Source organism: Esox lucius, chromosome 9 (genome assembly GCF_011004845.1).
Source record: "Esox lucius isolate fEsoLuc1 chromosome 9, fEsoLuc1.pri, whole genome shotgun sequence".
Classification (NCBI taxonomy): Eukaryota; Metazoa; Chordata; class Actinopteri; order Esociformes; family Esocidae; genus Esox; species Esox lucius.
Window position 1 is genome coordinate 22841054 of NC_047577.1, and position 121896 is coordinate 22962949.

Sequence of the window (121896 nt, forward strand, 5' to 3'; positions counted from 1 at the left end):
GGGAACCACTGCCTTATTGCAACCACTATTCACCAATCAGCCATAACATTATGACCACTGACAGGTGAAGTGAATAACACTGATAAACTTGTTGTCATGGCACCTGTCAGTGGGTGGGATATATTAGGCAGCAAGGGAACATTCTGCCCTCAAAGTTGATGTGTTAGAAGCAGGAAAAATGGGCAAACGTAAGGATCTGAGCGACTTTGACCAAATTGTGATGGCTAGATGACTGGGTAAGAGCATCTCCAAAACTGCAGCCCTTGTGGTGTGTTCCCGGTCTGCAGTGGTCAGTATCTAAAAGTGTCATAAGGAGTGAGAGTAAGATCTCTGTAAAACACAGGATCAAAGGACTTTTCAATAGATTATTGAGTATTTGGTCAATTGACCTGCATTGTTCATTACACAGGTTAGGCTTATTATTATAATAATTTTTATTATTGTGCATGCATTGTAAAGGTCCCTTACCCCGTTCTTTTGTGTAATATATTTTACTGCCTCAAACTACTGCATGCATTTGAGAAGATTCACTGGGTTTGATAAGAGTAAACACTGACATTTACTAGGGATTGTAGCAATCCAGTTTCTTCTTAAACATGTGTGCGGTACTGTAGACCTAGGCCTACTGCAGAGTTGAGTTAGTATGCCATCAGATTTTTTTTTACACTACTGATCAAAGGTTTGAGGCCACTTAGAAATGTCCTTGTTTTTGAAAGAAAAGCAATTTTTTTGTCCATTAAAATAAAGTCAAATTGATCAGAAATACAGTGAAGGACCTTGAAATTACTATTGGAGCTGGAAACATCTGATTTTTTATGGAATATCTACATAGACGTAAAAAGACCCATTATCAGCAATCATCACTCCTGTGTTCTAATGGCACATTGTGTTTACTAATCATTTTAAAAGGCTATGCTATCATTAGAAAACCTGATAATCAGCTGTTGTGCTGATTAAAGAAGCAATGAAACCGGAATTCTTCAAACTAGTTGAGTTTCTGGAGCATCAGCAATTGTGGGTTGGATTACAGGCTCAAAGTGGCCAGAAACAAGAACTTTCTCCTGAAACTCATCAGTCTATTCTTGTTCTGAGAAATTAATGTTATTCCATGTGAGAAATTTCCAGGAAACTGAAGATCTTGTACAGCATTGTTTACTGCTCCCTTCACAGCGCAAACAGTCTCTTACCAGAATAGAAAGAGGAGTGGGGGGCCCCGGTGCACAACTGAGCAAAAGGACAAATACATTAGAGTGTCTAGTTTGGGAAACAGAAGCCAGTCACAGGTCCTTAACTGACAGCTTTCTTTAAATAGTCCCTGCAAAACACTCAACCAGGACCACACCCCTAAATGCACTGAAGCAACTGCCATGTGATTGGTTGATTAGATAATTGCATTAATGAGAATTTGAACAGGTGTTCCTAATAATCCTTTAGGTGAGTGTATATCAGTCTGTGTGGAATGAATGTATACATTATGTGTGTCTGAATCTTGTCTTGTTTTGTTTGTTTTGTTTTTATAACCTACCTGCATTGTAAAGTGACTTTGAGTCTAAGAAAAGCGCTATATAAATATCATTTATCATTATTATTATTACATTATACAAGTTTCACTTTTTGAATGGAATTACTGAAATAAATCAACTTTTTGATAATATTCTAACGATATGACCAGCACCTGTAGGTATCCTGTAAGATTTCAATCTGATGTCTCTTCTCTCTTCATGCATGCATAGAGAAAACTGATTTTCATGTGCATAATCCATGTTCTTTATTTGTGCATTAGTTTCACATGTAATAAAAAAATCACTTAAACTCATAAAATGTTATCATTGTGTAAGCCTAAACACTTCTTGTGTCTTTACTTTTCCCCTGTGTGGTTGCTGTAAAATGAAAACTTAAAATTTAAGTTTAAAATACTGAATAACTAAAACATGCAATCATGCAATTATGCAATCATTACAGAAGTTCCAGGATACAAAAATATGATGGAAAAAACACAGCCATTAAAAAGCACATGATAGACTGTAATAATTAAAATAATATCTTGACCTCAATCACTTAATTTTATTTTGCAGCTCAGACGGATATTCTATGCAAGGCTGTGTCCGTGTCATTTTCACATTAAAGTATTTTACTTAATCCCTAAATGCATGTTAGTGTACTGATATTATTTTTTATGCAGTCTTAGAAAACAGCAATGGAGTTTTATTTTGATCATGAAGTCAGGAATCGCTATGGTAGAGCACTGGGCTAGCGGTACAACTTATTTTTGCTAACTTTACAGTTTCGAAGAGCTACGTTCAGTTCGTATCTTTGCAGATGCCAGATTACTGACAAAAGTTTGTACATAGAAAAATTATTCGTAAACAAATAAATGTAAAGTAAGAATTTAACGCATAAAAATATCTTATTTCACACTTAACGTTTCATGTTTTGCGTGTGACTTTCTTATGATCCTATCAATACATACGCTTAACCTTTCGGCATCTTACTCCACAGAAGGCTATCACTCCATTTTGCAATCAGTGGCAACAGACCAGTGGGAAAAGGTGTACTGAGTATACAGGGCCCTAACGTGTAGAGGGGCCCTCGAAAATGTTTGAATCTTGAATAAAGAGGGGAGGGGCCCTCAGAGACCACCTATGTACAGGGCCCAGAATTTCGTGCTACTATTCACAATGTCATGCTGTACCCTGTGGACAGCACATGATGGGAGCTAATTTCCTCCATCAACAGGACAATGACCCAAAGCACAGCTCCAAAATATGCAATAAATATTTAGGGAAGAGTCAGCTGTCTATCATGGAGTGGCCAGCACACTCACACAATCTCAACCCTACTGAGCCGTTGTGGGAGCAGCTTGACCGTATGGTACGTAAGTAGTACCCATCAAGCCAATCCAACTTGTGGGAGGTGCTTCAGGAAGCATGGGGTGAAATCTCTTCAGATTACCTCAACAAATAAACTTGCTTGCTAGTGTATGCACTGATGACCCAAAACATTATGACCATCTTCCTAATATGTTGTTGGTCCTCTTCGTGTTGCCAAAATAGGGCAGACCCACCGAGACATGGACTCTACAAGACCCCTGAAGGTGTCCTGTAGTATCTGGCAACAAGACATTAGTAGCAGATCCTTCAAGACCTGTAAGTTCCATGGATTGGACTTGTTGATCCAATACATCCCACAGATACTCAATCGAATTGAGATCTGGGGAATTTGGAGGTCAAGGCAACACCTTGAATTCTTCATTACGTTCCTCAAATTCTTCCCAAACAATGTGTGCAAAAATGACAGGACACATTATCCTAATGAAGGAGGTCACTGCCATCAGAGATTACCAGTGCCAAGAAGGGGTCTACCTGGTCTGCAACGATGTCTAGGTAGGTGGCATGTGTCAAATTGATGCCCACATGAACGCCATGACCCAGAGCTTCCCAGCAGAATCTTGCCCAGAGCATTACACTCCATCCACTGGCTTGTCGTCTTCCCACAGTGCATCCTGGTGCCATCACTTCCCCAGGTAAACGGCACACACGTACACGGCAATCCCGTGATGTAAAAGAAAACAGAACTCATTTGACCAGGCGACCTTCCAGTTTCGATTGCTCTCATGCCCATTGTAGGTGGACAGGAGTCATCAAGGGCACTCTGACCGGTCTGCAGCTATGCCCCATACGCAGCAGGGTGCAATGCATTGTGTGTTGTGACACATTCCTCCCATAACCATTATAAAAAATCTCTGTGACTTGTGCCACAGTAGACCTTTGGTTGGTTCGGACTAAACAGAATAGCCTTTGTTGCCCTCGCGCATCGATGAGACTTGGACACCCATCAGAGAATACCATTGTCATGAAGGGGTCGATGAGACTTGGACACCTCAATGAGACTTGGATGCCCTGTTGGCGGTTTGTGGTTTGTCCTTCCTCAGACCACTGTCGGTAGGTACTCACCACTGATGATCAGGAGCACCCCACAAGCCTGGCTGTTTCAGAGATCCTGTGACCCATTCATCTGACTATAACAATTCGGCACATGTCAAAGTCGCTCAAGGTTTTTATTCCTGCCTATTTCTCCTGCATGTAACACACTGACTATGAGAACTGATTGTTGGCTTATCATCATATCATTGTTAGGAGATGGTCAACGTTATTCGCTTCACTTGTGAGTGGTAATTATGTTTTTTTATGACAATATATTAAAAAACTCTGAGCAAGGTAGTTAACCCAATTACTTCCCAGGTCGTTATGGTAAATGAGAATGTTTTCTTATTCAACATTAGAAAAAAAAAGGTTAAAAACATAAATAAAACATTGCAAGGCAGTCTTGCGGTCCACAAATCCCACTTCATACCTTGTAGAAATTATTCAACATCCTCAAGCTCATATTGGCAGGCCTTTTGAAGTTAGCGAGCACCTGTGTTTGATCTCTTACTGTGAGTGTGTGGTGAAAGGCTGACAGCTGTGCCGATGCATCTCACTCTTGCCGTTAGGGAGCTAGTGTCTTTACAGTAGCCAACACTGTATGCCATTACATAGATATGAGTAGCTCTTCCTCAGCCCCTAAGAGTCAAATCAAATTAGCACTTTGTTCCCTAAATAGTGCACTTATTTTGACCACCGCTAATAGAGCAATAGTCCAAAAGTAGCACACTATAGGGAATAAGGTGCTAATTTTAAAGACTGTTGCGGGCTGATATAGAGCAACTCATCAATGTGAAGGCATGCAGCGGCTCACCTCAATTCAAACCTCAAGCTTGCAGAGAGATCAAACACAGGTACACGCTTACTTCAAAAAGCCTGCTCAATATGCAACTGATGACATTGAATCGGTTTTACATGATATACCCTTTGATTTTAACACTAGTAAAACTAAGTGCACTGTATAGTGAATAGGGTGCCATTTGTAACCTATAGCCCCTTAGTCAATAAGATGCTCATGGAGGCATTTAGTTCCCATCTAGGTCAAAAATTGTTCAAGAGTCAACTATTTACATGTGGTACAGCCTAAGCCCACTAGCCTTATTGTTCACAGGTTGAGACAAATTAAATAAATGTTGACAGAAATCAAAGGGTAGATACTGAAGGTCGAGATGCTTCACTTGATACTTCAGCTACTTTAAAAGCAAGGTGGGTTTTGGTGGCATTTAACTTCTGATTAAATCTGAACGGACTTGACACTGGGAAAATGTTCTCCCTTAATCCTGATAAATTATTTGAGTTTCAAGCTTGAAAATACTTGATGGGGCTTTAATAAACATTCAGTCTGACAAAATACTTCTTAAATTAATCCTCTTGGACAAGCCCCTGTTGTTGTAGGTAGAATAAGAGTTTAAAGAAAGATTATATTTGTCCTTATAAAAGGTTTTGGGGAATGTAGGATTCTAAGATGAACCCTTCATAAGCCTGTAGAAGAGAAAAGGGTTCCCAAATGTTTTCATTCTTTTATGTTTTTTACTTTTACCATGAAGCGTTATCTTATACCTACAAGAGCATACTCCGGTAGAAAAAAATTGGTTTGTGGTTAAACCTTGTGGTTCTATGTAGAGCCGAAATTTTAAAAATGGGTTCCCTTTAGGAATAAATGGTTTCCCTATGGAGGTGGCTTAATAAAGGTTTGGGCTGTTTATTATTATTATTATTTCATTCCATCGTCCATCACTGTAGATCAACCTATAGGCTTTTCTTGTCTTATAGGTGGCTCTGATTTAACTGAAACATTTCCAAAGCCGGTATACAACAATTACTACGTGGAGAAATTGATGTAAAATGAATGGGGAAATATGCCTAGTAAGTTACCATAATAACGTAAATCATGCGAATGGCATTTCGCTGCCCATTGATTGCGACAAAAATCACAATGGCCCAATAAAGTATTCACTGTTAATGACTTTTAAATAGTAATTAATATTCCTAGAAATTAGTTAGGGCGTGGATAACCATGAGCTCCAGAAAGCCCTCATAAACCTTATTTTGACGCAATGCACGTATGCTGAATAATTGCCACAGTTGGAGGCCACCTCGATTAACCGAATGATTTCCAAAACTGTCCTTGCCTAGACACGGATTATTTACATCGAATTTCACTAGTGTTTTTCCTTTCTCCCACTTTTTACTGTCCACATTCAAACTTACCCTTTGAAATTAGTTTATCAATATCCCGGTCCATGCCTTCAAAGTAGCATTTTCTCCACAGTCCAGAATACGTGGAGAACAACGGACGCCCACATTCTGTCTCAAGAATCCCCATCCCTAGTATCGCCCTCCAGTTCTCAAGCAATTCCTCCTCTCTACTCCCGACGTGAATCGGCTTCATAAGCGCCACGTTCCGCTTGGAGTTGCTGTTGTCCACCAGAGGCAGGTGGTATATTGGCATCTCTCTGTTTTTCTGGTCGTTAGAATCTGACCCATATTTATCGCAGTTCTCCTTATGCCTTCTGGTGTCCGTCTCGTACCAGTGGTCGGTAAAGATAGCGGTGACCAACAAGAGTAACGAGAAAACGCTCATGGACAAGCTCAGCGCGGTTACAAGAGCTTGCTTCTCCATGGCTCAAACATCAGCGCTCCGCGCTATGCGCACAGTTTAGTCGTATTGACAGTCGGACGCCCTTCTTCCAGCACCTGCTATTCCAGTTACTAAGCATTTTTAGGCATCCTTCAACCAACGAACACCGTTCACTTCCGAGTGCGCATTGGCATATTGTACTGTCCACCCGCGGGGTGCTAAACCGAAGATATACACACAGGTGGATCCGTACCCTGTACTGGCGCGCTGGGTGTGGGTTAAACTCGGCACACCGCACTTGCCTCTCTGTGGCCGAGAATGCTAGTGTTTACCTGCATACACCACACTACTCCTCTCGCTCCGTGACACAGTCGGGGAAAACCGAGGGCTGCTCCTATTCGCGTGGAGAGACTACGGACCATCTTCCGGCGGCGACACATACAGTGTGAGGGAATGTCAAGGTTGTGCTACTCATTCACACCGTGTGTAATAGAGATGGGTGTGTCTAAAAAAGGGATTCTTAACTCAAACGCATCTAATCAAAGGTTGTCCAATGCGCGGTTGTACAAAAAATATATATAGGCCTACTTGATAGGTTGAATTTAGGTTGAAATTCAATCTTACCTATCTAACCCAATTTTAAAGAAACATTAGCATTCCCAATACAACAAAGTGTTTACCATTTGTATTGTGAGATTTATATTGTAAGACTTTAGTGCTAAAGTCTTACAATATTATTTGAGCCTTTACTGTGGCAGTCTTTCCACACACACAGGTGGAACACATACACTTGCATGAAATCACAAATGCATGCACACAACATGCACGTATGCGGGCTTGTTGTATGCATGCACGCGGACACTCATCAATATACAAAAACTCCTATTAATCCCCAAACAAAAGACACATTTTAGATAGCCTCTTCAGTATCATGCTTTTGACATAATATCCAATTTTCTGGTATAAAAGTCTGAAATTAGCTCATAAAATAATTGCCATTATCCGAGTGCTGAAATTGTTTGTGGGTGTTTATTTGGCTTGTTTGATTTGCACCTTTGCCAGCTCTAATAATGGCATATTTAAATGGAGACTGGATGTGTCTGGCATAATAAAAACGGCATAGCATAGGCTAAATTAACATGTCAACGGTGATTGTAGTCTGTACTGAGGACATGGGAAAAGTTTTTCTAGGTTGACCAGGCTGTTATATAGTGAAAATTAAGACATTCCCTTTTACTGGTGCCTGTATTGGTGGAATTTAAGTGTAGAGTATTCCTATTTTTAATTCAGTACTGTATATGCAGAGTTGTGGGCAGTAAACTATAATCTGTTACGTTACTAACTAAAACATTGTAAAAAATATTATTACTTCAATTGAAAAAGAATAGATGCGCGAAATAATTATGACATATTGTATGTTACATTTTTTTATTTAATGTTTTAAAAACATAGTTATTTGAATTAAAATAACAATTGCTGGCCTCAGTTGTGTGTGTGATCATCATGCGCGCCAAGGTGGGCCCGCATAACCAGATAAGTGACCTATAAGCGCTGGTTTAATTTTCTTGGTTGGTTGGATGGCTGTTAAAAACAGAGTATATCTAAGATAATATTAGCCAGCCCATACAAAATATGATTTAGTTATATACTATGGACGCATCTTTCTCAGAACAATGTTATATATTTTTTTCAAATTTCAAGATTTATTTGTCAAATGCACCCAACAACACAGCCAGGATGAGCTCCACTGAACAACTGAGACAGGAATTGTTTAGAAGATGCTAATTCCGTTTTTGGCTGGCTATGTAAACTCTAACATCGATTGATCCCGCAAAAGGTCTTCAATTGGTTATAGGGTATTCCTATTTGTTCCTAATCCCGCTCAAAGTAATCAGATTACTTTACTGAGTTTGATTAGGGGAGACCAGGGATACCTGTAACCTTTTGGAAATTTCAGTCTTTATCTTGAAGCTATTTTAAGCCAGTGCTTTCAAAGTGGTATACAAATTAGTTACACGTGTCTGCTATTAGATGGCGTAGCAGTTATATCTGTAACACAAAATAAAAATGCGTTGTTTACTCTCAAACACAAGGACTGAACTTTTACAATTCACCCCATAGCCTGGGTCAGTTGTAACATACCCTGGGGTGAAATGTAACATTATGATATACCCTGGGGTGAGTTGTAACAATATAAAAAAGAATTATGACAAAAAATAATAATATTGAAAGCTTTTTATTTTCAAAACATAATTGGTCTGTGTGTGTGTTTGAAGTATGTTAGTTATTGTCAGTAATAGTAGTGAGACATTTGAACATGTCTCTTGTTGTTACAACTAACCCAGACTCCTATAGTCTTGAACTAGGTTACATTACAGCTAACAGGTAAAAATTATTTACTAACAACTTGCATGAAATATATCTAGATAGACATACGATAAACATGATTTAAGTTTGATTAATTTAATTACATAGCTGGCAATACTATCACAAAAATGAGTGAGGTAAAACAAAAAAAAGTTCTTACCCCAAAATGTGTTTGGTTGTGCCCACCACAGGCTGCTACTTCTTGACATGTGAAAAAATAATTAAATTGAGCATGTGCAGAGTGAATCAAATTATTCAAAACGTATTTCTTATTAAAGAAATTGGAAGTGTTACAACTAACCCACTTTACAACCAACCCCTGGTCTCCCTAGTCAAAAAGTTACGTTACTGATTACAAGTGTGGACAGGTAACTGTAAAGCGTGAAGCGTAGGAACCATAGGCGATTTTCCCTAGATGGACCGCCACAAATCCTGCGTGGTACATCACGAACATCATGCCAGTGTAAATTTAAATGTTGTGGAACTTATGCAAACTCAGATGTGTGTTTATTTGTCTGTTCAGAAAACATCAGAGGTGGGGGACTCGAGTCACATGACTTGACTCGAGTCTGACTCGAGTCACAATTTTCAGGACTTGTGACTTGCTTGATTAAAGTATGAAAATGACTTGACTTGACTTTGACTTGAGAACAAGTTGCTTGAGACTTGACTTGATTTGAAGTGGAAGACTCGACAATGACTTGAACTTATAATAAACAAACAGCAATAAAATAATTCTATATGTTGTGACATCAGCACTACTAATCAGCGTATGTGCCTTTAAAGCTGCACAATTCAAACCGCGCCAAACATGGCAGACAGTAACGTTAGTCCAGCTCCACAAATAGTATCATTTGGATACAAGGACTTTAAACTGGACCGTGTGAATAAAAAAAGATTTGCCAGATGCAAAATATGCAACAACGTCAAATTTCATTCGTCATTTTAAGAACCACAAGGAAAGGTAAGAAAGTAATCTCTTTATATTCAGTTTCACTAATATCTATAACGATTAAGTTACTAATGTAATTAATTAATCTTTTGTTTGTCAGAATTTGGCCTTGGTTGCATTTTATGTTTATTTTTTTTTCTTGTTAGAAATGTGACCATTATCATTACTGAATACGTCTGGTAAATAGATGTAAGGGAATTTGACTATAACAGTGGCATAGCCTGAATTTTAATGTTGATGGGCATCTTAAAATGAGCGGGCATGTATATTATTACACGTAGGCTATAATGTCTGTATTAAATGTGCGCATTTTCAAGTGTTTGTGGACTGCGTGTGGAAACTTAAAAGCATTGTGCTTACACCATAACAGTTAACTTTACTGCATGAAAGGCTAACATGGAGGCGCCGATGTGATTACTAGCACCTAAACATTTCGAAGAGTTTTTTTTTTTACTCATACAGACAAGAATAATTACAGCGTAATTACATATTAGGCCGTTTTTCAATCACAATAATTAGTTTATAAGGTTGTTATTATTAGCCCTTATTGCATGGATTGGCTGAATTCCAGTGCAGAATGCGTGTTATTTCTTGATAACAGACCGTTGCCATGAAAAACAGCGCGTTGCTATGGACGTAGCAGGATTCTAATATTTTGTGCCAATTATAGATTTATTTGGTAGGTAGCCATGTAATAAGCGGGATAAGGTATAGCGAGGTGGTTGTTATAGCGAATACAACCCCTTCAGGCTGATTCAAGATCCCTCCGCTTAGTCCCCCCAAAAAATTGTACCGCGGAAGAGAAAAATATTTGATTTTGAAATCGAGGTTCGCACCGAGCGCACGTCAGAAACAGAGGACAGTGTGTGTGTGTGTTCATCTCTTTAGTACTGTGACTTGACTTGAAACTTTTAAGGACTCGACTTGACTTGCTTAGGGTGAACCCTTGACTTGACTTGCTTGATTTATCTGAACTGTGACTTGAGACTTGACTCGAGACTTGATGGTTAAGACTTGAGACTTGCTTGGACCATGTGTGACTTTTCCCCATCTCTGGAAAACATTTCTGGTATTCTTATCATCGAAGGAAGTTACAGTAACTGGCTTATGTGGCTAGCAGTAGGCCTATTGTGTTTAATATATAAAATACCGAAGCAGCACAAAGGAAATTTTTCACCAAACGAGGCACAAACAAATTAGAATATTTTGATTGATTTTGGAGGATGTTGGAGAGCTGAGTGACCTACACTATTTTATATAAAAAAAATTACAGCAGCACAAACGAAACTTTTAACAGCACAAACCAACACAAATGAATGAGCCTATTTTGACTAAATTTGGAGCATGTTGGGGGGCTGAGTGACGTCATCTGCAATAATTAAATGTCTAATACATAAAATATCAAAGCAGCATAAATGAAATTTTTGACCAAGCAAATTAGACTACTTTCATTGATTTCGGAGAATAATTTTAGCTATAGATTAGAAAAGAGAAGGGACTTCAAGATGCAATAAGGTATATCTGCAGACCGCAAGTCGGGGGCATTACTTAATATGGGGATTCCTGAATATTAAGTTACGCCCACTGATGTTTTCCATTGGTCAGTTTAAATGGAGGTTCCTGAATATTAAGTTACACCCACTGATGTTCGCCATTGATCAGTTTGGGGACATCCTAGTTTGACACATGGTTTGACGCTACGGGGAGTGTACTAATGGGGGAAGAATAGTTACAACTTTATCTCAGAGTCCATGTGATTTAATTAAATATCTTTTGTCAAAATATAACACTAGGTCCAATACCATTTAATTGTATTTTGTTGCAGGATACATTTTTTTGATAACATACAACTGAAATATATTAATTTGAAAACTAAAGTGTCAAAAAAAAGTATTAAATGTTTTGGTTACAGTCAATAATGAGACACTGGTGGGTTAGAAAGCTGCTGAGTGCAGTTATAATACAGACATATGCGTCATACTCCCTATGCCTGCCATGGTCAGTTTTTCTTTGAGTAGCCATTGCTTGGTTATATATATCAGGCCTCCATTTTGAACAAGTTTATACAGGATTACCATTTATGCATTTTCCATAGATTCAACATATTACACAAATGTGAACATGCTGTGTAAGGTACATTGTGCAGTGGATGTGGGCCCAACAACTTCAATGTCAGCTAAACTGTTCTAAAGGTCCTTTGCCAAGATCTGTGGGTTCTGCTGTGTAGATCTGACCAGTTTTCATACAAATCATTGTAATGGTTTTCCTTCCTTTGACTTGCACTGTTCAATTTAACAACATTGTTCTAGAAAGTTGAAACTGGTGGAAGTGTTGAATTGTCTATAGCCTGTTGCTGAAAGGAGGCAAGTTTAAATTTGCATCATGTAGAGGTCAGGTCAAAAACACTTTACAGAAATATAATTTTTTCCGGGCGTGCCTGGAACAAGCACATGTTTAATTCTAGAGTAATGACGTGGTTATGGACTTAACATTGTTGGGAGGAATATAAGTGTTACATGCCTTGGAATTGATTATCTGAGGTCTAATTTAACCCTAATTCTAAAAGTTGATTCAATAGCATAAATTACAAGTAGAACAGGTCCAAAAGAGCCCAACAGACATTACTATAATCAATTAATGTAGCCCAAAATCTTAATGGCATAACCACTAATGTAGCCCAAAAAAGTTAATGTCATAACCTAAAAATAAAAAATGTAATGATATGCCAGTTAGACATTTTAACATTTTATCACCCAATCAAATATTCAAAACATTACATTCCAACACTGACAAAACTAAACTGTTTCTATATGTACTATGTATTCAGCTTTGCCCAGATTCTGTAGGCTTTGGTTTCATCCTATCATGTTGTATGGCCAGGTAAACACTTCCAAAACACTGTCCAGTTTACTCTTGCTACACAACTGATGTTTCTTGTCTCTGTCTCATCAAACTATATTGTGTTTTCTGGATCTTGTAATTTTTGTTGTGTGGAGACCAGCATTAGCTGATGGTTTAAAGACAGCTAATAGGTATCCTCAACAACAAAAATAATTAACAGAGAAGCTCAAAATGATCACTAAGTCCTCTTTTGTCTATTTCATCCATGAATGTTTCAGTGTCTTCAAAATTATTAAACAAAAACATGAATGAGGAGAGAGCTTCTTGTTCTTCCTCTACAGTTGAGGCCTCTGAGCATCTGCACAGCACCCTGTATTTCCTCATCATTCAGGGGTGAGGACATGTACACCGTCTCAGAACAGGCCCGTGGTGGCATTTACCCAGGCAACAGCATCCCCCAGGTCAACAACGCATCTTGGCAACTGAAATGAAGGATCACAACAATCACATAGAACTAGAGGTCTACAAAGTGCAAAGTAAAAGTACCCAACTGGGTTCAGCTGTGTTAACCACTTCAGGGAAGAATCTAATTAAGATCTAAGTAACCAGGTAAAGGAAGTTCAAAACAAACCAGTGATCAATAAAATAAAAAGGAAGAGTGTAGATTATCAATTAAGGTCATTGGTTAGTTATGAACTCTGTTTAGGTAATTTAGCTTATCCTCAGCAACTTCCCAAAACTGGTGAACACTGCCAAATACTTCTACTTTTTACTTTTTATACCAATGCATAGATGGCCATGACAAATTATTATTTTGTTTACATTTCTAAATAATGACAATATAACGTATATGAAGCAAAAAAATAAATGGATCTTCCCTGCTTGTATATAGTGACAGGTGCATCATGCTTCTTTAGCTAGTTACAATGTACACTAAATGACTAGAGCTGGCTTACAATAAACCTACCTCGTCGCGTAGCTAGCTATCTCTAAACGTAGCTATAAGGGTCGTCGTGTTTTCTGTGTTCTGTCACTGGCAAACAATTCGAATCTTAGATTCAAAGAATTTAGTAGATAGGCGATCTTAGTGAACACGTTAACTATTCCTAAATATATAGCTAGAGGTTCACATGAAAGCGCTTACCGAAATCTTCGTTATTGACCTTGTAATTCTTCCTTCATAAACGAATGCACTAAATCAAAAACCACCACACCAATGGAAACCGTCAATGGGCGTAATTTAATATTAAGGAACCCCCATATTAAGTTATGCCCCCAACTTGCGGTCTGCAGATAATACTCTTCTCTCAAGAAGCACGGAACATATGCCCTGCCATTGGTAGTCGCCGAACACGCTCGCTGGAAATTAGCATAAAGTTGAACATATCTCAACTGTCGCTGGGAGATTTCGTCTCCGAGAGTAGCTCCCCCCGCTGTCGCCGTGATTCGCTGGCTCTGGTTGGAAATGAACGATAGAGTGCCTCTTTGTAGCTCCAGCTAGCTGACAGTGTGCACGCACCTTGAGGGAGATGACTGATTGTTAGACCAAGCCGATTTAACCAATGCTTACCGCGCGGGATTTAAAAAAAACTGTAGGCCTATATTATATCCATATGACGTAAACAATAGTCTACTTAATCTTATACAATTTTCGGGTCTGAGTCATTATTTGTGTAAATTCTTTTCCCTAAAAATAAATGGATTTTGCCCATATTTATTTATCTTTTCTCTAGAAAGCCAGTTAACCCTACGTGTGCCTGTAAATCGCTCTGGATAACTAAAAACTCTGGATAACTAAAAAAATAAAATAAAACAAAACTGTAGTATAAGGAGCAGACAATGGGTGGCTGAAGTCTTTGACTATTTTTAGTCTCCTGAAACTGCCTAGTGTAATGGTGCTGGTTGGCAGGGAACTCTGCCCTGATGATTAAGTCTGACGTCCCCTTTAAAGCGTGTTGCAATCTAGGGCGGTGTAGTTGCCACTATAAGCGGTGATTCAGACGGCCAAGATGCTTTCAGTGGTGCAGCTGTATAATTTTGTTGAGGATCTGAATGCATGTGCCAAATCCTTTCTGCCTCGTAAGGGAAAAGAGTCACTACCGTGTGTGGACCATGTTAATTTCTAGTGAGATGTACAAGGAACTTGAAGCCCACGACAGTCCAACATCAGCCCGGTGGAGGTGGACGGGGGTGTGCTCTACCCTCTGTTTCCTGTTGTCCTCCATCTAGTCCTTTGTCTTGCTGACGAAGAATGAAATTGTCCTGGCAATGCTCTGCCGGCTAGGTCTCTGGCATTTTCATCCTTCTCAAATTCTAATAATTTTTTTTCTTGTATTCTACTGTAGATTATTTTCGATTGTAGGTTACTGAACGACATTTAAATTCCACGGAGTAATTCATCATTCTTGTGTGATTAAGTAATATATTACTGTACTAAACCCAACATCAAAACACTCGCCCCTAAACTCTGGTTACAGATCTGTTGAGCATTCCATTTCCCAACAGTTCAACCTGGAAACAGATTCTAGATATGTGCTGAAAAGAAACACTTTTCCGCGGCCCAGTCTCCCATTCCTATCCTCGCATTCCCCTCTTGAACAACCCAGCTGACTCCGGCGCACGCGCAGATCTCAGAGGAGGCCATGTTAAAGTTACAGTCAAGTCAGCCTGTGATTTTTTTCTGACGACGTATGTTTATACTGTATGTTTCTCGTTATTTGTGGTGTCAATTTTTCAGTAGTCATAACGACTGGATAAAAAACACCGGGAACTGAAAATGGCTTCCACTTTCGACCTTTCAAGGCGAAATCCACAAGAGGATTTCGAGCTTATACAGAGAATTGGAAGCGGGACTTACGGAGATGTATATAAGGTAAAATACGATTTTATCCTTACATGTGCTATTTTTTTGACCAACTATTGTTACGCAGGCATTTAATACGTATTTATTAGGTACCTGGTTACAGTAAAAGGAACTTGAAGTAGCCTTCTGTAGTATAGCTCCAGTCAGACAACAACTTGCCTGTAGTGGTTGTTGTTCAACTGGTATACCCAGGGTTTTGGGATAATTACCAACTCGCTACAGATGTTCAAATTCACAAAGCCTCTATCGGTAAATAATTCCACAGGTTCTTGTGGAGAGAGCGGCTTCCGGTACATCCTCGCGCTTTTTCTAAGGAATAGCATATGTTTCAATGTATTTGTAGTGTTGCTGTCGGTCTCAGTCAGATTACATTGTATCATTGCAGTGCTACATTTCTGCAGATAGGCAGGAAAGTTGAACACAGATGATGACTTCACACTAGTTTCCCTCGTTACTGGGTCACAGTATCTTTTTAACGCAAAACCTCAAAGGGCCTAGCCCAGTTTCTAAATGGAGAATGTACAGTATACCTGCTATGTCTCAGTGTAGTTGTATAACATTAAACCACCATATATGCCATGAACCGTTGCAGTACGGTTTGGACGGTAAACTATCGCCGGTATCCGATTTGGAAGTGCATCATTTGCATATTCTGAGCAATGCCCGTGAAAGTATTCAATCCAATTTTATGCTTGCTCCAGAACAATAACTAACATGGATGTTATTGTTTAAGCATAGGCAACATGCTCGTTTCTACCCACGGGTAGGTTCAAAGGCCTATAGGAGTTTCTAAACATACCTAAATCATGTAATTCTACCCAATAGTCAACATTTTCATATCAAATGCTTGAGTTAATAAGCACCAGAGAGTTTCAGTGGCATTTCAGGACTCCCCTGTCCCATTATATTTGGAAGTAAGTTGGTCCAGAAAAGAAACAGGCTTTCTAGGTTTCACCATAAAAATCACTTTTTTGAATAGGTCAAAGTAAACAGGCACTTGTGTTTACATTGTATCACTTCCTTGAACAAAGAGATTCTTCCAATAAATAATTTTGTACGTGCCTGGTTTTAACTGGGTAATTCTGTCATACAGTAAGATACGAAGTTGCTAACAAGAACTTAACATTATGCCAACTTAATTTTTCACCTCAGTTCCCCTAGTGAAAGGAAATCATTTGTAAAATCAAGTATTGTATGCATTTTATTTTCCAGACTACCACTCTTGGGGGAAAAATGCCTACAATGTAATTCTCCTCAGTTATCCATTGGTGGTACATTAGGGGCTAATTATTCAACAAGGAAAGCGTTGTAAAAGGCAGTGTTACTGAAAAATATGGAAAAGGGAAGCAGCAGGTTAAAATCCCACTGCCATTTGACTGAAACTGGAAAACAAAGGAACTATTAGACTGTGTACACACTCCCTTTTTATATTTGGCTCAACTCTCTTTGGTCCAGATACAAAGCTGTCTGCCTTACCAATTACACCACTCTATTTTCTCCTTTCCCCCACAAACTCTGTAAAAGTGCCAATTGAGTCTATTACCTGTACTTGACTTGTGATTAAACAAGTGCAGGAGCTGCCAAATTTCTGTGACCATTAATTGGTGGCATCTTTGTTTTGTAGCCATGAAAAAGTAGACTGCTGGTTTTTGATCCCATAGTCCTAGCATCGCATGCTATTAATCAAGGCATGTAACCCCCCCCCCAACCAAGTTGAATAACTGCATTGTTAGGCTACAGTATTAAACATGGGTGGGTGTGTCAGCATATGATCCAGCCCTGAATCAAACCTAAGCTTTTCAAGGTCTCTAACTGTAATTAATGATTAGACTACAGTGTCGTTAGACTGGGACTACTATGCTTGGTTAGCTTGGCTTAATAATTGATTTGGAAGATAATTAGCCATGCTGCAAGCAATGTTTTTGAGTTCTGTTGTCTCTCATTATTTTGGTGTTGATGTTGAAAAATCCCACTCATACGGATACACATGCGTACTTGTCTGTTTTTCTATCGTTGTTGGGAACTGAAAACCAGAAGACCAATGTTCCCTATCCACTAATACTTTGCTCTATACTACACTAATGTGAAACAATAAGTACACCCCTTTGAAAGTGTTCTTTTTTGTGCATATTTGGACATATTGATATGTAGTCTTCAGTACTAATGACAGATAAAGCTAAGCTAATAAAACAATAAAAGGAACCAGGCATGCCTAGTTCGGCTGTCCCGCGATTAGAAGGGATGAATGTTGTTGCTCTCGCTGGATTAAAACTGGAGTCTCCTATGTGACAGGCTCTGTGTCTTTAACCACTATGCCACTTAACTATATGTGTGCCAAGTGTTGGAATAGCGTCTCAACATTAGATCATTTTTTCAGGCATTAACATCATGCCAAGTTTGAATATTTAGCTAGACACCATTACGTATTGATTTAAGCTGACTAACGTTTCTTAAGTTTACTTCCACAACAAATAGCAACTATGAACTGTATGGCTTTTGCCACTAGTAGGCCTATTACTGGCTAATATGCTAATATACAGCATATTAACCAGTAATAGGCCTACGAGTAACTTGGAATAGTCAAAAGAACTGAGCAATTGCTAGCGAGACTGAAGAGGACCTTTACAATGCCAAAGCTATTTCATTTCATGGCACAACAATGTTAGTTTTTCTTTAATGGATGACATTGATACAATAACTATCAGTGTAGGTGACGATAACTGACTTTTTTTCGTAATGCGAAAAGATGAGAATCGTGGAAACCACTCTTTTACTGCGCATGGGGTTGTGATCTGTATTACCCCTAAAAAGCATGTACGGATGCGTACTTCGAAAATCCACTAGAAATAGTTGCAATATACAGTTGTGCTCAAAAGTTTGCATACCCTTGGAGGATTGATAATATATGTACCATTTGTAAAGAACATGAGTGAGCAGGCAAAACACAGGTCTTTTATTTCATATGGGATTCACGCCTTGCATGAACCGCATGTTTGAGACCTCCCCCAGAGTGGCTGAATGATATTAAGGTCAGGAGACTGTGATGGCTTCTCCAGAACCTTCACCTTTTTCTGCTGTAACCACTGGAAGGTCAACTTGGCCTTGTGCTTAAGGGTCATTGTCATGGTGGAAAGTCCAAGAGCGTCCCATGCGCAGCTTTCATGCAGAAGAGCTCACACACACCCAAAACATCAGTGAGCCACCAACATGCTTCAAAATGGGGATGGTATTCTTTCACTATAGGCCTTGTTGACCCCACTCCAAACATAGCACTATTTTGGTCTTGTCACTCCAAATTACAGTGTGACAGAAGCTGTGAGATGTGTTAAGGTGTTGTCGGGCATATTGTAATCAGGCTTTTTTGTGGCATTGGCGCAGTAATGGTTTTTTTCTGGCAATTCGACCATGCAGCTCATTTGTTCAAGTATCGTCATATTTTGCTCCTTGAAACAACCGCTGTCTTTTTTCCAGAACAGCCTATATTTCTTCTGAGGTTACCTTTTCTTGGTATCCCAAACAATTCTTCTGGCAGTTTTGGCGGACATCTTTCTTGGTCTACCTGCCTGTGGCTTGGTTTAAAGAAATCCCTGAATTTTCCACTTCTTAAGTGATTGAACAGTACTGACTGGCATTTGCAAGGCTTTGGATATCTTTTTAAAATCTTTTTCCATCTTTATAAAGTTCCATTACCTTGTTACGCAGGTCTTTTGACTGTTCATTTCTGCTCACCATGGCTCAATAACTAGCCTGCTCAGTGCATCCATGTGAGAGCTAACAAACTAATTGATTATTTATACATAGACGCTAATTGCAGTTTAAAAAGCCACAGGTGTGGGAAATTCATCTTGCCATTTTTATCTAATTGCCATTTTTATCTGTATGTGTCACCTTGTGTGTCTGTAACAAGGCCAAACATTCAAGGGTATGTAAACTTTTGATCAGGGCCATTTGGGTGATATCTGTTATCATTATGATTTAAAAAGGAGCCAAATAAATGTCTTCATATGATCACTATCCTTAAATATATATATTTTATTGCATGATCAGTCATATTTTCAAAATCAATGCCAAAATGTCACAATTTCTGCCTGGGTTTGCAAACTTATGATCACAACTGTAACTGTAAACAGTTTTATTTTAGGCTTATTATAACTTTGCTACTGAAGGTTGTACCCAGCAAAGTTTTCGTCTGTCCTGAACAAATCTTATTGCATAATTTGTTTTGACTGTGGCCAGGCTCGAGCACCAGTCACTTGCAGTCTGAATCTCTAACCACTACGCTATTTAACAAGGGGTAGTCAGTCAGTCAGTCACTCAGTCAGTCACTCACTCAGTAAGAGACATTCGCTCTTCTGGGCCAGCTCCACTTACGCGGTCTGGCAAAAATACATAAAAACACTATACATTATACATGATGGTGTCATGTTCAAGTGGTTTCTTGCATGCACTATAGCATGAGATCTGGTATTTTTCTTCTTGAGCTGTTCTACTGTAGCTTTGCTTGTGTGTTTTGGATCATTGTCCTGCTTCAAGATACATATTTGGTTCAGCTTCAGATTTTTGATAGATTACCTTAGTTTGTTCACCATTATTCTCTGGCACTGTATGGAATTCATGGTTCATTCAAAGCAGACAAGTTGGCCTTGCTCTGAGCCAGCAAAGATCCCCCAAACCATAATGCAACACCCTCCATGCTTTGTGGTTAGTATGAAGTTCTCCTGTTCAAAGCCAGTGTTAAATTTTTGCCAAAAATGTTATCTGGCATTGCAGCCAAACAACTCCATCTTTGACACATCTTTCCAGAACACATTTTTCCAGAGTTTCTGGTCTTTTTCCATGTGTTTTTGTGCACGCATCAAGTAAGCCAAGTTTTGCAGTCTTTTTATGACCGTTGACTCATGCCTTCAACATTGATTCTACCAAGAGAGGCCTTCAGATCCCTTGATGTTACCCTGGGGTTTCTATGAGCTTCTTTCGGGCAGCTCTTGGCCAGAGTTTGGTGGGATGACCTATGTAGATTGCCAGTGGTCTGGAATTTTCTCCATTTGTATACGATCCAACTTCCCACATCCAAACCAGGAAAGTTTACTGGCACATGCAGGCTGGATTCACAGACAAATGGCAAGTAAACTTGGAGAAAGTTGAAACACAACATGAATACACACACTTCATTGATATTCATTGCAGATTCCCCCCTTTTCTGCTTTAATCAACCTTTTTTGCCACTGTGATTCTGGGCAGGTGAAATGCTTCTTTTTTTTTTTTACAGTAATTGTTCGTCTAAAAATTGAGGTGCACTCCTACCCAAGTCAAACACAGTTGATCATAAAAATTAGGCTTTCAAAATTCAAAATGCTGAAACAAATGGAAGCTGTAGTCATTCCATTCATCTGTTAGTATTTTCTACCCTGCACCCAATTTAATTGCTGAATTGTTTTCAGTCATCATCATCTCTTATAATCAGATCTTGGCTTTTAGACAACTACGCCACTTCCTGTATATGCAATACCATAAATATTGTGGAAGCACTGTGGAGGCTTTGTAATGATGTGTACCTAGCTTAAACTTGACAGCGTTCTGTGTTCCAGGCCAAAGTTTCCCCTGGGTATAGCTATTCCCCTCCTCGATTTAACCATTAATGAAGAAAATTGGAAACACTGGAACATTGTCTGCAAGAACTTTACTCCATATGGCTGCATTTAGCTCTATAGGATTCCTTGTCAGCAACCATCCTTGGCTATAAGATAACAGTGAAAGAATGCTAATGTAGCCTAACATCTGAGCACCACCAGTGTTTTTTTGTTATATCAGATGATATAACTTTTCCTCACAGTATTTAGATTTGTAACATTTCTATGCTTTAATTGTGCCGTACTTTTGTAAAAGTGACTTTGCAATTTAAGTCATTATATTGTGACGAGGAATGATATTTCGGCGCACTGTCAGGAACGTTACTGTCATGTTCTGCTGAGACAAGCATTTGGCTGCTCTGTCATTCTTAAAACATTCCAAAAATTGTGTACAAACAGCATAGAGGTGCTCAGAGTTGAGGTTCTTGTCTTCAGTAAAGCATTACATACATTTTTGCAGTAGGCCAGAATCAAAATACCCTTAAAAATGTATTTATTTAATACTGCAAAATATAAATGGTCAATTTTTATGTAACGTCTGTGTGGTTGTTAAAAATGTCAAACTTTGCTCTTGAGAAGAAAATGTTCCATGTCATGTGTGACTTAAAGGGACAGAAATCATATTTCTGTGACAGCCCTCTTTCCCTGAGTTGGTCTTTCTGGCACACAGTCATTTTTTTAAATAATCCATTATTCAGGTCTGTCTCAGTCAGTAATTAGTGTTATTAGCATCGTACAAATTCATGAATGGAAACCGTTAGTACTGCTATCGCAAAGAAGCATTGCAAGCGGAAAACTACTCTAAGACACTCCAAACTATGACAAATAATGTTGTTTACCTCAAAGAATTTTGAGGTAAACAATTACTTTGTTGTATTCTGATATAATTATTTTTTCAAATAAACGGGTACTTCCTGTGTTTGCCGGTCAGTTTTGTTCACAATTTTATCAATCCACGCATTCGTTCAGATTTAGTGTATACATCACAGAAAACTTAAGTCAGTATTCACTAGCTAGTGAGCAAGTTACATATTTCGTCTTTGATTTTTATCTTGGACAGTCAAACTTAATTTGCTTGAGAGTGAATGGAAAATATATATTATGTCTGACTGTGAATACGAGCAGGAATACATTTTTTCGGAGGATAGAGCCTTACTTGTTCTAACCATAATACACAGGTGATGGATTGACTGAATAGAAGCTTGGACGGTAGCTAAAGGGGGGCGCTGGTGAACACGTTAATCCCCAACCCCTTGCCCAGAATATCTGGAGGCAATGTGTACTTTGTGTATTATAACATAGCAATCAGAAGTATTACTTACAATCTGTCTTGTCTCCACTGGTTGAACTGAGTAATTTGCATTCACCTTAAGTCTTCTTCTAAGTGAACGTGGGTCATGCTCTGTATTAAAAATGTTCTCGCAAAAATGTTATGTCTTGTTGGCGAAGTTGCTCCATTGATTCTCCCCCAAAACGACTCAGGGGAGGCTGTGGTATTGTCCCAATTGCAGAGTGGGTAGAATTAAATTAACAGCAGGCAAACAAGCAAGCACAAGTTGACATCGATATTAACAAAAGGAAATCCAAAAGTTCAAAGTTTATCAAATGCACCATATAACACAGCGTCATCCTGCACAATGACATTTTTGTAACATGGCACACGACATCTATGTAGTAAGAATAAGAAATATATAAAGCAATAATATAGCAACAAATCTTGCAATAATATACATAACTATGTAATCCAGCAGGCAAAAAGTGCATATGTCAAAAAGGCTCAAGCAAAGGTACAGACTAGGATTAGCTAAATTGTAAACAAAGTACAGTACAAGCGGCTGAAATGGGTTTTCTCAGAAGGGTGGCTGGCTTCTCCCTTAGGGTTAGGCTGAGAAGCTCAGCCATCCGTGAGGAACTCTGAGTAGAGCCGCTGCTCCTTTGCGTCGAAAGGTGTTCCAGGCACGTCCAGCTGGGAGGAGATCTCGGGGTAGGCCCAGGACTAGGTGGAGAGATTATATTTCGTCACTGGCCTGGGAACGCCTCGGGATCCCCCGAGCTGGCAAATGTGGCTCAGGAAAGGGAAGTTTGGGGTCCCCTGCTGGAGCTGCTGCCCCCGCTACCCGATACCGGATAAGCAGATTAAGATGAGATGAGATGAGTAAACAAAGTTGTCATGCTAGGACCAAAGAACGTTAGAAAGCTATCACAAACTCTTGAACAGGGTTATTATTTTGGTGATTGGGAGCTGGGAGGAGTGCTGTGTTAGTTGTGATTGGGATCTGGAAGATCTTGGGATCTGGAGGGTATATGTCGTCCTGGTATTTGAGAGATGGAACTGTGAACAGGCCTTACAGATATGGCAACGAGTGAAACCTCAAGTCTCCTCTCACACGTCCTTTGTACCTTTCTTATGCCCACTGCATTTTCCACAGTTATAAATATTATTCTGATGTCCACCGTTGACAATGGGCCAGCTAGGCGACGCAACCTATCTTCATATAGCTAGTTGAGGCTTAAGTTCACACACACCTCGATGACATCACTGCCGAAGAACAGAAGTGCTGTATGGTGAATATAGCAAATTGTTTGCTAGTGCCAATTTCAATTCAGCAAATTCTGCTGGCTGTTCAGTCAGTGCACAGAACATTTTTTTGATGCTAGTGCAACAAATCACTGAATGTAGTTTGAAGTGTTTTGAAGTAGTTTTCCATTTGCATTGCAGCTTTGCGACAGTGGTACAAACCGTTTCCATTCATGAATTTGAACGATGCTAATAACGCTAATCACAGACTGGAACAGAGCTGAATAATGGATTGTTTGAAAAAATACTAATTTTGGATGAACTATCCCTTTAAGCTTTTAAATGAGATCAAAATGGGATCTTGTTCGGTAGTGATGTTTTTTCTCATGATATGGTGAGGTATAAAAAATATTTTCTGAGGAGCTCCGTCTTCTGTATTTCTAAAGTATAAATCCAAAAGGGTATGTTCTGGCCACTTGACAGTGGTATGACAGTGTTTCTAACAGGGTTGTGATAGTAGAAACTGTTATTGTGATAACCATTAGGAGCCGTTAACAAATAACGTAAATAACTGCCTGTTTGGACAGTATATCAACCTTGGATCGGGTTGTTTTGATAGTTCTGCGGCTTCTACATGTCTAGCAAATGGTTTTGTATTGATTTTAAACAATCTGAGGAAGCCCAGTTATGTATTGTGGGAGTGTGTCAGTGGACTTGCTGGATGGAAAGAGTGGAGGGGAGGAGAAAGAGAGAGCCGTGGGTTGGGATAGGGGAGGCTGAGCGAGGAAGGGAAGGGGGAGGCTGAGTGAGGAAGGGGGAGGCAGAGGGTGAGGGTGGGAGCAAGATAGATACAGAGTGTGTGTGCTTGGAAAGGATATATGATGATGCTGCATTTTTGCGTGGCCCTGGTTTGAGTGGAATGCATCCATCCTCTTTTTAAGGGCTGCAGTGGTTAACTGGGCAACGGATTATGTAAGCAGATCTCCTCAGACAGCTAAGCTGCCTCCTTCAGACTCTGCCTCTTTCAGATTTGAAGGCATTTTTAGATCACTTCCAAAATGCATCTGCCCTTCCTTCTTTCCTTGAGGTAATTAAGAGATTGTCTTTAAGTAGGTTGGATAGATGAAAGCAGGGTTACTGTTCTATTACTTTCACCAATGTTGATCTGTGATTACTTCAGAGAATGGAGAAGGGAGAGAAGCAGAGCCATTGATTTTTCTGGGTTGCAGTAAGTGGCCCTTTTCAGTACATTTGCTGCTTACATTTTAAGGAGTTTATGTATCAGGAATCAAATTGAAGTAAACAGGATAAAACAGTGAATTGCCCTATTTAAATGTGTCCAGTAGAAATGTTGGTTCCTGTTGTAAATGTTTTGCCATACAGTTTGCTACTGCACTTGCAAACTAATCCACCCCAGGTTTAGCTTAACAGGAATAATTTTACATGTGTTGCTGATCTTTGAATAAACATTTGCTGGAGATGTTGTAGTATAGAACCTCTTGGCATCCATTTGTTTAAGTCAATTTAAGCTGTTCAGAGGCACAGCTATGATGGGATGCGTTTAATTTGGTTAAAGTGATTTACACTTTAGTTGACTAATCCTCTTGAGCCCTTTTGGTCCACTTTCTTCACAACACACACTGCTTGCTGAATCTCTTAGTTTTAGTGTGTCTCTAGCTTCGAGAGTCTCTTTCTGGCTTTCAAACTTTTGTTTGTTTTTCAATTTTTACCAGCATTGTGATCTTCAAGCTGCACCCAGCCTTTCGTATCTGAATCCTTGACTTCCTGATGTGTAGGGTGAGGGTGGGCGACGTCATCCATCCGTGTTTATTTTGAGGGTAGTTAGTCATTTTGACTGACTATATCTTAAAGTTGTAGTCCCATATGTGTCATTTCAATTATGATTTATTGTAGTTATTGGCAAAATCACAAAAACACTGAACCAACTAAATGCCATTTAAATGTAGTCACCTTTTAGTCTAATGAAATTTATTTCTTTACTAACCTAGCCTACAGTAGATATACACAGCGGTGACTGGTCATTAGGGGCAGGTGGGGCACAGCCCCATAGAAAGAACCTCAACAAAACTGTTATTTTTATTTCTCGAAGATTACTTCCTATAATTTATTTATGAATATAGCATCTTCCTAAATTGCATATCATTTGTGTTAGGATTTTATGTTCATTGGTCCCTGCTTCAGACTGCATTCTGTGTGCCCTTCAGCCACAGGATATTGTCATCACTCAAACTGCTGGAAAAAGTAACCGCGGGTTTAATGTGGAGTGGTTTTTGAAGAAAAAGTGGCTAAGAATGCACTCTTTTGTTTTCCATGTCTGCTATTTGGTGGAGATGGTACTTTGTCGAGGACGGGTTACAAAGATTTGAAACATCTTACTTAGAGGATTGCAAAACATGAGGGTAGCAGTAGTCATCTGGATAATGCTGTGAAATTGGGCTTACTGCTGTGCTGTGAAATAAGGGTTAATGTCGCAGCCCAAGTTGACAGTGCATACAGGCGCTCCATTGAGCAGCATAACAAACAGGTGGAGGAAAACCGGTACATTCTCAGTTGGATCATAATGTAAAACCGTGTGGAAAATGTGAAACCGCACTGTGGGGACACCACGAGTCGGTAGACTCCCTGAATCCTGGAATATTCAGATGTATTTTCGAGACTGTGTGAGGGCGATTCGAGACTTTAGAGGCACTATGACACTCAGCCCATCTTCAAAGGGACATCTAGTACTGTACAAAACGAACTGTTAGACTATGTATGAAGTGTACAAGGAGGAGATACCCAAGCAAGTGGACGATACATCATTTGTTGCCTTATAGGCAGATGAGACAACTGATCACAAATGGTGGTTGTGTTGCGATACATGTTGCCTGACAATACAGTGACAAAGAGGTTTTGGAGTTTTTGGAAGTCAAAGATAAAACTGGATTCGGTCTCTCTAATAGCATCAAGGGTGTGCTGGAACCACTGAAGCTGGGAGAATGATGGTACTGCTGTAATAAGTGGAAACGTCTGAGGGGTACAGACGCTAATGAAAGAGACATACCTACATGCCCAGTTTGTTCACTGCTATGCTAACCAGCTAAACCTGACAATGCAGCAGTTTTATCTGCTTTTGCCACCCTTTTCTCTGATGCTCCAAAACGTGTTACAGCACTTGCTGAGGCAACACAGAGACGCATTCCAAGCCCACCTGCTGTACCATGGAACTTTAAAAGTAGAACTGTCATGCAGTTTGGGAAAACCGCGCTGCGCTGCTCCTGTGTATGGAGGACATACGCACCCAACCAGGATGGGATGAGTCCACCATAAGTGAGGCATACGGCCTGTCAAAAAAACTCCAGGACCGAGCCTTTCTGCAGCTGCTGGAATTTTTTTTCTTCCTTTTGCCAGAAGTTGATGTTTTATACATCAGCTCGCTCTTCCCACAATTTGTCCTGTCATTCCCAACATCTGAGCTTGACTGTGCGGTGACTACGGCTTCTAGGAAATGAGGAAAAGTTGAAGTCTGAGCTGACCACTCTGTACCACCACACTGAGCTTCACACTGGTTAGATGGCCCTGTCTCTTTTAAGATCCATCCATGAGAACAACCTAGAGGAGGCTTTTGCTGAGACCGTCACTTTGCTGAAATTTATCATAACACCTATGACGACATCCAAGTCAGGGAGGAACCTTTCAACCTTGAAGAGGGTAAAACCTTCACTCGCAATACCATGGGACAGCCGCGACTCAATGCATTGGCCATGTTGATCATCGAAAGCCAGCTGATCCAGTAGCTACTTGACTTCATTCCCAAAGGCATCGAAAAGTTGGCCAAGAGGAAGAACCGCCGTGCCACCTTTCTCTTCAAGTGTGCCTTTGTGGTGCTGGTCTGTGCATTGGTCATATTTTTGTGCTGGATCGATTGATATAGATGGTGACGAGTGTCAGTGTGTCCATGCTTATCTATTAAGGTTGTTGTCATAGCATGGATCTGCATCCCTAAAAGTTGTCTTTCCGCTTCATTGTGGCTTTCAGGGGTGTTGAGCTCATTGCTGTTCATGTATGGCCCTGTAGGCACATTGGTTCTGAGCTTGGTTGCATTCCTAAATTAGGTTTGAAAGTGGTAATTTTTCGTGTGTGTGTGTGAGAGAAGAAGAGCAATTACACAAGTCTCTCTATTTCTCTTTTTTCTCTCTCTTTCTCTCTTTCTCTCTTTCTCTCTTTCTTTCTTTCTTTCTTTCACCCTCCACCCCCCCACATGATGGAGACACGCTGTTTGTTGGTGTGTTAAATAAACACATCAGTAGCAAGAGAGAGTTTTGTAGCTTTGCTGGTATGTATCCTATATTTTGAAATGTTCTATGCCCCACCAATTTTTTACATATAAAAACGCCACTGGATATACAGTATCATTGATGTCAGGGAGTAACATTAGCCACCTGCCAAATATGGGTAAAGTAAATCTTCTAATTTAACAGCCACTGGTATGGGAACACCGATTTATTTAATTGCAAAAAACATGATCCTGATCAATCTACTAAGAGAAACCAACAATATACACTCACCTAAAGGATTATTAGGAACACCTGTTCAATTTCTCCTTAATGCAATTATCTAATCAACCAATCACATGGCAGTTGCTTCAATGCATTTAGGGGTGTGGTCCTGGTCAAGACAGTCTCCTGAACTCCAAACTGAATGTCAGAATGGGAAAGAAAGGTGATTTAAGCAATTTTGAGCGTGGCATGGTTGTTGGTGCCAGACGGGCTGGTCTGAGTATTTCACAATCTGCTCAGTTACTGGGATTTTCACGCGCAACCATTTCTAGGGTTTCCAAAGAATGGTGTGAAAAGGGAAAACATCCAGTATACGGCAGTCCTGTGGGCGAAAATGCCTTCTTGATGCTAGAGGTCAGAGGAGAATGGGCCGACTGATTCAAGCTGATAGAAGAGCAACTTTGACTGAAATAACCACTCGTTACAACCAAGGTATGCAGCAAAGCATTTGTGAAGCCACAACACGCACAACCTTGAGGCGGATGGGCTACAACAGCAAAAGACCCCACCGAGTACCACTCATCTCCACTACAAATAGGAAAATGAGGCTACAATTTGCACGAGCTCACCAAAATTGGACAGTTGAAGACTGGAAGTATGTTGCCTGGTCTGATGATTCTCGATTTCAGTTGAGACATTCAGATGGTAGAGTCAGAATTTGGCGTAAACAGAATGAGAACATGGATCCATCATGCCTTGTTACCACTGTGCAGGCTGGTGGTATAATGGTGTGGGGGATGTTTTCTTGGCACACTTTAGGCCCCTTAGTGCCAATTGGGCATCGTTTAAATGCCATGGCCTATCTGAGCATTGTTTCTGACCATGTCCATCCCTTTATGACCACCATGTACCCATCCTCTGATGGCTACTTCCAGCAGGATAGTGCACCATGTCACAAAGCTCGAATAATTTCAAATTGGTTTCTTGAACATGACAATGAGTTCACTGTACTGAAATGGCCCCCACAGTCACCAGATCTCAACCCAATAGAGCATCTTTGGGATGTGGTGGAACGCGAGCTTCGTGCCCTGGATGTGCATCCCACAAATCTCCATCAACTGCAAGATGCTATCCTATCAATATGAGCCAACATTTCTAAAGAATGCTTTCAGCACCTTGTTGAATCAATGCCACGTAGAATAAAGGCAGTTCTGAAGGCGAAAGGGGGTCAAACACAGTAGTAGTATGGTGTTCCTAATAATCCTTTAGTCAGTAAATTACTCATATTTTCACAGTTGTTTTCTAATGTTATCCCCAAACCAGGATTTATTTGATCTCATAAGATTCTACAGATTTTTTTTTTTGTGTTCAGCCCACAGTTTTATTATACATATGTATTTTTTAATTAGTTTTTGTTTATATTTGTTTTAAAATGACATTTTGAAATTCAGTTTAGTTTGGTAGTTTCAAAACTATCTCAGTTAGCTTAATTTAGTTTGTATTTTTCAGATCCATGATTAAATATTTTCAGTTGTTGATTTGAAATAGTACATTGGATCAACTACTTGTGGACAAGTACACATCTATTAAGAAGTACTTCGGGAAAGCAACAGCACATCTCTGTGTAGTTGTCTTGAGTAAAACGCACGCAAAAACACCTTGTCACTGTTTGGTTGGTTCCATTAAACTGCTTACATTCATTTACAAATAAACTTGACCCAAGTGCCTCTTATTTGAAGTGATATGTGAGACCAGAGTTTTTTCTGCCATAGAAACTCTTAGAGGTGAGTCGCCCACACAGTTTTTCACCCCTCCCAGTAAGAATAATGACAGAATTCATTAAAACGCAGCATCACAAATAAAAACAAATAAAAAAATAAAAAACTCCATCAGAAATTACACAATTTTCAACAGCATCTCAACAGCAGAAAGCAGGGCTTGAATGCAAGTCATCTATGAAGAATGAAGTTAGCCAATGGGCTCTTCCCTAGGAGCTTAGGTGGAATTATCAAGTGGTATTAACTAGTAGTGTTGCACAATTAATCGAATTATAATGGAAATTTCACCAACCTCTGAGTTTTTTTGCTCTAAAAGTAACAGGTGATTGAAGCGGGTGCCACCTGTCTGTAAGTTGTTTGTTTTTGGCTGGTGCTATAAGTTAATACTTGATGGTTTTTTCAATGTCAGTTTGAGTTCACGGTGCAACTGCTAGCAAAAATGTCTGCTTTAAGCTAGCGTGTGGAACCAAGATATTGGACCACATACACAACAGCACGGTCATTAAGAGTTTCAGCTTCAATGTTGGTGCCTACAAACATACTTTATGGGAGAACATGTCCCTCAAGGGTTCAGAAAGTTTGCCTAACTAGCTATGGCAATGGAATAAACAAAGCAAACACGACAAACGCCAGTGCATTAAATTAGTATATACCTCAGTGTTTTGACACCGGCTGCACCTTCAAATGGGTAATTCGTTTTTTATTCATTTTAGTAGCACGTTATGTACTCTGGTTTATGTTATCTCTGTTTCGAAGTGAGATAACCCATGCTGTTTACAGCCTGTAAAGAATAATGAGTCAATATTTTATCCAAATCGTGTAGACCTAATTGTGTTACTGATGTTGATGATGATGATGATGATTTTGATGGGAATTCCTTTTCGCTATGATGTCCCTGTCCTTGTGACTCCTGTTCGACTAAAATAAACTAATTCCGAATGATTACTCATTCGGAGAGATGGGCTTTCCGAATCTTTTCGGTGAGCCAGCCCTTGTGGCTCGTTCCAAATGAAAGGGATAGCTCATTTGGCTCTCAAAAGGCTCTTTGTTTAAAATACTTAAAATAATAATCCCAGAACAATAAAAGTGCACATCTCCAATGTGAAAGGGATGACTATAATTATGTTAGAGCATAAAATACACTTTCAATTAGGTTGCATATTATCTGTCCTAAGGATGAAATTGCCTGCACATTTTCTTTAACAGAAGTAACCCAACTGGAAAATGCGCTTGGAATAGAAACGTGCTCTCCCCACTTTATATTGTTTCTGCGGTGCGGGTATCTATAGTGCCTATTTTTGTAATTTATCAAGAAATTATTGTTGCATGTGCAAAGAAATGTATATCAAATCAAGAAACCAAATGTACGGGTCCCAATGTTCATCAAAAAGAGGCCATGTACAGTAGTTAAACGTGTAGATGAGAGCTCAACAATCAGGTGAATGCTGTGTTTTATTTCCATGTACAGGTGCTGGTCATAAAATTAGAATATCATCAAAAGTTGATTTATTTCAGTAATTCCATTCAAATGGTGAAACTTGAATAATGTATACATTCATGATTCAAGATTTGATACACCAGACCCAACAATGCAGAAGAGCTGAAGGCCACTATCAGAGCAACCTGGGCTCTCATAATACCTGAGCAATGCCACAGGCTGATCGACTCCATGCCACGCCGCATTGCTGCAGTAATTCAGGCAAAAGGAGCCCCAACTAAGTATTGAGTACTGTACATGCTCATACTTTTCATGTTCATACTTTAAAGTTGGCCAACATTTCTAAAAATCCTTTTTATGTATTGGTCTTAAGTAATATTCAAATTTTCCGAGATACTGAATTTGGGATTTTCATTAGTTGTCAGTTATAATCATCACAATTGAAAGAAATAAACATTTGAAATATATCGGTCTGTGTGTAATGAATTTTATGACCAGCACCTGTATGTGCACCAGCTTTGCATAATATCCTGAATGAGGATCAATCTAGCACAGTGTTTCTCAATCTTGGTCATGGGTACCCCAAGGGTTGCATGTTTTAGTTTTTGCTCTAGCACTCAAACACCAGATTCAAATTAAAGAATGTGTAAGTGGTAGGGCGACATTTGTATCAGATGTCAGTGCAAAGGCAAAAACATAAACGTTCACCACTTGGGGACCCTAGGACCTGGATTGGGAACACAAGCATAAGAAATGACAGCTTTGAAACAAAGTAGCCTACATTGTGACTAATTGAAAATGTGCTGACCTTTGCCCAGTGGTTTCGTTAACTGTCAACTGCCTATCTTTTTCTTGCCTACAACAGCTTCACATCAGAAACTGCAAAGCAAAGAAAGATTTCGGAGAGTAGTACTATTTATGAAAAAGAGGTGGATAAAGCATGTGCGACCTTTATGTAGCATTTTGTGGCCAAATCTTTTTTTCCGGACGTAACTTTAATTCTGTAAATATATTCCAGGGTTAGGGTTAGGTATGTTCCTGTCTAAATGTAGTCAGTTACAGTTACTAAAATACCTATCCAAAATTGCAATCAGTAATGTAACATCTGGAGTACCCAAACTCAATAGCAAATTCTGATTACTTTCAGTTACTTCTAGTTTAATTTTCTAATTCCTATTAGGAGACATTAGTATAAAACAAATAAGGTTGCCTAGGGTGTTCCTACTTTGCCCGCAAAAGCCCACTGGCTCTATCCGGTAGAGCAACAAATCAATGTTAAAACTAACACTGATGAGCCAAAACATTATAACCACTTACAGGTGAAGCGAATAAAGTTGGTCATCTCCTAACAAGGGCACGTGTCTGGATAAATTAGATGGTAATCGAACAATTAAACAAACCTGCATACAAATACTGTGGTATATGGATAGACAGTGATCTATCTTTTAAGAAACTTGTTGGGAAGTTTAGGGTAAAACGACCCCCCCCCTCTTTTTTTTGTATGTTGAGGATGGCTATGCTTAGGGTAATGGATTCTAAAGTAAAATAAATGGCTACAGATAGCAAACTTTTGTATTTAATCAAATATCTTTTAGGATAGGGGTATTTTTTCCTGATACTGGGGTAAGATACGCCCCCCCAGGTAAGTTGCCCCACTTTTATTTTCCTTGCACACCATTTCATAGTTAAACAAAACTCATTGTTTTAAAAAGGCAATCTTTTTAATCCCAGCAGTCTTTAATATGGGATTCATATTTTTAATAATTAGTTGAATAGTTATCATATTTATTTTAAACAAATTAATTGGAATGTAACTGATTAAAGCTGTATTAAACACACAAACCATAATTTCATAACAATGACTTAGCATTTTTACAAATGGCATTATTTAATTTTCTATGGACTCAGAGGTCACAAATTAATCCAACTCAAGAAACGTTTGAGCATGGCTCATGAGCACACCTCTAAATCTGCTCTTGTTATATCCAGTCCCTACCAGTAACAAAGTAGAGCTCATTGCAAAACAAGCATTCTGCATCCCCTTCTTTTAAGGTATTTATGGTTTTGGAACCTGGAACCACTTTTTTTTTCTGAGGTGCCACAGCCTTCTTCAGTCTCATAGGTTTCTTTCTCCTTTTGCTTTCTTCCTTTTAGGTTTTCAGCTTTTTTTTTTTCCAGGAACCTCTAGTGAGTTGAGGCTGTCAGGACTGTAGCTGGTTCAGATCTCTGTTGTCCAGTCATTCCAATTGATATTATTGTTTTGTCAAATATGCTCAATAGTAGATTACTTTAATATTTCTTGTTGAGGCTATTATAAACATACTCTGTTTTTTACCAGAAAACCCTCCTGAGAAAATGAAGCATGCTTCAAGTCACTTTATGGAAGTGGGTGCACAGCTTTTTGTGCCAGTATAGTCTTTGTTTTCATTTCTATTATACTCCTCCTTGTAGTTCTTGTTCACCCATGACTGAGTGGACCCGTATGACTTCAACTCAAGCATCAAGCGTGCTAACGGCAACACTAGGTTGGCCTGATCTCCAATAACGATGAAACAGTGGTGCCAGGTAAACAACCTCCCCATCAACGTCAAAAATACAAAGGAGCCATTCATGGACTTGGGGAAATGGTAGAAAGATAGAGTAAAAAGGGTAATAAGTTCCACAACTTGCAATGAACAGAGTACCTGAAATATTTCAACTACCCTGACATGAAGTCCAACAAGCTTCTTTTCAATCCTCAGATGGTATGCATTTAGCATGTCCTAGAGAATTCTCACTAATGTAGTTTTTAGGCCACCAGCCACATGATGAAAAAAAATTACAGGCCAAAATAATGTTTTCAAAAATAATGTGGGCAACAATCCACTGAAAATACTTGTGCTTTAAGCAAAGAAAACATGCTCATTTTCAGGGTATTTTTGTCACAGTAAACATTTCACTATGAAAACATGCCAACTGTAATTATACACATTCTTTAACAAAAAAACACACACCACTGTCATTCTCTCACACAGCACACACCCTCTCAGCACACTGTCTCTCACTGACTCCCTCCCTCCCTTCCTAAGAACAGCAAAGCATACACGGCTGGCCTGTGCTCATTTTTCTGTCAAGTGAATTGATAATAGACTATGTACTCTTGTAAAGCAGGTGGCTCTCTTCTGTCAAATAATAGATGTACATACCAACATGGTCTCAGGATGAGATTAGAGGACAACGGTCAAAGTTTCACTTTTTATAGGAGTAGTTGGCTTCCCATCAAGTGTAGGGTAATACACCTGCCCCTAGCAAAATGTAACCACATTTGGCGGGTTGCGGGTGTTCATTTTATTCCCTGCTTACAAGCACCGACTATGCGCCATCTAGGGCTTAGTAGGGCAGCTGCATTGCCTGCAGTCCCATGGCTCTTTGTAGGGCAGAAAGGTCATCTCAACATGACATCACGAGCACGCTGCCTGCCCTCCAGGACATTTACTTCACTGGCGGCTGTTAAACACTATGAAGACAATCATGGAGCTAAATCACTTGAGCCATGGGATGTTGGCACTGCTGCAATCTAGCTGAGAGAGGCAGGAGCATTTTAACGCAGAAATTGATAAAGGACTTCACCTAGGCCACCAGACAGTCAATCATCAACACAGGAATGACAGCCTTATGATTAGAGTGTTAAACTAGTAACCAATATGTGACTGATTTCAGCACAGAAGCCAAAAAGTTAAAAATAAATGTTTGCGGCCTTGTGAGGCACTTAACCCTAAGGGTTATGGCAATCTGGCCAAAAGCGTCAGCTCAATGAAAAAACAAAAAGGCTGCCTGTCTGCCCTGCACCTTGGAGCCCTTTTGCTAACTCTCACACATACTCACACTAAGGCTAATGTCCAAACACTCCCCATACTCAGACTCAATCACACATTCCATGGTCACGTGGTCTGACCAATTCTCACACAACACACACCCACATGTTCACCCACACTCCTAGATAGTCATTAGTCATTCAAATTGGCTGTCGCATGTACATTAAAAACACTGGTCGATTACATTTAACTATATACTGTTTACTTGATTTTTTTTGTGTTGGTAGTTTTGTGTGGTCTTCTCATTAAACTAACAATTTTTTACATGCTGCATTGTTGCAGGGGCCAATACACAAGATTTGTACTACACCTGGTAACAGGGACGTCACTAGCAATCCATGGTTGGGGGTTTAAGCCTCATTTTGGGGGGTCTGGGAATACTTCCCAAAACATATTTCTTTTCATTTAGAAATCTAGGCTTTTATATGAATGGGCTGGTCAATGTTGGTTAAAAGTATGTCTGTCGCATAGTTTGTTTTAGACACTGATCTAATATGACTTAAATTCTATCCAAATAAAGAAATTAAAGTCCACTCTATCCTCATCCATCCAACACCAACAAATGGAGAGGCAACTAGATCCCACAGAGCTAGATTCCACCACTAGAACTAGATTCCACCACGGTCACATGGACGTCCTCACTAGGGTGAGCCCTCGAGTGGATGTTTAGCAGGAAGGACGGTGGATCACAGGATGTTGAGCTTGACGGACGGCGTTGAGTGATGTTTTGTAATGCAAGCTGGTGGAGGGTACCACCAGGACACGCACTGCAACCTGTTGCTCACTTGAGAAGTCTGCAAGTCCTAAGATTTGTCACATATTATGTTTAATTAAATATAAAAACAAACAACAATAAAACCCCATGACAATATACACTGAACAAAATTATATACGCAACACTTGTTTTTGCCCCCATTTATCATGAGCTGAACTCAAAGATCTAAGACTTTCTCTGTGTACACAAAAGGCCTGTTTCTCTCAAATATTGTTCACAAATCTGTCTAAAACTGTGTTAGTCAGCACTTCTCTTTTGCTGAGATAATCCATCCACCTCACAGGTGTGGCATATCAAGATGCTGATTAGACGGCATGATTATTGCACAGGTGTGCCTTATAGTAGCCAATAAAATGTGCAATTTCACTGTATTGGAGGGGTCCGGGGGGGATCCAAAAACCAGTCAGTATTTGGTGTGACCACCAATTGCCTCACGCAGTGCAACACATCTCCTTCGCATAGAGTTGATCAGTTTGTTGACTGTGGCCTGTGGAATGTTTGTCCACTCCTTGCAACATGGGGTTATATTTAAACAAGTGGCTATGTTGATATATTGGAAAAACAGAGTGCCTTGTCAATTGATAATAAATACTTATGAAAAGGTTATAAACACTCTGTTATGACACAACCTTTCCGTTTTCAGCTTCTGTCTTTGATTTCTTTCAGTACTCAATAAATGGTTCAGGGGTGGGCAGGGTTGGATCCACGAATCAGCCAATCCAATAACGCACACCAAGCACACTATCCGGATGACAATTTCTTAGGGTGCTATCTGGCTTGTTTTAGCCAAGTTTTCTTCCTTTTTACAGAATAACTCCCTGTTGTTTTTTTTTCAAATGACACAACTATTGGGAGAATGTAACAGCAAAAATACATTTAAATGTAGACTATTTCAAAATCTACTTTGTATGTTTCGAAAATATGCTTCTACTCTACAGCAGCTTGTGTTCGCAGCCAAAGCAGCGACGACGTCTTATCTTACATATCTTATCTTACTGGTTTAACTTACCATTTACCAAGAGTTACAGTTAGCTTATTTAAAATTCATAAATTGACAAGGCTGTAAAGCACACATACTAATTATATTGTTAGTGTTAGGATACTAGCAGGAACAACAACAACAAATATTTAAAGTCTATAGAAGTGATTAAAGTAGTGGACTGTTCTTCAACATCGGCAACTATGAAAAGTATTAAAGGACAGTATTCAAAAACATTCCACATTGCTCTATTTTAAAAAAACATTTTCGTTTGAGGAGGCTTTCTGCAAAAAAGCCGACGGAATCAACTTTGCATATTGTATCGCGCAACAAGTTCTTCGGCCCTGGCCAGCTCTCCTCGTGTAGCGGCTCATCTCCTGGTATCCCCTCTATGCTCTTGGTACTGGGAGACACAGCAAACCTTCTAGCCACGGCATCCTGGAGGAGCTGGACTGCCTGTGCAACTTGAATGGGCTGCAGGTACCACCTCATGCTACCAGTAGTGACAATGACACTAGTAAAACACAACTCAGTGGTGTTTTTATACGTAAAAACTGGTGGGGCACAAACTATATAGGATACATACCAGTAAAGCTACAAAACTCCCTCTTGCTACTAATGTATTTAACACATCAACAAACAGCGTGGCTCCACAAAACACTTTTAACGACAGAGCGGCTTGCTTCTACCAGGTGTTGTAGTACACAAACTGGAGAAAGAGAGACCTTTTTGTGTAATTGCTCTCCTTGTCTCTCACACATGTAAATTTACCATTGTCACATTTACAAACCTAAATTATGAATGCAACCAAGCTCAGAACCAATGTGCCTACAGGGCCATACGCGAACAGCAATGAGCTCAACACCCCTGAAAGCCACAATGAAGCGGAAAGACAACTTTTAGGGATACAGATCCATGCTATGACAACAACCTTAATAGATAAGCATGGACACACTGACACTTGTCACCATTTATATCAATCGATCCAGCACAAAAATATGACCAATGCACGGACCAGCACCACAAAGGCAGGATGATAAAATATGCTTTCACTCACCAAGGCTGAGGGCTCACTTGAAGAGAAAGGTGGCACGGCGGTTCTTCCTCTTGGCCAACTTTTTGATGCCTTTGGGAATGAAGTCAAGTAGCTACTGAATCAGCTGGCTTTCGATGATCAACATGGCCAATGTTGAGTCGCGGCTGTCCCATGGTATTGCGAGGGAAGGTTTTACCCTCTTCAAGGTTGAAAGGTTCCTCCCTGACTCGGATGTCGTCATAGGTGTTATGATAAATTTCAGCAGAGTGACGGTCTCAGCAAAAGCCTCCTCTAGGTTGTTCTCATGGATGGATCTTAACAGAGACAGGGCCATCTAACCAGTGTGAAGCTCAGTGTGGTGGTACAGAGTGGTCAGCTCAGACTTCACCTTTTCCTAATTTCCTAGAGGCCATCGTTTCAACGCACAGTCAAGCTCAGATGTTGGGAATGACAGGACAAATTGTGGGAAGAGCGAGCTGTCAACCAGCTTGGCAGCAATCAGGTGGTCACTTTGTGAAAACCTCTGCACCACCTGGGAGATGACTGTGTCGCATGCCTCCTTCATCACCGGCGCTGTATTGGTTACTCGCCGGCCTGGCTCGTCTGTTCCATCGTGAATGGTGGCAGCCCATTCATCTGTTTGCTTCCGCATATTCTGGACATTCTCCCTGAAACGGGTGAGCGCACTGCTAATCCAGATGCATCGACACTCCGTTTTTAGAGAGCGTTGTATAAAACATCAACTTCTGGCAAAAGGAAGAAAAAAAATTCCAGCAGCTGCAGAAAGGCTCGGTCCTGGAGTTTTTTTGACAGGCCGTATGCCTCACTTATGGTGGACTCATCCCATCCTGGTTGGGTGCGTATGTCCTCCATACACAGGAGCAGCGCAGCGCGGTTTTCCCAAACTGCATGACAGTTCTACTTTTAAAGTTCCATGGTACAGCAGGTGGGCTTGGAATGCGTCTCTGTGTTGCCTCAGCAAGTGCTGTAACACGTTTTGGAGCATCAGAGAAAAAGGTGGCAAAAGCAAATAAAACTGCAAAAAACCCCTTCAGGATGCTCATCGTTGCTGAACAAAGTTGCTGCATTGTCAGGTTCAGCTGGTTAGCATAGCAGTGAACAAACTGGGCATGTAGGGTATGTCTCTTTCATTAGCGTCTGTACCCCTCAGACGTTTCCACTCATTACAGCAGTACCATCATTAGTCTGAGATCAGCTTTTCTCCCAGCTTCAGTGGTTCCAGCGCACCCTTAATGCTATTAGAGAGGCCGAGTCCAGTTTTATCTTTGACAGTGACTCCAAAAACCTTTGTCACTGTATTGTCAGGCAACATGTATCGCAACACAACCACCATTTGTGATTTACAGGAGACATCAGTTGTCTCATCTGTCTGTATGGCAACAAATGATGTCTCGTCCACTTGCTTGGGTATCTCCTCCCTGTACACTTCATACATACAGCTTAACAGTTCATTTTGTACTGTGCTAGATGTCCCTTTGAAGAAGGGCTGAGCGTCATAGTGCCTCTAAAGTTTCGAATCGTCTTCACACAGTCTCGCAAATGCATCTGAATATTCCAGGATTCAGGTAGTCCACCGACTCGTCGTGCCTCCGCAGTGCGGTTTCACATTTTCCACACAGTTTCATACATGTTATGATCGGACTGAGAACGTACCTGTTTTCCTCCTGTTTGTTATGCTGCTCAATGGAGCGCCTGTATGCACTGTCATTTACCCTTCCAAGTAAGCCCAATTTCACAGCATTGTCCAGATGACTCCTGCTGCTCTCATGTTTTGCAATCCTCTCAGAAAGATGTTTCAAATCTTTGTAACCCGTCCTCGACAAAGTACCATCTCCATCAAATAGCAGACATGGAAAACAGAAGCGTGCCTTCTTTTGTATGTTAACCGTTTCTTCAAAAACCACTCCACGTTAAACCTGCTGTTACTTTTACCAGCAATTTGCGTGATGACAATATCCCGTGGCTGATGGGCACCAAGTTGCTTTACTCCAAGTTTCTCCTCCAAATTAAGGGTTTCAAACCGGTGCTCGAGTAAGAAATCCATTTTATTCATTTTCTCAAGTTATCTGGCGTTTGTGAAGCTATCAAGCTAGCTAAGACAATCTACCCTCCTTGCTCTTCTTGCAGACTAATTTTGGCGCCAGACAGACAGACAGCCAATCAGGTCTGAAATACGAAATTACGCTGTAGTGGGGCTACCGTCTGTCAGCCCCACTTGGCATCAATTTCGTGTGATCTACATTGATCACACTAACATTCTGATCATGCGTATTAATATTTTCACACGTACAATGTACATTGCATTGTCAAAAAGGGGCTAGCCCCACATTCACGCTTAGCCTATGGCCTACTACTGCGAACTCAAATCGGCAGAATGCAGTCTGAAGCAGCAAGGCAGGGACCAATGAACATTAAATAAAATCCTAACACAAATGATATGCAATTTATGAAGATGCTATATTCATATATAATAATTTATAGGAAGTAATCTTTGAGAAATAAAAACAACATACTTTTGTTGAGGTTATTTCTGTTGACAACAGGTGGGGCTGCGCCTAATGACCAGTTGCCCCTGACAAAGAGATGAATCTGACAGGATAAGGAGAGAGCAATTGTCTGGCCATTTGCAAAACCATTATTGTTTCATGGGTTGTCTTTCTGTTGCCTCTCCAGTGCACCTGTTGTCACTTTCATTTGCCTCAAAATATGTGACACTGATTTACAATCGCTTGTGGTTCCTAACTGGACAGATTGATATCCCTGAAGTTTAATTGACTTGGTGTTATACTTTGATGATTACGTGTATTTTGATTGTTTAAAAAGATGTCAATGTTTTTGTGGAGTTTAGTATTTACATTTTAATATTAAAATAAGGCCACGTGCAAATTTAGATTTCTTTGTTAATATTTTGTATTTGTAGGACTTAGACTACTGTTATTGTTTTGTTGGGAATTTGTATTTCTATTTAAAAAATCTAAATAAATCAAAAACATATATTTTTGTGAGTCTTATTTAAAACTCGATATGTAGAAATTACTATTATTATTCATTATTTTGACATGACAAAAGTTGGGAAATAATTAAATAAAGGGGGAGTTGACAGACGGGTTATCTTTCAAAATGTTTTTTTTGGTATAGTAAAAGTTAAAGGTTTAATATTGTTTATTTATCAAATGCACTGACAACATAGCATCATCCAGCACAATGAAATTCCTGTCACATAGCACCCGACATCTACGTAGTAAGAATTAAGCAATAATATACAAAAATCACAAGAATCATTTCAGAACAGATTTAGTAATTTTGTCAATTTATTTTAAATCAACAAGAAACACGCACAGTTTTGCAACTGGGTTCCGTTGAAACCAAAGAATTTAACATAACTCGAATTCCCAATTATCGGCATATCCAACAGCAATTTTGAAAAACATCTTCTTGTACCGAGTAAATCATCAGTGTTTATGATGAAAAGTTGTGACAAATGTTAGCTAGCATGTCATTAATGGGAAATTTATATTTTCAGTAGTTGATTTGTGACGTAGCTAAAAAAATATGACGCCCTATTATCGGCCACAATTATGGGCCACCTAATTATTTTGTTGAATTTCATTACAATTGCTTTTTGTATGTATTACAAATGTCAGTTCTCTGAAGTGTCTACTAGAAAGTTGTTGCTAGCTTTCTTGCCTTCCGACATCCGGTCTGTCATGCAAGTCGAATTTCACAAACTGCAACTCTAAACAATTTCCATACGTGACATTTTTAAGATCTCAAAAAAATAAATAATCTCCATACATTTCTGTAAAAAATGGTGTTGGGCTAGCTGAAAGAGTATATTGTTTAGCAAAACGTACCGTTGATTTCCCGTGCTATTACATTTTGAACTTCTCTGCTCCACCTGGGAGATGACTGTATCGCATGCCTCCTTCATCACCGGCGGTGTGTTGGATTTCTCTGACCACTAGAAACGTCCGATAATGGCGGGTGGCCGATAGTAGGTAGCTACTATTTACAGAAGAGAGCTTGCTTTAGATGAGCGAGTTACGTTCTAAGCACCAAACGCAACTGAACATGCCACCAAATGAACACGATTCTGTAAAATCTTTAACCAATTTGTAAGAAGTTTAGGTGCGATGGAATGGTTGATGAATAAAAGAAATTGATGGCCGTTGATGAATAAAATAAATTATTTTACGGGGGTCTAAAGCCCCCCTAAAATAGGCCTAGTGATATCCCTGCCTGGGAAAACAGGTTATAATGTGTTCTGTATTCAATCAATGAAATGTCTGAAACGTAATAACTCAAATATTTCCTTTACCCTCTCTGCACTCTCAATAGGCCTATATATTGTCTTTCAGTACATCTGTCTCATGGGATGAGAACATAATCAAATCACTACACTTAGCGAGCAGGCAGTGATGCCATCCCTCCTCATGTGTCAATGAAAAACCTCCACTTCACAGTATCACCGTAGCAAAACCCTTTTGCAAAACACAAGATGGCATCAAAGGTTTTTACCTCAGTGACCCCTCTCTAATGATGTCACCCAATCCTTTTGCACTTGAGCATTTCAAGCGAATTTTTGCAGGGTTAGAAAAATGAACATGTTCCATTATTTCATCAATAATTTACCGGAGTCCCACAACTGGGCCACTGTCCCTTCCTGTAACGCAATCACTGTGCAGAGATTGGAATCTCCCCATGTGGGCCTTCAGGGACTCACTACCCTGACTTTGACCACCTCTGCTGTCAATGTACTTTGTGAAAAAATTTAAATAGGCAAAAATAAGGTTATAATAAGCATTTCATAAGATGGCAACTATTTTATGTTGGTCAGGTTAACTACATTTAATTGGCTTAACACTGTATTTAAAAAGTGTTGTCTTAAAAATGAATTCCAGGATATGCAAATATTTTTTTATTTTTTTTTGCTCAAATAGCTATTAGCTGTGTTTTGGGTCATTGTTCTGTTTGAAAAATCATTGATAGTCCCATTAAGCACAAACCAGATGGGATGGTGTATCATTGCAGAATGCTGTGGTAGTCATGCTTGTTGAGTCTGCCTTGAATTAAAAAAGGCATTTTTACCAGCAAAGAAACTCCTCACCATAATACCACCTCTTCCATGCTTCATGGTGGGAACCACCATGTGTCTGGTGGATAAAACCAAAAATCTCCAATTAGGACTCATCAGATCAAAGGACAGGTTTCACTTGTCTAATGTCCATTTCTCATGTTTCTTGGCTCAAGAAAGTCTTCTTATTGGTGTCCTTCAGTAGTGGTATCTATGCAGCAATTAGACCATAAAGGCTTGATTCACGCAGTCTCCTCTAAGCAGTTGATGTTAACATGTCTGTTACTCTGTGAAGCATTTATTTGGGCTGCTGTCTGAGGTACAGTTAATTGCCAATTTCTGAGGCTGTTAACTCTGCAGCATAGGTGACTCTGGGTATTCCTTGCAGAGTCACCTATGTCATGCAATAAAATGCAAATTAATTACTTAAAAATCATACAATGTGATTTTCTGGATTTATTTTTTTAGATTCCATCTCTCACAGTTGAAGAGTACCTATGAAAAATATTACAGTCTTCTACATGCTTTGTAAGTGGGAAAACCTGCTAAATCGGCAGTGTATCAAATACTTGTTCTCCCCACTGAACATAATGATGGTCCTCTGTATACCAACCCCAGTATGTCACAACACAGCTCATTGGCAGGAACGGATTAAGAAAATAAATTCCACCAATTTCCAACAAGGCACACCTGTTAATTGAAAAACATTCTAGGTGACTACCTCATGAAGCTGGTTTGAGAGAATGCAAAGTGTGCAAAGCTGTCATCAAGGCAAAGTATGGCTACTTTGAAGAATCTGCAATATGAAATGTATTTTTATTTACCACCTTTTTGGTTACTACTTTTTATTTCATAATTATTATGTTGTGATTATTTTTCTGTAATGTGGAAAATGGTCAAACGAAATGTATTAATATATTGTAAATATAAACAATACATAATATTTTAATAAAGGGTTATTTCAACAATTAAAATTTCTTAATATTCAGGTATTCTGTACCGAACTGTCAAACCATCTGTACTGAATGGTCAGACACAAAAATCACTTAGTATACAATTGTTTCCACATCCTGGAAAATCTTTTTCAGGAGTCAGATGCTTAGAATAATAAAAGCCCTCTGTCTTTCTCCCGGGGTACCCCGTCTCCATCTTTTGTGTTTTGTGACTATGGCGGTTTTTTCCTTTTCTCTGATGTTTGGGTTTCTTTTTGCATCCTTAACTCAATACGTAACTGCCTATTGAAAATATACATTTTGTTTTTATCGTCACTTAATGTTGTTGACATTTCTTTTACTCAAAGACGTCATTTGAAATTTTAAGTTATTTTGGTCTGATTGTTGTGTAGTTGCTTGGGATGTCACAAGAACCGATATTTATATACCAAGTCGATGCCAATATTCTGAAAACATGACCGTACTCGTTTTTGTGATAGATGGCGGCAATTGCTGCTGCAGCTCCGCCTCGACTCCTCGAAATGAATACCAGTAAGAACATTGCAGTGTAGTCTAACCAACTGTTCCATTGTCTTTGCAATGGCTAAAAGCTACTGCGTTTAGGCTAGCGTAATGTAACCATAGCTCATAGCAGTAGGCTACCGTCCTTAACGTTCAGTCTGTCACCTGTCATCACCACTTACCTAGAAAATTTATACAAGAAGTGACTGAAATAGTTTGTTACATTTTGGCTCATTCCGCCCTTTCAGCTAGGGAACCTGAATTTGTTCATGGTTGTTTGATCAGGCTTGGTATCTTCCAAAAGTAAGAGGACTCTCATTGTATTTCTGGGGAGTTGTGTGGCTTTAAAACAAAAGTTGTGTTTTTGCTAATGCTGGCCTGTAAATACCCAATTCAGTAGAACGAGATGGCCCATGAGGTGAATGGAGTATAATGCATATATTTGAATAAGATTTCATGTAGTTAAAATGCCTTCAATTAAACTTAGATAATTATTAGGTAATACATATGAATACGTAACCTCTGTTTAAAATGACTAATAAGTCATATAAGTCGTTTTTTTTTATTTTGAGTATCTCCAATGTTCTGGATGATTCCTTTTCCCTTGCACGACAACTCTGTAGCAATGGCCCAGCAATACTTCTTGTTGACCGTTGTACCACCTTCACAGAAGTGTCACTCAAGAAGGTGTGAGAGTCAGGACACTCTGAGGGTGGTTTTCACACTTTTGGTTAAGTGTTTTGGAAAGCTGAGGGAATCATTAGTTCTGAGTGGACAAGTTTCCTTTGATATTGAAATTGAAAATCATTGTGCTAGCAACTACACTATATTTATGCAATAATCAGATGAGGGATCTACAATTTTTATTAATAGTAAAGATGTATGCAACTGTATACATTGTCTCTCTACTATTTAAAATAATATTGGCCACTTAGATGCAGAATTAGGTAAAACAGTAACATTATTTACACTAACACTTTTTGTTTTTGTTGATGGCATAGATGAGTGCACAGTACAGTTCATGTTTATTTTTTTAGTTCTGTTTATTTTGCGTGTAATTATTATTTATTTTTTATTGGCAGTTACTACTTTATAGTTGCCATTCCGATGGTGTTTTTTTTTTCTTACGATGACGATTTTGTCATTTAGTAGACATTTGTACTCTGGGCCAATCAGAGAAGATGAGTGGGGAAATAAAAGAAACTGCAACAAGAAGGGAAAATGTTGGCCCTCATTCTTGAAATGTGTCAATATTATCTTTGTTGTATCCTTACGATCAAACACGTCTGGTCGGAGAGCATGTAAACCAACATAAAAAAATAAGATAATTATTGAAATTGCCAGGAAATTGAAGATCTCATACAATGCTGTGTACTTCTCCCTTCACAGAACAGTGCAAACTGGCTCTAACCAGAATAGAAAGAGTGAGAGGCCCCAGTGCACAAGTGTGCAAAATGATAAATACTTGAGTGTCTAGTTTGTGAAACAGACACCTCACAGGTTCTCAACTGGCAGCTTGATTAAATAGTACCTGCAAAACACAGTCTCAACGTCATCAGTAAAAAGTTGACTCCGGGATGCTGGCCTAGCAAAGAAAAAGTCTAGTCTTAAACTGGCCAATAAAAAAAAAAATTAAGATGGGCAGAAGAACACACAGTGGATAGAGGAAGTTAGGAAAAATGTGTTATGGACAGACAAAGTTTGAGGTATTCAGATCACTAAGAAGAATGTTTGTGAGACCTAGACCAAAATTAAAAGATGCTGGAGGAGTGTTTGATGCCAGTTTTCAAACATGGTGGAGGCAATCTGATGGTCTGGGGGTGCTTTGGTGGTATTAAAGTGGGAGATTTGGACAGGGTCAATGGGATCTTGAAGAAGGAAGGCTATCCCTACTTTTTGCAACGCCATTCCATACCCTATAGATGGCACTTAATTGGAGCCAATTTACTCCTACAACAGGACAATGACCCAAAGCACAGCTCAAAGCTATGCAAGAACAATTAAAGGAAGAATGAGTCTGATGAGTCCCATTTTCTTTTACATCACGTTGACACTGCTGTGTACATGTGCGCTATTTACTGGGGATGTGATGGCACCATGATGCACTGTGGAAAGACGACACGCCTGTGGAGGTAGTGTGATGTTCTGGGCAATATTCTGCTGGGAAACCCTGGCTCCGGGCATTCATGTGGACGTCAATTTGACATGTGCCACCTACCTATACATAGTTGCAGACCTGGTACGTCTCTTCATGACAATTGTATTCCCTGATGCCACACTGCACAGTGTTCGGGAATGGTTTGAGGAACAAGTTCAAGGTGTTGCCCTGGCCTCTAAATTCTCCAGACCTCAATCCAGTTGAGCATCTGTGGGATGTGCTGGACCAACAAGCCCGATCAACAGTGGCTCCACTTCGCAACCTACAGGACTTAATGCATCTGGTGATTCCATGAAGAGGCATATTAGGCAGGTGGTGATAATGTTTTGGCTCATCTATGTTTGAAAGATCTATTAACTAAATTGCCTTATAATATATATTTAAAGTAATTTATTGGAAATTGTTTCCCATGTTCAGGCTCTACTACAGAATTGCCCTTAGTAAGTTTCCCAACCAATGGCCAGCTAGTTAGACAGGTTCTCTACAAAATGTTCACAGCTAGATGACTAGTAGGCTAGCTAATATCGATGACCAATAACAAAAATATATGCGGACAAAGTTTTGTACAACTCTACTGCAACTTCCTGTTTTGGATTAAATGTGCTGTGTAAAAATAGATTGAATGCTAACTTCATGGTAGGTAGATACCCAATATGCCTACCAGTGCAGATTTAAGATGGATTGTATGAAACCTTTATTGCAAATGTTGGGAATTAATGTCTTAGCTTTTTTGGTTTGTATGGTATGGTTTTTTTTATAGTTGCCTTCCATGATCATATGCTGGTTTTACTTGACTTAAACAATTTTAAAGGGAACATTTGTTTTCTTTACCTGGGAAATAGCATAAGAACATTCAATTAATGTAATTTTGGTTAACTATCCCATTAGCATGTTAAATACTTTAAAGTTCCCTCTGTGAAAATGTTCCTTTGTAAGTTCATAAGTTCAAAGTATTAAGTTCTGTTTTTTATTTTTTTATTTTTTACCATGGAAGATTACCATTTTACCATTAGCCACCCCAATCTGTTATACTTTCTAAACAAAGCTGCTGGATCAATGGTAGGTCTTGTTTCACTCAGACCAGGACGTGAGTCGAATTCCTTGAGTTCTACAATGAACAGGCAATATTAAAGGGACAAAAAGGGCATTTTCAGTTTAAAAAGGGGGGAAAAAAGGAACAGAACAAGGATTATTTCTTTGTCTTATTTGATTACAGTTGTGAAATCATAAACCTCCTTTTTCCAAATTACATTTCTATGGTTTGCTTTTCAGGACAATCCACAACGTCATGTTCAGTAGTGGTTCAAATCCCACATTAAATTGCTCAATAAAGACAGGACTGTCTGTCATGAGCTTCTTGTAGTTTCCCTCCTGCCATGTGTCTGTTAGATTTCTGACATTTAGGACCAGATTAATTAGACACAAGGCACCCCCTCACTGCATGTCTAAATGGAATTTAGTGTGACATTTTAGCCAAAGTGTCAGTATACATTTTTCTTCCTTGTCCATCTTGTTCATACTTATGCTTTTCTCGTTTTCTTCTAAATATCCCGAAAACATTATTCCGGAATAGTCTGCTTGTATACAACATTTTTCACCACTGGCGGCCAGTACGAAAAAGCATACAAATGCATGAACTCACTACAGAATGTCGCTCTGCATAAGAGTGTCTGCTAACCGACTCTTGTAAATGTAACATACTCAAGGCTGTGAACATATACATTTAATCCCGGTGCAAAGAAAAAGATGCTCCAGATTCTGCTTTACAGTGAACGCAAACCTTGCAGTCCCTGGGGCCTGTGTCCCGTTGACCTGTTGTGATTTATTTTCTCTGGCTGTAATTACCTGAGATGGTAGCCAAAGGCCCTGCTGTTCACTGCACCTGTGCTGCCTTAGCTGAGTGGATGGCACTGGGGTGGGGGAGAGGGGGGTTAGCACCCCCGATGGAGCACATTGGTGTGAACAGGGCATGGGCAGCCTGGAGGACGAAGGTTGGCAGAAGCAGAGGGGTTTGGAGGGTCCCTAGAGAGGACAAGCAAAGAAAACTGGAGGCAAGAGTAAAGGCTTAATGGCCCATCAGTTTGTCCTCTACCTTTTTTGGTAAATCTGAGATGGCATAGTAACAAATTGTGTTGTTACCTCTGTCAATAGACAAGCCAGGGGATGTGGTTCCAGTGCACTGGGTTTGCATTGCCTGTTATTTAGAGGAATGAGGTGGAGCTGCAAGAGTTTCTAATTCTGATGGTCTTTAGTGTCATACTTTCATACCTTTTGGATTCCAATCAAGTAGGCTAGTTGCCGTGAGCTCTTCTAGCTGTTCTAAGTTATTGAAATGTGTTCTCCACTGGGTCTTGGCAGGTGGATGGAATGTGGATTAGTGGATTACTTTCTTCTTTAATTTCCTTAATATAAAACATCCTTGCTAAAGTATTCAGACCCCTAACCATTACTCAATTATAAATGATACATTGAACTGTTTCAAGACACTGTACATTTTTTCTTGATCTTGGTATGTTCTTTATTTTTATATACAGTATATCTTGTTGTATCTACTATCCTGTCATTTTACAACAACTCCCAGTGGCATTAGTTTGCAGGCGCCCAAGCTAGAGTGAGATAAGACCAGGTAATCCTACTGACTGTCTCTCTTCTCCTGAGGCGATGCGGGCCTTGGAGCAGAAAGCCTCTGGAGTCGTTTGTAAACCTAAAAGTGAAACCATGCTAAAGTCTCATCATCAACCAAGTCCTTCCTCTATCTCAGCCCCCTCACTGGCACAGGTCGATACCTGGTGGGCAGTTTCCCATGAACCCCAGGTCTCCTCTCGAGGGTTAGATTGGGTGGTGTTGAGGTCATTGTCACGCTTCGAAGATGTTGGTATTTAACACAGTGGTGGCCTATCCAATTTGTCGTTCTCTATGTAATGAGATATCGACCTTCAGTAGTCTGTTAACGCCACCAGCGTAGTTAAACAAGCTATTGATCTCTCATCGGTCTACATTTCCCATAAGGAACTAGTTAACCGTGCCCAGGTAATTAGTGATAGGAGACATGGGAATTAGAATTACATTTCAACTGGGTTTTAATTAACACTTTTCTCAAGGGGGTGTGTGTGTGTGTTTTGCCAAAATGTTTCTGTCTTGTGTGTAAAATCAATGTATTTCTTTTCTAATCGCTTCCGAGTAAGTGCGGAAGTGCAACCTTTGCTGTAACAAATGCTGTGATGCCGTTATAAGTAGGACATTTGCTCCCTGGCGTCGGCTACGGACGTCCTTCTACACACGGCATCTTGGGTATCTTATGGCTGCACCCTGCTGACGCTTTGTTTTCTGTGGCATTCGCTTGGAGCTTAGACCATCATTAACTTGCACTGAGTGCTTGCCTGCTCAAATCTTTTTTTTTGTTTTTGGGGGTGGGGGTGATTTTTCTGGCACATCACACCTGCTGCTTAACTGGGCTTCTGTGTATCTTCTGATGGCAGAGCAGTTAGAAAGCGTGAAAAGAATAGACTCATATCATTGATCCTGCTCGTTTCCTCCCACGCCTTCGATCCACTGCCTCTTGAGAGTGTAATCTGAAGGGGAAAAGTGTTCTTGTAGCAGTCTAAACCCCCCCAACACTGATCTTAACACTAACTTGACCTTCACCTCACTGCCTTCTTACGCCAACTGTAACCTCAGCTTTAATCCCTGTGCAGGAAGATAGTCTAGCTCCTGTTCATCTCAATCAAAGTGCCTCTCTGTTCAGGTGGAGGAACCACCTTGCTTTTGAAGCCAAGATAGCAGAATCCCTGCAGATTTTCTAAAACCTCCTGAAATACACACGTCTCCCCTAACACCTTCCCCCCCAGCTAGCACTGACTTTACTGAAGCATACTTCATTGAGAAAAATGTACTTACTATTACTGGGTTGGGTGGTTGTCCCACCCAGCTATATAAAGATTAAAGCGCCAACCACAAGTGGCCTAGGAAGATCGTCTGCAAAATGACCAAATGTTTACCCTGAAGCCTTACTGTAATCCTTCTTTGCCTTTTTGTTTGATTACTTTGTTTAGACTTATCAGTGCACAATTAACCTATATTCAAGGTTTTGCATTTTTCCACAAAAAGTGAATTATATTTTTTGGTCCTGATGAATCAGTCTTTCTCAAGCCATACTGACTTTTGTCTTCTCACTGAACACATGGAAACAAATGTTTCATTAACAAAATACAATTTACAATGTGTTTTAAGATTCCCAATGTCCATCTGTAGATAATCTGACGATAGCCATACTATAAACAAACTAATGATAATCAACTGCTTCCTAGGGTTAGGGTTCAATTTAGAATCGGTTATCGTTAGGGTTAGTAGATCATTATAATGTTACTGATCCACCTGTAGATCCTCTGTAGTCTACAAAGGGAGTGTTACCGGAACCAAAATAAGCTGTAGTACCACTACACCAGTTTCTTCAAAGAACGGTGTCACCGTGACTAAGCACTTTTTCACTATAGCTGTTTAAGTTGATCAAGCACACTTCTCAGTCGAGCCTTGGTTTTAAAGCACAGCGTCCTCAAGGTGTGCTCTTGGGCAGCTCTTCATCGATCGCCCATGTCTTTCCGTGTGTGTTTTTGGAAGGCTGGTCGATGTCCTCACCCTTTCTCTTGTCTGTCTTCCAGGCTCGGAACGTTACCACAGGGGAGCTGGCAGCCATCAAGGTCATCAAACTGGAGCCCGGTAAGAATCTCACCTCCCTCTTCTCATTCTGAGTGGAAAGTTTCCTTTAGGTATAGGTCTAGGAGCCGATTGCCCTCCCCAATTCCCATTCAGCAGGAAAATGCTGAACTGACAATCTTGGCATCCAGGGCAACTTTCCCCAACTCGCCTCACTTCCTCAAGACCGTATTTTCTTTATCACAATTCATCAGGACAACATTTAGATTTAAATCCAACTGAAATGATGTATAGTCCAGCCCCATGACCTGAATGGCATTTAGCTTCATTGAAAAGTTTGTTTACTTCATTCCCAACATGGCGCTCCCTGTTGAATGGTCATCAGCAACAGAACTTGATGATCACAAGTAAGAAGACTTCCCCGTTAAATGTTGGTGTTAGTTTAAGCTTCCTTTTTACCTCTGAACTTAGATCTTGTGGATCACTGCTCACATGACTGCAATATCAAATAAAAAATCCCAAAAACAAATTCTCATGGCAGATGGTCTTAAATCTTGCTTCTGTAATTGCCCATATGTGTTATTTAGCCATAAATGTTTTTTGTCATTTTATTCTGTTCTCACCTCCCCCTACTACTCCACTGACTCAAGATTCTAGTGTAAATACAAGTGTCATGCAACCTGAATACCCCAGGCCGTACCTGGTTTCTGGAGAGCCACAGGGTATGTAACTGGCTTTCCTTGCCCCAGGGCCCTGGCTATAATGATAGTAATACACATCAGTGAAGTATATTGTTATTGTTACATAATTTAGCAGGCACTTTTATCCAGAGCAACTTAGTTGCACTTATGGTCAAGTGCATTGCTCAAGGGCACGACCACTTACTTGTCGGTCAGGGCTCCAAATCACTAACCCTCTGTTACTGGTTTGGGGCTTTAACCACAAGGCTATATAACCCAGTGAGATCATGGCATTAGTGGTAATGTTTATTTGAGTATGTTGCTTATACCTACTTTATACTAAGCTCAATACCCTTGAATTTGACCATGCCATCAATGTATATTTACATTTTTTTTTTATCTTTAAAGTCGTGTTTTCAACAACCTGCCAATTGCTGATTTTGATAAAGTTCTGCCTGAGGCAAATGTTTTCACACATGCTCTTATACTCTGTAAGGTCTTCACTTGGGTGAACACATTTCCTGGTTTCAGAGATTAATCACATCCGGCTAGGTTTGATTAAAAGCATATTTCATTTGAATGTTGTTAAAAACTTTATTAACTTGTTAGTAAGGATTTCTCTTTTACCAAGATAATCCATCCATCTGACAGGTGGTCATTTTAAGAAGCTGGTTAAAGAGCATCATTACACCGGTGCCTTTTTTCTTTGGGAATGCAAAATGCCATGGTAAGATATGCAGTTTTGCGGGAATGTCCACCAAAGCTGTTGGAAAAATATTTTATGTTCATAATGTAGTTTTTAATTTAGTTTTGCAGAAATTGGCTCTATGTCCAACAGGCCTACAAGTGTCGTGAATGACACTTGTATTAGTGTCATTCACAAATGGCTAATAAGCTGTTAAAACGGCCAGTTGGAAAAGCCATACAGTTCATAGATGCTATTTGTGGTGGAGGTAAACCTAATAAGAAATGTTACTCAGTTTAACACAATGCTTAATGGCATGTAGTGACATATTATTTGCTAATATGGTTTTAAAACAGCCAGTGGCAAAAGTCATACAGTTTATAAATTCTATTTGTGGTGGAGGTAAATTTAATAAGAAACGTTACTCAGTTTAACACAATGCTTAATGGTGTCTCACAAAATATTGAAACTCGTGTGATGTTAATGCGTGACAAAATTATACATGTCAAGAGGCTATACTGACAACTGGTAAATGTACAACTCTTTGGCGTAGTTGTTAACATCACAGCCTTTCACGTTGGCGACCTGGGTTTGATTCTCGAGAGGTCAGACACAATTAACACATTTTATTGCGGACCGGCTGAACTAGGATTGCCAGGTTTTTTGTTTTTATTTGAGTGAGAAACAGAAGCGTTGAATTTGCAGTGGTCTCTTAATTTTTTGCAGAGCTGTATGTTAGTTCAGTGTAAATTGAATCCCTGAGCCGGCAAGGGGTAAAAACATTTTTTCTGTCATGGAGCAGGGCATTTAAACACATTTGCTCCCAGGTCGATGCTCTGAAGACTAAATTGTTCTCAATTGAATTTACCTAGTAGATTTGTATTTTTATCAAATAAACTTTATTGGATTTTTAAAGGCCTTTTATATTCACCTCTACTCACAACTCGTGTATTTTTATAAGTTCCACAATAATAGAATGACAAAGTGCTTTTAGGCTATGGCTAGACACTATATGCTGAAAAAGACATCCTGACAAAAGATTGCAGAACTGGGCACGATGCAGCAGTTTACAAGGGAATGTAAAACAATATGCCACCTGCTTTCAACCCTTCCCACAGCTCAGGATTCCCATCTAGACAACAGCTATGCTGTGGTAGTGTACATGCTATGGTCTCCAGGTGGTTCAGCACTCCAGCCGTTACCCATGTTGCACATGTACATGCTATGGTCTCCAGGTGGTTCAGCACTCCAGCCGTTACCCATGTTGCACATGTACATGCTATGGTCTCCAGGTGGTTCAGCACTCCAGCTGTTACCCATGTTGCACATGTACATGCTATGGTCTCCAGGTGGTTCAGCACTCCAGCCGTTACCCATGTTGCACATGTACATGCTATGGTCTCCAGGTGGTTCAGCACTCCAGCCGTTACCCATGTTGCACATGTACATGCTATGGTCTCCAGGTGGTTCAGCACTCCAGCCGTTACCCATGTTGCACATGTACATGCTATGGTCTCCAGGTGGTTCAGCACTCCAGCTGTTACCCATGTTGCACATGTACATGCTATGGTCTCCAGGTGGTTCAGCACTCCAGCCCTTACCCATGCTGCACATGTACTGCTGTGTGGGTTTGAATCCAAGCTACTACTTTTTCTGGAAAAAACTCTTGCAACACGCTGGCCCAAGTACTGAAATATGTGTAAAAGGCATCTGCTAAATCACCTATTTTGTCATATCTAGAATACCATCACTCCATATAGTTTTGGATAAGTGTTGCAAGTGTCTTATTTCATGTAATAGTCAGTTGTGCAAAAGGTCAGTTTCCAACCCCCAGTACATGCAACAGTACACATTTTGATTTACATTTCCAACAAACTCACCTGATTGAGGGCTTGATGGTTATTAGTTGACAAGTTTCAGCTGGCGCCCTTTACCAGGGCTAGTGTTGGGAAATGGCGGAATGGAGTGGGGAAGCACTGCATTAGGCAGTACAATGCCAATATGGGGCCCTGTGCAGCTCTTTTGATAGAGCTTGGCACTTAAAATATCAAGGTTGTGGGTTTGATTGCCACAGGTTTGAAAAAAATCATCCTAATTGCTGATCTAAGTCACTATGTCACTGTGTTAGAGCATCTGCAGGATGCCCTGAATATTGTTGACATTGAATTTCAGCATCCACCAAATAGGGCACTGCCTATGACCAAAACCGATGTACTCTAGGAAATGATGTGTGTTGCAGTCATTCAGTCAGGCTAGGAATGTGAAGTGAGCCTGGGAGACTCACAGAGCAAATCCGTCTTAATCTCAGCCTCAGACGTCTAGGCTTTATTAAGTCGTTCAAAGAAAACTTGTTGGAGCTTGAAGCCAGGCTGTCAGCCTCCGGCTGAGAAAGATTATCAGGAGAAGGCCAATTCCCTATTTTCTAGTGAGGAATCCCGATTTGGGATTCTGGTCCGCTGTTGACAGGCATTCAAAAGCCTTGATTTATAATTCTAAAAAAAGAAAAACACACCATTCTTATGGAGCTGTTTCTTCTAAGTACCTTGAAGGGTTCTGTGCAACTTTGCGTTCTTGCATAGCAGGGAATCGAAGCACTCAAACTTCTTGAATTATCAAAGCACATTGAATGTTGCAATGTAACAATGTTAGAAGGCTGCCGGTCTCCCTAACTCAAAGTGTTATCCCTCATTGTTAGTGTTTCTCATCCATTGGCGTGGCACACTCCAATGGTGCAGATTTGTATTTCAGCCCCATACTAACACAAATAAATTCATCAAAACATCTGGCACAGTTTTTCAATAATCCATATTCTGGGATTATTTATAAAAAATTGTATACAATAATATCTTTGTTCAAAATAATGAATTAGATGTAATATAGGCCAACTCAATACAATATGTATTTCTAACATTCCACTTTTCTTTTCTTTCTTAGTTAAAAAATGCAAGTCATCCACAATTAGACCTAGTGATATGTCATTAGCCACAATTGCTATAATGAAAGGGGCTTAATAATTTGGCTTGTGTCTGGTGAAAAACCTTCTGTCACCAGTCAAAGGCCCCATTTCATTCTAAAGACTTTTTGTAATCTCTTTACTGCATCTCTGTTCTGTTGCTTCCATATTTGGGAATAAATGTGAACTAGCCCTCTGATGCTGATAACTTTTAGCCTAAGCTTATTTCTGTCCCTTGGTTATGATAAATGGATTGATTAGGATAATCCGTTGCAGTTGATTTGATCATATGTAATATGTTTTCCTAGTGATGTTCCACTCTTGTAATGAAAGCCAAATCTAATATTTATTTAAGGAGGTGTAAGAGCTGTACTGAAACTCTAATTCCATTGGCCCTGTGTAGCTCAATTGGTAAAGCATGCGCTTACAATGAGTCTCACAAGGGGCCAACGCAAAAAGGTATGGGAATGTGTGCAATCACTACTGCCAGTCATCCTGGATAAGTAAAACATTTGGAGTACAGCGGTTACTACAATGCCTATAACAATCCAATCAAATTCTTTAAGATCTTTTTTAACTGGTTTACATGAGGTGTAGGACAAATATAGTTCTGTACAGTCTTTTTGTAGTCACTTTATAAACCAGGTGCTTGATGTTGATTGATTGAAAGTGGTAGAATATTTGACAATATACCACGGTTACGGCAAAAGGATTCTTATTGTTATATTTATGCTGTTAACAAGTTTGTAATGGCTATTAGGCGTCTTATCGGTTTGTGGCATTTGGTCAATATACAAAGGGCTGGATTTCAGCCACTGTGTGAAGGAACAGAACATAGCTGTGGTTTATTGGCCATATAAAATAGTCCTTTCTGGCTTATTGCGGAAATAAACACAAAGAATGTTTTTGTAGTGTTGACTACATGTTTGGTAGTGAGTCATATCAAACAGTATGGTGGTATGGGATCAATGTAGAATTGGGTACACCTCAAATTGTACTTTCTATACATTATTACTATATATATTATTGGATTCTGATTCAAATCCTTAGGTGGTTAATTAAAGTCAATAAATTGAAGTTAATAAAATAACCTTAGTGAAACATGATACACAGTACTATGAAAAAAATATTAGCAAGAAAAATTATATTATTTGATATATTATATTTCAGTAATTTAGCAAAAGCTTTTACCAAAGGGACCACATTTGCATTTAGTGTTAACTATCTTTCTCAAGTGCAGAATGACAAAGTTTTCACCTTGCTTTCTCAGAATTTGATCTAGCATCACAGGTCAGATGCTCTTACTGCTATGTTGTCTGCTGCCAACAATTTAAAGGGTGTACCAGCACTGAATCGCAGTGGTCGCTATCTGATAGTTATTGGTGCTATTTTAACAAGAAAAAACCCATTTTATTAACCTATCACTCTTAGTTGACTTTCATCATTTTACGGTGAAATTGGGGAGCCATAATTTGTACGAACACGCTTAGGGGGTTTTGAGTGGCTAGGGCTAGACTAGATAAATACTTGCATACTGATGGTAGGCTTGGTTTTGTGTGTGTTTGGGCTGGTTACTCCAGTGTGTATTTGTGTGTGTGTGTGTGTGTGTACAGATATGCAGCCGGAGGCACGCATGTTACTGCTGGTAAGATTTCGAGAGACTGGAAGGTCCTGTTTCCAAATAAATAACCAAGACGTCCGCAACCTCTTCATGCACAAGCGCTCGCCAATATTTGACTTTCAGTCATTCATTTTAATGTACAATGGCTATGAAATGTTGACTTCCCTAATTTAATGTGTCACTGTCGTCATCGTCCAACCAGCGCTATTTTGGGAGCGGTAGGTTAAAGGGCCGAGCCGCCCCCTGACTCTCCCAATCCTCTCGTTTTAATGTCAAACCAGCTCTTTACCATATCTGCTGTGACAGCTCTTGCCACTTTCTCAGGCCGCATTCCGAACGGCAGCCTGTTCCCTATCTAATTGGACCAAGGTGCTCTTTAAGAAGCAGCCTTGTTTGTTTAGAAACAAGATGGGAAGATTTCTGCTTGGCTTTTGTAGTGTGGGACCTGTCGTATCGCTGAAGTTGCTTTTAACCATAACAGACAGTTTATTGATCTACTGCAACTCCTCTCTCCCTCGCTCTTAGTGCTCCTGTTATCATAAGGTGGCTGTGTAATTTTACAATGACAGGAATTGATTCTGAGTTGTATGTTGTGGTGTTTTTTGGGTTATGCTCATGATATAGGCGTTTTTCTTTTTTCTTTTGTCATTTGTGTGGTCATCCAAACCTATTGACCATTATTTGTGTTTTAAGAGGATAATTCACTAAATTACAAGATCAGTATTTGTTACCTTCTCCCTGGTTCTGACAGTCTCATTGTGCATGGCATTGACACTCTTCAGAGTAAAGAGAACAAATAGACCTTATTTTGTAATATGGGGGAACTTCCTTTTTAATTTTAAAAACATGTTGTTTTTGACTATACAAACAAACACCTTTTTGTACAGAACATGGTTGTCTGGGTTCTAATACAACTGAGCCTCCTTTAAATATTAATGACAAGGATGAATACTAATGAGTTCTGTAGAACCATATTCCATCCCTTGATCTCCTCTGCGGAGGCCGGCAAGATGAGGAGTTAATATGCAGCAGCGACAGTGAGGCGTCAATCAAATCAATAGGCCAATCGGAGTGTTTGCCCTCCTCGTGTATTCGCCCAAGGCATTTCCTCTCAACGGCTCTTATGAATTACAATGAATGTCCCAACCTGTTTATCATTTAAGGATGCTCTACTGTCTATGTGTTGTTGGGAACACTAGTCAAATGGCTCCCCATTTGTGAAAATAGTTTTGACCAGTCTGGTGGTATAGCCACAAATTTTTCCACTTTTGGAGAACCAACCACTGTGTGAGCTCGAAGTTTATACATGATATTAGATATTTTTACGCCATATTGAATAGCGTTCAACCACCAATTAACAGTTTCCCTTGTGAATGTCAAGGTGTTGGATGTTGTCCTACTGTATCTGTACTGCAGAATTGAATTCTCCAGACAGGGCATTGCTGTTTCCCTAGTTTGACCGTGTTAGTTGGAATTGGATAATGGTGAGAAAGTATAATGTCTGTCTGTGCATGAGGCCACAATTATCAGGTGGGTTGCATGCTGTGGAGTTCTGTCCAGAGGTCTTTTATTACCCCTCACACTGATGCACTGCTAGGACCCTATCTAAAATTCATGCGTCTGAGGTTTCCCCTAGCTCTTAAAATGTCACTGGTGCGGGCATGACGAGGGGAAGGTGCCACGATCCACTGTGACAGGGCGGAGTGACATGGAGGTGCCTGACAGCACGCATCACAGCCGGGGCAGCTTGCGCCCTTGGCAGATGTCAACACTGTGTCGCTACGGTGTCCTGGAGTGTGTTTTTTGGTGACATGGTCTCGTTGTGTCACCAATGACATTAGACACTCACCAAGCGAAACGCAAACACACACATTAGGTGGGCGAATAACACATTAACATGTCACTGTGCCCGACATTCAGTACCTCGTTAAATGTGCTGTTCTGCTTCAATCTCAAATGTGAAACTGATTCCCAGACGTTTTTCAAACCAGCCCAACTAATATAAGGTTTTCAGAGCTAGCACAGCTGATGTTGCCTAGAAACAGTTGTCTGGGCCATGTGATCTCATTGGCTGACCCTGCTTTAGAGACACCCTGTGCAGAATTCAAAGAAGTGATTTAGATACTATTTAATATGCCCTTTTTCTGCTGGCTCCAATTTGTTCTGTTCTGCGCAGTTTGATTTCTTAATGACGTCTAGGCCAAATGTTCCTTTTCTTTTGAGCGGCAGGGCTTTATTTTGATATTTTTTCTTTGTCTTCTCCATGTACAGTCAATTCGTTTGTAGCTAAAGGATGTCCAGGTCTTTGTACCGTATCAATTCCGAATGCAATTATTTTAGCAGTAGTTCTCTTTACAGCAAACATGTTATACATATACTGCATGTAATGGGGGGCCTTGTTCAATTTGTTTGAACAAGGCCCTAGCCCCAAAAACTGGATCACATTAGTGTTTTGACTTCGATGGAACTCGGATGTACTGTGTTGTCTGTCATAAGTTCCCGGCAAGAGAAGACAAATGGGGTCTTTTTATAAAGGCTCTGACAACTTTTGCAAACAGCCAATAGCAACACCTGGTCTGCATGATAACCAAGCGGGTGTCTTCAGGGCCCTTGACCGTACTGGACAGGAATTTGACTTGTATTTTTGTTTTATGTATCCAGAATGCATTTAATAAAGGATTCAACATTTTAAGTTATTAGATTGTTTTTTTTACCTGATGTTATTTATTTTTTTGCATGAGCATGTAAATGTGAAGCCCTATATACACTGCTCAAAAAAGTTTAAACAACACACAATCATCACAGTATTAACACCAAGTCAATGTCATCTGTTTTGGTGCAAATGAAAGTGACAACAGGTGCACTGGAGAGGCAACGGCAAGACAACCCCCAAAAATGGAATGGTTTTGCTGATGGTGGCCATAGACAATTTTTCTCTCCTTATCCTTCCTGACTGACTCTTCTCTAGTTTCTTGTTCACTTTGGTGACAGCTAATGGGGATCCTTTTTACAATAAACAATAAACCCCTTCACTTGCTGCACATTCTTTTGTGTTTTAGACTTAATTCATAATTGATTATTTACTTTTTTTGCTTTCAATCCCCACACAATAAGGACATGTGTGCGAATTTATTGAAAATGGAAAGCATTAATATATCATAGCCTAGTCTGAATGGTTGACAGGCTCAACCGAACAAAAACTAAAAATGTATGCTGGACGATTTGCCAACAAACCAAATAAATGTTGGCAATTTATAAAATGTTTTCGGTCAATACCCGTTGTAACTTAAAATCAATGACAGGTCCTTAATTGATATTATTAGTCCAGCTCGTTTGCTGGACTAGAGGCTGCCAGGAGTTGTGGCAGCGGTGCGTACCTGTCATCTCATTTCCTAGTGCCCCCACTTCTCCAGGTCTCTTTGTTTTTCTTAGGCTGAAAGAAAACATCCTACTCATAAGAGAACTCTCGACTGCCCATCCTGGACTGGTTTTCAGGGCTGAGAAACAAGCATAATTAGGGAACAGGTGCAAGCTATTGTTCTCTGTCCGTACTCCAGATTGGGGTTGCATCCAGACTGTATTTGCCTGCGGGGTCAGGTAGCCCAAACACTAACAATTTGTATTCAGATCATTTGCCACGATACTCAAAATGTAACCTAGTTTCATCCTGTACAATGTAAACCCTAACGTATTTCTTACTCAAATGTTTCTACTAAGTGTAACTCAGTTAGATAGATGTTCCCAATAACCCTTCTACTAAAGTTTAAAATGAAAATGTTCCCAGCATGCTCTGCTTCAAGTTGATATTTAGGAAACATTTTATTATCCTTTTGTTGCATGTACTTTGACTGATTAATTCATCTTAGCTTCACAAACATCAAACACATACATTTGTCTAAAGTAATCCAATCATTTAGTCAAACATATATTTTGCACCCACTACTAAAATGATTGTAACAATTTCATAAAATATCCGTCTTTGTGTCAGGCATTCTGGTTCCAATAAGAATTATGCATTCCTTTGCAAGCCAATGCCTTGTAGATAGCTTTGCAAAACTCTGCTGTAGTTCCCCGGATTTCCAGAAATCTTAGCAGAAGTGTTGATGTTTATTTAGAAAATCTGGGAATTTCTTTAAAGTTATGTATGATTTTTAAACATGATTTTCTAGCCACTGTGCTAGGATTTCAATCTGACACTTCACAGCATATTTAGACGGCATCTGAAATGAACAGTCCATGAGCTCGTGGTGGGGGGCTTACAAGACTTCAAAATAAGGATTTATGAATATGTTAAGTATTCACAGTTTAATATTTTATAACTGTTGGCAAGGAATTGACAAACAGAATAAATGTGTTCAATAACCATGTCTCAGGCATTAACAAATACAGTCATGGGTGGTGGCTCTTGAGTTCATTTAAAGGGCAATGCATATTGGGAAATAATGTTCATCTATATTTTTATGTACAGTGAACTTCCAATAAATTGTAATTTTTATTAGTTGACTTAAATTTTTTGATGTAATCAGTTTCCACAAAGCATTTATCAATCAGACAATTACGGTAGAGTGGCTAGATGGAAGACACTCCTGATTATAAGCCATATGACATGCCGCCTGAAGGACTCTGAGAGCATGAGGAAAAAGATTATCTGGTCTGATGAGACCAAAATCGAAGGCTGAATTCCAGGTTCTACAGGTGAAAACACTTGCTGTGAGGATACTTCTCAGCTGCAGGGACTGATAGTCGGGTCAGGATTGTGTGAGGTATGAAGAGAGCAAAATACAGAGAGGAAAACCTCATTCACAGCGCACAGGACCCGACCAAGAAGTATACGGCCAAGACAATGCTGGAATGACTTCCTGACTATTCTAGCAATGTCTGCTGCTGCTGCAAAATAGAGCGTGCATTCCAAAACAGCCTGTAATTGATGCTGTAACATTTGAAAAGGGATCAGATTTGGGCAAGTGGATATAACAGCTAGTGGAGCTTGCATGGTTAGGTGAGGCAAGGTATGTTGGCAATGTAGGAGCTGACTTGCTGAAGTACTAGATTTGTTTCTTTTTTTGGTAATATGGTGAATATTGCGACTGTCAAGGTTATTATTGGGAAATGACGTCTGCACCTGCAATAAATTATGAAATAACATTTTACAACAACGTGGCTTTTCTGTCCAAGATAGCTCTAACATAGCTTTCTAATTAGGGATGCACAGATAAATCGTAATTGTATTTTCTGATTGTAGGCAAACACTGCTGGTTTTACCCCTCTTCTTATCAAGGGTTTGATTTAGTCCAACAGTTTAGTGCAATTAATCTGTTCGTTTAACAATTGGGTTGAACCAAAAAAAACAGGACTGGAGTGTTGGTTTGCATTTACTTTTGTAAATATTGGAGTAGAACAAAATTACTTTTTTGGTTTGAATTAGTAAAACTTAGTGAATGAGGCATGTGCAAGTTAAACTCTTTGATTTAAATGTCCAAAAATACATCTCGGCTTCAGATTGGCCCTGTACAGTTACGATTGCTGGAGGTGAAGCTGAGGCTAGGTCTGTACTAGGTATGGGCATTAGGCCATATTTTACTATACGAATAGTACAAGAACAAGTATTTGATACACTGCCGATTTTGCAGGTGTTCCCACTTACAAAGCATGAATAATTTTTATCATAAGTACACTTCAACTGTGAGTGACGGAATCTAAAACAAAAATCAAGAAAATCACATTGTATACATTTTTAAGTAATTAATTTGCATTTTATTATAAGTATTTGATACATCAGAAAAGCAGAACTTAATATTTGGTACAGAAACCTTTGTTTGCAATTACAGAGATCATACGTTTCCTGTAGTTCATGACCAGGTTTTCACACACTGCAGCAGAGATTTTGGCTCCCTCCAAAGATTTTCTATTGGGTTCAGGTCTGGAGACTGGCTAAGCCACTCCAGGACCTTGAGATGCTTCTTACGGAGCCACTCCTTAGTTGCCCTGGCTTTGTGTTTCGGGTCGTTGTCATGCTGGAAGACTCAGCATCTTCAATGCTCTTTCTGAGGGAAGGAAGTTGTTGGCCAAGATCTTGCGATACATGGCCCCATCCATCCTCCCCTCAATACGGTGCAGTCGTCCTGTCCCCTTTCCAGAAAAGCATCCCCAAAGAATGATGTTTCCACTTCCATGCTTCATGGTTGGGATGGTGTTCTTGGGGTTGTACTCATCCTTCTTCTTCTTCCAAACATAGCGAGTGGTGTTTAGACCAAAAAGCTCTATTTTTGTCTCATCAGACCACATGACCTTTTCCCATTCCTCCTCTGGATCATCCAGACGATCATTGGCAAACTTCAGACGGGCCTGGACATGCGCTGGCTTGAGCAGGGAGACCTTGCGTGCGCTGCAGGATTTTAATCCATGACGGCGTAGTGTGTTACTAATGGTTTTCTTTGAGTCTGTGGTCCCAGCTCTCTTCAGGTCATTGACCAGGTCCTGCCGTGTAGTTCTGGGCTGATCCCTCACCTTCCTCATGATCATTGATGCCCCACGAGGTGAGATCTTGCATGGAGCCCCAGACCAAGGGAGATTGACCGTCATCTTTAACTTCTTCCATTTTCTAATAATTGCGCCATTAGTTGTTGCCTTCTCACCAAGCTGCTTGCCTATTGTCCTGTAGCCCATCCCAGCCTTGTGCAGGTCTACAATTTCATCCCTGATGTACATAGCTCTCTGGTTTTGGCCATTGTGGAGAGGTTGGAGTCTGTTTGATTGAGTGTGTGGACAGGTGTCTTTTATACAGGTAATGAGTTCAAACAGGTGCAGTTAATACAGGTAATGAGTGGAGAACAGGAGGGCTTCTTAAAGAAAAACGAACAGGTCTGTGAGAGCCTGGAATTCTTACTGGTTGGTAATTCTTACTGGTTAGTGTGTTTTTTCTGGATTTTTTGTTTTTGTTTTAGATTCCGTCTCTCACAGTTGAAGTGTACCTATGATAGAAATTACAGACCTCTACATGCTTTTTAAGTAGGGAAAATCTGCAAAATCGTCAGTGTATCAAATAGTTGTTCTCCCCACTCTGTCGTTATTCGAATAGTATTCGGTTAACCGAAATACATGTTTTTTTTTTTTTTAAAAACGACCGATGCTACATGAGCGCTACTATATAACGCGCGAAGGACAGGGTGTTGTTCTCATGTTACATTGGCTCAATGATCGTTCGTGTGACAAAAAAGCGACTGCGTGTATGGAAGGAGCCGTGTGGTTGACACGCAAAACTACCGAACTAGAAGACAATATTAATCAACACACAACATTGAGATTACTGGATGGAAGAGTCTAGAGAAACTAGTTAGCTAAGCTAGCTGTACTTTACGTAGCGTTGTGGTCAAATATTTTTTCCTGAGGTAACATTAATTTTGTAAATAATATTCCATCTTCCCTTAAATTAGTTGACTTTCCTCCACTTGCTAACAGTACGCTAAGAAGTATATGTTGCGTCATTCTGACTGACTGGGTCTGACTACTACCGCTTTGATTGAGGAGCATTAACAACAAACACGTGTGAAGGTGCGCATTTATAAAAACGACTTAAAATACTTTTTTAAATGTCATGGTATATTGTCATATGTAAACATTTCAAATTGGAATTTTAGAAGTATTTAGAAATATTACATTCAAGTCTGTTTATTTCAACCAAAAAATAGATATACATAAAGAAAGGGGGGTTAATTGAATACACACAAGTATTTGAATACTAAATACATTTCGGGTTTTCGAATATTCGACTATCCGTGCCCATCCCTAGTCTGTACCCAGCGAGAAACCTCTTCAGTCAGCCCCTCTGTGCTGGGGGAAAATGTAACAGCGTCACCGGAGAAGGCCAGACTCGCCGTGACAGGAAGCACTGGGGTCATCTGACCTTGACCGCTGTGTCACCATTGAAAGCATATCCTGGGATGCTCCCTAAGGATCAGGCTGTAAGCAGAAAATGGCTTGCAAGAAAAACCCACAGATATTTATTTCATCACACGTGTGGTGCAAACTTGTGTTCATTTGTCTTTTCTGCTGCAGTTCCAACGCTATATGCAATTTCATTGCCTTTCCCTTGCCTGTCCATAACAGTCCATACATTTTAATGAGCCGTTACGTAAACCAGTGCACACGTTTATTTTCTTCACTCATGGAGACGAGAGAAGGGAGTTTGAACGTGAAACGAACGACAGGCTCCAAAATATTGAGTGCCGAGGAGAGAGAAAAGAAGAGATTGAGGGAGAGAAAAAAAATAGTTTCTGGTTTTTAATGAGGCCCGGAGCTTCCATCATTAAGCCAGCAGTCACAACAAAGTGACTTTGTTCTCTCTCTCTTCCAAAAGCGTATCCCAGTGTGCACGATGACGTGCGCGTTTATAGATGTTGAGACCCGAGCCGGAGATCAAGGTCAACCCACATCACCGCTGTCAGGTCCACTAACCCCAGGGGGCATTATAAGAAAAAGAATAATAATAATGTGAGACCAGCACCCAATCAGCAAGTCACCCGGGCGGCCCTGATGTCTGTCCCACCAGGGCAAATTGAGGGCGAGGGAGCGCTTCATGGGCCGTCGTTTCTCGTAAAAAACAATAAACATGCCCTGCTTCTCCCTCTGAAGAAGCATCGGGTCGCTCGATAGCTCTTTCTGAAAGAAACACGCTGACAAGGCATCAATGCTTGCGTGTGCTGATTGAGAGGGCCAAGTTTGGATGGACGGCACGCATTCCTTATTGACAGAGGTGTTAAAACAACTAACAATAAACCAACTGCGGCTTTCCACTCCAAGGACTTTCCACTACTACTCTGTCATTGAGATTATTATTATTATTGAAACATTTTTGTTTAAGACAGAATTTTATATGCTTTATTGGCATTTTGTGCTTTATTGGACAGTGGTGAAAGATAGAGGGCAGGATTTTGCCAGAAGAGTAATAGTTAGGATTTGAACCCACTTTGCAGCGGTACATGTACATCAGAGGCAGTGGATTAGACTGCTGGAACACAGATCCCCGACATTATGTCATATATGAGATGTGTATATGTGTTTGAGTGCTACCCTTAAGGAGACAGTGCTGAAATCTAAAATATATTTGCTTTCAAGTGCATGGCATTCACCCGCCTATGAATAACTAGGTTTAGAATTCAAATGTTTGGCAAGTATTCCACTCTGTGATTATGTTTGAACATCTCACGCCTCATTTATTCTGAGAAGCATGGTCCTTGTCTGGAAGGTGTGGAACTGAATGTTAGAACTGTTAGCGTTGTTGCTTGACCGCTGTAGACTACAAATAATGCAAATAATGCATAGATTCAAATAATGCTAAACAAAAAACCTTGGAGCTATCAACGCTAACATGTCTGTTAGCAATGTAATGCAAAGTGGGATGCTTGTTTGGCCATTTCTAGATCTTCCCTGCTTGAGTGTTTTGGTTCAGTATTATTTCAAGTGTGTGTTTCTGCGTGTCTAAGTTATTTTATGGCAATTGATGTAATGTAAAACATTAAAGGAACGGAAGGTTGTGTTTTGGTCCTGTACCATGTTTTATTGTGGGGACACAAAATGTATTTGTGCGGATATATTTACCTGTATGTGTTAATTCACTCGCGTATTTGTCTCCTGTCACGTCCGCCATCTCCACAGGGGAGGACTTTGCAGTGGTGCAGCAGGAAATCGTCATGATGAAGGACTGCAAGCACTCCAACATTGTGGCCTACTTTGGGAGTTACTTAAGGTACTGCAGCTCGAGGCCTATTACCAAGTCTCCCTCATCTGCTACCACTCATACCCTTCACTCTACCCTCACTCAGTCACTTTCCAGACACTTTCAGATGCCTTTTAATACCTTTTCTGGACTAACATTTCTCCTTTTTTCTATTATAAAACTTTTGTTGAACTTCTAACTCTTAACCTAACCTTAACTCCTAACCACCTTAAACTCATATCTAACCCTAACCTCAAAGCCTAAATGTAGCCCATTAGCCAACAAAAGCATTTTGAAATGTCGTAATTTTTTACCGTGGTTCATGTTTTCTTGTAATGTCATTATGTTTTGATAAATTTTGGCGCTAAATTAATAGGAGAAAAAAGTTAATGTACAACCACACACACACAAACACACACACACACAGCACACTCTCACAGGCTCTACAGTCAAGTTACGGTCAGAGCTGCCCAATTTAGCCACTCCAAAGCTTGCCAGCTAACAATGTGGCTAATTGCTAGCTCCGGGGCAGGGCCTTGCATTAAAGCGCTCAACCAGGGGAGGTGAAGGAGGTGGAGGTTGGCCATTTTGAGGAAGTTGCCAGAGAATTATTGTCCCCAATTAGTGGAACCTTAGCACGCTGTGTCACGACCTAGAAAAGACTCCCTCCTCATATCCCTCTCTGTGTCTATCATCCATCTCTCTCTTCAGTCCCCCCACATTCCGGACGGTTATTTTCAGTCTATTTCAAGAGGTACGGTATCGATTGTACTTTAATCTTTTTCCTCCCACCCTTTACAGGAGAGATAAGCTATGGATATGTATGGAATATTGTGGGGGAGGTTCTTTACAAGACATATATCATGGTAAGCATACCCAACAATACACTCACACAAACACACTTGAAAATGACAGCTAGCTCAATATTGGCTCGATACGGGCCAAATTCAGTACGCTTTGTTTAGTGGCTTTCAGCTTATACTCCAACCAGGGGTTCTTCTACAAAAAGTGAGTCCCAAATGACACTAGACTGTCTGTATAGTGCACTACATTTGACCAAAGCCCTCCCGAGTGGATACGGAATAGGGTGTCTTTTAGTCTGCATCATATACAATATAAGCAGACAGACTGTTAACAGATTACTCATTTAGCTTTCATTTCTTTTTCTTGTTTGGGCCATTAAAGCTCTGGTCTTTAGAGCGGCTGTCTCAAGCAGCTGTTGACACACACACTCACACACAAACAGTCAGCGGTGTTGATTTTGCTTCAAATGTTGCTGTTGGTTCTGTCGGCTGCAAATCCTCTCATTAGGCAGATAAAACACCAGCGAATGCCTTGCAAACTTCTCTGTTGCTCCGCCAGGCACCCCTCCCACGTAACGGTTACCCGCTGTCATGAAACGTTGTTCACAATGTCCCCAATTTTGGGCCACACCTACACCCCAAGAGTATATAGAACGCCACCAAAACAGAAGTTTGTTGCGTTGTGACACTTTTCCTTCGAAATATGCAGTGGCTCTGTTGTTTTGCTACTGTATATTTACAGTACACTGCCACTTGGAAAGTATTTAGACCCACAATCTCCACATTGTTTTCTTAAAGGCTTTGTTTTACAAGTAATAAATTATATTTTTGGTTTTGTCTTCAATATACACATACAGTACCTCATTCATATTATTTTTATTTGTGCCAATTTATTGCAAAATAAAATCATAAATGTCTCATGTTCAATAGTATTCATGTCATAACACTCCAAATTGAGCTCAGATGTATCCTGTCCTTTGATCAGCCTTGAGATTACTGTAGAAATTGATTGGATTCCACCTTTGGCAAATTCAGTTGATTGACTCAATAATGTCAAGTTTGCTTTATGGTTGGTATGAGGTTATTCTGTTTAAATGCAGTGTTTTTTCAAAGAATGGCATCTGGCATTGTCGCCAAAAAGGTCCACTGCTAACTCGTGTCCAGAGCACAATATTACAGTAGTTGATTGTGACAAGAGAGGGCTTCAGATTCCTTGATGTCATACTGTGGTTCTTAGAGGCTTCTATAAGAATATTTAAGCCAGATCTTGGGTTGAATTTGGTGGTACATCCTATCCTATGTAGATTAACTGTGGTCATGTTTGTAGATAATCCATAAGTGAAATTATGTACTTGAAATTGTGTGGTTATTGCTTTGTAACTCCTCCCAGAAGTCACTCCTGCGTTGCCTTGGCTGTGTGCTTAAGGTTGTTGTTATGTCTGAAGGTGAACCTTTATCTCACTCTGAGAACCTGATCCATAGTGCTCAGGACTTCATCTAGGATCCATCTCTACACTTTGCTAAATGTATCTTTCCCTTGATCCTGACTAAAACATCCCCACAGCATTATGCTGCAACCACCATGCTTCACAGTAGGGATGGTATAGGCCAGTGAGTGGTGAGTGGTTCCTAGTTTTCTCCAGAAGTGACATTTGGCCTTCAGGCCAAAGTGTTTCATCTTGGTTTCATCATACCAGAAAATCTTGTTTTTTTCAGTGCCTTCTAGAAAACTCCAAGTAGGCAGTTCTGTGCCTACTTTTTTTTATACATCTGCCAAAAAAGCTAAAGGCCCTTTTTCTTTTTGTAATTGTCATTATAAAGGCTTTCACCTAACAAAATATGGAAAGAGTAATGGCGTCCGAATACTTTGTGGATGCACTGTATTTAACCTGCTTTAAGTTGGCCTCCCACCCAACACAAAACAGGCAAAATAGGCTTAATCGTTTGTGCTGGTTTGTGATGTAAAATGCTTCATTTGTACTCCTATCATGAGGTCACTCAGCCCCATAACATGCCCCAAATTCACCCGAAATAGTCTTGTTCCTTTGTGCTTTGTTTATGGAGGTTGGTGCCATTAAAAGTTTGGTTTGTGCTGCTGTGGCGTTTTATTTATCAGACACGCTGGGCTGCGTTTGTGTAGCAAATACAGTGTATTCTGTATGTATGGAATACTATTTATATATACACCGATGAGCCAAAACAGTATGACTACTCATAGGTGAAACGAATAACGTTGATCATCACCTAACAATCGCACATGCCAAGGTCTGAAGAAAGGTTGCCTGGTTCGCTGAGTTGTTTTGTTTTAAATCATGTGGACGGCCGTGTGTGTACACTGTTTACTTGGGGAAGTGATGGCACCAGGATGCACTGTGAGAAGACGACAAGCCGGTGGAGGGAGTGTGATGCCCTGGGCAATGTTTTGCTGGGAAACCCTGGCTCCAGACATTCATTTGTATGTCAGTTTGACACGTGCCAACAACCTAAACATTGTTGCAGATCAGGTACACTGCTTCATGGCAGTGGTATTCCCTGATAACAATGGCCTCTTTCAGGAAGAGAATGCCCCCTGCCACACTGCACACATTGTTCGGGAATGGTTTCAGGAAGACACTGTTTTGGCCGCACATGTCGGACCAACAGAAAATTAGGCCTGGGGTCGTAATCTTTTGGCTCCTCAGTGTATATGGCATATTCCTGCTTTATGGACAAAGACTGTGGTGCGATAAAGAGGTGTTTTTGTTGAAATAGCAGTGGGCCAGATTGACAAACCTGCTGCAGCAGTACATGCACCCCAGAAGCAGTAGCTTAGACCACACCACCACCGTAGTCCCTAGTAGAGGGCAGTTTGTGATTGGTTATCAATGTTTCATCGTTTGAGAGAAATACGGAAAATCACTTAAATGAATCCTGATAACTTCTATGTGAAATAATTTCTTTTTTGAGGTGATCATTAACTGTGAACAAAGAACCATAATGATCAACAAGCCCTTACTACGAGCCATCTGCTTCATATGAAAGCAAAGCCAGTCGTCCTTCCAACAAAGACTATTTCTGAAAGGATATCTATCATATAATCCTGAAGGGGATGGAGAGAAGAATGATATATTACTGACCTCTTCTGGGAGAGATTGTTAAAAGGACCATGTTCTACATATGCAGGAGCAAAACATGTCAGAAACCTATTATTATTGTGGATGACACAACCTTAAATGTTGCCTGCTTAAATGTTCAACCCCCACACACTTATACTTGGTGTGGTGCAACTTTCGCTGCAATAATAGCATGAATATTTGAGCTAAGTATGTACACATTGTCAGATTGATTATTGCCCATTCTTCTTGGGAGATTTCCTCAAGGTTGTTCACGTTGGTTGCAAGGTTGCTTGCGGACCGCAATTTGCATACTGTGCCAGCAGTTCTCCATTGAATTGATATCTGGCCTGGACCATCTTAGGACACCTGGGCCACTTTAGGGCATTTACCCTTTTGTTACAGAGCCACTTTAACAACGGTCAAGGAACCATTTCTATAAAAGCTTCAACCACATCTCTTCTTCTTTTTCAGTGACAGGGCCTCTAACAGAATCACAAATAGCCTATGTGTCCCGGGAAACGCTTCAGGTATGTCCGTCCATTGTCTTCTATTCTTCTGATTTGTCTTTTATCTCAGAGTATTGCATTTTTAACTGTTTCTTACATTTGATTCAACCCACCCACTTGAAATGAGATTGAAAACAACCATTAACATTAGCAATTTGGTAGGGCTCTTCAGGTCAAAATGCACTAAATGGGAATTGTTTTGAGGGCTTTGGATTTTTTTTTTATGGCCAGGTATATCATCTGATAAGGTTGGTTTCCTGACACAAGAACAAGCAAGTTCATCAGAACATATAATAAACATATATTCCGAAATTCTCGTCTGTCTTAACAAAACTACTTTACAAATGTAAATCCAAATGTAAAAAGAGCGCTTGAAACTGGAACTAGCCAGACTACTTGCTTGGTAAAGAATCCCAATTGTCTGCATAACATTTTTCGTTGTGGCCTATTTTGCATTCTATTGTATAAAAAATGGGACACCATTGAAGTACACAATGTTATTTGTGAAAATGTGAATGGACTGTAGTCTTATTTCTCTCCACAGGGTCTCTACTATCTACACAACAAAGGGAAAATGCACAGAGATATTAAGGTAGGACTGAGGGAAATGGTGTTCCCTAGCAGACATTCTAAATGGCTTTCAAAGTGTGCAATAGAACAGAGTCCTGTTACGTCTGTTCTCTAACGTTAGACAAAAACAAATCACACTCTTAGAACCATCCGGATTTATAGTTTGAATAAGTAAAGGCATGGGCACATAGGTGCTTTATTTACCCACATATACGAGAGCAATTAGCACTTTGTTCCAATCAGATTAATCGTCAGATCTGATTGTCATGTTCACATTAGGGATGTGCATTGAATACGATTTTACTGTCCAAATAGTATGTGTTATTATTCAAATAGTATTAAGTTAAAAATAATATGTTCTTAAAATCTACCGATACAACATTGTGTGAACGAGTGGGTGTAGTTTCCATAAACAGCATAATGGCCGTTCGTGTGACAAAAGAGTGAGCGTGCATATGGAGAAAGCAGTGTGGTAGACGGGTGTTATTAGGCCTGGGTGTCCGGGGCTGTATCCCCAGATGTTCCCTGGATCTCAAATTATTTCTATATATTTTTTTACTAGATAAATAATCAATAAAATTGCCTCCTGATATATTCATCTATAATTCCGATCAAGCATTTAAGCCCTCAAAAAAGGGCGGGGCTAAACCCCAAATATATTGTAGAAATGCCTCTGGTGGTAGACACGCACAGCTCAGCTACAGAACTAGAAGACAATATTTATCTACGCATAACATTGAGTTTATTGGATGGAGGAGTCGGAACAAGCTACTTAGCTAAGATAGCCAGCTTTATAATATTTATTTAACTTCTCAACCGCCTTTGATTCTGCAGAATAACTTTTTGTAGTGTTTTGTGCCCAAATTTGTTTTCCATAGGTAACATTAATATAGTTAATGTATTCCATCTTCCCTTGAATTAGTTAACTTTCATCCAGTCTCTAACAGTAGGCTATGCAGTACATATCGCTTTCTGGCTGACTTTTCCACGCCACACTACTATCGCTTTAATTGACGATGGTTAACAAACGTGTGAAGGAGCGCGTGTTGTAAAAACAATGCGGAAAATTCAATATTTTTTAAATGTCATGGTATATCACCATATGTAAAAATTTGACTTTTAATAGTCATTTAATATTCAGGTCTATATATAATCAACCCCAAAAAAGACATACAGGCTATGTAAAAGAAAAATTGGGGGCAAAATTTAATACACACATAAGTACTCGAATATCGTTTTTGGGTTGGGTCAGAGCATGCATCTAGCGACTAGCGATTCATCAAGACGAAACATTACGCGTTAGACGCTAATTGTGGGTGGTCATCAATACACAACATGTGGTGTGTTAGCGATCTGAGGTAAGACTAGGTCCAACTGGTGGCAATGTCAAAAATCGCCACTGTGTGCCACAGCCTTATAGTGCAGAGAAAAGCCGGATCTGCACCCACTCATTTAAGAGCACTTGCCTTCTTTCGAGGAAATCTTTTTCTATAAGCTTGTGCAGAATAGCACTACACACACAAAGACCAACGCCACCATCACTCTGATGTTTACTGTCAGATTTACAGTAGTTAAGTGGGCTTAGTTTAGTCTGGAATTGCTTGGCATCAGACATGCAACTGCGATTATAAAGAAAAACATTTAAGACAGTAATGGCTAACATTATAATCCCCAACAAGTCACCCCAGGCTCTTTCCATTTGGCAGTTCCCTTGTGAAGTTCCCTTTTGATAAATGGCCTTGTTAATGGACTGCTGCATAAATGAAACCGCACTGAATATACAAGTTAGAAATTTGCTACATTATCGGAGGTGAAAAGTGTCCAAACTTACTGCGGGGTTAAGCATATACATGCAAATATCTTAACTCTTAATATTTACCAGTTTGCTTTTACTCAACATGATCTGCAAATCCATGGTGATGTTTTGATCTTTCATCTTCATTAAGGGAGCAAACATACTTTTGACAGACAACGGGTACGTTAAACTAGGTAAGGACTGTTTCTATTTCCATTTTAGGAATTTAGGAGGCTCTAGCACAACAAGAGATACCATATCATTCAAAAATGTGTGGTCACTTAGAAATGTACTTGTTTTTGAAATAAAAGCAATTTTTTTGTCTATTAAAATAACGTTAAATTGATTAGAATTAAAGTGTTGACATTGTTGTAGTTGGAAATGGCTGATTTTCAAAGGAATATGACTATTGTAGCTGGAAACTGATTTTTAAAAGCTGATTTTTAAAATAGTATCTACAGAGGCCCATTATCAGCAACCATCAGTCCTGTGTTTCAATGGCATGCTGTGTTTGCCAATTCAAGAGTATCCTTTTAAAAGGCTATGTGATCATTAATAAATCATTTTGCAATTATGTTAGCACAGTTGAAAACTATTGTGCTGATTAAAGGAGCAATAAAACGTGTCCTCAATAATGGGCCTCTGTAGATAATCTTTTAAAAATCAGCTGTTTCCCGCTACAATAGTCATTTACAACATTAACAATGTCTACACTGTATTTCTGATCAATTTGATGTTATTTTAATGGACAGAAAATGTGCTTTTCTTTTGAAAACATGGACATTTCTAATTGACGCCAAACTTTTTAACGGTAGTGTATGTCACCAGGTTGTGTGTCAGGGTCGAACCAGCGAACTGTGTGTTGTGTTGTCATGTGTGTTTTTGTCACAACTGTACCTTTCAGGAATTATGTTCATATGGAACTATTTGTAAATCGTGATTATGTTCTGTATGAACATAAATCGGTGCAATAACGTTCGCTATCAACATATCCCTGTCATTGGTCCTTATTATGTTACTATTATGTTGTTCCTTAACTGGTCGCTATTGTGTTGGTCCTTAATGTAGTCGATTCAGAATGGAAAAACACCTCATTACAGTTAATGTTAACAAAAACACCTGTCTGTATAACACCATTTCCTAACCAAAAATTGCTTGCCTCTTGCTGGAAATGAACTTGCAACCACCATACTCAAAGTCGTTTGTGGAAACGGCCACCATTCCCAAACTATTAATGTGTTTATAACTGCCCCTGGCGGCCAGTTTCTAATGGTAGGGAAATGGCACTTCTCATATGTTGCCACTGAATGTAATCGCAAGTTATTATGGACCAATAGCACTGGGATATGTTTCTATTGAATGTAATAGCACTGCTGATATGTTCATATTGAATGATGTTACATTTTCCTAAATACTTACATATGTACGTAATTCCTGCTATGCTGTGTTGGTTTTTCAATATGTGGAATCTTGGCATTTTGATAAGTGTATGAATATATAAAGACTCTTCGCCAAGCAATGATTGAGAGTGTGTTTGTGTCTGTGTGTGTCTCAATATGATGAATCACGGCAATTTGGCGTGTGTGTGAAGATATTATGACTTTTTACCAAGCAATGATTGACAAGCTGTTAATTGTGCCTGGCTGTTTATATCACCTTCTGCTTTCACATTCAATGTGTATGTGTATGCTTGTGTGTGGGTGCGTGCTTTCACATTCAATGTGTCCAGTAGGCTAAATCAAGTACGTGAGATGCATGCACAGCCTGGATAGTGATTTGAATAATAACAACTCTTAAGCATTTTATAATGTATTCCTTTCCATGTTATCAGCACCAGTTAACTGAAATGCATAATAACTACAATTCCTTGCATGTTTTTTTTTTATTGATTTCTTTGTTATGCATAAATGTTAATTTATTACAGCAGGATTTGGCAATAATTGTTGAACATTAATTGGACATTGCCTGTATTAATCATAAAATCATAAATCAGTGAATTTTGTTTTTTGCAATTTGCAATTTATCGAATATGACATGATTGTTTCTCTAACATAATTATTCATTTACTAATCCTTTATTGATTAGTAAGGAAGTGTTAAAAAGGTAGAAGTAGTTATGCTTATATTTGAAGACATCAAGCAGCCTTCTTAGGTGTATTACCTGTCGGTCTCCCTGTTTGTCTCCTTTTTATATGTCTATCTCTCTGTCTTTCTGAATGTTTCTTTGTGCCCCTTTGTCTCTTTGTTTTCTTTTTATGTTTTTTTATCAGCGGACTTTGGCGTCTCAGCCCAAATCACAATGACCATTGCCAAGAGAAAATCCTTCATCGGCACACCTTACTGGTAATGTTCCTTGATCAATTTCCTCTTGTGTCTTTCTCTTAATACTTGAGTCTGGTGGATCCATCCATAAATCTATCATCCACCATTTTATGAAACCAATTTCAAGTCTTGCACTCATATTGCTGGACCATCCCAGGTCACACATTCTTATTATACTGTTTTATGGTGTGGTGGTATTTTCATGTAGTCCAGTGTAATACATGTTTATACCCTATGCAAAAGTGCATTCTGGTTACAGTATATACATTTCAATCATGATAATTGCAATAATACTGTCCATTTTAATGAACCAGGTGGTTCAAATTCTGAATGGTTATTGGCTGAAAGTAATGGTATATGGGAATGCATAGTGTCGGAATAACATCACTTTCTACTGTTCTAATAGTGCTGGTAACCCTTTTATAATAGAAATGAGTCATTTTAGGGTGGTTATAAAGCTGAGGAGGCAGGACACATGTGCAGGGAGAATGGAGGACATTTCATTGAAGAATCAGAATGTAACAAAACAAACACTAGACAACTAGATTAAACAGAACAACGTTACATATAGCGTAAACCAAACAAAAACCAGTAAGACACACTAGGAGAAAATAGGAACTTAAATAGGGACAGTTATTAGGGAAACAGGTGAGGGCAATAAACAACAAAACAGGTGTCCGTGATCCCAATGAGTAAGAGAGGATCTCTGCCCTGCCAGGACTTGATAAAGGCTAAGTGTTATAAGGCACTGAATAAAGGGAATATTTATGTACATGAGAGAGTTCACTTCTTTATTTTCAATAAATTGCCATGTTTAAGAAAAATAATCCCTGCCATTATGAGTTATTACATGTGGATTGAAAATAAGTTTAATCGATGTAAAATGAACCCCATAAAACAACAAAATGTGGAGAATTTAAAGGGGTGTGAATACTTTCCAAACCCATTGTAAGTGACAATAAGGCTTAATGATACTTTGCTATTTACATTTTGTTCACATGATGTGTGGTTATTCAGTGTAAGTTTGAATTTTGACTGAGACTGCTAGCAAATATTTCAGATTCAAAGTCATCAGTTAAGTGAGGATGTGACACAGAAATATTCTCCCAGACACAAGCCCATCGGTTAACACGGGAACCCCTCCCCATTACAGCGATAGCTGAAATGTTTTGTCTTATCTGTCACAAAAGTTTTAAGAAATTTAGCAATTTCCCTAATGGTACAAATGTGGCAAAGGCCAACAGATAATAAGTGGACAAGACTCTACTGTTGTAGACTCCGGATAATAGGTAGGCTGTGTTACATGTTTTAAAGGCACTAGAATGTTTAGCTCATTTGTTCTCATTCAGGCAGCACATTCAGTATTCATTCCTGATATTTAACTAACACACAGGTGTGTGACAATTGTAATCCATAATCAAAATTGTAATATAACAGTTAGCTAGATTCTATCAATATCCTGCAGCCCTAATATTTAGGCTACTTATTTCATCATGCGCATGTTGAGGTCGCCATGGGCAACTACAGTGTTTTAGCAGACTGATAACTCAAATGTAAAGGCTAATATAGCTGCCAAAATTAACACTGGTGCCTTTTAGCAGCTACATTTTGCGATCCCAAGCATTCGCAGTCAACAGTTATTCATAGAGTAAAGAGCGTAGGGGTCCTGGTTTAGAATACCTAGTAGTACCCAGAAGTTTTAGGAAAAGTTAATTTGACTGAGCCTTCTCCCTATGTGCAGGATGGCACCCGAGGTGGCAGCCGTGGAGAGAAAAGGCGGGTACAACCACCTGTGTGACATCTGGGCTGTAGGAATAACCGCCATCGAGCTGGCAGAGCTCCAGCCCCCCATGTTCGACCTACACCCTATGAGGTTAGTGTTTAGACACGTTTGGTCAGACCAGAGTTCTTGGTTTGTCTTTTTTTTTTTTCTCATCAGGATTGACCTGCACTTTTTTGGTTTTATCATTTATAAAATGTTTGACATAAAGTAATGACTGAGAAAGATTGCAGGTTAGTATGTCTGGGTATATGTGTGAAAGCAAGTATATCCTCAAATGCACATCACCTCTTTCTCCTTCTGTCAGAGCTCTGTTTTTGATGACCAAAAGTAACTTCCAACCGCCCAAGTTGAAGGACAAGCTGAAGTGGTAAGTAGCTTGTTGCCTGCAAAAGTAAATATGTGTTGGAAGTTATTCAGTGACTTACAGTAGCTACTGCCTACAAGTTTTTACTGTCCCCCCTTGGGAATCAAACCCACAACCCTGGCGTTGGATGTGTCATGCTCCTACTAACTGTACTACAGACCCTAGCTAGTTGTATCTCGCTACTTGAAAACACAAACCTACCCCTTCCCAGCTGGATGGTGAAAGAGAAGTAATGCAATATAAATGGATCAAATCAAAATGCTGCTAAAATATTAACAGTCTGCAGCACTCTCTGTCACAGGAGCCGCAGATGTGTTGTCATTGTCATTGGACTCAGAGCAAGGCTTGTTTTGTGTGGAGGGGTTGAAGGGTTGACTGCCTAACTAGATTTGCACATAATAGCTGTCAGGTTTCATCCAAAAGAGATTAGATTTTTATTAGCATATAAATGGAATATTTATTGGTATTGTATAAGTATAACACTTTAAATATTTTTCTTTTTTTTCTTTTCAGGACAAGTAACTTTCACCATTTTGTAAAAATATCTTTGACAAAAAATCCAAAGAAAAGGCCCTCTGCGGACAAATTGTTGCAGGTAAGATGATCCGAGTTACGTTCCGTCTATAGTATTTCAATGGAGTCCTTGTGAAGATGAAATGATTTGAAGAAAACCCAAAAAGCAATTCCAAATGTTAAAGATAATATAAAGTCTGTGGAACTTTATAAAAAATTATTCCTGCGTAGAATGGTGCTGGTACAGTAACAACTCTTAAGCTGCCTTAAGACAGGACACCCGTAAAGGAACTTTTCCCTGGCTAATTGTTATGTTGACCAAAGTCATCAGATCAAATCAGATCTCATTCCGTGCTTATCTCATTGGTCAAAAGAACCATTAGTTGGGGGGACAAAAAATTGATTATGTTGCCTGTGTCTAATGACAGCTTGATGCACTCATTACCCTGAGGCTTGTGCCCTCAACTCAACATTGGCTAATTAACTTTGACTGTGTATTAAAAACCCACATGTTTAATTGTTATAAAATGACCTCTTATATGATGTTTATCCAATCTGTTACAGATGGGTGGTGTAAATGGCATCCAGTTCCCTATATTTATGCCCTACTTTTGACCATGGGACACCAGTTAAATGTAGAGATATTAGGGACACACTAAATGTCTGTCTAGTCTAATATGTCGTCTGTATCAGATTGAATAGTGCCCCCGAATGGAGTTTCCTACAAGTGGATAGATAGTGTTTTCCTATCTCATATTAGATAAACCTTTTGTCTATGCCAGATCCTATTTTAGTGGTACTTGGCTCAAGAGGGGACAACAAATGCTGTTATTAGTTGGACAGGGAAATCAATGTTATACATTTTTGCTTTTCTTTATTTAATCTGGCCAATAGTATCCTGTAGACAGTTGGCTATATGACCAGTATATTCAGTATATACACAACTGATCCAGTTGTTTTCTGATTCTGTTGAACACTGTTTAATCACTAAGGACATTAATGCATACCTGGAATTGTACTTTTGTCCTTGCACATACTGTTTAAGTGAGTCAAAATGCTCATTTACATTGTGTTCGCTTAACCACAGTGTCTTTCACCTAAATCGAGGGCCCCATGCTTTGAACAATGTAATAATATTTTTGGAATTATAATAATACAATTGAAATAAAAAAATATAGCCTGGTCACAAAATTATTTGTGATGTTTTGCTGACACTTATTGTCACTGATGGGGCTGATGTCCATAACAGTTGGCGGGATGGCACGGACATACACTGGACCAGGCTATCACATGGTATGAGCTCCTCATCGTTGTCCCCTGATTTTTCACCCCAGCACCCTTTTGTCTCACAACCCCTGAGTCGCACGCTGGCCATAGAGCTCCTGGACAAGGCCAGCAACCCGGACCACTCCTCCTACAACGACCACTTAGACGATGAGCCAGAGGAGCCAGAGGAGGTACGTCACGGCCGCAGACTCCGATAGTGCATGCCTTACTCCGACCTGCTATCGTGGCATCTGACTTTTCCATACAGAGTTGGCAAGATGGCAGAAAGAGTCCGCAAACCAACCCCTGGGGTCAAAATGAGTTGAATTCCATTTTTGCTTATGTTGTAACGTGTTTTTCCTCCTGAACCCCAGCAATAACTATTACATATCGAGTTCGATCTTAGTAACTGTAGGTAACCAGTCCATATCTAAGTATGTATCTTAGTGTGTACGTGTATGTGCAATAAGAACAAAACACAACGCTGGTCAATAAGCAAATGTTCAAACTATATTACAGGACAAAGCCTACAGCCAATAAGTTCCTCTACTCCCACCCAATGTCCTCTCCCCAATGTCCACTCTAACACAATGCTGATGAAGTCCAACTTCATTACGCGTCTTTGCCAGCCTAAATAAAACACTGGCGTGGCAAACAAAAATAAAAAAGGAAATATGAAAGTCAAAACGATCTCACCCCGGGGTAAGTAAACCTTCGGCTGGGGCAAATATCTGAATCCGTGGAGGAGCAGACCTTCTTAAGGTAGAGCCAATCCGTCGATCGGTGATGTATCTGTGTGGAAGGCAAAGCAGAACGTCCCCTCTGGTCTTCTCCCTAAACATAAAACCGAACATCTCTATTTCCCTTTACCTGTCCCCTCCCCATCCCCATAATTCCCATGTCTTAAAGTGACAGCGGACTCCATCAGCACACCTAAGGCCAATCTACCCCACAACCCTATACACCTTTTAACTTAGTCTGGTGGTATTAGATGTGATATGGTCTTTGTTTTAAGACCCTTTTGACTATTTGGCAATAGACCTTGCCTGTGTCAGATATGTAGACATGTGTCTAACTGTTGTTACAATATGTAAAAGAATAGAATAGATGCTTTTGTCATTTTGTCCAAGATACATAACACTGGACTTTTGTAGGTCATTATGTTCCATAAATTCATTATTTAGAATGTTTTATCCTTTTGTCCTTAACTGCTCCATGTTAAAGATTCCAATCTAAGATTTGCCTCCCTCTAACCCTAATCTTAAAGTCCTTATAAGTTTCAAGTCAAGTCACAGTACTAAAGAGATGAACACACACACACACTGTCCTCTGTTTCTGACGTGCGCTCGGTGCGAAGCTCGATTTCAAAATCAAATATTTTTCTCCTCCGCGGTACAATTTTTTGGGGGGACGAAGCGGAGGGATCTTGAATCAGCCTGAAGGGGTTGTATTCGCTATAACAACCGCCTCGCTATACCTTATCCTGCGCATTACATGGCTACCTACCAAATAAATCTATAATTTGACACAAAATATTGATTTCAAAAGGAATTTATTGATTTAAAAACGATTGTATTGCTTCCTCTAAAGAAAAGAGTCCGCTCCATCTCTGGTTAGAATCCTGCTGCGTCCACAGCAACGCGCTGTTTTTCATGGCAACGGTCTGTTAAGAAATAACACGCATTCTGCACTGGAATTCAGCCAATCCATGTAATAAAGGTTAATAATAACAACCTTATAAACTAATTATTGTGACTAAAAAACTGCCAAATATGTAATTACGCAGTAATTATTATTGTCTGTATGAGTAAAAAAAAAAAACTCTTCGAAATGTTTAGGTGCTAGTAATCACATCGGCGCCTCCATGTTAGCCTTTCATGCAGTAAAGTTAACTGTTATGGTGTAAGCACAATGCTTTTTAGTTTCCACACGCAGTCCACAAACACTTGAAAATGCGCACATTTAATACAGACATTATGGCCTACGTGTAATAATATACATGCCCGCTCATTTTAAGATGCCCATCAACATTAAAATTCAGGCTATGCCACTGTTATAGTCAAATTCCCTTACATCTATTTACCAGACGTATTCAGTAATGATAATGGTCACATTACTAACAAGAAAAAAAACCAAACATAATATGCAACCAAGGTCAAATTATGACAAACAAAAGATTAATTAATTACATTAGTAACTTAATCGTTATAGATCTTAGTGAAACTGAATATAAAGAGATTACTTTCTTACTTTTCCATGTGGTTTTTAAAATGATGAATGAAATTTGACGTTGTTGCATATTTTGCATCTGGCAAATCTTTTTTTATTCACACGGTCCAGTTCAAAGTCCTTGTATCCAAACGATACTATTTTGTGGAGCTCGACTAACATTATTGTCTGCCATGTTTGGCGCAGTTTGAATTGTGCAGCGTTAAAGGCACATACGCTGATTAGTGCTGCTGATGTCACAACATATAAAATAATTGTATTGCTGTTTGTTTATTATAAGTTCAAGTCATTGTCGAGTCTTCCACTTCAAGTCAAGTCAAGTCTCAAGTAACTTGTTCTCAAGTCAAAGTCAAGTCAAGTCATTTTCATACTTTAATCAAGCAAGTCACAAGTCCTGAAAATTGTGACTCGAGTCAGACTCGAGTCAAGTCATGTGACTCTAGTCCCCCACCTCTGACCATATGTACCTGTGGATTCTAGAACAATATGACTTTTACCACATGACCTTAGTTCAACAGTCATGAGAACCCCTTGAGATCCTGAAATTAGAATATATTTTCACTCCAATGTTTTTATATCAAATAACTGTTATAACATAAACAACTGTTAGCCAAAACTACTGTTTTCATATCATGGGTCCTTGTTTCCATAGTGCCATTGACACGTTTCTCAAGCTCCATCCCTCAGTGTTTTACATAAACACAGGTGGGGATGGCACTTTGTTATTGTTTCACCTGCTTTTTGCAGCTTTATCCATGAGTGGTGAAAATGCTAAACCGACCCAAGATCAGTGCCAAGGGAAACTTCACCCTCTTCTACCAAATCCGTTGATCTCCAAGTTCTAATTCGACCCTAGTTCTAATTCAGCTGTGCACTTCAGTTAATACTGGTATGTTTTGACATGCTGCACCCCACCTCTCCTCCATACATTTACATGGAGCAGGTGCTTTCATCTAGAATTACTTACAGTAGTGAATTTGTACATTTGGTGCCACGCCCCACAGTTTGCTGTTGGCGGAGAAGTACTGCACATGTGGTGGGGGGATAGTGGGCCACGCACATGTGGAAATGAGCATGTGCTCAGATTTCTTTATGTTTAATATGGTGTGATAACATTTTCTATTTTGTGATAAAACTTTCTGTAAATATTTGGTGGGTGAGTATAATGTGTATTTACAAAGTAGTGGCTTAAGCAGCATAAAATACAGTGCAGCATTAAATACAGATGGAAGATTGCCATATAAAAGATGTTCCTTCAATAACCCTTGGGCTCAGACAGACTCGCTAATACTTTCAGTCGAATGTCTTCTCCCCGATAACCAGGAAGTGATGGATGTCCGTCAGCAGCCATTTTGTGCCCTGAAACTGTAGTCTGATGTCGTCTGATGCGCAAAAGTGAACAGCCTGCTCAATAAATAACAATGAAGCCACCCTGGAACTGAACGCCATGGGCTCCTCCCAATATTCCTCCATTCCCTACACTAGTTGGGCTCCTCTCAAATGGAAGTAGGCTGCAATTTAGGGCTCTTCCATTATAATAGTCATGACACAGCTCGACAGCAGAATGACCTGCTGCCAATTAATGATTTTTCCCAGGGTGCTTAGCGTCAGAGTGGATATCAAGTTGACAACCCCCTTCACAACTCCCTCTCAGAAGGGTCATTTTCATTATGCCTGTGTCATCAAAGTGCGACATTCAGCTGTGGGATTTTTACACCAGCCCTTTTAATCAGGGCAGTGTGGATTGTTGCCAGATGGCTCCCTCTCAGGCTGTGTCCCATTACCCGATTTCCTTTACGGTGTACTACTTTTGACCCGGGGGCTGATGGGTCAAAATAAAGGAAAGCACTAGAAAGGGGGCCATTTGGGATGCAGTCTTAGTCTGCCAAGACAGTTACTGGTATCACTTCCTGTTCATCCCATCATCGTTATCATGGAAAGCTGTTACTCTGTATTGATCTTAGCGCCTGACTGATTAAATGAACACCTACATTTTAAGTAGAATGTAATTACAAAATATGTCACGTGGGCGTTAGGTATTATTTACAGTGTGGTGTTTTATATTCGGTATTTCACATAGTTATTTCATGTAGGCGTTAGGTATTGTTCATTTATTCTCGAGTGGCACCGTGGTTTATGTCACTGCCTCACAGTAGAACTTTTTTGTTTGTTTTGCGAATAATGTTACCTGGCTCGGTTCCAATTTGACAATGGCCGTACAGGTAGGAGTTGGCAAGATGCAACAAAATGTATCTGAAACCAGGCTAATGTTGTTCAGCTTTCTTTACTCCACTGTTTCAACAGCCTCTTGTAGCGGTGCTGCATAGGATTCGCCCGGGGAACACACGAGAAGGGAAGACCCTATCAGAGATCAACTGTAAGTGTTTTCAGTTGCATTTCACGTAAACCACCATGAAACTGTTATAAGAGTGACATTAACATGTCTTGTGTAAGAGTGAAACATATGTTTTCGTGACATCACAGGATATTTTCACCAATTGATAACACAAAAAATATTTAGTGGCCTCAATGTTATGGAAAGAGGGAGATAAGGATTGAGACTATGACTGCTTATGACTCTGGGTATGTAACTCTTTTGACCATGTAAAGAATGCTTGTAGCAATGTAATGAGCCTTATCACAATGATATGAAAGCTAAACAATGTAACGAAAGCTTATTGCAATGTAGCTTAAACGTGTCATGAAGTAACTAAAGCTTATAACACTGTATCTCAAGCTAATAACAATGTACTTTAACTAAAGCTTATAACAATAGATTTTCAGATTTCTTCCTCACTGTTCCTTACCGTAACTTTGTGGTTAAGTAAAAAAACTCCATACCTCCCTTATTTCTGTCTCTGAATCTCCCTTTTTTTCGTCTCTTCCTCCCATCTACATCTGTCAATCAGTCATTTTTTACAACTCAATGGGAAGATCTGATTGGCATCCTACACACTTCCTCTCCTCCATTGAATGAGATCCCTCCCTTCTCATTGTTGTGTGTGTGCAACGACTGCTCACTGTATATTTAGGGACTCTGTACGCCACCAATGTCTGCCATTTTGTTTCGACTTCTTGTCCACAGGGATCCGGCTGGAGGGGGGAATGCCTTGCACTCTTTAGTAGTAATATGCCAATAAGCAACCGTAACAATATTTGCTTACCAGTATATTACTGTTTGCGCGCTTTATTCCCCTTGCAACTCTGACCAGATTTTGAAATGTGATTGTTTCTTAGCCATGCAGATTGTTTGATTCTCTGTGTTCTCTAACGTACGTGCATTCTTTCAACCCTGACAGTTGACCAAGTCAAGTTTGATCCCCCGCTTAGAAAAGAGACTGAACCTCATCATGAACTAGCAGTGAGTGGCTCTCCTAAAAGAAACACACACAAACCCCATACACACACCTCACACATTGTCCTTCCTCTTGCCGCTGGCAACCCAGACTTGCCCATGAATATTTCACGCTTTTGTTGTTTTTTACCCACCAAATCAGGCTTTGCAATACAAACAGCTGCCTAAAATTCTTAGCCTCACACTTATCTTGTTTCCGTGGCCAAATCAGTCTGTGCAATAATACCAGCCGCTTCCAATTCAGATTCTCGCACTTATCATGTTTCCATGGACACCACAGTTGCTGTTGCCCTGCTATCATCCCATAGCTGTGCAATGTATTTTGGATTAAGAACACAAGTGTATTTCGGGATGTAAGATTTAAAAACTTTCATGTACTGATGAAAAATGCCTAACACTTTATTACTCTTTTGAAATGATTGGCCCCTTTGATGAAGATGATATACACTCACCTAAAGGATTATTAGGAACACCATACTAATACTGTGTTTGACCCCCTTTCGCCTTCAGAACTGCCTTAATTCTACGTGGCATTGATTCAACAAGGTGCTGAAAGCATTCTTTAGAAATGTTGGCCCATATTGATAGGATAGCATCTTGCAGTTTGTGGGGATGCACATCCAGGGCACGAAGCTCCCATTCCACCACATCCCAAAGATGCTCTATTGGGTTGAGATCTGGTGACTGTGGGGGCCATTTCAGTACAGTGAACTCATTGTCATGTTCAAGAAACCAATTTGAAATTATTCGAGCTTTGTGACATGGTGCATTATGCTACTGGAAGTAGCCATCAGAGGATGGGTACATGGTTGTCATAAAGGGATGGACATGGTCAGAAACAATGCTCCGGTAGGCTGTGGCATTTAAACGATGCCCAATTGGCACTAAGGGGCCTAAAGTGTGCCAATAAAACATCCCCCACACCATTACACCACCACCACCAGCCTGCACAGTGGTAACAAGGCATGATGGATCCATGTTCTCATTCTGTTTACGCCAAATTCTGACTCTACCATCTGAATGTCTCAACAGAAATCGAGACTCATCAGACCAGGCAACATTCTTCCAGTCTTCAACTGTCCAACTTTGGTGTGCTTGTGCAAATTGTAGCCTCTTTTTCCTATTTGTAGTGGAGATGAGTGGTACTCGGTGGGATCTTCTGCTGTTGTAGCCCATCCGCCTCAATGTTGTGCATGTTGTGGCTTCACAAATGCTTTGCTGCATACCTCGGTTGTAACGAGTGGTTATTTCAGTCAAAGTTGCTCTTCTATCAGCTTGAATCAGTCGGCCTATTCTCCTCTGACCTCTAGCATCAAGAAGGCATTTTCGCCCACAGGACTGCCGTATACTGGATGTTTTTCCCTTTTCACACCATTCTTTGTAAACCCTAGAAATGGTTGTGCGTGAAAATCCCAGTAACTGAGCAGATTGTGAAATACTCAAACCGGCCCGTCTGGCACCAACAACAATGCCACGCTCAAAATTGCTTAAATTACCTTTCTTTCCCATTCTGACATTCAGTTTGGAATTTAGGAGATTGTCTTGACCAGGACCACACCCCAAAATGCATTGAAGCAACTGCCATGTGATTGGTTGATTAGATAATTGCATTAATGAGAAATTGAACAGGTGTTCCTAATAATCCTTTAGGTGAGTGTATATTTGACCATGTATATTTTAATAAGAAAATGTTACTTGTTATATGTCTTACCATCATATCACTTTAGCAAGTAAAACAACAATATTCCATATCACAATTTAAGTTGAAATGTGCAATTATATTTGAATAGCTTTTTTGCTAATAGTATAGCTCAGTAGTATGTATTCTATACAGTCCTCAGGTAACCTCACAATCCGATCATCTGACCAGTAACCCAAATGTTGAATCCCCATGCCGGCAAGATTAATTCTCTCTCCTTCTGAGCAAGAATATTAACCGAAATGCTAATGTCCTGATTCATAACTTGAATGTATGCAGTCCTTTTTACTCTTCATCATCAAGGGTGCCAATCATTTTGGAGATGTTTCTATATAGGAAACACAGACATTGTCGTTAAAGACAACCTATTTACTGGTCAGGTCAGAACCACTAAATAGTGAATTGGGTGCCATTGTGGATGTGGCCAGAAACCTTTTTAGCCACAAACTGATAAACTGTAGCCTTGTTGTTGCATTGCGTCTTTGTGTGTGTTCTGCACACAATACCTTCTCACCCTCTAGTCGTTAAGTATTTCCTCTTCCACTCATTTTAAATGTCCTTCTCACGTTGATGTGGGTGCATTTCCAACCTACAGTATTTGTTTATTGTGAGCGTTTGTGAAAGGGCAATTTCCAAAGGCTCCCACTTGCATGGTCTCTTTTTGACACATCATTCAGTCATTCAACAGTGATTTACCCCTAGTTTGTGTGTGTTTTTATTTTTCTTTTGTTTTACCCTACTTCCAACTTACCTCTTCAGAAGGGTAACTGTATTTCTTAACTGCAATTTTTTAACACTGTGTTTGTGTGGGTGTGTGTGGGTGGGGGGGTGTGGGCATGTGTTTTTGACTCAAGGAGTGTTAATAATCTATATTTTCTTGGTCTGCCTGCTAAACAGCCGGATTCTGACGATTTTTTGGACTGTGTGGAAGAACATTACTACACTGCAAGATCTAACATGGTACTTCTTATTTTTGCACATTTGGCTGCCTTCTATCTTCATGTGACATAATTCTGCCAGCTTCTTTTGTTATAATTTTTTTTTTTACTTATTCATGCTTCACCGTTCATTGTATTGTGTGTTGTCTGATCCACATCGCAGCCCCTCTGTTTTTGTTTGTTGGCTTTCCACTTGGTAAGGTGCTCCTTGTTTTAAGTCCTGGCTGTGTTCATCCTGTAACACTGGGTCTGGCAATCGCCTTTAAAGGCAAAGCTTGTCATTTTGCAACATACGCTCCCCTTTTATAACATACTGTTTGTGGCCTACAGTTCCTCTAGTCAGTACCACAACGCGTGAGAATGGTTTCAAGTTTTGAACAAATTGTTTATCCACCTTGTTCAGACGTCGATGATTAAATAACACAATAATGCCAGCAAGACAAATCACCAAGCAGGTTCTAGTGATTAAATATTGCGTGTCGGTCCCCCGGCCTGTACTGTATAGTGCAGTAAGTGTTTTGCTGGCACACTCTATTCTTTAACAGTGGTTCAGAAGGGCTTTATTTTTAGGCACTGTCACGCGAAGTCATGTGTGTGTGGCTGTAAAGAGGGAGAAGTTGACGGACGGAGAGGTTGACAGAAAAAGGTGCTTTGGGGATGATTAAGAGGTTGGGAGAGGGGGGATAGGAAGGATGGAGAGAGGGATGAATGGGGAGAAGGAGGGATGTTGAGAGAGATGGATGGGGAGAGGGAGGGATGGATGGGGAGAGGGAGGGATGGATGGGGAGAGGGAGGGATGGATGGGGAGAGGGAGGGATGGATGGGGAGAGGGAGGGATGGATGGGGAGAGGGAGGGATGGACGGGGAGAGGGAGGGATGGATGGGGAGAGGGAGGGATGGATGGGGAGAGGGAGGGATGGACGGGGAGAGGGAGGGATGGACGGGGAGAGGGAGGGATGGACGGGGGCAGGGAGGGATGGAGGGATGGACGGGGGCAGGGAGGGATGGAGGGATGGATGGGGGCAAGGAGGGATGGACGGGGGCAGGGAGGGATAGATGGGGACAGGGAGGGATAGATGGGGACAGGGAGGGATAGATGGGGACAGGGAGGGATGGAGGGATAGATGGGGACAGGGAGGGATGGAGAGGGAGGGATTGATGCATGGTGAGGGATGGGGGGTGGATGAATGGATGGGGAGGGATGATCGATGGGGAGAGGGATGATGGATGGAGAGAAGGAGGGAGGATATACGGAGTGTTGGTGAGAATGAGTGAGATGTTAACGAGAAACTGAAGGTGAAAGCGTAGGAGATAAATGGAGAGTGAGAGAAGTGAGGGGAGAGGTTCAAGACAGAGGGAGTGTGAGAGAGATTAGTAGAGAGGTTGAGGTCAAGGTTGATCAAACTAGAGTTACTTTAGCTTAAACTGGATTTACAGACTGCATTGTTTCAAATGTTGAGACACAAGCTTTTGGCTTTTTTTTTTATCTGTTTGCCACTAATAAAACCATGATATTCTGAGAGGATTGGAAGAACAACGAAGGGAGAAGATTAGGTTGAGTAAGAGAGGAAAGGATGTTGAGAGAGCGAGGTTTTGAGAGAAAGGAAGAGAGCATGAGTGTGAGGTCGAGAGAGGTAGGTGGGATTGAGTTTCAACCGTACTGAGCTGCAAGTCACTCGTGAGTTGGACAGGGCAATGCTGCCTCAGCACTCACCGTTGATACTTTGCATAACAAATGACACATACAGACCCCGAACAGTCACTCCAGAGGTAAAACCAACCTTCGTTTTGCCAAGCAACCTTCTAACAACCTCTTACTCTGTGTGTTGGAATGTTGGAACAAATCACAATTTGATGGACCCTTTGATATACGCTGATAAGCCAAAACATTATGACCATTCACAGGTGAAGCGTATAACATTGATAATCTCCTAACAAGGGCACGTCTCAGGGCCTGTGTAGATTAGATGGTAAGCCAACAGTCTGTTCTTGTAGTCAATGTGTTGGATGCAGGAGAAATGGGCAGGAGTAAAGACCTGAGTGACAAGGGCCAGACTGTTATGGCCAGACATCTGGGTCAGAGCATCTCTGAAACGGCAAGGCTTGTGGGGTGCACCAAGTCCGCATAGGTGAGTACCTACCAACAGTGGTCTGAAGAGGGACAAACTACAACCGGTGGCAGGGTGTTGGGCACCCAAGGCCCATCCATGTGCGAGTACAATGAAGGATATCCTGTCTGCAGACCAGTCAGAGTGCCCATGATCACCCCTATCCATTGTTGAAAGCACCTACAATGGGCACATTAACATCGGAACTGGACCTTGGAGCCGTGGAAGATGGTCACCTGGTTCGATGAGCCCTGTTTTCTTTTAAATAACATTGATGGCTGTGTACATGTGCCACCTACCTAAACATTGTTGCAGACCAGGTACACCCCTTCCTGGCAATGGTATTCCCTGATAGCAGTGGCCTCTTTCAGTCGGTTAATGCGCCCTGCCACACTGCACACATTGTTCAGGGAAAGGTTTGAAGAATATGATGAAAAGTTCAAGGTGGCTTCTAAATTCCCCAGATCTCATTCTAACCACCTGCCTAATATTGTGTAGGTCCCCCTTTTGCCACCAAAACAGCCCTGACCCGTCGAGACACGGACTCCACTAGACCTCTGAAGATGCGCTCTGGTATCTGGCCACAAGACGTTAGCAGCCGATCCTTCAAGTCCTGTAAGTTGTGAGGTGGGGCCTCCATGGATCAGACTTATTTGTCCAACACATCCACAGATGCTCGATTGGATTGAGATCTGGGGAATTTGGAGGCCAAGTCAACAACTCATTGTTGTGTTCCTCAAACCATTCCGGAACCATTTTTGCTTTGTGTCAGGGTGCATTATCCTGCTGAGAGAGTCCAATGCCACCAGGGAATACCGTTGCCATGAAAGGGTGCACATGGTCTGCAACAATGCTTAGGTTGGTGGTACGTGTCAAAGTAACATCCCACATGAATGGCAGGACCTAAGGTTTCCCAGCAGAACATTGTGCAAAGCATCACGCTGCCTCCACCGGCTTGCCTTCTTCCCATAGTGCATCCTGGTGGCATGTGTTCTGCAGGTAAGCGACGCACACGCACCCGCCCATCCATGTGATGTAAAAGAAAATGTGATTCATCAGACCAGGCCACCTTCTTCCACTGCTCTGTGGTCCAGTTCTGATGCTCACGTGCCCATTGTGGACAGGGGTCAGCATGGGCCCCCTGACTGGTCTGTGGCTACACAGCCCCATACACAACAAACTGTGATGCACTGTGTGTTCTGACACGTTTTTTATTAGTACCAGCATTAACTTTTTCAGCAATTTGAGCTACAGTAACTCGTCTGTTGGATCGGACCACACAGGCCAGCTTTCGCTCCCCACAGACATCAATGAGCCTTGGTCGCCTATGACCCTGTCACTGGTTTACCGCTTTTCCTTCCTTAGATCACTTTTGATAGGTACTGACCACTGCAGACCTCCACCTGTCAGTGGTCATAATGTTATGCCTGATCTGTGTACACACACACACACATATATACATACACAAAATGTAACACTGATTGTGTTAACTGATTAGGTTACGGAATTTAGCACAGCCAATCTGATCTACAATTTCAATTTAGCACAGATGTTGTATATCTTTCACACACATTAACACCAAGTGTCTGATGTGGGAATATGGTTCTAGTTGTAACGTACTGAGCCAAGTGTGATAAGACTGCAGCTCTTAAAGTCTATGATAGGTCCCATGTAACTCAGTTGTTGAAGCAGTACTCTTGCCATCGATTCCCATGTGTAGCCAGGATGAAAAAAACATGAAGATGCATCCACTTACCACTAAGTTGCTCTCCATGATAGCATATGCTGTATGACTTGAATGTGAAATGTAATACAGCATAATCATGTAACACAATATTGTTTTCTGGTGGTCGGTAATTTACAACAATGACCAGTTGGCCAGTTAGCATTGCAATGGGGCAGAATCTGTGGACAGCAGCTGAGCAGTTTCGGCGATTCTGTGTATTTGTCAGGGATTCATGGCTGCCAATTCCAAATGACGTCCTACTGCCTATATAATTCAGTACTTTCAGGAGGGCCTGGTCAAAAGTGCAAAAGGCAGAGCCCCATTTCAGATGCTTCTCTGGAATCTCTGGTATCTCTGCGTGAGACCGCGAGAGCACTATTAGAGGGGAAGCGGTGGAAGGAAATGTGATGAGGACAGTTATCAAACACAACGCCCTTGCAGTGCCCGCCCCCTCAGACCAAGAGCGGAAGGGACAAGATGGGGAGATGAGAGGGGAGGGACTTTCGGTGAGCCGAAAGTCACTCATTCTCTCTCATTTCTTTGCCTCTATTCATAACGCTCATTTAGCTTAATTCTCTTCTTTCTCTAACTCTTCTGTCTTTTCTTTGTCTGTTTGTCTCAGAAATTTTCTCCCACAGCTGAAGGCATAGCGTTTGTCAGTTTGCTGTGCACGGGGAAATGTATGGAGCCAAATTGAGCTCAAATGTATGGACTGTAAGAAAAGGAAAACATAACTGAACAATTTCAAAGTATGAAAAAACTAAATTCTATCATATGAAAAGTGTAGCCAAAATCATTAAATTGATTTTCTCGTCCGATCTTAAAAAGTCTTTGTACAAACATGTTTTTTTCATGTTGTCTTCTTGCGATTACAATTTCTTCCAATTTCGTTTGATTAATCGTTTCTTAAAACCAAGTTTTGAGCCACTTGGTGTTCAGGCAGGGCTTTATCTGATTTTAGCCCTTCCATGCACTGCTTTCCCAATGCAGCCTGTGGCGAGAAGTTTATAAATTGTATAAACTAGGCTAAAGGTGTACATTTAAACAGAATAATAAACTGTTATTCCAAGGTTGCATCGACGTCACTGTTGCCATTGTCCCAGACACAGATATTGATGAAAGTTGAACCTGTTCTGGTGACTGACGTTAGATGGACTAATTACCATTTTCTCTAAGCCTAATGGTTTGGAAACATCACAGCAAAATAATCCAGTTAATGAGTTAAGTATAAACCTTTACTGCATTTAGAAGAAAAATATTTTTTACATTAAGAACTCTATATTGAATGAACTTCGATAGTAATTAATTAGTTAAATAAACCGTAGCACATACCTTAGACTGTGCACTGATAGGCCTGACAAACTGTGAGTTTGCCGTGTTTCATCTACTCCTGTCACCCTTAACTATGTACCCCAACAGTTATGTTGGGCTACATAGTGCCTCCATTAAACTTTCATCAATGTCTGTGACCATGGCAACAGTGATATTGATGCAACCTGTGAATAACAGTTTATTATTCTGTTTAAATGAACACATTTAGCCTAGCTTATACCATTTTTTAACCTCTCCATAGATTTCATTGGGAATGCAGTGCATGGAAAGGCTATGATTTCCACCTTATAATGGTGTGATTCATGGCTAATGAATTTAGCATACACTTTTGCCATGTTTGAATCTATTTTTTTTCCCATACGATTGAATTTAGTTTTTTCACATTATTAAATATTTCTTGTTCAATTAGCATTTTTTTTATAAAAAATTAATAAATCAGTTACATTTTACTTTTCTTACGGTCAATACATTTGAGCTCAATTTCGCTCCATAGAAATGTTATTGCATTATCTGAAAAAAACTACCGGTTTGGTTTTGCATGGCCAAGGGTACCGCTTAGAACATGGCTCGTTGTGCAGTTTAATTCTTTACTGAGCAGATTCAGTTTTAGCCCTTGATAAATGGGGGATTCTTGGCTGTGCAGTTTTCCCCTCTGGCTCTTTAGCCTCTAGAGAGTCAACCAAAGGAGAACGATCGAGCATTTGTAATTTATTAAGAAAGGTTTTCCCTTTCCAAGAAAACTGGTATTTAAAGTGAACTGCTGAAGCTGTATGGTTCTGACTAAACCGTATTCTTTGCTTGGGTCTCTGCACTATTTCTGAGTTGTTGAGTAACTGTCAAACCTGGTCGTCGTACTTAATCCTAATAACCTCTCAACCTTATAACAACTGACTCAGTTTGACATGCAGTTGATACATCAATTACATCACCTTGAAAGATGAGCATCCCACCCTAAAAAAGTTGCATCAACCAATACAAAGTTTTTAGTTTCTCTCAAATAGAGTTAATCTAGCCTTAAAATGTTAAGGTTGGGTGTAGCCCATATTTTCAAATGAATAGAAATATGTCCAACAAATTTACTGTGACCATTTGTCATAATCAGGAAGGACGTGTCCTCCATAAACTGCAATTGTTTTTGTTTGATTCATTTCCATTATTTGCCATTACATGAAGTGTCAACCGACATATCCCTGCCTACTTGCTACTCATCCGCCAATGAATATCTTCTCTTCCTGTTTGTCTCTCGTGCTTAAAAATTGAAATTGTTGGGAGGTATGTTGTATTTCCAGGTATTAATGACTGCCAATAACTACTAAATTAATCACCAATTTATGATATCACTTTATCAGCGTTTTGCCACAAATCTGTGTTTATGGCATGTCTATACACAACATCCCTTCTCAGTATCACAATAGGTAATGTCATGTTTTCCTTTATTTATATCGGTATTTTTAAGAGATCAGCATTGATATTGCATATTGAAAGTGTCGGATGCAATTTCTTGCCTAATTTCTAATCGATTTTTCCAATACAATATCTACCCATGTAGCTTTTTTCCCCTTTATATAAGTTGTTGCTACACACAGCCATCCCACCCATGTCTACCCTCCTCTAACTTGAGAAAACACAGGTGACTTAAGTATCTACACAACCAAGTTTATTTCCATATTGCATTGTCTGTAGTGGACCAAACCAATGTCAGCCATTCTTACATTTATCTGCAAAAATTGCCCCCAAATACATCTCATGGTTCCGTTTTGGAATAACGTTATTCAGTTTTGCATTTCCAGTAATCATTGTGCTACTATAATGACTTTCCGTCTCTTGAGGGATGGTACACATGAAATCGATTAAACTGGGGGGGTATACTAGTAACTGTCTTCATTTCTCTCAGGACTTGCAGATGACCTACGAAGAGGGCTCTCCAAAAGGCTCCATCATGGGAGGGCATAAGTAAGTAAGACTGTAAAGCAATTAGGTTATATATACACTTTAGGGTTTCTTTACCCAAGAGTGCTGCTATTTTAGGTTCCACCCGCACCAGGCAAGGCCCAGAGTATTTGAAATGATTTAAAGTTGCATTTCAACCACGGCACAAGTTGCGCAGCACTGAATATTAATGGGAAAACCGGAGAATGTGTGTATGCTTTTCTCCAAAATTGACTCTTATTGTGTATTGTTGTTAATTCGTAGAGCACAGCATGCATGAAGTGGAGAAACAGAACTTTGATTTTAAATTTAACGCACACACACACACAGTGTAGATAGAAATTGAGACTTGGTCCGGACAGATGGAATGGCACACGACAGAGGCAAGAAGTGTCTCTTCCAGTTAAACTGACAGATGTGCCCAGCTGGCTGAACTGAAGCTTTGAAGCTTAGCAACAACCTGGTGAATCTTGTGCTTTCTGTTCGATGTGGATAGAAGTAATACTTATTTAATTTGGTCATTAGAATAGCCACAACCTAGTAGCCTAGGATGGTCCAGGTATAAGCCACTCCTTCTAGTGTGCATGTACTACGGCATCATGGGTTTGAAACCAGGCCCACTCTTTAAGCAAAAAATTTCTCCTCTTTTTACATTTCTCCAATTTCCTGTCCAATAAAGCTTCTCTCTCTCACATACTTTCTCGCTCACGCTCTCGTTCTGGCTATCTCTCTTAATATACTCTATATCTAAAGTACCAATAAAAAATGTTGACGTGCTTATCCATTCACAAGAATTGGTAACTTGCATTGGAATAGGTAAGTGTATCCAAACCTTTGGCTGGTACTGTTGAAATAGCGATAGATAGTGCCTTGTATTGTATTCAAATCCCTGGCCAGTTCTCATATAACTGAATAATAATTGTTACATTTGAAATTTCATTCAGTTATATATTTTATTTTAAGATACTGATACTCCAATGACCATCACTTTTCAACCATTAAAGATGCACTGTGCAAGTTTGCCCCACCTTTCAGCAGTGAGTTTAATATCGGTTCTATGACTGCCTTAGGATCTGACACTATCATTACTAACTACAAGCGCACTGTCCAGTGTTGCCAGATGGGACGTTTTCCCACACAATTTGGATATTTTTAATGACCGTGTGCAGGCAAAAATGTACGGAAGCGTGTAGTTAATTTAATTCAGATGTTAGTGCAATTCCATATTGCATTTTAATTTTCCACTTTTGCCTGCATTATTTCAGTCAGTATGAACATTTAAATGGAATCATGTGATTTGCATTAGAATTTTCATGTACTGGTATGCTTCTCATTTGCATGGGCTGGGCTTCTTGTTCAAATTAAATTTAATTGATGGTGCAAAATAGAGGGTTAAAACTGCAAGAGGAACCTGCTTCATTCTCCTAAAGAAATTAAGCATGGGAGTGAATTCACCTTTGAGCTGGACAATCATCCCATGCACAAGGTCAAAGCAACATTAGATTTGCTCAGAACATAAAGCTGAATGTTCTGGAGTGGCCCCATTAAAGTCCTGATCTCAATCACATTGACCATCTCTGGCACTATTTTAATATTGAGGTCCGCAAGCAATCCTGATGAACCAGGAGCAAACCTGCCAAGAAGAATTGGTCAAAATCAGACACTAAATCTAAAGGTGGCTCTCCCAAATATTACTGTGTAGGGGTTGAATACTTAAGGAACATATTTCAGATTTTCCTTACAAATATTTCCCAACATAAAATAGTGTCACTGTTCTGAAATATATAAAAGTGAAAATATCTAAAATAACTATTTTTTTGTACTATTTCCAAAATAACAAAATTGATCATTCGTCTGGATACTATTGCAAGCTTCTTTTCCAGCTTTCTATGCAGGTGGTCCTTGCAGGAATAAATAACTACATCTTTTGTGAGGCAAGCATCATGCCCAAACAAACCTAGCTACTGGAATCACTGATTTAGGACCCAACTGTGCATGTTGTATTTTACACACTTCTGTGTTTTAGGACAACACTGTCAGCGTAGTTTGCCTGTTTAGTGCTTACCAATTGAGGGTTTTGTAGAGTGCAAATTAATAAAACATCAGTAGCTTATTTTTGCTTGGTCACAGTATCGACAATTTAGTTGTTTGCGCTTAATAATTTATAACCTTAACATGGAGAATTTAGAATTTGATCTCTTGACAAATAGGAACACAAGACAAGGAAGTGGAGGGGGGCTTGGTTACTTTCACAGCATCTTCTGAAAAAACTGGCTGTAATTCAGCCTTTGATTAACATTCGAGAACAATCTAGCTCTTTTTTTTCAGCTATCAACAATAGCCACTTTGTAAAAGGGTTATTGTAAATTGTCTCCCAAATCCTCCCATGACAGAATCTTCTTTCATCTGTTTTTATCTGTAATTATGTCCTGTAATTTTCTCGCTACAGGAGTCTTCTGAAATCGGTGGAGGAAGAGCTAAACCAGAGGTAGACTTCTCCGAGGAGTGCTTCTCTTTTCTCTCCCCTTATTCTTTTCTTTGTCTCTGTCGCTTTCTCTAGCTCAATCTCCTACATTGAGAACACTTTCAATTTTAGAAGTTTGCCCTGGCCTAAACTGATTTGCAAATAAATGTCTCTCACATCAATGCAAACTAAAATATTTCACATTTTACCTAGTCCAAAGGATAATATTTGTATATTTAGTACTATCCAATCCTGTGTCCTGGAGCTAGAATTAAAGTTAAAATGATATGCTGGTTACAGCATGTTAATCTGTAAATTAACAGAGGAGAATGCTGCTCTCTACATACAAAGGTCCAACTGTTCTTTTCATAACAGGTACAGAGATAAGTTTTATGTTTTCACCAGAGATGAGTGGCCGTGTTGGGCCTTCTATGGCGTGTTACAGCTAAGAAACCATACTTGCAACCTCTTCTGCATGTTGCCTTTCACAGAAAATCTTCTTTTAGCCTCATCACATGATTGGAATTACCTTTGGGGAACCCAAGAAAAACAAAACCTATCAGTAAATCTATTATCTATTATTAAGTCAGGCACGCCCCTTCACCTGATGACCTTAGTTGGCTTTGCAGAAGAGGTTGAGACCAAGAAATTCCTGTTGATAAAGACTCTCTAGGTGCCTCTGAGGTTGCTGGCTAAACTGCATTACCCATTGGTGCTTCCCAGCCATTCTTTAGCAATTGGCATGATCAAGACTCAAACCTAGACTGCGATGACCAGCTTGGTGCTACATAAACCACTACTCTACCTGGGAGGCCACCATCTGTTTTTAATATTCACACTCCCTCACTCTCTACCTCTCTGTCTTCCTCACAATCTCTCTCCTTTTATTCTTTCTTTTTTTCTCACTTCCCTTACCTCTCTCTCTAGCCTTTAGCTCTTGCACTACTCAATATTTGATGTGACCTAACCTTCTGCCTGTGCACTTGTCTGAGTGAAATGGAGGTCTAATTTGCTTCAGAACCACTGTTTAGAACCACCTGGTGGGATTTCTCACCCTCACTGAGACTTTACAGTCATATTCCCAGTTATAGCACTGCAGCGCTTAAACCCAACGGGATGTCCTCTATTGTTTATTGTTGTCTTTGTTTTGAGGCTAGGGCTTTCATCTATTATTTCTAAGCAGTAGGGTGAAAGAGGCACTTCCTGCAGAGAAGATACGGAACACAGATTTACAATATTTCTTTGTGTTTCTGTGGTTAGCCGTCAACTTTTGCTGAAGCAGCAGTTGCTCTACCTGGGGTCCACAAGTATTAATTAGCAAAAAGTGGCATTTCTTTTGAAATGAAGGTCAGCTAGCCTGGTATTAGATAATTTTGTGCTTTATAGCCAACTCCTTTTCATGTACGTAGTCACACCAAACATTTGGTAAGACAACAAAAATAACTGTGTCAAAGCCAGACTTCAGCTAGGCTCAGATTAAGATATTTCGGGTGTCTTCTTATCTTATGCTTTTATCTTAGTTTATTTAACCAAGGCTTACCGAAAGAGGCCTCTTCAGTGTTGGTCAGTTTGCTACCAATGTAGACTTCACATTAATGAAAAATAGAAATACTCTCGCACACTGATGATGCTTGAAAGTGTTATAATTTAATGGACAAAATGCACTGTAGACATGGTGACCTACCCAATCACATAGAAAAAAGTCATCATTGCTGTAATGGAATGAATTAGTCCATAATATTAATAGTAATCACAATATTACAATGCCCCTTCAATTATAATCAGTAATGGCAGTCTATAGTTTGTAATTCAGGAACCAGAATAAAAACAATTGTCATACAAGCAAGACCAATCATGACTGTCAAAAAAGTGCAGTAATATTTTCACCAGTCAGCAGGTAAATCAAAGAAATACAAATAAAGATACATCATATTCAATCCAATATATCATAGCCAACCACAACAATTAGGATACTAATTACACAAAAAAAACATTTGAGTAAAAACTCAATAAGAGGAAGTAATTCCTGTAACTGGAAGAACACGTATTGATCACTAAATGATGAGTAACGGTCAATTACAGTCATTACTTCCTCCTACTGAGTTTTTAGTCTCCATTTAAAAATAATATGTATAATTATGTTATGAAGTCATGATTGACTGTGTTATGTGATTGGCTAGGTTACCATATGTGTTCACCTTTTCTATGCTTGATGTAGATCTTTGACCGAAACATTACTTTTTGTCCATTAAATTAAAACTTGTTGCAAGTATTTCTTTTTTTCATCAATGTTTTTTCTTCCTGCACCTGCCCAGTACACTAAAAGTGTGTGATTAGTTTAGTTTTGACTTTACATTCAGTAAAATTCATGAAATTAATATTGCCGCAGAAGAGTCACAGAAATTCTGGATTTTCAGATTAAAGTGAAATTTTGGCTCAGGGAGGTGGTACATCATTCATTGGGTGCTTTTCATTATTTGTTGACTGTCCTCACCACTCCAGTGTACTTGAATGGAGCAATCAGACAATTCTTTGCTACTTTTAAGAAAACATCTCCCTCTCCATCTTCCAATACAAATTAGCATTACCAGTTCAGCCTGGAAATCTGAGTGATAATTGGCCTGCAATGCACCAGCAGATGTCATAAAGCACCTATAACAATATTAGATTTCATACCTGTCTTATGTCAGTCTGATATGCTGACGGGCCTACTAGCATGCACTCACCACCTCTGCCTCTATCTGTTTGGTTCTGTTTCCTTTTGTTGGGGGTTGGTACTGTGTACCTTGGTCATTGCATAAGGGTATTGCTATTAGTAACATTTTGATGATGGTATAGTTGTAGTATGATGGCAGTGATTTACCACTGAGGATCAGAACCTAATGCCAAGACATTGTATGTACGTTGAAGTGCCTAGTTCTCCAGTGAATTGTTTAACTCATGCGTGATGTTTTCTGTCTGAACTGAATAATTGTATTGAGGGAGAGTTACGATGGCAAAGAAAATGTGTTGTGTGTTGAATTGATATTTGTGTCCATCTTTTTCTTTAGGGGACACAAGACTCATTTAGATGATGATGGTGATGATTGTGCTGATGATGAATATGGTGATCATGATGATGAAGATGATGAACTGCAACAGTAAGCCTTCTCTACTTTATTTTATTTTAAAACATCCATATGCTATTATCATTTTGTGTTGATCATGTCCAAAATTATTATAGATTGATTCTGAAGGTCTACAAGGCCTTTATAGATGATTTCAATATGATGTGTGAAAGTAATAATATTGGCATTGATTCTTGTCAAACCTTGTCCATATACTGCTTACATCTGTGTGAACAGATAATGAAAAATGGACAACACAGTGGTTTCCTTCTTCTTAAAGTAGAAAACAGGCATGCCAAATGTTTTGGCTATAACTCTGATGTATCTGTATCATGATCTTCACTTGTGTTGACACTTCTTTGTTCTTGTATTGTCAGTCACCAGCAACTGACTCCAAATTCAAATGCAAAACCTAGAATCAAGACTAGAAAAACAAACATGTCAAATAAGAGAGCTGTGAAACCAGTTGTCTGAAAACTTGGTACACTTAAATGAGGGGATTATGTAATGTGCTGGTATTTATAAATGGTTTATCTGATATGAATAATAATACCCTCAAATTGAAGATGACAAGCTGCTTTATTTTTTTTAATCCAAAGGGCTGGAGTAAAGAGTCAAAATAACAAACCTTTTCATCGTCCAACTACTTCAGGACAATGTATAAATTCTATCTTCTATCTAGTTTGCATATTTAGCTACTATACTATAGGCAGTTCATTACGACACGCAAGAGAACGTTTCTTATTGGACCCTATAGTTATTATTTTCCTTTTGGCGGCTGATTACATACCTTTTAAACATTGCGCCATCTATAAGTAAAATAGATTGTTGTAAAAGTCTGATGTTGCTCAGTTTTTTACAGGAGCCAGGTGCAATCCCTGTGTTGGGGGTTTGATTCCCATGAGCAAGCCAGGACAGAAATGTATGGAAAGACTACTGTAAGTGGCTTTGCTAAATTATGTAAACGTTCTGCCCGCTCTCCCTTTAGTTCCAAAGGCTCCACAATGCGACCTAAAGTGCCTCCACCGCCAACTCCATGTGTTAAGGTATGTATGCTTCAAACAACTTACCCTTATTGTAAACCAGAGAGCAGTGAAGCCAGTTCGTTCCTGCTGCATTGGGTGTCAATTAATTTACTTTTATGATGTATTTTATCAAGTGTCTGACCCAAGTGTCTGTGTCGTCACACAGGATTATCACCCTGACTCTAAAAACATGACTAAATCTCTTCTATTGTCTTTCTCTTGAAGCACATCCCCATTCCCCAGGGCAGTGCCGGCTGTCCTGCTCACCATGGCTCACCTGGTGTCCACGGCTCCCCCGGTGATCATGATGATCATGGGGGGACCATAAAGCGGTGTCCAGGTGATGGGAGCCCTGCTCGCTCTGCCACCCACGTGCCTCCCAGGCCGCCGCCCCCAAGACTCCCCCTGTACAAGCAGCTTAGCTTAGGTTGGTAAAATAGGCTACTGGCATACATTCTCAGTTAGCCCCTTCGGAGTGCAGGTTGGGTGTGGCGGCATCACCCGTGTCACTGATACATTGCCAATCTCCTCCGCAACGAATCAAGGACCAGAGCTCTGATCATCCATCTGAAATGTGCATCCAACGAAAAGTCCCACCTTGCCAGCAAATCATTGGTTTAGATGACAAAAGGAGTGACAACCGATTCTTGTTAATTGAAATAGACAGGAGTGTACCCCCCTTGCCAAATGGCCTGATTGTGATTGGTGGTGATACAGTATGTGTGAAACTGGGTAAGGTGACTTCGGAGAAGGAGATAGTTTGGAGAACTTGGCCATTTTAAGTGAATTAGAGCCTATTTAGATGTAATCAATTTTCGTGAACACAATTTAATTTGCATAACATTAACATAATGTAAATATAATTTCCAAATCACACTAGGAACGATAAACCTTTGTGGCATTGTAAGGTGAAACACATACACATGCAGCGCTTTGACCAGACTAATGATCTGGAAGGCATGTAAACTCACGGACAAAGTTTACCTGGTAACTAACATGGCACATACTGCCAAACAAGTGCTGGTGACAGTAGAATTACTTTGGCGCCAGTAAGATGTTACATGATGTTCAACATTTGCCATTTTCACCTCTTAACACTATACAAATGGTGTATCTCTGACACAAATCTGGCCTCAAGTCTTGTTTGTCTAAATAAAACTATTGTAGTGTAAAAACAACATTAGTCAGCCTGCCAGTCAGTCAGTTCCTTAAAGTATCAGGACCACAGAGACAAAAAAGGATGTTGTTTTACTCTTCATCCACCAAAAACAGCCAACATCCATCCAGCCCCCCCCACAGTCTTAGCCGCTTTCTAAAGTTAAGCCTGTGCTTATCTGTGTGCGTGTTTCCATTGCCCTGTCTGCCGGTTAGTATTTATAGTCTGTCAGTTTAGTTAGGAACAGTGGTGTGTCTGGTGTTGGCATGTGTTAATGTCACACGCCCACTCTGCCATTATGAGTCACCCTCCACCAAACACGCGTGCACACACTTTAATTACTTTATTTTAATCCACAAATCACAGTCAAAACAATTCAAATTATCATAAGGTCATGGATATCTAGACACCTATTGGTACAAAAGACTGATGTAGAACAATTCCTTCTCCATACAACCAGGTCCCATGACCTCCAACTTAGAACAATACCTTCTCCATACAACCAGGTCCCATGACCTCAGATCTTGAACAATACCTTCTCCATACAACCCGGTCCCATGACCTCTGATCTAGAACAATACCTTCTCCATACAACCAGGTCCCATGACCTCAGATCTTGAACAATACCTTCTCCATACAACCAGGTCCCATGACCTCCAACTTAGAACAATATCTTCTCCATACAACCCGGTCCCATGACCTCTGATCTAGAACAATACTTTCTCCATACAACCAGGTCCCATGACCTCCAACTTAGAACAATATCTTCTCCATACAACCAGGTCCCATGACCTCTGATCTAGAACAATACTTTCTCCATACAACCAGGTCCCATGACCTCTGATCTAGAACAATACTTTCTCCATACAACCAGGTCCCATGACCTCTGATCTAGAACAATACTTTCTCCATACAACCAGGTCCCATGACCTCTGATCTAGAACAATACTTTCTCCATACAACCAGGTCCCATGACCTCCAACTTAGAACAATATCTTCTCCATACAACCTGGTCCCATGCCCTCTGATCTTGAACAGTACCTTCTCCATACAACAAGGCTGCCTGTGACCTCTTGCCAATAGCAGTACCTTGCTAGGTCATTTGCCTTGATTTTAGACAGGCCTACAATTTGAAGGTGACAACCTTTTGACCAGTACGAATTGGAGGGACTACCAAATATCAGAGTTACAAGTACACTCACAATTTCAGCACAGCTCTGAATTGGGACATTGGTATTGATTCCCCTTAAAATCCTTTTGTTAATGACCCTAAAAATTTCATGAAAACCTTTTCTTAACCCTACCCTTAACAATCCTTTTTGAAAATGGACAAATTAAAGTTGTTCCAGGTTTAACCACAGTTTAGGGACAGTCTGACTTTTTACATTTTAGTCATTTAGTAGATACCCTTTTCCATAGCGACTTAGTTGCAACCAGTATTAATAAAAATGTCACCAAATCAAATCTACATGCTATACAAGTCAAGGTGTAGGAGACGAGCAGAGGACTTTGAGAGGTCCTTGTTTAATTTGGTGTTTTCTTAGTTGTGTCACTTTTACCATGTAATGTCCTCTCATGCTATGCTTTGATTCACCACAGCACCACACAGCTTTTGATTACTGGGGCAATAATTGTAATACATTCTGTAATAGATTTTTTCTTTTAAATAAATTGTTTATTCCCAACAGGAAATGGGGTGAGCCAGTCAGAAGTGAGCGGTGAAGTGGAGGGAGCCGAAAAGCAGTCTACAATGCCCCCTAGTGTCACCACTAGGAAGGAAAGAAAAGACATTCCGGTAATGTCATAGTACATCACTTAAATGAAGCCTTGGTCTGAAGAATATATATACATGCACACGCATATGAGAGAGTTGCTGACGCTTTCAGTTAATATTTCAATTAACATACACCAGTGTTTTGGCACCCTTTTGCCGGACCGCATAAGTGGAGCCAACCAAGAAGAGCGAATGTCTATTACGGAGTAGGAGAGTGCCTGACTGACAGTCCATTGTTAAATAGCGTAGTGGTTAGAGACGCGGACAGCCATGTAGTCGACCAGGGTTTGATCTTCGACAAGGACCAAACAAATAAGGCATTAGGATTTGTTCAGGATTGACTAAAACTTTGCTGGCTACAAGCTTCAGTAGCTACATTATCGTATGCCTAAAGTAAAACTCAACTAACTTATGGTTATATCGCAATGGACAAACTGCACTGAAAAGGAACGTATTGCTCTCAGTTTCGATTTACATAGCGTAGTGGCCATTCAACTGTCATTGTTTTCTAAAGAAAAGAACCAGCGAGTGATTGGAGTCATTGTTTTCATTATAGGTAGGCTACTGTATAGCTATTAGCTAGCAATCTTCAAAAATTAACATGTTGAATGTATGTTAGCTAATTTAGGGAACTAGTTTTGAGAACCATGGAGTTCTGACAAATGTATTAGACAATGCCTGAAGTAAACAGTAAACGTGTCACGTGCAACAACACCCGCTATTTTAAGTAGTGTAGTGGTTAAAGATGCGGCTCAAATCCAGCCAGGGCAACAATATTCTCTGCTAATTGTGGGCCGGCAGAATAAGCTCTCCTGGTTCCTTTTCTTGTTTTGATCTAGTCTAACCATTTTGACTAAAATATCCAAGTTTTTGTCACATTTCTATCATTTTAATAATGATTTAGTCTATTTATTGTCAAAATGACAAAAACATTATACATTGGGATAAGAAAAATTTAATTAATATTTGTCAATAATATACATTTTATTTTAATAAAATTAATATTTGCCCATTCATGCTTTTGATTGGATACAAAATAAACACTGAAGCTTTTTTCCCCCAAAATCCTCCTATTCCATTATGGTAGTTATACACTGAACAAAATTATAAATGCAACACTTTTGTTTTTGCCCCTATTTATCATGAGCTGAACTCAAAGATCTAAGACTTTCTCTATGTACACAAAAGGCCTGTTTCTCTCAAATATTGTTCACAAATCTGTCTAAATCTGTGTTAGTGAGCACTTCTCCTTTGCCGAGATAATCCATCCACCTCACAGGTGTGGCATATCAAGAAGCTGGTTAGACAGCATGATTATTGCACAGGTGTGCCTTAGGCTGGCCACATTAAAAGGCCACTCTAAAATGTGCAGTTCCATCACACACCACAATGCCACAGATGTCACAAGTTTAATTTATGGATTTCACATGAATGGAAATACATATTCATCTGCATTTGTCTATTGGTCACTGATACCTTCAGTCCATTGCCACCAAAACATGCCCAATGTATTGTGGGTAAGATTGGGACATTTTCATTTTCTAAGGTTTGTGTAGAGATCCTTGCGACATGGGGCTGTGCATTATCATGTTTAAGTGGAGGTCCAGGGTTGACATGATTATGCCTGGTCTGCAGTTGTGAAGCCGGTTGGATATGCTGCCAAATTCTCCAGAAGGACATTGAAGGTTGTTAATTTTTCAACTATAAGCTATCTGCTAACTGCTCTGATGGACATTAATGAAGTCAGCATGCCAATTGTACACTCCCTCAAAACTGTGGAATTATGGTGTGACAAAACTGCACATTTTAAAGTGGCCTTATAGTCCCCAGGGCCAGGACAAAGTGTAATGGTCATGCTGTTTATTCAGCTTCTTGATATGCCACATCTGTGAGGTGGATTGATTAACTTGGCAAAACAGAAATGCTCACAAACAAGGATGTAAACAGATTGGTAAAAGAAAATTGAGGGAAAAAACCTTTTCCAGATATTTCATTTTAGCTCATGGTGCCTGGGACCAGGATTACAAAGCTTTAATATTTTTGTTCAGTGTATTCATATTATGACCTATTATAACTAATACAGTATATTTTCACACCACTTAAAAGTTGGGTGTTATTTGTACCCAAGCGTCTGAAAAAAACACCATCTGTTGCATTTTTACATCAGCTGTAATTCATCAAGTATAAAATGATAACACACATCATTTTTAAGTAATTTTAGCACAGATAAGGACCAAGAATGATACCGTTGTTAACGCATTTATTATGTTTAATAATAATGATGAATATGAATATTCATCATTATTATATGTTATAATTTCATGACAGTTCAGTGCTATCTCAGATATCAGTGTTAATCATTCCATGCTGACCTTAGGATGATTATGTCCTGTTTCCTCAGAAACCAATCAGTAATGGCCTTCCCCCCACACCAAAAGTCCATGTAAGTCTGACAATGTCTTTGCTCCTCTTGGACACACATTGAATTAGAGATGTACAGTATAACTCTTTAAAAAGGATTGACAATTACACAGTGCTACTATACATTCATGGAACAGGCATACCGCACTTTGGTAATATACTGAAAACATATAGAAGCAGCGCTCTACACTAGGCCACTTGATTACATATGTATTAGTTAAGAAATGTACAGCATGTGTTTTTAATACATTTGTTAACAACCTGAAATAAGTAGTGTGTTGCAAGCTCTGTTCTCTAATAATTGAGCTACACAGGTTTATAAACACAATCCTCAGGGTATAGATCATAATAGTGTTTCAGGTTAACAATTTATTACTTAAAGTAATAAAAGGCTTTTCCAGGTGCTTTATATTGTGTAAAAGAAGAATTCCACACACACACACACAATATATTTCTGATCATCTACATTGACCCACATTTTGTTTTCCCTGCCCAGATGGGTGCCTGTTTCTCCAAAGTCTTTAATGGCTGCCCATTAAAGATCCACTGTGCTGCATCTTGGATCAACCCCGACACGAGAGGTGGGCCTTGTACCAATTAATTTAGCTGACTCCATCACTTGCAGATGACAGAAAACCGTTCATGCTTTATTTTACGGACAGGTGTGGGTTTGGTATCAGTATATAATTAGGGGCATTCTATGGTATACAACACTACTTGGTAGACAAGGCGACATTACACACTGGTTTTAAACCCAGGATGTGTCACTGCAAGTTGTGACTGAGAGACTCCAATGGGCCATGTGTGGCAAGAAGAGCAAATGTCTATGACTGACTGAATACCCCTTGATAAATTGCGTAGTGGTTAGAGATGCAGACTACTAAGCCAAAGGTTTGAACCTCATCACAGTCAAAACAAATGATGCATTAGGATTTGTTCAGGATAGACAAAAACTTTGCTGGCTACAACCTTCAGTTATAGTAAGCCTAAAATAATAAAGTTGACTCTTGTATTGCGACTAATTCTGGTGGATTATGTGAAGTACACATATGTCCATGCTTCTTGAGGTAATATGGGCTAGATCACATCACCTTGGATAGTAAAAGTGTCGGGATTTCCACAAATCTTTTTTTTTTTTACTTGACAAAAAAGTCAGTTATCGTCACCTATATTGAAAGTTATTGTATCAATGAGATTCATGAATGAAAGAAAAAAAAAAATTGGTGCCAGGAAATGAAATACCTTTGGCTATGTAAAGTGCATCTTCAATCTACCTAAAAATTGCTTAATTCCTATGACTATTCTAATTAATAAGTTAGTAGAAACTAGTATGCCTATTACTGGCTAATAAGCTGTAAAACGGCCAGTGGCAAAAGCCATAATGTTCATAGATGCTATTTGTGGTAGAAGTGAACTTAATAAGAAACATTAGTCAGTTTAACACAATGCTTCATAGTGACTAGCGAAATATTCAAACTTGGTGTGATGTTAATGCGTGACAAAATGATCTATACCGACACTTGGCACACAAAGCTCTGTGGCGTAGTGGTTAAAGCCACAGCCTCTCATGTGGGAGACCCAGGTTCGAATTCAGTGAGGATAACAACATTCCTCATTTCTAATCGTGGGCTGGCTGAACTAGGTTTGCCTTGTTCCTTTTCTGGTTTAATAATACTATAAAAAAATTAAAAAAAATAAAGTTGACGCCAACTTTTGACATCCTTTTCTTGTTTTAAGTTGGTTTTACTATTTGCTTGTTAATCCTGGTTTTCTTAGGCAGTTTGCTAAGCAATGTGCTATTCAGCATGAGCCCATAGGGCAACAAAAATAAATACATAAACATTTGCCAACTTCTATCTGTTTTTTCTGCTATATTTTAGACCAATACCTACTGTTTGGAGCCGAAGAGGGCATTTACACTTTAAATCTCAATGAACTGCATGATTCTTCAATGGAACAGGTCTGTCTGTCCTAATTGCAACATTATTTTTGTCAGTACATTTCAACTGTTCTGCTTTCAGGGGTTTTTCAGTGTGTGGTTTCATACACAATCACTGGCTGTGTTATGAAATTATGTACTTGCGGACAAATGCTATTCATATTTAATTGTGATATAAATTAAGAAAATGTAGACAAGGAAGATATACCACAATGACTGCATACTACACTGCTCAAAAAAATTACGGGAACACTAAAATTACACATCAGTTCTTGATGACCGAAATATACAGCTCCAGAAAAAATTAAGAGACCACTGCACCTTTTTCTTTTCTTTCCAAAAAAGTTGAAAAGTACATTTTTGAGTGAGGAACCAAGGATATGCCTCCCCAGACCTTGGATTGCCTGTACAACCTGAATGGGCTACAGGTACCGCCTCATGGTACCAGTAGTGACAAGGTCACAAGCTAAACACAAAACTAGAAAATAATCTGTCAGGAAGGATAAGGAGAGAGCAATTGTCTCTGGCCACCACCCTTCAAAACCTTTCCCTTTTTTGGGGTGATCTTGCTGTTGCCTCTCCAGTGTTGTTGCCTTTTCATTTGCACCAAAACAGGTGATATTGATTTACAATTGCTGATGCTTCCTAACTGGACAAATTGATATCCTTGACATTTTATTGACTTGGTGTTATACTGCGATGATTACATGTTCCCATAAATGTTTTGAGCAGTGTATATTTTTTATATTGTAAGCAAAAACTAGAGACCCACCTTAAGAGTGACTCATCTAATGTTCAATTGCATTATTTTTCACCATTTGTTATTTTATCTAGACAGAGTCTGAAAAACCAATTATCCTGGATGCCAAACAGATTATTAATACTAACTGAAAATCCTAATTTGGATGTAAGAGTTTCACATCCTGGCATTTAAAGCATACTAATGTATAGAAATGTCCCATAGAAAAACAACTAAATTGTATTTTTGTTTACTAGCCTATTTAGAACAAAGGAACACATTCAGACACGGCCTATGTCTATAATCTGTCTTATTGACCAATTGTGGATAATACCTCAAATCATCAAAGTCAATCAAAGTTTTTACTGTGATCTGTAAAATTATGTTGTATGGAATAACAAACTTTTCAAACTTTACATTAGAGATTACCATTTAATTTGAGTCCTTATTTCTTTGTGCCAAAAGTAAAGTCTTTAATATGAGGTTTCATCAATAATTGATAATAAATTATGATTAATTGCACAACCTACTCATAACTGTCTGTGTTAAAATATTTTTTTTCTGTAGCTTTTTCCCCGGAGGTGTACATGGCTTTATGTAATGAGTAATAGTTTGCTCTCTATATCTGGTAAGTATTCATTGGAAGAACCCTCTATTGCCTTGTATTATTCATACTGCAAAATATTATTCCACTGTGCATACTGAAAGTTTGACATTGTTTGTTTTATTTGTAGTTTTTAAAATAGAATAGAACAATCTCCAGTCATCATATACATTTCCCTCCAGAATAATTTGCACCATTGGTTGAAAACAGGCTATGATCAGCTTGATCTCATATTCAAAATACAAGCAAAAAGACAAAATATAATGGAAAATAATATTTTGAAACAACAAAATATTTTCTAAAACAATCATTAGCAACCCTCCCCTTGCCAAGATAACAGCAATTAGTGTTTTCCTATAATATTGATTGTGGGAGGACACATAGCAACAGATCAGAGACCATTCAGTCATGCCAAATGTTTCCAGGGTCCTTGGTCCTGGTTTGTGGACTTAGATTTTCAGCTTACCCCACAGGTTTTTGATGGGGTTTAGGTCCAAGGACTGAAATTGTAATTGCAAAAGCTTAATTCTGTGGTCAGTGAGTAATTTTTGTGTGGATCTGGAAGAATGCTTTGAATCATTGTCCTGCTGGAAGATCTAACAACGACCAAGATTCAGCCTGGCACAATTTACTAAAGAAGTTACTGATACTTTACATAGTCCATGACCTTAATAAGGTTCCCAGAGGATTTGGATGGAAAACAGTCCCACAACATCACATATTTAACACCATACTTTGTTCTTTTTACTCCAATCCACCCTCTGGTTTTTGGTGACAATAAATAATATTTTTGTCTCATCTGACCATAGAACCCTGTTCTAATCTAAGGTCTAATGACTATTACCAAACATCTGGCACTGGCATTTATATATTTGACAGTAGTCTTTTTTTCTGGCAAGTCATTTAGCTTATTAGCATCAAGATGGCATCTATTTGACTTGATGACCCCAAGATTCATCCAACACACATTTTTGAGAAAATGATGTTTCTTGATAAAGAATAACAATCTTTAACTAAATTTAAAAGTTTATTTTCAATGTCAATACTCTGTTCAGATTCACAGGTCAGTAAAAAAAATGCAGGGATAATGCGCATAATTTGCATGAACGTCAAATAAAATAGATGTGTATTAAAAGCATTCAACCGGAGTGTCCACGATTGGGTTTTTTTTTGCAGGAAAAGCCTCACAGCTCTACTGTCACAATCTGTCGGGTCTGTATGAGCATGCTCGACAGATGCAGAAACTGCCAATGTCCATCCCCACCCACCGGCTTCCAGACAAAATAATTCCAAGGTAAGAAGATGAATCCTCTGGTTGTAGCTAGGAGTTCTCAGTGGCAAGTTTCCCTACTCAGATTCAATTCTTTATCTCAGAGGCATAGCAATCTAACCCTGATAGCTTGAATCTGAAGCTAACCAGATGCTGCTTGAAGTGCTGCTAAAGGGCCAGTATGGGGCACTCTGCTCTTAATTTCGAATCCCAGTGCCTCGTGGCATCAATGTGGATTGCTCCAGCTTAATGAATATATGTCACATTTTTTATGTGTTTTTTAGGAAATTTTCCATCTCCAATAAAATTCCAGACACCAAAGGATGTCAGAAGTGTTGTGTGGGTGAGTAGACATGGACATTCTTGTTTTCTGTTCCTTTTTCATCTACTTCTATAACTTCATCTAGATGGTTAACTGTGCATGACATGTTACATACATTTTTGATTGTTTCCTTGTATCTTTTCATTGTTAAAAAAAAAATCATGTTTAATTGAATGTAAAATACTGAATAGTATGCCTTTCTTTCTATTCTGTTCCATAACTGTTCTGTACTCCGGTGTTTGAGGTTTTGTGTGAACTCAGAAAGAGATGCTGCTGCATTTTCAATATCTAATGGGGATCGTAATCTATAATAAACAAAATCGTGCTGCAATTTGTAGTAGGAAGAGGGAATACTTTTCAGTTTACACCTATAGTCAAACCAAGGTTTGACACAATCTCTAGAAGTGGAGACGTGTGCTGAAACAATGATCCCTTTTTAGATTTTGGGGAGGATTTGATCTAGCAGCCTCCTGTCTAGCTTTTACTTCCACGAGCTGTCACTAGGCCAGATGTAATAAACCTATAACACATTTTCTTCCATCATAACACAATAGTAGAAAGATATTTGAATTATGTTATTGTAGTCACGTCTTAATGTGATCGACAGCCCTAGTTCTTCCCCCTCAGTGAGAAACCCTTACACGGGCCACAAGTACTTATGTGGAGCCTTTCAATCCAGTGTGGTCCTTTTGGAATGGGTGGAGCCCATGCAGAAGTTCATGCTCATCAAGGTAAGAATTTGATTTACCATTTTATTTGTGCCAGGATGATGTGCTACGGGAATAATATAATTGTGCCGGAGAGACGGAATGTGGAACATGGCACGCTATTGGCAAAGATTACTCCATATGACTGACTACTCACTTGCTCCTGTTGGATCAATAGCACCATTTGTGTTGGGAACACTAACAACAGGGTGGTAAAAGCTAATGAAATGCAGAGCAAGTCAACCCTTGAAATGCCCCGGATGCTGCTAAACCTGACGTGTAGTGAGCACGCACCCAGACAGGCAACTCTCGCAAATGTAATGTGCCAAAGAGATTTCCTCTGTAACCCATTGAGACAGTACAGGAGGAGTATGCCAACAATATGTGCAGATGTCCAGCGCTTGACATTAACTTTTTTGTTCACCAGCCACTGTGGCTAGTGGTTTTCTAAAGTTACTAGCCACTCAGGATTTTTAAAAGCCACCATTTTGTTGTTGGGGAATTCAGTTTTATTTGATAAAGTCTGACTATGGTGTGCTACATCTTAGCCTGCCTTGTTCATTGGTTCAGTCACTATTAGGCAAAGGTGGTACCCCACTCTACCAGACACCCCTCTGTGAAATACTTTACATAATGTGGCTACACACTTGAAAAATACTATTGTGTTAAATCTGACCTGTTGTCCATGTCCACTTGAGCAGCTAATGCACGCTACAATGTCCTCCCTAATATCAACCAAAATAGGCAAGCAATATATTTATTCTTAACATAACCTATAACTATAAAAAAAATGTTTTAAGTTATGCGGATTAAATGTAGTTTGAGGTTATTACGTTTTAATGGAATGTTTTGACATGCTTGGGTGTGAAAGAAAACTAGGATCCACCTGTTTTTCCGACATTAGTCATCTCCGCGATGTCTGGACCCGTGTGGTCCTTTCGTGCAAGGTTGCCAGATTTAATTGACCATAAACTGTATTATGCTGCAAGCTCCAGAAAAGAAACTGACCCGCCCAAGCACATGGAAAATACCCCAATTATAGTAGGAAACACACCAAACCTGGCAACGCTCAATATGTTTCCTCCTTCCATCATTATAGCTGCAGTGTTTCGCTAGTATTTTGTATATGAGCGCAAAATCATGTTTTACCCTGCCAACACACAGAGGCAGTGCGAGATTTGGGGAAGGCTTTGAATTCAGGAAAAACCCTGTGTATAGATATAGTATAGAATGCCACCCGAAAAAGTGCCTTGTAAGATTGACTGTGTTACACAGCATTTTGCGGGTGCCAGTCTCAAGCCCTGCAGATGTCCTATGTGCTCGGCTGAGCTTAAGGCCAGGGGCAACACAGATTTATAGAAAAGGATTTTAATCCACTTACTCGATATGACAGGCCCTCCTCTAAGTACTCCCCTAACGAACATCAGGATGTCTACAACGAAGCTCTTCAGGAGAACACCCTGGCACCAGGAATCGTATATCCACCATTTGTATGCATTCTTTTGTACTCGGCTCTGACACAGATTCCATTTCATAAGTCATGGATACTGGGCTTGACCGTGTGCAGGACAAAATGTCCATTGTTTGCAGCAGTTGCTGCTGACGTCCACTCAACAGGTGGATGACACCTGGGAGCCAAGCTTTCTTGGGCCAATGGGGCCCATGCCTAGCAAGGCAATCGGCTATCCCTTTGAGATAAAATGCAGACTACAAATGTTTTCATGTGATCCATATCTTTGTAATTCCTAACAAAACTATCCCAGTTCTGAGGGTTTGAGCCTCAAAGGAATTCCCCAACACCCACCCTGGTGTGATCTGCTTCTTAGATAAGTTGCACGTAGTAGGGAGATGGAATTGGAATGGGTCCTGCCCTACCAATTGATATTGCTGTTGTCCAGTTTGCAGTGTTATACCAAATATACCAATATCAAACGCTAAACCAGCCACATCCACAGTGGCCCTAGGGGATTTACAGCTACTGCCAATGCCATTATTATTATCAGGCAAAGGCAGTTGGAAAAGTTGCAAGTGCCCTCAGCTGTAGCAGACAGAGTAAGAGGTGCACCTTAAGACAGAGGATGACATCAACTGTAGCCAAATTCCCCAAGCTCTACCACGTGGAAGCCGTTGCACTGAAAACTGGAAAGAAAACTGTGTTGGATGGATTATCTCGGCAAACACACTAACTCAGATTTAGACAGATTTGTAAACAGTATTTGTGAGAAACAGGCCTTTTGTGTACATAGAGAAAGTGTTAGATCTTTGAGTTCAGCTCATGATAAATGGGGGCAAAAACAAAAGTGTTGCGTTTATAATTTTGTTCAGTGTAGAATCAGATGTGCTAAATTAGGTTTGAAGAGAAAACATAGAGTATGATAGCTCTGCAGGAAGAGGTTTGGGCAGTCCTGCTGTAAACTAACTCGTCGGTTTTTACCTTGAGGTATTGGTTTTGTTGAACCCTGCCTGTCTATCACTAACCATTTCCCTATACATCTACATTAACTGTTTCCTCTCCTCCAAAGCACATTGATTTCCCTTTGCCATGCCCCATGGAGGTGTTTGAGATGCTTGTTGTGCAGGAGCACCAGTATCCCCTCATCTGTATGGGTGTCAGCAAGGGCACAGAGCTCAACCAGGTGGTACGTTTTGAGACGCTGGACCCCAACACCGCCTGCCCCTGGCTCAAAGAATCTGGTACGGCTTTCTTTATAGACTAGCCTTCTCTTCTCATTGAAACAAACTTGAGGTTATGGGGCACCTTTAATCATTCAAGCTATGGAAGTTATGTTTGAACTCAATACGATGAAGGTTGAATGATTTATTATTTTTAATCTTAATCTCCCAGACACTCCTCAGACCTGTGTTATTCACGTGACCCAACTGGAAAGAGACACCATTCTCGTGTGCCTGGATCGTGAGTCCAGCAACATGCCTTGCTATTTCAAAATGTTATTTGCATTGTTATACACTGCTCCAAAAATTAAGGGAACACCTAAATCACACAGCAGGTCTCAATAAAGGAAATATGTTAAAGATCAAAATCTTTACTGAGAACAAAATAACATAACAATGGAAACCAAAATCACTAACCAATTGAGGGCTGGATTCTGACTCACACCAAAAATCTAAGTAAACTATTGAAATCACACGCTGTTCCAACTTGTGAATTTCATCACAGCAACTCATAATGTGACTCAGTAGTGTGTATGGCCCCATGTGCCTGTATGCACTTCCGGCAACGTCTGGGCATGCTCCTGATGAGACGGCGGATGTTGTCCTGGGGGATCTCCTCCCAGACCTGGATCAGGACATCAATGAGCTTCTGGACAGTCTGTGGTGCTACTTGGTGGATACATAACGTCCCAGAGGTTCTCGACTGGATTCAGGTCTGGGGAACATGAGGGTCAGGCAATGGCATCAATGCCTTTGTCATCCAGGAACTGCCTACACACTCTGGTCACATGAGGCCAAGCATTGTCCTGCCCCAGGAGGAACCCAGGACCCACTGCACCAGCGTAAGGGCTGACGATGGGTCTAAGGATTTCATCCTGGTATCTAACAGCAGTCAGGGTACCGTTGGCTAGCGCATCGAGGTCTGTGTGACCCTACAAGGATATGCCACCCCAGACCATCACTGACCCACCTCCAAACCGGTCATCCTGGATGATGTTGGAGTACTCTTCCTGTTCCTTCTCGCACAAAGGAGCAGATACCGGTTCTGCACATATGGATGTGCCATCCTGGAGCAGCTGGACTACTTGTGCAAACTGAATGGGCAGCAGGTACCTCCTCAGGCTACCAGTAGTGACAAGGACACTAGCAAAACGCAGAACTAGAGAAGAATCAGTCAGGACAGAGGAGAGAGCAATTGTCTGTGGCCACCACCTGCAAAACCATTCCCTTTTTGGGGGTTGCCTTGCTGTTGCCTCCAGTGCACCTACTGTCACTTTCATTTGCACTAAAACATGTGACATTGATTCAAAATCGCTTATGCTTTCTGACTGGACAGATTGAAATCCCTGAAGTTTACTTCACTTGGTGTTATGCTGTGATGATTACATGTTCCCTTAATTTTGTTGATCAGTGTATAATCTATTGATTATGCACGCATTGTATGTGTTGCTAATAATATTTTGATGTATATTTTCTTTTTGTCTCACCTTAATGGAGAAATTCATTGTAATGACAGTGTTTGCAATTTTGTCAGTATATATCACTGCTCTGTTAAATTAGATTGTGGAAACACCTCACTAACCACTGAAATGTTGCACCCATCTGAGTGATTGCATGCCTGGATGTCATCTTCAGTTTCTCTGATAGCCGTGCTGATTCCCTCCCACATATCCTTTTCCCTCTTAGGATCCATTAAGATTGTGAATCTGCAGGGGAGACTAAAGTCCAGTAAGAAGCTTTCTGCTGAGCTGACGTTTAATTTTCAGATAGAGTCGATAGGTAATTGTGATTCCATTGCGGTTGATAAGTCTGTGTGAGCATTGCATTGCCAGAAGTCATGTTATGATGAATTAACTTTTTGCAAGCGTGTATATATTATATATATTAAGGTCTGATAAACATCCATCTTTCAAACAGTTTGTCTTCAAGACAGCGTTCTTGCTTTCTGGAGACACGGTATGCAAGGTCGGAGTTTCAAATCTAATGAGGCAAGTTGGGTCAATGCCCTGGCGGATGCAATAACCACACAATGATAGCATTAAAAACCACATATTGTTCATTGTTGTTGTTCTGATGCCTATGATTATGCCTGTGATGACGTTCATGTCACATCCTTTCCAAATCTCATATTCCCACCAGATTACCCAGGAGATTTCCGACAACACCAGGATATTCCGGCTGCTGGGATCAGACAGGTAAATAATCCATGTATTATATTTTTTAGTTTATTATTTTTTAATGGCAATCTGCCATCAATGAGGGCCTGTTGTAGCCATAGTGGTGTTGCCTTGCGCGTCTGGGCATCTCAGAAGGTTGCTGTATTGCATGCTATGTGAAACATCCAGACATTGTGAGATCAGATTACCTGTGCAGCACTGTGCAAACAATAAAACCTTGAGACAAATGTCTGTCTGTGGCCATTGAGCAGTTCAGGAGGATACTGTGATACATTTAGAAAAACATTTAGACATGTAGATTGGAACGTTCTGTTTTATCTCAATGTGCAACTAATTGAATACACCACTCTTTAAACTTTTTGTTTGCAGGGTGGTGGTACTGGAGAGTCGGCCCACAGACAACCCAACAGCGCACAGCAACCTATATATCCTGGCTGGGCATGAGAACAGTTACTGACCACTCTACACCCTATGCACCAGGGTCCTGTTCAAAACGGATTAAATATTCTGAAATGGAGTTATATAAGGATGAACCTGTCTCATAAGAATCCTCCATTTTCATCCACTGCCACAGACGCTGCATTGTAAGCCCTGGTGACAGTGGCCCAGGTTTGGGTTCAATTCCATTTCAAGAGATGGTTAGGGTGGTTTTTCTATTTGTAAACAGGAATGTATATCCTGAAATGACCATCAGAGACCAAGGATCTGCATCAGGCCAGTCATTGGGCAAACAGTCATGGATATGTCCTGATTTTAATTCATTCTTATGATTTTAATATAAAGTTTACACACACCCACATTTCTGGAGTTAATTATGTTTCAGTATTGGCCAACTACTGACACTGGATTGGCCAAAGCTGGCATTAACGCCAGTCTTACTTTTGATGTCTTGTTCATTTTTGCCAAGCATTGCCACCTTGCAACCTTACAGACCAAGGAGCTTGGTAACCAATCTGTTTGTGCCGATTCCTATTACATTGTCTTCCTTGTTCAGCATGACAAGGAGGTTGGTGTGACGGCACAAACAGTCTAGAACTTAGGTTACCTACCAAGTTCTTGACAAATGTGTTTGTAATTACTGTAAATAGATTCTTGAGGTTGTACACCATAAGCATGTTATGTAGATAGCCAGGCTGCATATATTTTGTACAGTTTTCCTTTAACTTTGAGAGATATAAAGAGTAGTTACTTTTAAGGGCTTTTCAAGAAATGTAATTTTAAAAAATGTAATGTGGTAGGACCTCATATGGTCTATTCATTTTTTTATATCATGCCTTTTTTAACACATTCAATTTGTTTTTATAGAAAGCCATATGCAATGTCATTTTCACATACTAATTCCAAACCTATAAAAGTCAATGCTCAGATATGCACTGGTTGTGAACTTTGCACATACTTGTAAACATTAAAACATTTTATTTATACATTTAAGGTATAGTTTAGTTGCGCTTACAACAAAGTATCTGGCTGAGGGCATGAAATGGATCATAGTACTACATATACACTTCAGATGTAACCTCAGAAAATCTAATTAAGCAATAAGGTTGATTTTTGACATACATTATAACACAAGCCAAGCTGTTATTAAAAAAAAAAATTTAACCTGATGAGACATTTTAGAATCCTTTGTTTATGGTGGCCACTGAGGTGAAAGCTCAATGTTTGCCAAATTGCATTTTTTTTCATTTGTTGTGGTGTTTGGGAATCATCGTGGATTGGGGATTTGGTGGGAATATTTGGGGCCACAATGAACTTGTAACACTAAATCACTCCTTGAGCTCATGCACACTACACAACTACAGGATAGTCTAAGGATGTCAATTCATTTCTTTCCGTGTTGCTTTTGTGTCCTGTAAATAATGTGAAACATTGTTTTGACATATTGCATATTGCCTGTATAACTGCCTATATTTGGATGTTACATATTAAACATTTTTAACTTGTGAAAGGCTATGCTGACTAATGAGCCATAAGACGTATACACTTGCTTTCCCCCTTCATCAAAAAATGATAGTGTGTTTTTGTTTCATTATTAACTGGAAAACATGTAAATATGCAGAGAGAATGGGTGCTTAATAATACAGTGATTTGTAGAGGTATTAGGCCATGTAAGATAATTATTTAATGCTATTTATCTAGAAAGTAATTGTTCATTTTGTTATAGAAACACTATAAAACATTACATTTTGTTAATTTTCATTATATTAATGTTACTTTGTTTATTCTTCAGTGTTTTTGTTTCTACAAAAATAAACACTTACCGCTTAGATAAATGGCTTTAAAAATGTCTCAGGCCTAACATGTTTTGCAGAGTGCTGTTTTAAAGTCACCCATTTCATTGTCACCTCCCTGAGCAAGATCATTACTGTCTTGTAGCTCAGACCAGAAGACAACTGTCGTAGTTGTTTGTATGTGGTTTAATACCATCACCCACAGCATTATTACCATGACTATACTTCAAGAGGTACTAAATGTCTGATTTGTTCTTGTTTCCAATATATCAATCATTTCCTTTTATGAGAGTTCAAAATGATGTATTAATGGTTGATTCTGTGCTTGAAATTCAATGCTTGCTTGAATGAGTAACCTCACAGGTGTTGTATAAATCAGAGAGAGGAAGGTATACTCATTAAAATGTAAATGTCAATACCTATTATTTTATTTAAATTGACTTTATGCAACTTATTATCTGAGCAAAATTTCACTTCTGAACTAAATTAGGCTTGCCTCAACAAAGGGTATCCACTTTCCATTTTCCCAGATGGAACTGGTCGCAATGAAAAGATATCACTCGTTAGCTGGTACTGGTCAGGAACCCAGAAGGCCAATGGGTGGGATTACAAATCAACAAAACAAAAATGATTGGTCTAGCAATGAATTTACAGTTTTTTGCTGTGTTCTGCTTGAGCTACTAACACAATATTTAAAGGGATTGTTTAACCTAGATTCATATTTGGGAGAAATTCTGCTTACCCTGAGTTTTTTTTTAAAGGCCTATTGTGTCATTTTTCATAAGACATCATTCACCTCTGTCTCAGCCTGGAATTGACACTATTAGCGTTTTCCGAGAATTCATGAATTGAAATTCAAATGCCTCAAGTTGCATTGTAAGCGGAGACCTACTCCAAAACACTTCAAACTAAGACTAGTGGTGTTAGTTCTTACTGTTAAATCATAGTCACTTATATTCCTTAAAATAATGTTTTCAAATATTTTCAACCAAACTGATACTTCCTATATTCACCGGGCAGTTTCGTTCACAAATGGTAAATTTGTCAATCAGCATTTTTTTCTGGAAGGAAAAAAGTTAACAGTGAACAACCACTTTGACTTTGCTAGATGCTGATGACATAATTGTTGAAAATATATTTTTTAAATACACCAAACTGGTCGGTATTTTGTGGCCTCCTTTAGCATGCAAAACTGATAAAATGTGCTTTGTTAGGTCAATTTCTTCTAAATCTCTTCAATGGGATTTGGGTCAGGGGACTGTGATGGCCATTGCAAAAGCTTGATTTTATAGTGAGTGTGCCATTTCCATGTGGATATGGAGGCATGCTTTGGATCATTGTCCTGCTGGAAGATCCAACCAGAGGAAGACTAGTTAAGGCCTAAAATCGTTGATAATTGTCCATGTTGCATTTATCCTAACAAGATTCCCAAGGCCTTTGGAAGGAAAACAGACCAACACCATCACAAATCTACCACCATAATCCACTGAGGATTGGTTCATTTCTGTATGAGCATGGCTCTTTTTACACCAAACTCAACTCTGGTGTTTACTGCCAGAAAGCAAAATGTTTGTCTCATCAGACCAAATAACTTGGTTCCAATCAAAGCTCCAATGACATTTAGAAAAATCTAAGCACTTACATTTGTGGTTCAGTGACAGCAGGGACTTTCTCTTTGCAATTACTTATTGGCTTGGTGGCATCTAATTGTATTTTTGGAGACTTGGTGACCCCAACCAAACTTTGATTTCTTTGCTAGCCACTTGAACCTTCCTTACATACACAATATGGCCTAAAGTATGTTGACCCCAATACTAATTATTGAGTTGTTTCAGCCACACTCATTGCTCACAGATGCATAAAATCACACATTGCCATGAAATCTCCATAGACACCTTTTGGCAGTA

At 39.7% G+C, this 121896-nt stretch overlaps 2 protein-coding genes across 6 annotated transcripts in view; one reads left to right on the forward strand and one right to left on the reverse strand.

Moving 5' to 3' along the window:
* The window catches only part of tmem178 (transmembrane protein 178), a 20368-nt gene extending 13387 nt beyond the window's left edge, over window positions 1–6981 (reverse strand). For 2 of the 4 annotated variants that reach the window (XM_010898557.4, XM_010898555.4), the window contains exon 1: window positions 6135–6981. In XM_010898557.4, the coding sequence (XP_010896859.2) occupies window positions 6135–6546 (412 nt within the window). In that variant the 5' untranslated portion in view covers window positions 6547–6981. The remainder of the gene's footprint in view (window positions 1–6134) is intronic. The other 2 variants (XM_010898556.4, XM_010898558.5) reach the window with 2 other exon arrangements.
* An 8276-nt stretch (window positions 6982–15257) lies between these two features.
* On the forward strand, window positions 15258–120405 carry LOC105026822 (mitogen-activated protein kinase kinase kinase kinase 3). 2 transcript variants are annotated; one of them, XM_010898560.5, is made up of 34 exons: window positions 15259–15536; window positions 51400–51457; window positions 66988–67078; window positions 67850–67914; window positions 71418–71473; window positions 71997–72044; window positions 73969–74011; window positions 76087–76159; window positions 77880–78011; window positions 78226–78288; window positions 78799–78880; window positions 80133–80255; window positions 84598–84670; window positions 85593–85654; window positions 88245–88307; window positions 95346–95404; window positions 97830–97868; window positions 100895–100984; window positions 101940–101997; window positions 102202–102403; window positions 104821–104927; window positions 107308–107349; window positions 107824–107908; window positions 109208–109287; window positions 110573–110633; window positions 111786–111903; window positions 112164–112222; window positions 112829–112932; window positions 115431–115602; window positions 115754–115822; window positions 117268–117360; window positions 117499–117569; window positions 117721–117776; window positions 118128–120405. In XM_010898560.5, the coding sequence occupies exons 1-34, from the start codon at window positions 15441–15443 to the stop codon at window positions 118213–118215; spliced, it is 2781 nt and encodes a 926-aa protein (XP_010896862.1). In that variant the 5' UTR covers window positions 15259–15440; the 3' UTR covers window positions 118216–120405. The 2 variants fall into 2 exon arrangements, with proteins under 2 accessions (XP_010896863.1, XP_010896862.1); XM_010898561.5 differs by lacking the exon at window positions 88245–88307 and having other exon boundaries at window positions 15258–15536.
* Window positions 120406–121896: the final 1491 nt, after the last annotated feature.

Bases quoted from the DNA above. Each gene is read 5' to 3' on its own strand.
- LOC105026822 (XM_010898560.5), top strand. From the start codon at position 15,441: ATGGCTTCCACTTTCGACCTTTCAAGGCGAAATCCACAAGAGGATTTC. The intron at 97,869-100,894 runs GTAGACTTCTCC...CTTTTTCTTTAG, and splicing joins GAGGAAGAGCTAAACCAGAG to GGGACACAAGACTCATTTAG. The intron at 107,909-109,207 runs GTGGGCCTTGTA...GCTATATTTTAG, and splicing joins GATCAACCCCGACACGAGAG to ACCAATACCTACTGTTTGGA.